Source organism: Sus scrofa, chromosome 2, assembly GCF_054392235.1.
Source record: "Sus scrofa isolate SSC_HxYL_T2T_F1_AM1 chromosome 2, Sscrofa_HxYL_maternal_Yorkshire_Landrace_v2.0, whole genome shotgun sequence".
Lineage (NCBI taxonomy): Eukaryota > Metazoa > Chordata > Mammalia > Artiodactyla > Suidae > Sus > Sus scrofa.
The window spans coordinates 78,769,216-78,913,394 of NC_139384.1; the positions used below are offsets into that span (position 1 = coordinate 78,769,216).

The 144,179-nt window shown below is 44.2% G+C and overlaps 3 protein-coding genes and 2 pseudogenes across 16 annotated transcripts; 1 reads left to right on the plus strand and 4 right to left on the minus strand.

The window, feature by feature from the left end:
* Window positions 1-10,577: 10,577 nt before the first annotated feature.
* LOC100518599 (olfactory receptor 7A10-like) lies at window positions 10,578-11,516 on the minus strand. The gene has a single exon (XM_085012875.1). It carries the CDS (start codon window positions 11,514-11,516, stop codon window positions 10,578-10,580), a length of 939 nt encoding a protein of 312 aa, XP_084869001.1.
* Window positions 11,517-28,424: 16,908 nt separating this feature from the next.
* Window positions 28,425-33,176, minus strand: LOC100514275 (olfactory receptor 7D4-like; annotated as a pseudogene).
* Window positions 33,177-46,211: 13,035 nt separating this feature from the next.
* LOC100519130 (N-fatty-acyl-amino acid synthase/hydrolase PM20D1) lies at window positions 46,212-73,115 on the plus strand. Of its 14 annotated transcripts, none has more exons than XR_014837567.1 (14): window positions 46,212-46,451; window positions 48,072-48,158; window positions 50,780-51,012; window positions 51,836-51,922; window positions 53,713-53,846; window positions 55,011-55,130; window positions 56,054-56,129; window positions 56,751-56,812; window positions 57,055-57,133; window positions 60,189-60,260; window positions 69,199-69,367; window positions 70,824-70,927; window positions 71,268-71,318; window positions 72,662-73,115. XR_014837567.1 is itself a non-coding variant. In XM_085012861.1 (14 exons), exons 1-14 carry the CDS (start codon window positions 46,283-46,285, stop codon window positions 72,677-72,679), a joined length of 1,488 nt encoding a protein of 495 aa, XP_084868987.1. In that variant the 5' UTR covers window positions 46,212-46,282; the 3' UTR covers window positions 72,680-73,115. The 14 variants fall into 14 exon arrangements, 11 of the variants coding, with proteins under 11 accessions (XP_084868987.1, XP_084868988.1, XP_005654890.4 ...); XM_085012861.1 differs by lacking the exon at window positions 71,268-71,318 and adding an exon at window positions 71,423-71,504 and having other exon boundaries at window positions 70,824-70,923; XM_085012862.1 differs by lacking the exon at window positions 71,268-71,318 and adding an exon at window positions 71,426-71,504 and having other exon boundaries at window positions 70,824-70,923.
* Window positions 73,116-111,583: 38,468 nt separating this feature from the next.
* Window positions 111,584-112,479, minus strand: LOC110259654 (olfactory receptor 7A10-like; annotated as a pseudogene).
* Window positions 112,480-121,290: 8,811 nt separating this feature from the next.
* Window positions 121,291-122,229, minus strand: LOC110259765 (olfactory receptor 7A10-like). Its single transcript, XM_021085514.2, has one exon. The coding sequence runs from the start codon at window positions 122,227-122,229 to the stop codon at window positions 121,291-121,293; it is 939 nt and encodes a 312-aa protein (XP_020941173.2).
* Window positions 122,230-144,179: the final 21,950 nt, after the last annotated feature.

Genomic DNA, 144,179 nt, shown 5'->3' on the forward strand with positions numbered 1-144,179 from the left:
CAGAAAGGAACTAGAAAATATAAGGAGGAGCCAAGAAAAACTAGAACATTCACTTGCAGAGATGCAAACTGAACTAGGGGCAGCAAAAACCAGAATGAATAATGCAGAAGAACGAATCAGTGATATGGAAGATAGAATAATGGAAATCACCCAATCGGGTCAGCAGACAGAAAACCGAATCAAAAAACATGAAACCAATATAAGAGACCTATGGGGTAATATAAAGCTGGCCATTCTATGCATAATAGGAATTCAAGAAGGAGTAGAAAAAGATAAGGGGATGGAAAATATATTTGAAGAAATTATTGCTGGAAACTTCCCAAATCTAAAGGATACTGGATTCAAGATACAAGAAGCACAGAGGGCCCCAAACAGACTGAACCCAAACAGACCCACACCAAGACACATCATAATAAAAATGGCAAAAGTTAGTGATAAAGAGAGGATCCTAAAGGCAGCAAGAGAAAACCAGAATGTTACCTACAAGGGAATCCCCATAAGAATATCAGCTGATTTCTCTACAGAAACACTACAGGCCAGGAGAGAATGGCAAGAGATATTTAAAGTGCTAAAAGGAAAAAAATATGCAACCTAGAATACTCTATCCAGCAAGAAAATCATTTAAAATAGAAGGGGAAATAAAATTTTTTTCCAACACACAAAAACTTAAAGAATACAGCAACACAAAACCCAGGTTCAAGGAAATATTGAAAGGGCTTCTCTAAACCAAAAAGAAAGGAAGGAAAGGGAAGAAAAAAGAAAAGAAAAAAAAAGAAGAAGAAGAGGAAGAACTAGGACTGAGGAAACTGCAATCAGAGAGCAGTCACTCAAATAAGCCAGCATACAGATTTAATCATGAACATGCTTCAAACAAAATAAAATTAAAAAGAAAAAAATAAAAAAGAGTCATCAAAACCATAAAATGTGGGCAAGGGATGTTAGGAGGTAAATAACCCTTTTTGTTTACATGTATGTCTCTCTTCTTAATTTTAATATAGTAATGAAGTGTTTGAACTTACACGACCATCAGGCTAAAACACACAATTATGGGAAGGGGTTAGCATACTTAAAAAACAGGGCAACCACAAGCCAAAACCAAATATTGCATTTGCAAAAAATGAAAAAAAAAAATACACTCAAGCAGATAATAACAGGAGACCGTCCAAACAAAAAAAAAAAAAAAAAAAAAAAGAAAGGAAGAATGGAGAACCATAGAATCAACTGGAACACGAGGTTCAAATGGCAATAAATAATCATCTATCAATTATCACCTTAAATGTCAATGGGATGAATGCCCCAATCAAAAGACACAGAGTGGCTGAGTGGATAAAAAGGCGAAAACCTTCAATAGGCTGCCTACAAGAAACTCACCTTAGGACAAAAGATACATATAGATTGAAAGTGAAAGGGTAGGGAAAAAATATTTCACACCAATAGACATGACAGAAAAGCAGGAGTCGCAATGCTCACATCAGACAAAATAGACTTTAAAACAAAAGACATAAAGAAAGACAAAGAAGGACGCTATTTAATGATTATGGGATCCATCCAAGGAGAGGATGTTACTATCGTCAACATATATGCCCCAAATACAGGAGCATCCAGATACATACAACAAATATTAACAGACATAAAGGGAGATATTGATGAGAATACAAACATAGTAGGAGACCTTAATACCCCCCTCACATCAATGGACAGATCCTCTAGACAGAAAACCAATAAAGCAACAGAGATCCTAAAGGAAACAATAGAAAACGTAGACTTCATTGATATCTTCAGGACACTACATCCACAAAAATCAGAATACACATTCTTCTCAAATGCTCATGGAACATTCTCAAGAATCGACCACATATTGGGACACAAAGCGAACCTCAATAAATTTAGGAGCGTAGAAATTATCTCAAGGATCTTCTCTGACCCACAATGCCATGAAATTGGAAATCAACCATGGGAAAAGGAAAGAGAAAAAACCTACCACATGGAGACTAAACAACATGCTACTAAAAAACCAATGGGTCAATGAGGAAATCAAAAAGGAAATTAAAAACTACCTTGAAACAAATGATAATGAAGACACAACCTCTCAAAATCTATGGGATGCTGCGAAAGCAGTGCTCAGAGGGAAATTTATAGCAATCCAGGCCTTTCTCACAAAAGAAGAAAGATCCCAAATTGACAACTTAACCCTCCACCTAAACGAATTAGAAAAAGAAGAACAAAAAAGGCCTAAAGTCAGCAGAAGGAAGGAAATTATAAAGATCAAAGAAGAAATCAATAAAATAGAGACTCAAAAAACAATAGAGAAAATGAATAAAACCAAGAGCTGGTTCTTTGAAAAGGTGAACAAAATTGACAAACCCCTGGCCAGACTCACTAAAAAGAGGAGAGAAAGAACCCAAATCACCAAAATTAGAAATGAAAAAGGAGAAATCACAACGGATACAGCAGAAATACAAAAAACCATAAGAGAATACTCTGAACAACTGTATGGCAACAAGTTTGACAATCTGGAAGAAATGGACAATTTTCTACAATCTTACAGCCTGCAAAACTGAATCAAGAAGAAACAGACCAACTGAACAGACCGATCACTAGAAATGAAATTGAAGAGGTCATAAAATCACTCCCTACAAATAAAAGTCCAGGACCAGATGGCTTCACAGGTGAATTCTATCAAACATATAAAGAGGAACTGGTGCCCATCCTCCTTAAACTCTTTCAAAAGGTTGAAGAAGAAGGAATACTCCCAAAGACTTTCTATGAGGCCACCATCACCCTCATTCCAAAACCAGGCAGAGATACCACCAAAAAAGGAAACCATCGGCCAATATCATTGATGAATATAGATGCAAAAATTCTCAACAAAATCTTAGCCAACCGAATCCAACAACATACCAAAAAAATTATACACCATGACCAGGTTGGGCTCATCCCAGTTTCACAAGGATGGTTCAACATACGCAAATCAATCAGCATCATACACCACATTAACAAAAAAAAAGTCAAAAATCATATGATCATCTCAATAGACGCAGAAAAAGCGTTGGACAAAGTCCAACATCCATTCATGATCAAGACCCTCGCCAAAGTGGGTATAGAGGGAACATTCCTGAATAGAATCAAAGCCATTTATGAGAAACCCACAGCAAATATAATCCTCAATGGGGAAAAACTGAAAGCCTTCTCACTCCAATCTGGAACAAGACAGGGATGCCCACTCTCACCACTGCTCTTCAACATCGTTTTGGAAGTCTTAGCCACAGCAATTAGACAAACAAAAGAAATAAAAGGCATCCAAATAGGAAGAGAAGAGATCAAACTGTCACTGTATGCAGATGACATGATACTATACCTAGAAAACCCGAAGGACTCAACCCCAAAACTCCTTGAACTGATGAATAAATTCAGCAAAGTGGCAGGATATAAGATTAACATTCGGAAGTCAGTTGCATTTCTGTATACCAGCAATGAAACATTAGAAAAGGAATACAAAAATACGATACCTTTCAAAATTGCACCTCACAAAATCAAATACCTCGGAATACACCTGACCAAAGAGGTAAAGGACCTATATGCCGAGAACTATAAAACCTTAATCAAAGAAATCAAAGAAGATGTAAAGAAATGGAAAGATATTCCATGTTCCTGGATTGGGAAAATCAATATTGTGAAAATGGCCATACTACCCAAAGCAATCTACAGATTCAATGCAATCCCTATCCAATTACCCAGGACATTTTTCACAGAACTAGAACAAACAATCCAAACATTTATATGGAACCACAAAAGACCCAGAATCGCCAAAGCAATCCTGAGAAACAAAAACCAAGCAGGAGGCAGAACTCTCCCAGACTTCAAGAAATACTACAAAGCCACGGTCATCAAAACAGTGTGGTACTGGGATCAAAACAGACAGACAGACCAATGGAACAGAACAGAGAATCCGGAAATAAACCCTGACACCTATGGTCAATTAATCTTTGATAAGGGAGGCAAGAACATAAAATGGGAAAAAGAAAGTCTATTCAGCAAGCATTGCTGGGAAACCTGGACAGCTGCATGCAAAGCAATGAAGCTAGAACACACCCTCACACCATGAACCAAAATAAACTCCAAATGGCTGAAAGACTTAAATATACGACAGGACACCATCAAACTCCTAGAAGAAAACCTAGGCAAAACACTCTCTGACATCAACATCATGAATATTTTCTCAGGTCAGTCTCCCAAAGCAATAGAAATTAGAGCAAACATAAACCCATGGGACCTCATCAAACTGAAAAGCTTTTGCACAGCAAAGGAAACCCAAAAGAAAACAAAAAGACAACTTACAGAATGGGAGAAAACAGTTTCAAATGATGCAACTGACAAGGGCTTAATCTCTAGAATATATAAACAACTTATACAACTCAACAGCAAAAAAAACCAATCAATCAATGGAAAAATGGGCAAAAGACCTGAATAGACATTTCTCCAAAGAAGATATACAGATGGCCAACAAACACATGAAAAAATGCTCAACATCGCTGATTATAAGAGAAATGCAAATCAAAACTACCATGAGATACCACCTCACACCAGTCAGAATGGCCATCATTCATAAATCCACAAATAACAAGTGTTGGAGAGGCTGTGGAGAAAAGGGAACCCTCCTGCACGGTTGGTGGGAATGTAAACTGGTACAGCCACTATGGAGAACAGTTTGCAGATACCTTAGAAATCTATACATAGAACTTCCACATGACCCCGCAATCCCACTCTTGGGCATCTATCTGGACAAAACTCTACTGAAAAGAGACACATGCACCCGCATGTTCATTGCAGCACTATTCACAATAGCCAGGACATGGAAACAACCCAAATGTCCATCGACAGATGATTGGATTTGGAAGATGTGGTATATATACACAATGGAATACTACTCAGCCATCAAAAAGAATGACATAATGCCATTTGCAGCAACATGGATGGAACTAGAGAATCTCATCCTGAGTGAAATGAGCCAGAAAGCCAATGACAAATACCATATGATATCACTTATAACTGGAATCTAATATCCAGCACAAATGAACATCTCCTCAGAAGAGAAAATCATGGACTTGGAAAAGAGACTTGTGGCTGCCTGATGGGAGGGGGAAGGAGTGGGAGGGATCGGGAGCTTGGGCTTATCAGACACAACTTAGAATAGATTTACAAGGAGATCCTGCTGAGTAGCATTGAGAAGTTTGTCTAGATACTCATGTTGCAACAGAACAAAGGGTGGGGGAAAAATGTAATTGTAATGTATACATGTAAGGATAACTTGATCCCCTTGCTGTACAGTGGGAAAATTAAGAAAATTATAAAAATTTAAAAAAATTAAAAAACAAACAAACAAAAAAAAAACCACCAATGGCTATCACCTGTTGGTGGCTAGGTAACAGCAACAGGCACACTCTTAAGCACTTCCCTGACATTACCTCATAGAATCTTCACCACAGCTCTAGGCAGGAGGTACCCTTTGAACCTTCATGTTAACTGAGGTACAGGGAAGTCAAGTGACCTGCCTAAGTTCGCACAGCCAGGAAGATACTATGTGGGGATTTAATGCAAAGCACCCTGGCTTGGGCCTTCTCTGAGTGGACATTCCAAAGTTCCCAAAGTATTCAACTTTACCGTGAGTTGTGGTGTGGGTTGCAGAAGTGGCTTGGATCCCGCGTTGCTGTGGCTCTGGCATAGGTTGGTGGCTAGAGCTCTGATTAGACCCCTAGCCTGGGAACCTCCATATGCCACAGGAGCGGCCGTAGAAATGGCAAAAAGACAAAAAATAAAATAAAATATAATAATAAATAAATAAATAAAATTGAAAGAAATTAAAAAATTAAACTTGGAGTTTCACTTGTGGTTTAGTGGTAATGAATATGCCTAACATCCATGAAGACTCGTGTATCATCCCTGGCCGCACTGAGTGGATCAGGGATCTGGCATTGCCAGGAGCTGTTTTATAGGTCATAGATGCAATTCAAATCCCCCATTTCCATGGCCATGGTGTAGGCTGGCAGCTGCAGCTCCATTGGAACCTTAGCCTGGGAACTTCCATATGCTGTGGGTTCTGCCCCAAAAATAAACAAATAAATAAATAAATACTGAATGCCACCCTCTTTATCATTATTAGCTAATTTATTAATAACCCTGACATAAGAGTTATGATTTCTCTTTCAGGGATGAGTAACTGAGTAGGGAGAAACTGACAACCTTGCTGCAATTACATACTGTAAATGTCAGAGTTGAGAGTGGAACAGAATCTGACCTCAGAAGAGGTAGGAAATTGTGGTATGGGAATTTGAAAATGAAAAAGGGCCTTTATACATCAATGCAAAAGGAAGAACTAGTATAGCCTCAGAACAGACTGCTTTTTCAAGTGGAAAGATTTGTACATCCCACTGAACACAAATCATTCATAGGTGGAGTGAATTTTTTAAATGAATATGTATATTTGACCTATTAGAAGAAAATGGTCGAAAACTGTGTTGTAAGACACAGACAAAGATTTTAACAATATGATGGAAAATCAAAATCAATAAAGAGAAAAACTGGCCACTATAAATGCATGAAAATGTATGACAAAATAAACTATCCACAAATTTAAAAGAAAAGCAAGTGATGAAAGAAGACATTGAAATATAGCTAGCCAAGGATTACTGTCTAGAACATCTAAAATAAAAAAAAAAAAAACTCAGGAGATGCCATCACGGCACTGCAAAAATGAATCTGACTAAGAACCATGAGGTTGTGGGTTCAATCACTGCCCTTGCTCAGTGGGTTAAAGATCTGGCATTACCTTGGCTGTGGCATAGGTCGGCAGCTGTAGCTCTGATTAGATCCCTAGCCTAGGAGCCTCCATGTGCCATGAGTGCAGCCCTGAAAAGACACACAAAAAAACAAAAAACTTATACTCCGACGAATTGGTAGGGAAACATCAAAATCTCTGTTGGAAATTGGAAGATAGATATGAATATGCAATTTTCAGAAGTAGAAATGATTTGATTTGCTTCTCTTCTCTGCGGAAGAGGAATGTTGAGACTGTTTAAATTACCTGTTGACCATCTGTGTCTTCTTCGGAAAATGTCTACTGGGATCTTCTGCCCATTTTTAGTTGGATTGTTTTTATTCTATTTTTTTGTATGAGGTCTTCCTATACTTTGCATATTAACCCCTCATCAGAGAACCGACTTGCTAAATTTTTCTCTCATTCAGTAGGTGGGCTTTTGAGTTTGGTGTTGGTTTATTTTGTCGTGCAAAAGCTTTTCGCTTGACTGGAATCCCACTGTTTATATTTGCTTCTGTTGGTTTTACTTGGATCAACTTTCCTGCATTGGTTCTGGAAAACACTCTTTCAGTTTGCCTGGGTCATTTTTATTTTTTTCATTTCTGAAAGTTTTATGGAAGTATAGTTGATTTTCAGCTTTGTGATAATTGCTGTACAACAAAGAGACTCACTTTTACATTTACACACATCCATTCTTTTCCAGATTCTCTTCCTATATAGATTAACACTGAATGTGGGGTCGAGTCCCCTGGGCTATGTACCAGATCCCCAAGGACCAGTCATTCCATATACCTCAGTGTGCATATGCCAATCCCAAATACTCAGTCCACCTTCCCAGGACAAATTTTTTTGCATGTGTTCTGGAAATGGCTCTTTCATAGTTCCATGGGTAATTTTGAGGGGATAATATGAGAGAAAAGAACTACTAGTAAAAGGAGCAACCATGGGTCCAACTATAGCTTCTGGTCTTGGAGGGGCCTCAAGGCCACAAGGGATCCTCAGATTCTCCCTCCTGTGTTATCCATGCTCCATCCCCCTCACCCTTGAATGACATCTCTGCTCGGCTGGATGGCTCACCCAATAGGGTGACCCTGATCCGCAGCCCTGAGGGTTCTGAGCCCTGGGCATCATTTCTTTCTCAGACCATGCCTGCTACACTTGACCACGTACTGTCAAAATGTGGGAAGGTCCTACCAAGTAAGGATAACACAGACATTTCTAAAACCCCAAAAGGAAACTCGGTACCCGTTAAGCATGTATGACTTTACTCTCTGTACTGGAAACCAGCAATGTGCTTTCTTTCTCTATGGATTTACTGATTATGGGTATTTCCGATGAATGGGATCATACAATGTGTGGCCTTTTTCTCTGGCATCACTAATTGAGAATAATTTTGGTGAGAGGCACCCACATTCTAATGTATGTTAATACCTCATTCCTTAAAAAGATTATTAGGAGTTCCTGCTCTGGTACACTTGGTTAAGAATCAGACTGCAGTGGTGAGGGTTGCTGCAGAGGCTTGGGTATGACCCCCACCACCCTGGGCAGTGGGTTAAAAGAGTGTGGTTGCCGAACCTGTGGCTTAGATTGCACCTGTGGCTCCAATTTGGTCCCTGGCCCAGGAAGGTCCATGTGCCATGGTTGCAGCCATTAAAAAAAAAATCTTTTGACTATTTATTGGATTAGTATTTAATATCTCCATCCCTTTTTAAAAACTTTTATTAGAGTATAGTTGCCTTCCTTCAAAGATGTGTTAATTTCAGGCATAAAGCAAAGTAAATCAGTTATACATAAAAAGTTCCTTTTCAGATTCATTTCCCATAGAGGTTATTACAGTGTTGTAAATTTCCCTGTGCTAGACAGTAGGTCCTTGTTACCCGTCTATTTTTTATTGCCTCTTTTTTTTTAGGGTGGCATGCACAGCATATGGAGGTTCCCAGGATAGGGGTCAAATCAGAGCTGTAGCTGTCAGCCTACACCACAGCCACAACAACACCAGATCCAAGCCACGTCTGCCACCTACACCACAGCTCACAGCAATGCCGGATCCTTAACTCACAGGGCAAGATCAGGGATCTAACCCACATCCTCATGGATACTAGTCAGGTGTGTTAACCACTGAGCCACGACGGGAACTCCAAGATACCCATCTATCTTATAGATAATAGTGTGTATATGCCAATCCCAACCCCTCCATTCCTTCTTATGACTGAATAATGATCCATTGTATGTATGGACCACAATTTGTTTATCCAGTCATCCATCGATGGACATTGGGGTTATTTCCATGATTCTCTTTTTGTGAATATGCTGCTATAAACATGCATGTATATCCAGTAGATTCCGTCTTCATTTTTGATTAATTGGAAGTAACTGCTGAGCCATATGGTAATTCTATTTTATCCCAAGAAACTTCTTGAAAGTCTGTTCTTGTCTCAGAAGCAGCTTTTCAGGGAACAAGACCTGCAGCAACATGTACAGGGACCTGTGTGAGCTTATTTGTGACACCTGGGGATCTGGAGCTGGGAGGGACTTCCCTTAGGAAGTGACAGCTCAACTGAGAACAAACTCGAAGATTTTCTCCTTCCTTCCTGTGCTCCTTCCTTCAGTTTGATGGCATAGAGGTTTTACACTGTCTATCCTTCCAAAACCTCGTTGCATTTAAACATTGAAATTACCCATAAAAAAATAATTATTTTTAAGCAGGCTATGAAGGCTCAAAAGATTAACATCACAAAACAATTATAGCAAAAACCTGGATTGGGAGACCTTTATGCAGAAAGAACGTGGAGACATTTTGGAATAAAAATGTGATAAAGAGTAAGGATGACAGATTAGAGCATATAGAGAGGATATGGGTTACTTTTTAGATTGTATCATAAAATGGATGGCTAACACAAATTCTGCCATTTATTTGAAGAAAAGAGTGCTTAGTCAGTTTGGACTGCTGTAACAAAACAACAACAAACGAAGGGGCTTTTAAGCAACAAAAATATGTTTCTCCCAGTTCTGGAGGCCAGACGTCTGAGATCAGGAGGCCAGCCTGATCCAGTTCTTGTAAAGATGCTTTTCTGGGTTTCAGACTGTCCACTCCTCATTGCATCCTCACTGAGCAGAAAAGAGAGAAAAGGCAAGTTCTCTCATGCTGTCACAATGGTACCCTTCCCATCATGAAGGCTCCATCCTCATGACCTCATCAAAACTTACTTACCTCCGCACATCCCAATACCATCACACGAGGGGGTACAGTTTCAACACAAATGTTGGGGGCCCAAACATTCCGTCCAGAATAAGGATGCATGGGGCAATGCAAGCTTTTATTGAGAATGTGAAGGGCTATTACTAAGACCACTGATACGTTTGTTTCCAGAGAGATCTAAAATACAGAATAAGGTCTATGAGGCACTCACAGACTAGATTCATCTTTATTCCCCAAAACAGTCCTTGGCCTCATGGACAATAAGTAAATTTTGCCATTCTGGTGGGTGAATTGATGACTATCTTGATATGTCTAGCCGTTAGGTAGAGGAGACAAAGAATGAACATTTGTGCAGAGAAAGGGGGGTACCAAAGTCACAAAAGGAAGTTCCTGGGAAGCACTTGCTTTTGGAGGTGAAAACATGGAAGAAATTTAAGCAATGGTATTTCAGGGGAAAAGGGACAAGGCACAGGCTCAGTGAAAGCACAGATTCAGTATTTCTGGCTGCTGGGGATTTGACTCTTGTTTTCACAGTAACTCCCCAATTGTAGCATCCATGGCCCTTCACAAGGGGAAGAAAGACCTGCTGACAAATGTCCTCAGGGCCCCCTGCATGTCCCTGTTCCTCAGGCTGTAGATGAAGGGGTTCAGCATGGGGATGACCACGGTGTACATCACTGAGGCCACTGCCCCCTTTGAAGAGGAGGATGAGAAGGCAGAACTGAGGTACACGCCTAACCCTGTCCCGTACAATAAGGAAATGACTGTTAGGTGAGACCCACAAGTGGAAAATGTTTTGTACCTCCCCTCCACTGAGGACATTTTCAATATGGAGGAAATAATCCTAGAGTAAGAATAAAGGACCCCAGTCAGTGGAGGAATACCCAGCAGGCCACTCACAGAAAAGAGCACAATGTAATTGCTGAGAGCATCAGAACAGGAGGACTGGAGCACCTCAGTCAACTCACAGAAGAAGTGGGGAATTTCTGTGTGTGTGCAGAATGAGAGATGCAGCACCATCAGACTGTAGAGGAGGGCAATTAGGACACTGAGGGACAAAGAGACTAGAGCCAGCAGGCAACAAAGGTGCAGGTTCATCATGATCATGTAGTGCAGGGGGTGACAGATGGCCACGAAGCAGTCATAAGCCATCACGGTCAGGAGGAAGTGGTCCAGGTACAAAAAGACCAAGTAAAAATACATCTGGGTGATGCAGCCTCCATAGGTGATGGCTTTGTTTGCTGTCTGGATGTTCACCAGCATTTTGGGGACAATGGTGGAATTGAAACAAATATCAGAAAAGGAGAGGTTGGAGAGGAAGAAGTACATGGGGGTGTGGAGGCGGGAGTCAGAGCTGACGGCCAGGATGATGAGCAGGTTCCCAAGCACAGAGACCAGGCACATGGACAAGAACAGCCCAAAGAGGAGGGGCTGCCATTCTAGGTCCTCGGAGAGGCCCAGGAGGAGGAATTCCAAGACACCTGTTTGGTTCCCTGCATCCATGGAGCTGATAATTCTGCCAGGTAAGCAACAAAGCCATACAAATTTAAAAAAACAAGCAGGAGTCCCCAAATATAGAAATACTTTCTCCTATTAATGACACCTCAGGAAAAAAATACACACACTCACATTTTTTTTTTAATTTTATTTTCCCACTGTACAGCAAGGGAGTCAGGTTATCCTTACATGTATACATTGCAGTTACCGTTTTTTCCCCCTCCCTTTCATCTGTTGCGACATGAGTATCTAGACATAGTTCTCAATGCTATTCAGCGGGATCTCCTTGTAAATCTATTCTAGGTTGTGTCTGATAAGCCCAAGCTCCCGATCCCTCCCACTCCCTCCCCCTCCCATCAGGCAACCACAAGTCTCTTCTCCAAGTCCATGATTTTCTTTTCTGAGGAGATGTTCATTTGTGCTGGATATTAGATTCCAGTTATAAGTGATATCATATGGTATTTGTCTTTGGCTTTCTGGCTCATTTCACTCAGGATGAGATTCTCTAGTTCCATCCATGTTGCTGCAAATGGCATTATGTCATTCTTTTTGATGGCTGAGTAGTATTCCATTATGTATATATACCACATCTTCCAAATCCAATCATCTGTCGATGGACATTTGGATTGTTTCCATGTCCTGGCTATTGTGAATAGTGCTGCAATGAACATGCGGGTGCATGTGTCTCTTTTAAGGAGAGTTTTGTCCAGATAGATGCCCAAGAGTGGGATTGCAGGGTCATATGGAAGTTCTATGCATAGATTTCTAAGGTATCTGCAAACTGTTCTCCATAGTGGCTGTACCAGTTTACATTCCCACCAACAGTGCAGGAGGGTTCCCTTTTCTCCACAGCCCCTCCAGCACTTGTTATTTGTGGATTTATGAATGATGGCCATTCTGACTGGTGTGAGGTGGTATCTCATGGTAGTTTTGATTTGCATTTCTCTTATAATCAGCAATGTTGAGCATTTTTTCATGTGCTTGCTGGCCATCTGTATATCTTCTTTGGAGAAATGTCTATTCAGGTCTTTTGCCCATTTTTCCATTGATTGATTGGTTTTTTTGCTGTTGAGTTGTATAAGTTGTTTATATATTCTAGAGATTAAGCCCTTTACAGTTGCATCATTTGAAACTGTTTTCTCCCATTCTGTAAGTTGTCTTTTTGTTTTCTTTTTGGTTTCCTTTGCTGTGCAAAAGCTTTTCAGTTTGATGAGGTCCCATGGGTTTATGTTTGCTCTAATTTCTATTGCTTTGGGAGACTGACCTGAGAAAATATTCATGATGTTGATGTCAGAGAGTGTTTTGCCTAGGTTTTCCTCTAGGAGTTTGATGGTGTCCTGTCGTATATTTAAGTCTTTCAGCCATTTGGAGTTTATTTTGGTTCATGGTGTGAGGGTGTGTTCTAGCTTCATTGCTTTGCATGCAGCTGTCCAGGTTTCCCAGCAATGCTTGCTGAATAGACTTTCTTTTTCCCATTTTATGTTCTTGCCTCCCTTATCAAAGATTAATTGACCATAGGTGTCAGGGTTTATTTCCGGATTCTCTGTTCTGTTCCATTGGTCTGTCTGTCTGTTTTGATCCCAGTACCACACTGTTTTGATGACCGTGGCTTTGTAGTATTTCTTGAAGTCTGGGAGAGTTCTGCCTCCTGCTTGGTTTTTGTTTCTCAGGATTGCTTTGGCGATTCTGGGTCTTTTGTGGTTCCATATAAATGTTTGGATTGTTTGTTCTAGTTCTGTGAAAAATGTCCTGGGTAATTGGATAGGGATTGCATTGAATCTGTAGATTGCTTTGGGTAGTATGGCCATTTTCACAATATTGATTTTCCCAATCCAGGAACATGGAATATCTTTCCATTTCTTTACATCTTCTTTGATTTCTTTGATTAAGGTTTTATAGTTCTCGGCATATAGGTCCTTTACCTCTTTGGTCAGGTGTATTCCGAGGTATTTGATTTTGTGAGGTGCAATTTTGAAAGGTATCGTATTTTTGTATTCCTTTTCTAATGTTTCATTGCTGGTATACAGAAATGCAACTGACTTCCGAATGTTAATCTTATATCCTGCCACTTTGCTGAATTTATTCATCAGTTCAAGGAGTTTTGGGGTTGAGTCCTTCGGGTTTTCTAGGTATAGTATCATGTCATCTGCATACAGTGACAGTTTGATCTCTTCTCTTCCTATTTGGATGCCTTTTATTTCTTTTGTTTGTCTAATTGCTGTGGCTAAGACTTCCAAAACGATGTTGAAGAGCAGTGGTGAGAGTGGGCATCCCTGTCTTGTTCCAGATTGGAGTGAGAAGGCTTTCAGTTTTTCCCCATTGAGGATTATATTTGCTGTGGGTTTCTCATAAATGGCTTTGATTCTATTCAGGAATGTTCCCTCTATACCCACTTTGGCGAGGGTCTTGATCATGAATGGATGTTGGACTTTGTCCAACGCTTTTTCTGCGTCTATTGAGATGATCATATGATTTTTGACTTTTTTTTTGTTAATGTGGTGTATGATGCTGATTGATTTGCGTATGTTGAACCATCCTTGTGAAACTGGGATGAGCCCAACCTGGTCATGGTGTATAATTTTTTTGGTATGTTGTTGGATTCGGTTGGCTAAGATTTTGTTGAGAATTTTTGCATCTATATTCATCAATGATATTGGCCGATGGTTTCCTTTTTTGGTGGTATCTCTGCCTGGTTTTGGAATGAGGGTGATGGTGGCCTCATAGAAAGTCTTTGGGAGTATTCCTTCTTCTTCAACCTTTTGAAAGAGTTTAAGGAGGATGGGCACCAGTTCCTCTTTATATGTTTGATAGAATTCACCTGTGAAGCCATCTGGTCCTGGACTTTTATTTGTAGGGAGTGATTTTATGACCTCTTCAATTTCATTTCTAGTGATCGGTCTGTTCAGTTGGTCTGTTTCTTCTTGATTCAGTTTTGCAGGCTGTAAGATTGTAGAAAATTGTCCATTTCTTCCAGATTGTCAAACTTGTTGCCATACAGTTGTTCAGAGTATTCTCTTATGGTTTTTTGTATTTCTGCTGTATCCGTTGTGATTTCTCCTTTTTCATTTCTAATTTTGGTGATTTGGGTTCTTTCTCTCCTCTTTTTAGTGAGTCTGGCCAGGGGTTTGTCAATTTTGTTCACCTTTTCAAAGAACCAGCTCTTGGTTTTATTCATTTTCTCTATTGTTTTTTGAGTCTCTATTTTATTGATTTCTTCTTTGATCTTTATAATTTCCTTCCTTCTGCTGACTTTAGGCCTTTTTTGTTCTTCTTTTTCTAATTCGTTTAGGTGGAGGGTTAAGTTGTCAATTTGGGATCTTTCTTCTTTTGTGAGAAAGGCCTGGATTGCTATAAATTTCCCTCTGAGCACTGCTTTCGCAGCATCCCATAGATTTTGAGAGGTTGTGTCTTCACTATCATTTGTTTCAAGGTAGTTTTTTTTTTTTTTTTTTTTTTTTGCCATTTCTTGGGCTGCTCCCGCGGCATATGGTGGTTCCCAGGCTAGGGGTCTAATCGGAGCTGTAGCTGCCAGCCTACGCCAGAGCCACAGCAACGCAGGATCCGAGCCGCGTCTGCGACCTACACCACAGCTCACGGCAACGCCGGAACCTTGACCCAATGAGCAAGAGCAGGGATCGAACCCGCAACCTCATGGTTCCTAGTCGGATTCGTTAACCACTGCACCATGACGGGAACTCCTGTTTCAAGTTAGTTTTTAATTTCCTTCTTGATTTCCTCATTGACCCATTGGTTTTTTAGTAGCATGTTGTTTAGTCTCCATGGAGTAGGTTTTTTCTCTTTCTTTTTCCCATGGTTGATTTCTAATTTCATGGCATTGTGGGTCAGAGAAGATCCTTGAGATAATTTCTATGCTCCTAAATTTATTGAGGTTCGCTTTGTGTCCCAATATGTGGTCGATTCTTGAGAATGTTCCATGAGCATTTGAGAAGAATGTGTATTCTGATTTTTGTGGATGTAGTGTCCTGAAGATATCAATGAAGTCTACCTTTTCTATTGTTTCCTTTAGGATCTCTGTTGCTTTATTGGTTTTCTGTCTAGAGGATCTGTCCATTGATGTGAGGGGGGTATTAAGGTTTCCTACTATGATTGTATTCTCATTAATATCTCCCTTTATGTCTGTTAATATTTGTTGTGTGTATCTGGATGCTCCTGTATTTGGGGCATATATGTTGACGATAGTAACATCCTCTCCTTGGATGGATCCCATAATCATTAAATAGCGTCCTTCTTTGTCTTTCTTTATGTCTTTTGTTTTAAAGTCTATTTTGTCTGATATGAGCGTTGGAACTCCTGCTTTTCTGTCATGTCTATTGGCGTGAAATATTTTTCCCCACCCTTTCACTTTCAATCTATATGTATCTTTTGTCCTAAGGTGAGTTTCTTGCAGGCAGCATATTGAAGGTTTTCGCCTTTTTATCCACTCAGCCACTCTGTGTCTTTTGATTGGGGCATTCATCCCATTGACATTTAAGGTGATAATTGATAGATGATTATTTATTGCCATTTGAACCTCGTGTTCCAGTTGATTCTATGGTTCTCCATTCTTCCTTTCTTTTTTTTTTTTTTTTTTGTTTTTTTGGTTGGATGGTCTCCTGTTATTATCTGCTTGAGTGTATTTTTTTTTCATTTTTTGCGAATGCAATATTTGGTTTTGGCTTGTGGTTGCCCTGTTTTTTAAGTATGCTAACCCCTTCCCATAATTGTGTGTTTTAGCCTGATGGTTGTGTAAGTTCAAACACTTCATTACTATATTAAAATTAAGAAGAGAGACATACATATAAACAAAAAGGTTTATTTACCTCCTGACATCCCTTGCCCACATTTTATGGTTTTGATGACTCTTTTTTATTTTTTTCTTTTTAATTTTATTTTGTTTGAAGCATGTTCATGATTAAATCTGTATGCTGGCTTATTTGAGTGACTGCTCTCTGATTGCAGTTTCCTCAGTCCTAGTTCTTCCTCTTCTTCTTCTTTTTTTTTTCTTTTCTTTTTTCTTCCCTTTCCTTCCTTTCTTTTTGGTTTAGAGAAGCCCTTTCAATATTTCCTTGAACCTGGGTTTTGTGTTGCTATATTCTTTAAGTTTTTGTGTGTTGGAAAAAATTTTATTTCCCCTTCTATTTTAAATGATTTTCTTGCTGGATAGAGTATTCTAGGTTGCATATTTTTTTCCTTTTAGCACTTTAAATATCTCTTGCCATTCTCTCCTGGCCTGTAGTGTTTCTGTAGAGAAATCAGCTGATATTCTTATGGGGGTTCCCTTGTAGGTAACATTCTGGTTTTCTCTTGCTGCCTTTAGGATCCTCTCTTTATCACTAACTTTTGCCATTTTTATTATGATGTGTCTTGGTGTGGGTCTGTTTGGGTTCAGTTTGTTTGGGGCCCTCTGTGCTTCTTGTATCTTGAATCCAGTATCCTTTAGATTTGGGAAGTTTCCAGCAATAATTTCTTCAAATATATTTTCCATCCCCTTATCTTTTTCTACTCCTTCTGGAATTCCTATTATGTGTACATTGGCCCGCTTTATATTATCCCATAGGGCTCTTATATTGCTTTCCAGTTTTTTGATTCGGTTTTCTGTCTGCTGACCCGATTGGGTGATTTCCATTATTCTATCTTCCATATCACTGATTCGTTCTTCTGCATTATTCATTCTGGTTTTTACTGCCCCTAGTTCAGTTTGCATCTCTGCAAATGAATGTTCTAGTTTTTCTTGGCTCCTCCTTATATTTTCTAGTTCCTTTCTGAGGGTATCTGCATTACTGTTCATATCTTCTCTGAATTCCTTCAGTATTTTCACTATTTCTCTTTTGAACTCCAGGTCTGTTAGACTGCAGAGATATGTTTCATTGTTGACTGTGTTAGGTGAGTTCTCCTGTTGGTTTGACTTGGGGTGGTTTCTCAGCTTCTTCATCTTGCTTGTTGTTTTCTTTCTCCTGAGGGAGTTGTACTCTCCGTTATCGGGCAGTGTTTGCCTTGTCACTGCGGCACACACACATTTTTGACCAAGAATCTACTATTCACATTCTGAGAGGATTGCAAACACCATTATCTTATACCTGTATCATGTAGGGGAAAATCTATTCCCCTCTTCTGATCTTTATCACAAATTAGCCATTGCCTCGATGTTAATAGACCATGAAGCTTCATGGTGTGGGTCGCTGTCACAATAGTACTTCTCTACTTTGGCAAAGAGCAGCTGTTTTGTGTACTCCAAGTGTTCCCAATGACCCAGAAACTAAAGCATTATTCCCTAAAACTAGCAGAACCTGCATGTGCCTATGCCCATGCCGGATTGTTACCTAGATCATCACACACTCTCCTTAGGTTGGCAGCTTGCTTCCTTGCAATGCACCGTGTCCATCCCAGATCACACTCAGCATGGTGGATGCCTGGAAGTACTGCCTCTCAAGTTCGACCTTTACACAGAATACTTGGCGGGGCTGAGCAGAGTAGGCATCCAAGACCCTGAGAGGGCACACACCCTCCCACTCCCCTGAGTGTTTCTGCCTCTAACACCACCCCCGTTATGGCAAGAGATGCACAGGAAAATGAAGCTTGGAGACTGCCCTTCCAGGTCCACCTCCACTTGGCCAGGAGCAGCTCCTGAGGTGTGCCCTTGACTGTCTCCCCTCAGGGATGCTGTAAGATGTGCCAGGCTCCTACCACCATGGCCTTGGCATGTCTGGCACTTGAGGTCTATAAATAATAGACAACTTGCTCCTGGCCTGACAACAACAATGGCCATCACCTAGGTAACAGTAACAGACACTCTTTAAGCTCTTTCCTGATATTACCTCATTTAATCTTCACCTCAGCTCTAGGCAGCTGCTACCATCTGAACCTCCATGTTTACTGAGGTACGGGGAGGTCAAGTGACCTGCTAAGGTCATACAGCCAGGAAGATACAGTGTGGGGATTTAATGCCCAACATCCCGGCTTGTGCCTTCTATGACTGGACATTCCAAAGCTGCCAAAGTTCAACACTACACAATTTCACTAACAATAACTGTGGCAAACACAGCCAAAGTGACATTTCTCACCTCTGAAAGTACAGTATTTTAAACTATGACAATATGTAGTTCCCACTGTGGCTCAGTGGTTAACCTATCCGACTAGGAACCATGGAGTTTCGGGTTTGATGCCTGGCCTTGCTCAGTGAGTTAAGGATCTGGCATTGCCATGAGTTCTATAGGTCGCAGACACAGCTTGGATCTGGCATTGCTGTGGCTCTGGCGTAGGCCAGCAGATACAGCTCTGATTAGACCCCTGGAGTGGGAAACTCCATATGCCATGGGTGTAGCCCTAGTAAAGACAATGTGTGTGTGTATATATATATATATAAAACAATAGTCAAGTGTGATGGTCTCATTTGTGGTGGGAGAACACTTGTTAAACCAGTTTCAGCCTGAAAGAGTCAAATCTGGAACTAATGTTTATATGAAACATAAGTGCACATGGATAGGTGGCCACAAGTAAAGGTATGAGGATATAAATTGCTATCCTATATGTTTCCTCTCATGTCATGTTATTTACATTTTCTAAGATTTCTATCATCATTTTGCATTATTTTTTATAAAAAGCACATGAACTTAGAAGAGTTTTTAAAGTTGTACACGTCGGAACGAATGACAAATAAATCTAATGAAAGAATCTGGCATAAATATTGAAAGTAAAACCATAAATCAATGAATTTTTTAAAACAAGAAAATGTTTGTATTGATTAATCCAAGTTTACTCTTTTATACATCTTAATTAGTCAGATTGACCATAAATCAAAAACAAAAAAATTTAAGGCCACACTTGTGGCATAAGGAAGTTCACAGGCTAGGAGTCAAATCAGACCTGCAGCTGCTGGCCTATACCACAGCCACAGCAACACCAGATCTGGAGTACTGTCTCTGACCTACACTCCAGCTCACTGCAAAGCTGGGTCTTCAACCCACTGAGTGAGGCCAGGGATTGAAGCCACTTCCTCACTGGGCACAAGTCGAGTTGGTGACTACTGCACCACAAGGGCAACTCCTGGCAAACCCAATTCTAAACTGAGAAATCAGGAGTTCCCCTCCTGGTTCAGCAGGATGAGAACCCAACCTAGTGTCCAGGACAATGAGGGTTCAATCCCTGGCTCACTCAGTGGGTTAAGGATCCAGCATTTCCCCAAGCTGCAGTGTAGGTCACAAGATTTGGCTCCAATTGGCATTTCTGTGGCTGTGGTGTAGATGGGCACCTGCAGCTTTGATTCGACCCCTAGCACAGGAACTTCCATATGCCTTTCAAAGGAAAACTTTTGTCTTCTTTTTTTTTTTTTTTTTTTTTTTTTTTGCTATTTCTTGAACCGCTCCTGCAGCATATGGAGATTCACAGGCCAGGGGTTGAATCGGAGCTGTAGCCGCCAGCCTACACCAGAGCCACAGCAACGCGGGATCCGAGCCGCGTCTGCAACATACACCACAGCTCACAGCAATGCCAGATCATTAACCCACTGAGCAAGGGCAGGGACCCAACCCGCAACCTCATGGTCCCTAGTCAGATTGTTAACCACTGCGCCACGACGGGAACTCCTAAAGGAAAACTTTTGAAATAAAAACATAAAAAATAAACATGAGAAATCAAGATTCATCAGCAATCAAAACCATGCTATTTCAGCAGGATGGCATATCCCCAAAGCTTCCCCAAATCCCATCAGCTATTCCTATCTTTAATACATCTTCCCTAAAGTTTATTATTTGATGGAAATGATTTTTGTTATGCTAGGCATTCCTTTTACAATTTCTGCACTTCCTTCACTTGGCCCTAAATTTTCCAATTTAGAAAGCTTTCATAGACATTCACAGAAACTGTCAGTTGTTTTGAAGATGTTCAAAGTAAAATGACTAAGCAAAACAGAGAGTTCAAGCATACCAAATGAAAGATATTTGGGATAGAAAATCAGGTGGAGAGAAAATAAGAAAAATTATGAGATGATCACAGAAGATATTTTTTGAAAATATTTGTAAAATATATTTGTTTAAAATATCAAAGATGATTTTCTGGAAAAAATGTGAAGTATCAAAATTCATTCTGATAATAAAATACATTAATTTAAAGGAAAAAAATTAGAAGAGTAACAAAAATCTTGGGGGAGGCCACAAGGTCTTGACAAACCCTTCTGAGTGTGGTAAAACTTTTCTAGGCATTAATTTTGTGATACTATATATCAATAATACAAAGAGCAGTCAAATATAGTACAAAAAAGGAAAAATAAGTGAGTTCCCATTGTGGCTCAGTGGAAACAAATGTGACTAGCATCCATGAGGACACAGGTTTGATCCCTGGCCTTGTTTAGTGGGTTAAGGATCTGGCATTACCTTGAGCTGTGGTCTAAGTCACAGACACAGCTCAGATCCCTCAGTGCTGTGGCTGTGGCATAGGCCGGTGGCTACAGCTCATTTGACCCCTATCCTCAGAACTCCCATATAGGGGAAGTCCTAAAAAGACAAAAAAATCTTTAGGATATTTTTCAAGAACCTCTTAGCCACTATTAATATCCCTTTACCTGGAGTTAGTTTGCTGCTCACAAAAGCCTCTTCCATGTGCACGAATACACACTCCTCTTTCTGAGCACTTACTAAGCCCAAATGGATCACCCAGATGACAGCAGGGAAGAAACCCTGCTTGAGCTGATGGAGTGAAGTATGGATGGTGAGAGATCTCCAGGAAGAAAGTTGGTTTGAGATCCAAACAGACCAGGAGTCAGCAAGGTGGCAATATTCTTGATCTTGGGTCAGTGTGCTGGGAGCACAGGGACAAACATGGAACGTTTATCCTTTCGAGGACCTCCAGGGTTGAATCCTCAAAGTGCCTAATTAAATACATGTCCCTAGTGTGACTCTATTTCTAAACAGCATTGGCCCTTGGAAAAGAAAGAACCATAATAAAACTGGAAGCTATGACTGACAATTCTATTCCCACATGGGATGTTTGGAAACAATTTTTTTTTCATCTTGGCAGTTCTCTCCTAGGGATGATGTCATTGCTCAGTGGGTTAAGGATCCAGCATTGGCTTGAACGGTGCTGTAGGTCCCAGATGATGCTTGTATATGGCGTTGCTGTGGCTGTGGCATGGGCCTGCAGCTACAGCTCTAATTTGAGTTCTAGCCTGGGAATTTCCAAAGTATGCAGGTGCGGCCCTAAGAAGACAAAAAAAAAAAAAGAGAGAGAGAGACACACATTATGGACACACTATACACACACACACACACACACACACACACACACACACACACAAATTCCATGTAATATTCATGGATGTTTAAGTAAATAAAATGACTGGAAGCAAGTATATTTTAAGTGTTAATATTGATTATTTCTGGGGGGGGATGTGCATACTGACTATAGTACTCTATATTCTTTCTTGAATTTTACAACAAAATGTCAATGTTTTATTTTATTTCATTTTATTTTTTTAATGATGATCTAGAAAAGGAAGAGAGTATTTTTTTTTCGGGTGTTTTTTTGGTCTTTTTTTGTTTGTTTCTCCTAGGGTGGCATCTAAGTCATACAGAGGTTCCTAGGCTAGGGGTCTAATGAGAGCTACTGCTGCTGGCCTACGCCACAGTCACAGCAATGCTGGATCTGAGCCTCGTCTATGACCTCCACCACAGCTCATAGCAACACCGGATCCTTAACCCACTGAGCGAGGCCAGGGATCCAACCTGCAACCCCATGGTTCCTAGTCGGATTCACTAACCACTGAGCCATGATGGGAACTCCTCAATATTTTTTAAAAAAGGGAAAAAAATGTGCCCAAGAGCAGTAATTTTCTACTATTTATAAAATAAGTGAAGTTTCTTGAACAATGTACCAATTATGTCAAATTTTTGTAAAATATTGCAGATTTTTTCTACTGGTATGTTTACTAATTTTTTCTCATTTTGAATAATAAAATAAAAATATGAAACTGTCCTTTTTACCTTTTAGAGCCACACTTACAGCATTCAGAAGTTCCCAGACTAGGGGTCAATTCAGAACCACAGCTGCTGGCCTACACCACAGCCACAGCAATGTGGGGTCAGGCCCCTTTACCACAGCTCACAGCATCACTGGAACCTTAACCCACTGAGAAAGGCCAGGGATCAAACCTGCCTCCTCACGGATCCTAGTTGGGGTTGTACACCACTGAGCCACAACGGGAGCTCTCAAAATGCAAAACTCTTAAAACATACATATAGAAAGTAAATAGGCAAATGTTAGCACTTACACATTTGGAGTGAAATGAGCAAACATAAAAAATTTTTGGCATTTCTACATTTTAGTAAAAAGGCATTCTAAAATAAAATATGCATTTTAATTGTTTCAAATTAGAAAATAAAATTATGCTATTTTTACAAATATATCAATGAAAAGTGCTTTACACATTAAACCTTTATGAAAAGGAAGAAAATACTCCAAAACCAATTTAAAAAGAGGCAAAGGAACAAAAACTAGAGTTTATTGTGGTAAAAATAAACAAACTATCCATTTGATCAATAAAATGGAAGGGAAATGCTCAAACTGCTGGAAATTCTTATCAAGAAATGAAAACAGACTATACAAATATGTCATCTAAGAATAATAAGAAAAGCAGGGAAATTTTTTTTTCCCACTGTACAGCAAGGGGGTCAGGTTATCCTTACATGTATACATTACAATTACAGTTTTTCCCCCACCCTTTCTTCTGTTGCAACATGAGTATCTAGACAAAGTTCTTAATGCTATTCAGCAGGATCTCCTTGTAAATCTATTCTAAATTGTGTCTGATAAGCCCAAGCTCCCGATCCCTCCCACTCCCTCCCCCTCCCATCAGGCAGCCAAAAGTCTCTTCTCCAAGTCCATGATTTTCTTTTCTAAGGAGATATTCTCAAATGATGCAACCAACAAGGGAAATTTTTAAAGATGATCAATCTCATTTTTTTTCTATCTTTTTTTCTTTTTTTGGCTGTGGAAGTTCTTGGGCCAGGAACAGAAACCGTGCCACAGTGGAGGGAACAACAGATCCTTAACTGTGCCAACAGCGAACTGCCAAGATAATTTTAAGTAATATGATATGAAGATTTGGGGCTCTCATGGAAATCAATAATGTATTAAAAATCAAACTACCAATACGTAGAATGAGCCTAAAATAAAGGAAGCAATTAAATAAAAATTAAAACTTTCCTTTACCATCATATGGTTTTGTCTGATAGAATTAGTCATACTTTTTAGAAACAAATAAAAGACTTAGTCAATAAAAAATGATGAAGTCTGACACTGGTCATTCTTCTAGAAGAGCCAGTACAATAAATGTGGCAACTAAAGAGGTAGGATTTCTGGATCTCTTTCCAAGAAAAACCTTGTCATTGAGGGTCAAGAAATCTGGTTCATGACAGCCTCTAGCTGTTACCACTCTCAGGATCTGCCTGAGCATTTTTTGCTTTGCTTGTTTCTTGTTTTCTCCAATTGTCAGAATTTTCTTCTGGTGTAGCTAGTGCAGCCTCCTTTTTTCTTAAGGTCATATTCCATTTATAGTTATTGTGAAATATAGGCCATATTCCCTGTGTTATACAGTAGATCCTCATAGCCTGTTTTGTTTTGGTTTGGTTTTTGGCCACCCCACAGCATATGGAGTTCCACGGCCAGGAATCAGATATAAGCCACAGTTGCCACCTACACCACGGCTGTGCAATGTCAGATCCTTAAGCCACTGTGCCAGACCCAGGATCAAGCCTGTGTGCCAGCACTGCAACAATGCCACAATCCCACTGTGCCACAGTGGGAACTCCTACAGCTTCTTTTATACTTAATAGTTGGTACCTTTTCCCCCCATACCCCGCTGTTGACCCCTCCACTCCCCTCTCCCTACTGGTAACCACTAGTTTGTTCTCTGGATCTGTGAGCCTGCTTCTTTTTAGTTAGAGTCACTAAAAGTGTTGTATTCTCTAGATTCCACATATAAGGGATATCAGGCAGTATTTGTCATTCTACACGTGACTTATTTTACGTAGCATAAGGTTAATGCCTGAGCTTTTGAAGCCACGCTCTTCCTGGGACCACAGGGTCTGCTCATTCTACCTGGGGTGGGACTCCTCCAAAGGTGAGTCTGTGCTCCAGAACACCTCAATGACTGGGCCAACATTTTCTCAGATCTGCAGAGCCACCTGAAGTTATGGACTTCATCCTTTCGTGACATCCTGAGGGAGAACTGTTCCAGCCTCCCTGGGACCCTGGGACATCACTTTGGGATCTCGTCCAACCTTAACTATCTGGGCTTCTCAGAGAGACAAAAGTAGTTTTATTATGCTTGTAGCTGAACAAAATGGCTGTGGATCTAATTCTCATATCGTGTGAACGTCTGTAGGCGTTCAAGGGATCGGGATGATGATCCATGAAAAAGATAAAACCATAGGGAGTGGTAGGCATAACTTTTGACATGTAATTCCTAGACTGGAAAGCATCTGGCAGAAGCCCTTCATAGCAGGTCTTTGATCAGGCTGCAGAAAGGAACTCCTGGAGGGGGAGGGGACATATGTATCCAGGTGACATCTTTCAACAGCACAGGAAGTCACTGCATCAGAACAGTGCTTCAATCACAAGGACCAGGCTTGGGGTCCTTCTGGTTGAACCACTGAACCTGATAGGACCAGGCCCTGTCTCGTTAAGAAGTCACAGTATCCAATGCGGATTTTCAGATTACACAAAGCAGGCCGATTCTAAATGGATAAAAATATTCTCATTGCAGCTATTTTTTAAATAAGTTGACATATGAATTTTTACACCTTGTATTTTTAGACTTTTTGGATTTTTAACATTTTTATTAAGGTATAGTTAATGTATGATATTGTGCCAATTTCTGCTGTACAGCAAAGTGACCCAATCATACATATGTGTGTGTATATATACATTTTTTTTATTATCTTCCATATGGTCTGTCCCAGGAGATTGGATGTAATTCCCTGTGCTATACAATAGAACCTAGTGGTTTGCCCATTCTAAATGTAATTATTTGCATCCACTAACCCCAAACTCCTGGTCATCACACTCCCTGCCCCCTTCCCCTTGGCAACCACGCGTGTTCTCTAGGTCTGTGAGTCTGTCTCTGTTTTGTAGGTAAATTCGTTTTTCCCATATTTTAGAGTCCACATAGAAGTGATATCATATAGTATTTGTCTTTCTCTTTCTGATTTACTTAGTATGAGACTCTCTATTCGGATCCATGCTGCTGCAAATGGGCATTATTTCCAACATTTTATGGCTGAGTCATATTCCATTGTATATATGTCTCTGTTTCCATTTCAGATTGAAATGTATTCACATACAAGAAACGTTAACACCCCTGCCCCTCTCCCCCCAGAATCTAGGACTCTCTAGTCCCCTTTCTGTCTCTATGAATTTGATGAATCTAGTTATTCAGCTAAGTGGAATCCTATAACATTCATCAAGTTAGACTATCTCATTTTTGGCATTTCAATACCTGGACTTCTGATATCCTCTTTCTTTCCTAATGTGCTCCAACCACGAACCTCCCTGTCTCTATAGATGAAAGTCCAATAGTTCAGTTGTTCAGGCCTCAAACCCTGGAGACATTTTGGCTCATCACTTTCTCTCACACCCATATGCTGACTGATAAAGAATCCGCTTGGCTCTGGCTTCAAAATAAAGCCCAACTCACAGGCTTCCTCACACCCTCCAATAGCTATTGAACCAGGAAGCCAGAATCATTTCTTAAAATCAGGCAGGAGGTTCTGCTCTGGCACAGTGGGTTAAGGATCCAGCATTGCTACAGCTACAGCATAAGTCACAACTATTGCTCTGATTCAGCCTCTGGCCTGGGAAATCCCACATGCAGCAATTCCAGCCAAAAAAAGAAAATAACAATGCTAAGGTAAGTCATATAATGCTTCTATTCAAGTCTCTGCAATGATTCTCCATGTTACTCAGAATATATGAAAGCAAAAACCCTTCAGTGACAGGCGAAGCCACATGTGACCAGTCCAATACCTGTCCTCCTCTTCTCCTGTGCTCCCCTCACTCTCTGATCCAGCTAGAGTCCACTCACACCCCACCCCACCCCCAGGGCAATCTCCCACCTCACGGTCTTTGTATTAACCTTACCCTCTGATTGGGACACTCTCTCCACAGATACTACTCACCTAAGCCATTCACTATCCTCACAAATGTAACTTTCTCGGAGTTCCCGTCATGGCGTAGGGGAAAACAATCTGACTACGAAGCATGAGGTTGTGGGCTCGATCCCTGGCCTTCCCCAGGATCTGGCATTGTTGAGAGCTGTGGTGTACCTCACAACGTGCTGCTGTGGCTGTGGCATAGGGCGGTAGCAGTAGCTCCAATTCCAACCCTAGCCTGGGAATCTACAAATGGCATGGGTGCAGACCTAAAAAAAAAAAAAAAAAAAAAAAAAAAAAAAAAAAAAAATTCACATTCAGGTGTACAAAGACCATCCTTTTTATTGGGACAAATTGCCCTCCCCTGGCTCCTGATCCTCTTTAACCTGCAATTTAACCTAAATCAAACACAGGCACATAGTAAATCCTCAGTAAAAATAGGTTTGATAAGCTGAAAAAACGAATGTGATTCTGAATAGGCTGCCAGTCACATTGTCTCTTGACCCCAGTTGACTGCTCCAAGGGGGAAAGAGCACATGATTGTACCAATCAGAATCCTTTCCTGAGATTTGTTAAACACCTCAGCAGCTAAAATACATCCAGTGGCTCTTTGGTAGTGAAGCTACCAGGTGGGAGCAGTGACAGCTGCTGGCTTCCATGTCTCGTCCCATGTTGGGGTGGCCAGTCTGAAAAGATAAAGCTAATGCTTTTTCGGGAGAAGTATGATGACAAACTTAGGAATGTGGGCTGAATGTCAGTGTTCCTGCCCAGAGTCCATCCCAATCTCAATCTTTTTGAAAAATGTAAAGGAGAAAAACTACTTTTGAAAAATGTTGTCAGGAGTACCAACTGTGGCTCAGTGGGTAAAGAACCTGACTAGTATCCATAAGGATGGGGGTTCAATCCTCAGCCTCCTTAAGTGGGCTAAGAAACCAACATTGCTGCAAGCTTCAGCATAGGTCGCAGATGGGGCTTGGATCTGGCTTTGCTGTGGCTGTGTCATAGACCAGCAGTTGCAGCTCCAATTCAACCCCTGGACTGTGAACTTCCATATGCCACAAGTACAGCCCTGAAAAGAAAAAAGAAAAAAAATTTTTTGTCAAGATGACATAGCATACACATAAAACAAGAACAGTCTTTCTCTCTCTCTCTTTTTTTTTTTTTTTCTGCACCCACAGCATATGGATGTTCCCAGGCCAGGGATTGCATCCCAGCTGCAACTGCAGCAAGCCAGATCCATAACCCATGGCACCAGGCTGAGGGTCAAACCCATGCCTCTGCAGCAACCCGAGCTGCTGAAGTTGGATTCTTAACCCACTGCTCCACAGTGGGATCTGAAGAGTCTTCATATTTGAAGCGTTTCTTTATGACTGCAGTATGATTTTCATTCCATCTCATCCAGGGTGAAACACACAACCAAACTAAGGTGAATAATGTCAACATTTGAGAGGGTATTTGGGGGAAAACCATGCCACACTTGATATAACTGCTGCAAATATAGTGTTGAGAATTGACGAAATGGCTGTAAAAAAAAATATTGCCCCCAGATAGACCTTTATGGTCTGCAAATAAGAAAGAAAATTAAACAGGAATTACTGAGGAGATGGTTGAGGACAGACTAATAGAAAAACAAATAAAAGGAAAGGCATCGGTGCTTTGAGAAGACAAGAACTGAAGCCTGTCCTTTAGTATCACAAAAGACTCAGGACGTTTAAATGCACAACATTTTCCCTTGGGCATCACAATGCCACTTAGTTCTGAGGCCAGTGGCCCATCAAACACAAGGGGCTCCTCAACTGAGGAGCCTGCCCAGGGCCCCCTTCACATCCTTGTTCCTCAGGCTGTAGATGAAGAGATTCTGCATGGGGAGGACCACAGTGTACATCACTGAGGCCATGGAGCTTCTCCGGGGAGAAGGGATCACATCACAACTGAGGTAGACTGCCAGGCTTATCACCTAGCACCAGGAGACCACAGAGGGGGGAGGCCCACAGGTGGAAAAGTCTTCCTATTTTCCCTCATAGAGGACATTCTCACTAAAGAGGAGACAATTTGGAAGTAAGAGAAAAAGATTCCAGTGAGGGAAACACACCCAGCAGGGCAGTTGTCACAGACAAGTGGATGCTGTTAGGGATGATCCCTATGGCTCCCTCTTTCAGACGCTGCCTGCCTAGTGGAATCCTCCAGAAGAGGGAAAAGTAGGATGTCCCTTGTGAGGAAGTATGTGGGCCACACAGAGAAGAAGGGGAAACAAGATGGCAAAGCCTTTAAGATAAAATGCAAAGCATGTCTGTGGGTGTGAGCTCATGTATACATGCTTTTTCTTTTTCATTTATTATTTAATTTTTGGGGGACACTCCTGGAGTGCAGAAGTTCTTGGGCCAGGGATCAAACCAGTGCCACAAACATGACCCAAACTACAGAAGTCAAAACACGGAATCCTTACCTGGCTGAGCCACCAGAGAACTCCCATATCTGCTCTTGAGTGGAAATGTGTCGTATTGAAAAACAGAAACAGAATCACAGACATAGAGAACAGATTGTGATTGCCCAGGGGAAAGGGGGCAGGATTGTGATGGATGGGGAGTTTGGGGTTGGTAGATACAAACTGTTACACTTGAAATGGATAAGCATTGAGGTCCTACTCTATAGCACAGGGAACCATATGCACTCTATTTGGGCAGAACATGATGGAAGAACGTAAGAGAAAAAGAATATATATATATATATATATATATATATATATATATATATATATGACTGGACCAATGTGCTGTGTAGCAGAAATTGACAACACTCTAAAGCATCTATACTTTAATTAAAAAATCAGCACCTAGAAATTATCATACGAAGTGAAGGGACTCAGAGAAAGACAAATATCATATGCTACCATATAGGTGAAATTTAAAAAGTGATACAAGTGAATTTATTTACAAAACAGAGACAGAAGCACAGACCTTGAAAACAAAGGTATGGTTACCAAAGGGGAAGGATGAGAAAGGAGGGATGGATTGGGGGTTTGGGAAGGGCAAAGGGAAATCTACTCAATGTTCTGTGTGTTTAAATCTGTTTTGTAAATAGGTTCACTTGTAACTTCTCAGGATGGGGGGGCTGCACCCATTGCATGTGGAAGTTTCTGGGCCAGGGAGTGAACCTGCACCACAGCAGTGACCCGAGCAGCTGCAGTGACAATGTGAGATCCTCAACCTGCTGCGCCACAAGAGAACTCCTCTACCATTATTTTTAGATTCCACGGTAAGTGATATAATGTGATATAATACATATATTAACTGCAAATGGGCATAAAGGAACTCTCTAGGGTGATAAAAATGTTCTAGAATGGGACCATGATGATCATTGAATAACACTACACTAACCAAAACAATGGAATTTATCATCTCAATGGCTGAATTTCATGGTATATAAATTATCCCTCAAGAAATCCATTAATAAATTTTAAAAAGTTTTTTCTAGAATTATCCAAGGAGTGTTGAAAACCTGTATCTTTGTTATCAACATTCTTTATGACACACCAGTATTTTTATGGCTGCCACTCTTTACTGCAATCACATTTACCTCTTTGGTCCCGAGTTGTGCTTGTATGAAGCAGATGATAAATACATTATGGATTAATCTTAGTGGAATGAAGTTGAGTTAAAGCCACACTGAATATGTTATCCCTACCTAACAAGTTATGATCTTGCAGGAATTTGGAGATCTTTGTATATACCCAATACTTGTTTGTTTCTGTGTTTGCTTAGTTTTGCCCCAGAAGTCCTTGGTACCATTCATGGTATCATTTATTTTTCATGGTCTTTATCACCTGTCTTAGCTTTGGTTCAACAGAAGCAGATGCCCAGCCAAGGATTCATGTGTAAGCACTTTATTGGAAGAAGTAAGGACCATGGAACATGGGTTAGAGTGAGGAGAAGTGATACAGGGAAGAGAGTACATCCAATCAAGCTTACCTTAAGTCATCCCCCACACGAGTGAGCAGAGTTTTCATCCTGCAGGGAAATTTTTGGTAGTGGCACAACATCCAAACATCAGAATTAACACACGACCAAAGGGTGAAGAAGGTGGTATCCCCATGACTCTCCATCAAGAGCTGTCCCTGGTGGGGCATAATTCGCAGTCAGGTCTGCCATCAAGCACGCAGAAGGTCGGTTCTACCTGGTGCTCACAGAGGCAGTCAGGCCGGATTGCAATGGACATGGGGAAGGGATCCCAGGGAAAGTTGGGGAAATGTTGACAGATTCGGCCACCCCATCCTTCACTGCAGACTCAGTTCTATCAGTAGTCTTCTCATAAGTTGAATTACCTTCTGAGTACATTCCACAAGTGTGTAACTACCACTCCTGGTGGCACCTCCAGAACGTTCCCTCCCCTAAAATAAACCAGGTAACAAAATGTTTTATTCATTTATTATATCCATTATTAGATGTTTGAGAATCTTGGAGCACATCTGAAAACGGCCCTGATGGGAAATAAATGTCCAATGCAACAAGAAAAGGAAAGAGGAAGGGGAAGAAGGAAGGCCAAGAATGAAGCAGTGTGCAGTTCCCATCATGGCACAGCATTCACGGACCCAAATAGGATCCATGAGGATATGTGTTTGATCCCAGGCCTCGCTTAGTGTGTTCCTGATCTAGCATTGACCTGAGATGAGGTCACAGAAGCCTCCTGGATCCCGCCTTTGTTATGGCTGCAGTGTACACTGGCAGCTACAGCTCCAATTCAGTCCCTAGCCTGGGAAATTCCATATGCCATGGGTACAGCCCTAAAATGACAAAGAAAAAAAAAAGACAATGAAGCAGTGTTACAGAATTTTTTGACACAATATATGGCTACCAATCACTTGAAAAAGCTGGCACTCAAAACTAGATTCCCTCTTTTTTTTTTTTTTGGCTTTTATACACAGTACCCACAGCTTATGGAACTTTCCAGGGTATGGGTCAATTCAGAGCTGCAACTGCCAGCCTACACCACAGTCACAGCAATGCCAGATCTCAACTGTGTCTGCGACATAAACCACAGCTCACACAATGCAGCATCCTTATCACACTGATCAAGGCAGGGATGGAACCCTCGTCCTTGGGTCTTAACCTGCTGGCCAAGACAGGAACAGCTTGCCTGTAATAGGTTTGGTTCCCTCAGAAGCTGATACTGAACCAAGGATGCATCTTCAAGCACTTTATAGGAAGGAGCAAGGAGCATGGGTGGGAGAGAGGAGGAGTGAACACAGGGAAGAAAACACACTCAGTCAATCAGTCCATGAGAATGACTGCAAAATGCTGAAGAAACATGGAATATATGGACAAGATATAAAGGAGAAATGTCAAAAGGGAATTGCTGAGAGGGCTGTTTGAGAAACACCAATCCAAAACAAAGACATGTTAAGTCACACATGCTTTACAAAAAGAAGTCAAGCAGGTTTTGAGGGGAGAAAAGAAACAAGATATTGAACTTTGCATCATTTGCCTTTGGAGCCCACCATGTTCACTTGGTTCTGAGGCCAGTGGCCCATCACTAGCAAGGGACTCAGCTGAGGAGCCTGCCCAAGGCCCCCTTCACATCCTTGTTCCTCAGGCTGTAGATGAAGGGGTTCAGCATGGGGGTGACCACGGTGTACATCACTGAGGCAATGGAGATTCTATGGGGAGAATGGGTCACAGCAGAGGTGAAGTAGACCCCTAGACTCGTCCCATAGAACAAGGAGACCACAGAGAGGTGAGACCCACAGGTGGAAAAGGCTTTGTACTTGCCCTCAGTGGATGCCATTTTCATTAAGGTGGAGACAGTCTGAGAGTAAGAAAAGAGGATCCCAGTGAGAGGAAGCATACACAGCAGGGCAGTGGCCACATACATACAGACCTCATTGATGAAGGTGTCTGAGCAGGCCACCTTGAGAATCTGATCCAGTTCACAGGAGTAATGTTGGATTTCAGTGCCTACACAGAATGTCAGCTGCGTCAACAGTAGAAGATGAACAAGAGCAACACAGAAAAAGACAAACCAACACATCAGAACCAGGAGGACACAGAGGCGGGCATTCATGATGACCATGTAGTGCAAGGGGTGGCAGATGGCCACAAACCGGTCATAGGCCATCATGGTCAGGAGGAAATCATCCAATTCAGCAAAAACCACAAAAAAAAAAATACACCTGAGTGAGGCATCCTACGTAGGAGATGTCTTTGCTCTGTGCCTGGATGTTCACTAGCATCTTTGGGACAATGGTAGAGATGAAACATATGTCAACAAAAGATAGGTTGGAGAGGAAGAAATACATGGGGGTGTGGAGGCGGGAGTCAGAGCTGACAGCCAGGATGATGAGCAGGTTCCCAAGCACGGTGACCAGGTACATGGATAAGAACAGCCCAAAGAAGAAGGGCTGCAGTTCAGGGTCATCTGAGAGACCCAGAAGGAGGAACAGTTTTGATACTCCTGTGTGGTTTCCTGCTTCCATGTAGCTGGTGTGCCTGCTGGGGAAGGAGGCAAAAGCAACTTTCAGTGAACAGCCAATTGGCACCTGAGCTAGTCACCACCTTTTGGTTCCACCTTTTCATGGACAACTAGCACCCCCCATTTGTCCCTCCATTACCCGTGATTCAATCATTCAAGGGGTAGCCCATTTCCTTTTGGAATGTGTGTAATTATTCAGACATTAAGTAAGAAGAAATCACTCTCTCTCTCTTTTTATCACCCACACAACAGGTTCAAATTCTCCTGTTCGAATTGATAAAAATAAACCAATTTCTTCTCAGATAACACCCTTCCAAAATGATTGAAGACATTTAAGTCCTTTTCTTCAGTAATCTCCACACATCCCTTGTTCAAAGAAGTCATTTCATGGTTATTAAGTCATAGATTTTCAAGTCTATGACCTGATTTGATGTCACAGTTAACTCTCACTTACCTTTTTTTTAATTCTAAAATTGTTTTTTTATTATTGATATTGCCCCGTTATTGCACAAATATTGTCCAGTTACTACAGTGTAGATTTTTTTTTTTTTTTTTTTTTTTTGCTTTTTAGGGCCACACTTGTGGCATATGGAGGTTCCCAGGCTAGGGGTCTAATTGCTGCTGTTGCCACCAGTCTACACCAGAACCACAGCAATGCAGGATCCGAGCCGCATCTGCGACCTACGCCACAGCTCACAGCAATGCCGGATCCTTTACCCACTGAGCAAGGCCAGGGGTCAAGCCCGCATCCTCATGGATCCTAGTTGTGTTCGTTAACACCTGAGTCAAGATGGGAACTCCACTACGGTGTAGATATTCTTAAAAATTTATATTATACCCATTGTACATTTACATGTTATAGAATATATGCACATATACGTATTAAACACACACACACACACACACACCCTTTTCAACAGCACAATGAAGGAGAACCAGCAAAGTGAGTTCGAGTACCCTCCTTTTACAGATGAGGAAACAGACTTCCAAGGTGGGGAAACGGACCCCCAGGTCAGGCAGCTAGCCAGTCCTCCCCATAAGCTAGGTAAACCTCCCTGCCTCTGAAGAGTCCCACTGCAGAGGCCGCCCCCAATGCACACCTGTCTGCTGTGAGGAAGAAGAGCACAGCTGGGCTGTATTTTGAGAGGGAAACGGACCCCCAGGTCAGGCAGCTAGCCAGTCCTCCCCATAAGCTAGGTAAACCTCCCTGCCTCTGAAGAGTCCCACTGCAGAGGCCGCCCCCAATGCACACCTGTCTGCTGTGAGGAAGAAGAGCACAGCTGGGCTGTATTTTGAGAGGCAAATGAGGGAGGCGAGGGAAGGGGCAAGAGGGTGAGTTATGAGTCAGAACATGTGGTCCCCCAGAGTTTCCGTCATGGCTCAGTGCTTAATGAATCTAACTAGGAACCATGAGGTTGCAGGTTTGATCCCTGGCCTTGCTCAGTTGCTTAAGGATCCAGCGTTGCCATGAGCTGTGGTGTAGGTCGAAGACGCGGCTCAGATCCCGCATTGCTGTGGCTCTGGTGTAGGCCAGCGGCTACAGCTCCAGTTAGACCCCTAGCCTGAGAACCTCCATATGCTGTGAGAGCAGCCAACAAATGGCAAAAAGGCAAAAAAAAAAAAAAAAGAACATGTGCCCCCCCCCCCCCGGAGCCTGCCCTTGGAGCCAGGCTGTCATTCAGGCACTGGCACTCATTCTGCTCCCCTTTCCTTCCTCCCCGCCCTGATCCAGGCTCCAGTGGACCCTGAGCTCTCTTTGTATGATTCGGAGGAGGACGGCCCCAGCTACTGGGACTTGGAGCAGGTAAGCTGAGCGGATGGAGGAAGAGCCTCTCAAACCCAGTGTTGGCTGGGCTCCTCCACCTCCAAGCCTGAGCAGTCACCTTGAAGGCAACAACATTTCTTTCTCATCTTTCTTTTAATAGCAGATCTTAATTCTTCTCACTCCAGGAAAGGCATCCTGGGGGAGGGGAGAGTCACTGGACCAAGTCCTGGAGAACTCATATTTATTCTTAACTCTCCAATGCACAGGCCATGGGATTTGGGGCAGGCCAAGTAACACCACATGGCCCCAGGGTTATCTTGTAAAAAATAAGGGAAATGGGGGGAATACCTGTCCCGTCTCCTAACAAGATGAGTGGGAGAGTCCTTTGGTGTTGTTTTTTTTTTTCATTAATTCAGTTGGTATTTATGGAGTGCCCACAACTTGCCAGACAGTATTCTAGGGTGGCCACACAGCAGTGAACAAAACAAAGACCTCTGCCCTTGAAAAACTTCTATTCGGGTAGGATCCCATGGATTCAAGGGATACAAATATGACTGTATATGGAAGGAACTTAAGAGCTAAGAGCTATGGGAATTCCTGTCGTGGTGCAGAGGAAACGGATCCGACTAGGAACCATGAAGTTGCAGGTTCAATCTTTGGCCTCACTCAGTGGGCTAAGGATCCGGCATTGCCGTGAGCTATGGTTAGGTCGCGGACACAGCTCAGAACTGTGGTTGCTGTGGCTATGGTACAGGCCAGCAGCTGTAGCTCTGATTGGACCCCTAGCCTGGGAACCTCCATATGCCATGGGTGCAGCCCTAGAAAAGAAAAAAATGGGGGCGGGGGGGAAGCACTATGGAGATGTGAAGTGTTACTTCTCATAGAGCCTGCAGTCCTGGCATGAAGAGGATCCCCAGCCCCATGTCCTGAATCAAAAGAAACCAGATGACTAGGTTTAGAGGAATCTAGCTTTGGGTCTAACAGATATAACATCTCACTTTGTTACCTCTTCCCCTTCTGGTCCATGGTCCTCTGAACACCTCTCTGGGAGGGCCGATAGCATGTGGGGGGTGTTATGAAATAGGGCTGGGACAACAAAGATTTGGCAGACTGATTTCTGGGCCTCCATGGAATCTCCAGCACATTCCCCAAACCTGGAGAGGACCAAAAGAGCTTATCGGAGCAAGAAAGGACTTCAGAGCTTGTCTGATCTCAACCCTCGTTTAACCTAATGAAGAAAGCGGAGTGAGAAAGGAGGGAAGGGCCTGGGGAGGTGAGACACCACACCGCAGGGGATTCAGAATCAGCCTTCCATGGAGTTCTTATTGTGGCTCCGTGGGGTAAGAACCCAACATAGTTGGATCCCTGGCCTCACCCAGTGCAGTGTCCCTGCCAGCTGCGGCACAGGTAGCAGCTGCAGCTCCGGTTGGACCCCTAGCTGTTTAAAAAAAAAAAAAAAAAAAAGGGAAAAAAATGAGACTTCAAGCATCCTCTCTTGTCACCTCAGTACCAGTTCACCTCTTGCACTGGCCCTGCTTCTTCGCTGTTCACATACACGTGCACACATCCACACGCACACTTCCTCAGGATGCCTCTTTCTGTCCAGAGGTTCTCAGGGCCACCCGCTGACTGTGACCACCGTGAGCCCTACAGGTCTAACCCTCTCTCTCTCCCCATCCCACCTCCTTCCTGCGGCCCCACAGGAGATGTGCAGAAGCATGTTTCACGCAGAGACCCTGATGGCCCTGTGAGGGCCCAGCTGGTCCGCGTGCTTGCCTCCAGAGCACCCGGCACCTGGGACTCCCACAAAGCTTGAGCCCGGGACCACAGGGCATGGAGGGGAGAGGAGAACACCTCCATCGGGACTCCAGTCTCTCCCCACCCTCGGCCCCATCCTCTCTCCTGCCTCTGCTTCCCTCATGGCATCTCTGGAGCAAGCCATTTTCAGCAGCAGGGAGAGCCACCTCTTCACCGTTCTGCTGACCCTCAGGGCCCCAGCCAGCAACAAGCAAGCCTCCTGCCCAGCACACTGTATGCCCCCATGCCCTGCCTGTGGCAGCCCGCGGGGACCCCCCCCCCCCCACTGCCCGCCCCACTCCCAGCCTTTAAGAACAAGCCAAGAACAGAGGGGAAGCCATGTGCTGATGTGGAGTACAAGCTTCCAAGAGGTCTTGGGGCCAGCACAGCTTGGCATCAGAGAGTGTCAAGCTGTCACAGGACACAGGGACGAACTTGCTTAGGACTCTGGGGCTTGCCCCACTAGCTGCTCCACGTCTGGCCCTGGCAGCTCTGTACTGCTTGGGACCGTGTGTTGCCACAACCCAGGAATCTCCACCTTGGTGACAGCGTCCCCTTCCTCCTCATCTCAAACCTGCTGAGACCTCCACTGTTATTTAGCACATCATACCATAGCCTGGGGGGGTGGCCAACAGAGCCACCTCCCCGGGGGCAGGCCACCAAGGTAGAGGGCCCAGCCTCCTGAAACATCATCACTTCCCCTGCCTCCAAGGGTGGCTCCCTTCCACTTGAGACCAGGTAGGAACACAAAAGGGACAGATGGATGGGGGGCTGGCAGACTCCTCTGGCAACCTAGCCACAGATACCACTTTCTGCACAAAAGCTTTCGGGAATCCCTCTTGGTACAGAATGGGGGGGGGGGGGCGTATGCTGGTGCCAACCCAGGACAAACTGGTTGGATCCACATCCTGACCATTTCCCTGACCTCAGAAATTCCTCCCCTTGGGAAATCTGCCTTGTCCTCTTCATCTGGCAAAAAGCCAATGATTTTTAACTCTCCCCTCTCAATGTGGGGCTGGAATCCTTCAGTCAGGCAAGGGCAGAGCCCAGCTGGGTGCAGAACACAGGGGAGAGCTAGTCCAGGTTGGGTCTCCTTCCACAGGGATTCCTTAACAAACTCAGCGCCCGAGGCCTTCTTCTAGGAGCGATGAGAAGAAGCGCTATGTTCTCCATATATACAAGCAGGCAGAGCAATCCCGCGGTTGACTTGAAAATAAATGGGTTGCACATGCGAGTGTTTGAAAGATTTTCCATAGACATGCACTGAAACCCTTTTGGCCTCTCCCCACTGCTTCTCCCAAGCTCCTCCAATTTAATGATCCCCACCCAACAGGTTGGGCTGGCCCAGCCTGCAGAAATGTCCAAATTCCACACTTCAGCTTGACCGGCCTTGTATGTCTGTGTGTTGAGTGAGCTGGTCAGCTAGCAAGTCTTCTTAGAGTTAAAGGAGAACCCTGATGAAGAGCCAAGAGATTCTTGGCCTACAAGCATTGCTTCTCTGTGAATTCATTATTCCATCTGGCTGCCCATGGAACTCAAAACTTGGAAGGCAAGTAACCATGTTATCTGGGATTCACCGTTCCCAGCACCCTGAATGCCAAATATCGAAAGGACAAGAACTTTAGCCAATGAAAATGCACCCTCCCCAGCTCCACCTCCTGCAAAGTTCAGCTCAGGTCCAAGAGGTGGGGAAAGGTCACAGGACCTCGGGACATCCCAAACCAGAGGTGCCCTTTGAACCGAGCGTCTAGAACACTGGAGGACTTAATGAAGTGATCATTAACCCTCAGGCCAGCCCCAGAGCTCAAGGGGACTGCTGATTCACAGTGGCCTGGCGCTGGGGCTCAGGGAGGGGTCCTACAATATGTCCAAAGATACAAGTATTCACGGAGCCCTAGGTGGACATAAGATGAGCAACAGCTGGAGTGGAGGGAGACCTTGAAGAAAACTTCACTGTGGGAATACTTTGAAAAGAACACAGATTCACACACACCCCTCACTGGATATGACCGGGGCAGGAAAGGAGGGCAAGGCAAGGTCATAAAATAATCCAGAATTTCAATACTTTTGAATGTTCTTAGTGATACTGACCTGTGATAATGTGGCTCTCGGGGAAGACCGGGACTCTTGAGATATTTGTGTAATTTATTTAACTTAAACACCATTCTCCTTTTGTTCATTTTGCTAATAAAGTGATTTTTGAAATGGAAACTAATGCACGTGTTTAGATGGTTTTACAGAGAGGCAAGACAAGTCACTTCCCCAAGATGGCCTTGTTTTTGCCCTGTCCTGGGAGCAAGCAACAGGGAGCTGAGACTTCTCTGTGAGTCCACAAGCTCCTCTGTAAGTTCTGGTTTTCTGCTCCTGGGAGTAAATAAACCTCCATGATCCTGCTGAAGAATAGAGGCCAGGGAAAGAAGACTGGACTAAGGGATCCTCATATTCAGGACCAGTCTCCAGGGCCAACTCTTGTTCTGTTGCTGCTGGGGCACAGGTACCATCCTGGCCTGGGAATTTCTGCATACCATGGGCACGGCCAAATATATAATTTTTTTTAAATTAAAAAAGGGAGGGAGTTACCGTCATGGCTCAGTGGAAATGAATCCAAATAGGAACCATGAGGTTGCAGGTTCGATCCCTGGCCTTGCTCAAGGGGTTAAGGATCCGGCATTGCCGTGAGCTGTGGTGTAGGTTGCAAATGCAGCTCGGATCCTGCATTGCTGTGGCTCTGGCATAGGCTGGTGGCTACAGCTCCCATTTGACCCTTAGCCTGGGAACCTCCATATGCCATGGGAGCGGCCCTAGAAAAGGCAAAAATACAAAGAAAATTAAAAAAAATAAAATAAAAAGGGAGGAGTTACTGAGGTAGCCACTGCGGGGGGGCAACTAGGGCTCCACCCTTCTGCGCCTTCCCAGGAGCCCTGTGAAGTGCATCTCCAAACTGTGCTGGAGAAACATTTGACTATCAGTCCATCTTCTACTGGTCAAGAGCGATCCCTTGGGTATTCACTCTTCTATAAGTACATGCTGCATGGGCATGAGCACAGAGCAGTTCCCAAGGGGTCCCATGCTGTGGTATCAAGGAAGACCCCAGAGCAGGAAGAAAGAGGTGTGCATGGTTCCAGGGAGAAGCCAGCAGCTAAGACTGCTCGGAGCTGTTACCCAAAAGAGGTTTTGCAGAAGAGTTTTAAGCAGCACATAGGAAGCATCTAAATCAGATGCATTTCTTTGACTTCTCATCTTTAAAACCCATTTGTACTCTTAGTTATGAAACTACTATATGGCTTTAGCAATCTTTGGGGGAGTAGTTCATCTTTGGGGGAGTAGCTCGAAACTTCTCCCCCAAATAGTAGATATATTGGGCTTTTTGTTGTTGTTGGGGTTTTTTTGTTTTGTTTTGTTTTGTTTTGTTTTGTCTTTTTGCCATTTCTTGGCCACTCCCGCAGCATATGGAAGTTCCCAGGCTAGGGATCGAATCGGAGCTGTAGCTGCCAGCCTACGCCAGAGCCATGGCAACTCGGGATCTGAGCTGTGTCTGCGACCTACACCACAGCTCACAGCAACACCGGATCCTTAACCCCCTGAGCAAGGCCAGGGATTGAACCCTCAACCTCATGGTTCCTCGTTAACCACTGCACCACGACGGGAACTCCCTTGTTTTGTCTTTTTGCCATTTCTTGGGCTGCTCCTGCGGCATATGGAGGTTCCCAGGCTAGGGGTCCAATCGGAGCTGCAGGAACGACAGGAACTCCCATCTCTGCTTACTTAATCCTTAAATCTTGTATTTCTGTGCTCAGTGTGCCTTGTAATTGATCAATCTTGGCCTCAGTGTTTTTACAATATCTTGAATTATTTGAATTATCTTCACTATTATCAGTCTAAAATCTTTTTCATGGAGGTTGATCAATCAGCTGTTTTTCTGGGGGGTTTTCTTGCCCCTTTATCTGAGTCATAATTCTCTACCTTTTCATTTTGTATAGATTTTTTTGGCGTGGTCTCCTTTTTTTTTTTTTTTTTCCTTTGTCATTTTCCTGTAGCATATGGAGGTACTGTAGCTACCGGAGCCACAGCAACTCGGGATCCAAGCCACGTCTGTGACCTACACCACAGCTCACGGCAATGCCAGATCCTTAACCCACTGTGCAAGGCCAGTGATCGAACCCCCAACCTCACAGTTCCTAGTCAGATTCAGCTCAGATTCATTAACCACTGAGCCACGACAGGAACTCCCCGCATGGTTTCCTTTTTGCAGATTATAGAGCTGTATAGAGCTGTGGTCTCTCTTGTTTCTGATGTCTGGCCCCCTCGTGGCTGACGTTGGTATGGGGGCTTGCTATAGGCTTCCTGATGGGAGGGGCTGGTGCCTGCCCATTGGTAGGTGGAGCTGATTTTTTTTCCCTCTGGTGGGTGGGGCTGTGTCTCTGGGTGAGAATAGAGGCAGCTGTGGGTCTGGGGGTCTTTAGGCAGCCTATCTGCTGATGGGTTGGGCTGTGATCCCACCTGGATTATTGTTTGTCCTGGGGCTTCTCAGTGCAGATGGGTAAGGCCGGGTTTTCCCAAAATGGCCACCTCTAGAGGAATATATGCTGATGAATGTTCCCGAGACTTTTGCCTCCAATGTCCTTACCCCACATTGAGCCACCATCACCCCCTGTTTTCCCAAGAGATCCTCCAAGAACTGCAGTCAGGTCTGACCCACATTCCTATGGAGTCTCGGCTCTGCCCTGGGACCCAGTACACATGAAAACCTGTGTGCACCTTTTAAGAATGGGGTCTCTGTTTCCCCAGCCCTATGGAGCTCTTGCACACAAGCCCACTGGCCTTCAATGTCAGATGCTCCAGGGGCTCCTTCTCCCAATGCCAGATCCCCAGGCATGAGGACCTGATGTGGGGCTCAGAACTCTCACTCCCACAGGTGAGTCTCTGTGATACAGTTACTTTCCAGTCTGTGGGCTTCCCACCTGGTGGGTATGGGGTTGCTTATATCACATCATCACCCCTCCTACAGTCTTGATGTGGCCTCCTCTTTGTCTTCTGGAGTAGGATGACTTTTTTGATAGTTTGCAGCCTATTTGATTGAAATTTGTTCAGCAGTTGGTTGTAATTTTGTTGCTTCTGTGAGAGACAGTGAGCTCCAGTTCTTCTATTCTGCCATCTTAATCCCCCTCCTACTATATACTTGATACCACATCCAAAGAAGAAAAAGTATAGGCCAATCAAACTACAAATAGAATTGCAGGGAGTTCCCGTTGTGTCACAGTGGAAATGAATCCGACTAGGAACCATGAGGTTTCGGGTTTGATCCCTGGCCTCGCTCAGTGGCTTAAGGATCCAGCGTTGCCGTGAGCTGTGGTGTAGGTCACAGACGCGACTGGGATCTGGTGTTGCTGCGGCTGTGGCGTTGGTTAGCAGCTGTAGCTCTGAGTCAACCCCTAGCCTGGGAACCTCCTTATGCTGCATGGGTGTGGCCCTAAAAAAAAAAAGAAAAGAAAGAAAAGAAAAATCCTAAAGGAAAAGCCAGCAATGAGCTTATCCAAGTTGAGTTTATCCCAGGAATTTCAGGATGGTTTACATTTTTTCTTATTTAATATATTTCATGAAATATGATCTACCTGATATGGAGATGTATTTTCAAGTTATAATCATTAAGACAGTCATATTAGCATAGGAATGAACAAAGCTACCAACGGAACAAAGTAGAGTCCAGTAATGGGCCCAATGACACATGAAAACTTAGTAAATGATAGAGTTGTCCTTGAAGGTCACGAAGAAAAAGATAGACTCTTTAATGAATGGTACTGGAAAAACTGGTTATCTGGTTGATAAAAAATGGACTTGACCTCATACCATTTATAGAAAACCAATTCCAAATGGATTAATATCTTTGATGTAGAAAACAAAAGTTTCAACCTTTAAAAAGATAGCATATTAAGGGAGTTCCTGTCATGGCTCAGTGGCTAACAAATCTGACTAGCATCCATGAGGGTGCAGGTTTGATCCCTGGCCTCACTCATTGGGTTAAGTTCCAGCATTGCTGGAGTTCCCGTCATGGCTCAGTGGTTAGCGAATCTGACTAGGAACCATGAGGTTTTGGGTTTGATCCCTGGCCTCGCTCAGTGGGTTAAGGATCTGGTGTAGGTCGAGGATGCAGCTTGGATCCCACGTTGCTTCGGCTGTGGTGTAGGCTGGCAGCTACAGCTCTAATTAGATCCCTAGCCTGGGAACCTCTATATGCTGCAGGTGCGGCCCTAGAAAAGACCAAAAAAAGAAAAAAGAAAAAAAGGATCCAGATTTGCCATGAGCTGTGATGTAGGTTGCAGACAGGGCTCAGCTCCTGCGTCTCTGTGGCTGTGGCATAGGCCAGCGACTACAGCTCTGATTAGACTCCTAGCCTGAGAACCTCTATATGCTGTGAGTGAGGCCCTAAAAAAGCAAAAATATAAAAAATAAAATAAAATAAAAAGATAGCATATCAAAATAGCTTTATGACCTTGAAACAGGAAAAGAAAAAAACTGCCAAAATGGTTGATAAATTCACCTGCACTAAAATTAGATTTTAGGGAGTTACCTTGTGCCTCAGCAGGTTAAGGATCTGGCTTTGTTACTTCTCTGGCTCTGGTTGCAGCTGTGACATAGGCTCCATCCCTGGCCCGGGAACTTCCACAGGCCTCGGACACAGCCAAAAAAAAAAAAAGGAGTTCCATGTGGTTCACTGGGTTTAAGATCTGGCTTGGGTCACTTACTGCTGTGGTGTGGGTATAATCTCTGACCCGAGACTTCCACATGCTGCGGGTGTGGCCAAAACAAAAGCAAAAACATAAAGTGAAAAATACAAGACACAAGTAGAAACATTTGCAACATAAATATAACCAACAAAATACTAGTATCCACAATATTTAATACTCCTAAGGAGTTCCTATTGTGGCTCAGTGGTTTAAGAACCCTACCTAGTATATGTGAGGATAGGAGAGCAATCCCTGGCCTGGCTCAGTGGGTTAAGTATCCCACGTTTCCACAAGCTGCAGGGTAGGTGGCAGATGCAGCTCGGATCCAGCTTTGCCATGGCTGTGGCATAGGACTCAGCTGTAGCTTTGATTCTACCCCTAGACTGGGAACTTCCTTATGCCAGTTTCGGCTGTAAAAAGAAAAATAAATAAATAAACACTCCTAACAGTCAGTAAGGAGACAAACATCTCAAAACAAAAATGAGCAAGGGAGCTCCCATTGTGGCGCAGTGGAAACCAACCCAACTGGTATCCATGAGGATGGGGGTTCTATCCCTGGCCTCACTCAGTGGGTTGGGGATCCAGCATTGCCATGAGCTGTGTTGTAGCTCAGATCCCACATGGCTGTACCTGTGGTATAGGCCGACAGCTGTGGTTCAGTTTCGACCCCTAGCCTGGGAACTTTCATATGCCATGAGTGCAGCCCTATAAAACAAAAACAAAAACAAAAACAAAAAAAAAAAAAAAGAAGGGCGAAAGAAATGAACACTTTACAGGGAAACACAAATAGCCAATAGGTATGTGAAAAGGTGTTTAAACTCCTTAGCAACATGGGAAGTACAAATTAATACCACAAAGAGTTATCGTTTGCCAGCCACAAAGCAGGCAAACTTAAGACATCTGAAATGCCAGGTGCTGCTGAGAAAGTGGAACAAGAGGAACCTACATACTATGCATAGATCAGTGATGGCGGTATAAACTGGTTCAGTTGCTCTGGAAAATATTTGTCTTATAAAGTGGAACAGTCACAGGCAGTGCTGCCCAACATTTCCACTTCTAGATATATACACGAGTCTCTCTTTCACCTGTGGTCCAGGAAACATGTACGATAAATGCTTATATATGCGCAGAATGCAGTATCATGTATAGTAAATGTGAATAGACTATATTTAGGTATAGCAGTATGAACAAACCTCAAAGACATCATGCTAAGCGACAGAAGCAAATTGCACATGATTGCTTACAGCATGCTGTCATTTTCATAAAAGCAAGCGAAACCAAACTCTCCTCCTTATATATACATATATAAAGCATCTGGAGTCCCCGTTGTGGCACAGCAGAAACGATAACCATGAGGACGCAAGTTCAGTCCCTGGCCTCACTCAGTGGGTTAAGGATCCGGCATTGCCCTGAGCCATGTATGGTGTGGGTCACAGACATGGCTTGGGTCTGACAAGGCTGTGGCTGTGGTGGAGGCCGGTGGCTACAGCTCCAATTCGACTCCTAGCCTGGGAACATCCATATGCCATGAGTGCAGCCCTAAAAAGAAAAAAAAAAAAAAAAAAAAAGCACCGTGTGTGTGTGTGTGTGTGTGTGTGTGTGTGTGTGTGTGTGTACATGGTATTTAAAGCACACACATACAGATACATGATTTCAGATGGTGCTTACTTGGGCAAGGAATTGAAAGATAGAAGCACTAGGACATACACACCTTCAATGTTATTGACCTTTCGTGGGAGGGAGGTCACAGTTGTCCATGTTATTGTTTCCTTTACATATTCATTGCATATATTCTTTATGTATCAAACAGTACATGACAATTGGGTTAAGGATCAGTGGGTTAAGGATCCAGCATTGCTTTGAGCTATGGTGTAGGTCGCAGACCTGGCTCGGAGTCCACATTGCTGTGGCTGTGGTATAGGCCAGCAGCTGTAGGTCCAATTCCAGCCCTAGCCTGGGAAACTCCATATGCCACAGGTGCAGCCCTAAAAAGCAAATAAATAATAAAATTAAATAAAATAATAAAATAAAATGTAAGAGCAGTACCATATTCAATTGCATCAAGGGATCTGGAAGGAAAGGTTTCTTCTGGCTCCAGGAAATCTAATTTTATATCTCTGTATCCTAAGAGAGCTTTTTTTCCTCAAAATGATCCTCTACTCTGAATAGCTATCAAATTTCAGTTTGTTGGATACATTGAAATTATTAACACATAATCTTTCTCAAAGTTCTTCAGTCTTAATGGATTTGCCTAGAGTTGCAAAATACAGCGTTCGAAAAAAAAAAAAAAAAAAAAAAAAAAAAAACCTTTCAGCTAATTCCTACACAGAAGCGAACCCCTACGATTTATTACTTCAAAATACTGTCTCTAGACAGAGCAATCTTGTTTCAATTTCAAAAGAAATCAAGCTGGGGCGGGAGAGCTTCCTCAAAGGAATCTAGTGAAATGGTAGTCAGGCCCTAAGCTTCAGATGAAGTGAGAAGCAAGATGAAGATCCAAAAAAATTCCTTCTTATTTTGACATTTCCCCCTTTAATTTGATCTGCTGTCGTCTAGAAAGGGGGTTATCTCTAAGCAGAAAACCAAGTGCAGACAAACCCTGCCAATTGCCTGGGGCCCTACTTCACCTCTGCTCCTACAGCTGCTCGCCACAGAGTGAGAAACCACAACCCCCAAAAGGCCTTGCGGGCTTGGGACAGGGCCATCCCGTTGGATTGGTTGGCCCACATCCCCAGGCAAGCGGTGATTGGCTATTTCTGGGAATGGGGTGGGGCTAAGGCAGTTAAGAGAATTGGCGTAGGCACAGGGCGAGGGACACGGGCGCTGGGCGTTTAGGTCCAAGCTGCAGCCGCTGACTGGTAGCGAGGACTTGAGTGGAACATGGCTCGGCCGTACATTTGCCTTCTGGCCCTGGCGGCTGTGCTGCTGCTAGGTATCGCCACCATCTCCAGGTCGAGGGGCCTACGGGACAAGGCTCATCAGAGTGCGCCGCGAATCCCTTCTCAGTTCAGCCAAGAGGAGCGCGTCGCGATGAAGGAAGCTCTAAAAGGTGAACCTGGGTCCCCTTCGCCCACTCATTCTCAGATATAGGTCCCTGTCTCCTCTGGCCAGCCCGTGACCCCTCTCTCCCGCCGCAGGGATCAGCTACTTGAGCTCAGCAACAACCCCCAGCTGAGCCCTAGCCCTCATTCCCAGCACCTCGTGCCCCGCTTGGAGATCCCACTCTCCTCCTAGACCTGGCTTCTGGGGACTCTGGCATTCCCTGCTGACCCTGGAAGCTTCAACTTTGCCCGCGTTGCCCTGGCTCTCATCCACCCAACCCCACCCCCATCGCCTCCTCCAATTGCCTGGAGCTTTACAGTGCTTAACCTTTGATAGTTTTCACTTGTTAAATGAGCTGAAGTTAGTTAAGACCTAATGAGCTTAATCTTATTCACAGACGAGGGAGATTGGGAGTTTAGGTCAGTTAAAAGATACTCCCCAGAACCCCACCTCACAGAGCGAGTACTGGATGACATCTATTACCTGTAGGATCATGTGGGTTCTAGATGGCTCCAAAAAGAGGGGTGGGGGGTGTTACTGGGTGTGAGATGTTCCTAATTTCCTCTCCTAAGGAGCATCTCTCCTGTAGACCTCAAACCAAGGCTAAAAACTTTTTTACCTCCTCAATCTGCATTTTCCAGGAGAAAAGAGGAAAGTTTCTGCTAAGTGCTACATCGGGTGGTATAATGAGATCCTTCCTCACCACTGGGCTTAGCTTCAGTCTTTCCCTTCCATTAAGTAATGGATTAAAAGAAACTGCCTACATAAGCATGTGCAAGATGCAGGGACCAAAAGCCAACCCTTGTGGTTAAATATAATTGTGCTTGTGCTAGAGTGATAGGCCTGGGAGGCAGAACAGGGCTTTCCCACAGCATCATAGTATAAACAGTTCTCTGAAAGGCATCAGGCAGCCGCTCACCAGAGTCTCTTTGCACAAAAGAAAGCAAAAGCTAGGTAAGACCCTAAAATAGGGACCTCATAACAACATGGTTTAGAACTCTGAGCAGGGGGGAAAACATCTGAGTTCATATCTTGGGTCTGGTTCTCAATCGCCCATAGGCAGTTTATTTAGCCTTTTTTTTTTTTTTTTTTTTTTTTTGTCTTTTCTAGGGCCCCTCCCTCGGCTCTGGAGTTTCCCAGGCTAGAGGTCCAATTGGAGCTGTAAGCTGCTGCCCTACGCCAGAGCCATAGCAACACGGGATCCAAGCCGCTCTGCAACCTACACCCCAGCTCACAGCAACACCAGATCCTTAACCCACTGAGCAAGGCCAGGGACCGAACCCACAACCTCATGGTTCCTAGTCGGATTTGTTAACCACTGTGCCACAAGGGGAACTCCTTGGGCTTTCTTTTAAGAGCCATGTTAGCCAAAACAAACTCAAAGCACCTGGGTTTAAATGCCAGCTCTACTGCTTGTTTCTGGACAATCTTGAGCAGCTCACCTACCGCCTCTAAGCTTGCTTCCTCAGCTTCAGATTAGGGAAAATGGCAGTGCCTACATTAAAGGATTCTTTTGCCCTCCACAAGAAGACAATGAATGCAAAAGAACTTTTTTTTTTGGTCCCGAGGACTGTGGAAATACCAACGGTTGTTACCATCTGTAATCTTCCATCTCTCACTCTGACAGGTGCCATCCAGATTCCAACAGTATCTTTCAGCCCCAAGGAGCTCAACACGACAGCCCTGGCTGAGTTTGGAGAATACATTCGTAAAGGTCAGCCACAAACTGTGGGCAAGGGGTAGGAGAGGGAGCACTGGAGACCCTTCTTTTACAGCTGATGAGGAAGTTGATTTTATGACTGACCATGTCTGTGACCTACGCCGCAGCTTGCAGCAACGTGGGATCCTTAACCCACTGAGCGAGGCCAAGGATTGAACCCCCACCCTCACAGAAATTATGTTGGGTTCCTTTTTTTTTTTTTTTTTGTCTTTGGTCTTTTTAGGACTGCACCCACCGCATATGGAGGTTCACAGGCTGTAGCTGCCAGCCTACACCACGGCCACAGCAATTGAAGATCCCAGCCTTGTCTGTGACCTACACCACAGCTCACAGCAATGCCAGATCCTTAACCCACTGAGCCCAGGGATCGAACCCACAACCTCATGGATACTAGTCGGGTTCGTTAACTGCTGAGCTACAACAGGAACTCCTTATGTCAGGTTCTTAACTTGCTAAGCCAGAACGGGAGCTCCTCCATGGGGCCTCTTTTAACAAGTTTGTACATAGGAGGGGGCGGGAAATGGGGGGATAGAAGGGAGAGTCCAGGAGTTAGAGTGGATGCGGAGTGAAACTATAGATTTGCCCTTTGAAGAATCAAAGCACATAGCTGTTGGGTTGGAGTTTGAATTTTCTCAATCTTTGCTCTGAATATGTGTCAGTCAGTAAATATATAATCAGAAGGTAGGACTAGTGCAAGTTTCCAAAACAATGTCCATGCTCATCCCTCTACCCCGCCTCCAAACACGCACCCCCACACCTACCCAGGCCCGGCTCCAGATTTATTACTAATGCATGTCTGAGCTTCTAGGCAGTTGACAGCTTTAAACTATCACAGCAGCCTTCTCTCCTCACCCTATGGCCCATGAGCTAAAGAAGGATGATTTAAGGGGGAAAAGGGGACTTGGAGCACCCCACTCCCCGTATAAAGAGCTCAGGGAGAATAGTGAGGCCACTTTCCTAAATCAAATAAAAAAACAGCCCCTCTAAAGTATCAGGGGCAGGAGAGGCTGGCACAGGCACAGCAAGTAGCCACCTCTTAGTACTCTGGGACCAGAGGATTTGGGATCAACCCTCAGCAGTTGGAAGTCTTCACTGAGTAGGAGGTAAAAATTAGGAAAGAAATGTATAGGAGTTCCAATCGTGGCTCAGTAACGAACCTTACTGGTATCCATGAGGACTCAGGTTTGATCCCTGGCCCTGCTCAGTGAGTTAAGGATCCGGCATTGCCATGAGCTATAGTGTAGGTCACAGATGCGGCTTGGATCTTACATTGCTGTGGCTGTCGGGTAAGCTGGCAGCTGTAGCTCCAATTCGACCCTAGCCTGGGAACCTCTATATGCCGCAGGTGCGGCCCTGAAACGCAAAAAGAAGAAAAAAGAAAATGTACAGTAACAATAGGCTAGATAAGCTGGCCGACATGGTAAAAGCATATTCTTCCTGGGCTTTTTTTTTTTTTTTTTTTTTGGTAATGTTTGTTTTCAGGTGTCCACAGAGGACTATGTGGATTCTTCCAGTACAGTCCAGAGTCCAGATAGTGATCAAAGTTCTTTCTCCTGTGTATCTAAGGCCACTTTAATAAATACCTATCTAAACCTGAATACTTGATCTTGGGAAAACTCACACTTGCATGCCAAAGTGTGGCTGTGCGCTAGACAGAACAATCTTTTATCTCCATATAACACAGATATTATTGTTTGGTAATTGAAAAGGATTATTGTTTGGTAAAAGAAAAATATCTCTGATTTATAAATAAATATATAATATATATAATATATATGTGAAATATGAAATATAAATATGTATATATATATGAAAGTCATGTCTAATTCCTAGTAATTTGAATACTGGGGCCTACTACATTTAAAATTTAGGGAGTTCCCGTCGTGGGGCAGCGGAAATGAATCCAACTAGGAACCATGAGGTTGTGGGTTTGATCCATGGCCTCAGTCAGTGGGTTAAGGATCTGGCATTGCCATGAGCTATGGTGTAGGTCACAGACGTGGCTCAGATCCTGCGTTGCTGTGGCTCTGGCATAGGCCTGCAGCTACAGCTCCAATTAGACCCCTAGCCTGGGAACCTCCATATGCCACAGGTGTGGCCCTGAAAAGACAAAAGACAATAGACGACAAAAAAAAAAAAAAATAGGAGTTCCCTGGTAGCCCAGTGAGTTAAGGATCTGGCACTATCACTGCTGTGGTGTGGGTTCAATCCCTGGCCCAGGAACTTCTGCATGCCACATGAACAAACAAATAACAAAATTTAATGTAGTCCTAGTTTGCAAAGCCCTGTAACATGTATTTGGGACATTAGAGGTCAGACCAAGCCAGCTCTTGAGCTCTTGAATGTCATAATCATGGGGTCTTGATCTGCATGTTATTACAAAAATAGTGCATGAAAATATGGGGGAAAGGTGTTTTAGAGATTGTCTAGGCAAATCAGGAATCAGATTGGCTTTGTCTCAGATGGCTTCCTAAAGGAGGCTGCATGTTTTAAGGGGGCGAGGAGGCAGGGAGGACCAAATGGTAAGAAAACCAAAAAAAAAAAAAAAAAAAAAGAAAAAAAAACCTTTTGAGTCTGGCTTTCTCTCTCACTGCTTTTCATCCCTTTGCTTCTAGTCTTTCCTACTGTGTTCAAAACCAGCTTCATCCGGCATGAAGTCGTGGGAGAGTATAGCCACCTGTTCACTGTCCACGGCTCGGACCCCAGCCTACAGCCCTACATGCTCCTAGCTCACATTGATGTGGTGCCTGCCCCTGATGAAGGCTGGGACGTGCCCCCTTTCTCTGGGCTGGAACGTGATGGCTTCATCTACGGTCGAGGCACAATAGACAACAAGAACTCTCTTATGGTCTGAAATGGTTCCTCTGTCTTGGGGTCCTAAAGATCAACCCAGGATGGGGAGCTCAGCTAACCTCTGGGAGGCAGGGGGTTATGGCAGGAAGAACCCTGACTCCAGGAGACCTGGGTTCCTGCCATCAGTTTGTCACTTCCCTTTTCTAGGCCCTGACTTCTCCACTGTGAAATTGGGATTTGAGTAGATCCCTTTCAGCTCTCACGTTGATAAATGGATGCTTTTCTCCAGGTGGTAAAGGTTTATGGGGAGCTCTGCATCCTTACATCCCATCCTCTGGGACTTTATTTTGGGAGGGCACACCTGTGGCATGCAGAAGTTCCTAGGCCAGGGATCGAATCCTGTGCCACAGCAGAGACAATGACAGATCCTTAACCCTCTGAGATACCAAGGAACTCCACTCTGGGACCATTTAACTTGTTCTGTCTAAAGAGTCTCTCCTGGAGTTCCCATTGTGGCTCAACAGATTACAAACCTGACTAGTATCCATGAGAATGTGGGTTCAATCCCTGGCCTCACTCAGTGGGTTAAGGATTTGGCGTTGCCATAAAATTTGGCATAGGTCACAGATGCTTGGGTCTGGTGTTGCTGTGGCTGTGGTTTAGGCTGGGAGCTGCAATTCTGATTTGTCGACCCCCTAGCCTGGGAACTTCCATATGCCGCAGGTGCAGCCCTAAAAGAAAAATGGAAAAAAAATAAGAGTTTATCCCATCCTAGTCCCACCTGCCCTGTTGCAGGCAGCTGATTGTCTCTGATGCCTTAGTACTCCCACTTGGGTAATGAGCCTTTCTCCTCTTCCACTGCCCTTCTGTACCCCCAGGGAATCCTGCAGTCCTTGGAACTTCTGCTCATCAGAAACTACATCCCTCGAAGATCTTTCTTCATTGCTCTGGGCCATGATGAGGAGGTAGAGCCCCCTCATCCTATCTGGGTCCCCTGCTAGGGGAGGGAGTATTTTTTACCATGGTCCACTTTGCTCCCCAGCTGCATGGTCTCCAGGATATGGCATGGTGGTTTGCCAACTTATCTGTAGCCAGAAATACTAAAGGACTTTGACCAAAATACAGATGCCTAGGCCCTGAATTTGGATTTTTTTTTCTTTTTAGGGAGGCACCCGCGGCATATGGAAGCTCCTAGGCTAGGGGTCAAATCAGAGCTATAGCTGCCAGCCTCCACCACAGTCACAGCAAGGCTGGATCTGTGCCGTGTCTGTGACCTACACCACAGCTCATGGCAAAGCTGGATCCTTAACCCACTGAGTGAGATCAGGGATCACACCCGCAATCTCATGGTTACTAGTCAGATTCATTTCTGCTGCACCACAACAGGAACTCCTGAATCTGGATTTTTTTAAGACTTTTTTTTTTAAGAGTAGTTTTAGGTTCACAGCAAAAATGAGAAAAAGGTACAGAGATTTCCTCTATTCCCCCAACCTGTACACATGCACAGCCTCCCCCAAAATCAACATCCCCCACCAGAGTGGCCTGTTTCTTATGAGTGATAAACCTACCTGGACACATCATAAGCACCCAAAGCTATAGTTCACGTTAGGGTTCACTCTTGGTGTTGTATATTCTATGGGTTTGGACAAATGTATAATGACATATATGCTATCATTACAGTATCATACAGGGCATTTTCACTGCCCTAAGAAGCCACTGTGGGAGTTCCCATCATGGCTCAGTGGTTAATGAACCCGACTAACATCCATGAGGACGCAGGTTCGATCCCTGGCCTCACTCAGTGGGTTAAGGATCTGGCGTTGCTGTGAGCTGTGGTGTAGGTGGCAGACAGCTCAGATCTGGTGTCGCTGTGGCAGTGGTGTAGACTGGCAGCTACAGCTCTGATTCCACCCCTAGCCTGGGAACCTCCATATGCTGCGGGTGCAGCCCTAAAAAAAATAAAAGGCAAAAAAAAACCTGCAGAGTTCTGCCAGTTCATCCCTCTCTCCTTCCCCCAAACCCTGGTAACCACTGACTTTTTACTGCCTCCATAGTTTTGCCTTTTCTAGAAGGTTATACAGTAGAATCTTACAGTACGTAGTTTTTTTCAGATTGGCTTCTTTCATATGCATAGATCTGAATTTTTAACAAATTCCCTGGTATATCTGAGGCAGGCACTGAGTCCATCAACTAAATACTGAAAACCACTGCCGTGAGGGAGAAAGAAAAATAACAGGAAGATCAACGAACCATGTTTTAGGGAGTTCCCGTCATGGTGCAGCAGAAACAAATCCAACTAGGAACCATGAGGTCCCTGGCCTTGCTCAGTGAGTTAAGGATCCAGCATTGCTATGAGCTGTGATATAGATCACGGTCAAGGCTCAGATCTGGTGTTGCTGTGGCTTTGGCGTAGGCTGGCAGCTGTAGCTCCAATTAGATTCCTAGCCTGGCAACCTCCATATATATGCCACAAGTGTGGCCCAGAAAAGCAAAAAAAAAAAAAAAAAAAAGGCACATGTTTTATTTCCACCAATACCACTTAACTTTGACCCTGAGCAAATCACTTCACACGCTGGGTTTCAGTTTTTTCATTTGTGAGACACCCGAGGTGAGTTGGGTCCTTCGGGGTCTGACACTCCAGTTTTGTGACTGGGCGGGGTGGCTCTGGAGCCCCCAGCTCACTGAATGGGGCTCCATGAGCTATCCCTAGTGGTCTAGCTGAGAAGGACTGTGGCCCTTGGTTCAATATCTGCAGGTGATGGGGGTCAATGGGGCTCAGAAGATCTCAGCCCTTCTACAGGCAAGGGGCGTCCAGCTAGCCTTCATTGTGGATGAGGGGAGTTTCATCTTTGATGGTTTCATTCCCGGCCTTAAGAACCCCTTTGCCATGTAAGTAAAGTACCCCACCCCCCATCTTGGAAGGTATTCTCACTCCGTTAGAGGTGACCTCAGCCTGGTATCTGTGAGCCGTGCTGAGCCAACTTTTTTTTTTTTAATTAAAGTTGATTTACAGTGTTTCTTCAGTTTCTATTGTACAGCAGAGTGACCCAATCACACAGAGTTCCCTGTGCTATACAGTAGAAGCCCATTGCCCATCCATTCCAAATGCTACAGTTTGTGTCCACCAGCCCCAAACCCCCCGTCCATCACACTCTCTCCCACTTCCCCCTAGAAACGACAGGTCTGCTCTCCATATCCATGATCTGTTTCTGTTTTGTAGATAGTATCGTTTGTGCCTTATTTTAGATTCCACATGTAAGTGATATCATATGGTGTTTGTCTTCCTCTTTCTGACTTACTTCACTTAGTATGAGAGTCTCTAGTTCCATCCATTTTGCTGCAAATGGCATTCTTTTGTCCTCTTTACGGCTGAGTAGTATTCCATTGTATATATGTACTACACTTCTTAATCCATTCCTCTATCAATGGACATTTGTTTTCATGTCTTAACTATTGTAAATAGTGCTGTGATGAACATAGAGGTGCATGTATCTTTTTTTTCTTTTTCTTTTTTTTTTTTTTTTTTTGGTCTTTTTGCCTTTTCTAGGGCCGCTCCTGTGGCATATGGAGGTTCCCAGGCTAGGGGTCTAATCTGAGCTATAGCCGCCGGCCTATGCCAGAGCCATAGCAATGTGGGATCTGAGCCACATCTGCAACCTACACCCCAGCTCATGGCAATGCCGGATCCTTAACCCACTGAGCAAGGCCAGGGATCAAACCTGCAACCTCATGTTCCTAGTCGGATTCATTAACCACTGAGCCATGATGGGAACTCTGCATGTATCTTTTTGAATGAATGTTTTGTCTGGATATATGCCCGGGAATGGGATTGTCAAATCACATGGACAGCTCTTTCTTCTTGCTTTAATCATCCTGAGCTTTGACCAGATCTGAGCTCCTCTTTCCCTTCTTCCTCTAGTGTAAAAAAAATTTTAAGCAGCATGAAACTGACTTCCTGGCCCACCAGACCACTGCACAGGTGGACCTGGGGGCCTATGGGATCATTCAGAGCAGGAGGAAGTCAGGAGGGCCCTCTCTGATTCTCTCCTACAGGGTTTCAGTCTCCGAGAAGGGCTTAATTAACCTCATGCTGCAAGTAAACACGACTCCAGGACACTCTTCAGCTCCTCCAAAGGAAACTAGCATTGGCATCCTTGCAGCCACTGTCAACCGGTAAGCAATTCCTAGGCCTGCTCCCCGGCCAGACTCAGCCTGGAAGACCTGGTACTTTCCCACTTTGTGTCTGAGGAGGCTAAGCTTCCTGTCCCGAAGTTGGGCTGAGAAGCCACGATGGGGGTGGGGGGAGGGGGAGCCAGGGAGGTCAGAGAGTGAGAGGTCAGAAGAGAATCTATCCACAGAGCAAGCAAGGGCCAGCAGACAAAAGCTAAGTTAGGTCGCTGGAATAGTCCAGCATCTGGGCCCAAAGTCAGAGATCAAAAGCTGGAAAAGAGCTGTCTAAATTCTCCCCCTGTCCTGACAAGAGGACCAAGATAAAGGCTACTGGCTGTGTGTGGGGACTGCAGGGTCTGTAACAGACCCTGGCTGGTTTTCTTGCAGAGTGAGAAGAAGAATTACATTCATTCACTTAAATATGTAACTGACTCTCTCTCTACCATGATCAAGGCTTTGGCATACAAGTGATGCGCGTACAGTGGTAGAAAAAACAGACAGTCCCTTTCCTCCAGGAACTCAACTGTTAGGAGAAGAGACTGACAGTTTCGCAGAGAGTGGTAGATGTGATAAGTGGGGGTTCCCTACCTTGGACTTGCTAGACAGGGACAGCTCTTGCTGGTGAAGTAAAGGTAGTCCCATCTGTGCTTAGAGATCTTGGAATGGTTGGATTGGTGGAGGTGATGGGGAGGTGACAGGAGACCTATGCCACAGCCACAGCAACACAGGATCTGAGCCACATCTGCGACCTACCCCACAGCGCACGGCAACACCAGATCCTTAACCCACTGAGTGAGGCCAGGGATTGAACCCTCAACCACATGGTTCCTAATTGGATTCATTGCCACTGAGCCACAATGGGAACTCCCAGACTTCTGGTCTTTGACTGAGTTGGGTAAGTCTTGGGAACTCCATTTCTCTTCCAGACTGGAACAGACACCAATGCCAAACATGTTTGGAGATGGGCCAACAAAGATGGCATTGCAGGAACTGGCAAATGAGGTGTGAGGAGTCCTACAGACCCTTGCTCAGCTGTGGAAGAGGAAGAAGGGGGGCAGAGAAGTTGCCTTTAGAATAATGAAATGGTCCCACTGCTGACCAGCGCCCTGCCCATCCCAGCCAGTGGATGAGCCACGATGCAAGGACCTGGCTTGTTCCTTGGGGATTTGAGTGTTCAGGCTGAGAAGCTGAGACCTAACACCCAGCACCTGGAGGGAGCTGCTTCCCACTCCCCATTGAAAGTACTGCTGAGAGCCCTCAAAGCAGCTCTAAAGTTGGGAGAGGCGTTCCTGTTGTGGCTCAGTGGTAACAAACCCAACCGGTATCCAGGAAGACACGGGTTCAACCCCTGGCCCTATTCAGTGGGTTAAGGATCCAGCATTGCCATGAGCTGTAATGTAGGTCACAAATGTGGCTTGGACACTGTGTTGATATGGCTACAGTGCAGGCCAAAAGCTGCAGCTCCAGTTCAACCCCTAGCCTGGGAACTCAATATGCCACAGTTGTGGCCCTAAAAAGAAAAAAAAAAACTAATAAAGTTAGTAGAGAGCCGGGCCTCAGGAACAGTGACCCTGTTATGCTGACCCCTCTGAAATCCTGCTGACCTGCCTCTTTCCCTTTCAGTTTTCCTTCCCTACCAATTTATTCTTGAGCAACATGTGGCTCTTTCGGCCCCTTGTAAGCAGGTAAAGTCTTATCTTTCCATCCCTTGCATCCCCCACCCCACACCCACCCCGTCTCCAGTCTCCTTTCCTTGGCTTAAGTGGACCAAACTAACCATCCCTCAGCCACCAGACACTACCCCTAATTCACATATAGAACATCCCTCCTGGTCTTCAAGATCTTCAAGGTTTAGGAAACGCGTGAATCCTATAACCTGTTCTTTCTTCCCATTGGACAAGGAGTGACCTTGGTCCTTTTGCTTTAGGTTGATGGAGAGGAATTTCGTAACCAATGCGCTGGTCCGGACCACCACAGCACTCACCATGTTTAACTCGGGAATCAAGGTAACACCCCCCCCACCCCGGTTCCTCCCACACATGTATTCCTCGCTGCCCAGGCATGTCTGCATCCCTTGGCTATATCTCCTGGCTCCTCCCTCCTTCTGTGGTTATTATCTGAATAGTAGAAAAGCCCGTGCAGAACTGTCCTGTGTCAGATGAGTAAGCCTCAAGAGCCGGGGTTCTAGCTGACATCTATAAGCCCTCTGAAATTGCTGGCCCAGTTTCATATATGTTTGTTTTAGGGTTCTCCCTCAGGTTCGTTGGGTCTGTACCCCTTCAAAAAAAAAAAAACGCACACATTATACTGATGTGAAGGGGCATTATTTGGGAGTCAATTCTTGTGACCTATTCTCATTCAATATGTAATATGTTTACTTAGCACTTTGATCATGTACATGAAAGACTCTCTTCTACCTTTTTTATTCTTTTTTTTTTTTTTTTTTTTTTGGTACAGGACCCATAACACGTGGAAATTCCCGAGCCAGGGACCGAAGCCATGCCACAGCAGTGACAATGCCGAGCCACCAGAAAATTCCACCTTTTTTTGTTATTCTTCCTCATATTTTGAAAGATTTATTCACCTACAAATTTAATGATTAATATATTCCCCCTAGTGTTACCCTGAGTAGAATGAGAGAAATGCACCTGCCATTTTTAAAATCGATAACATTTGTGATGTATACAATACTTAAAACATATACATTGTCCTTCCCCCAGATACACTGAATATTGGGTGGCCCTAGCAAACATTAATCCCCTTTTTTTTTTTTTTGGCTTTTTAGGGCCAAGCCCACAACATATGAAGGTTTCCAAGCTAGGGGTCAAATCAGAGCTACAACTACAGGCCTATGCCACAGCCAGAGCAATGCAGGATCACAGCGTCATCTGCGACCTACACCGCAGCTCATGGCAATGCCGGATCCTTAAACCACCAAACAAGGCCAGGGGTCAAACCCAAAACCTCACAGTTACTAGCCGGATTCATTTCCACTGCACCACAACGGGAACTCCAGCAAACATAAATTCTATATGAGGTTTACTTTTAGAGAAATAAGTTTCAGGTGAACCAATACTTTGATAAATGTTTTTTCCAAGAACCACTTTTCAGTAAATTGGTCTGCTTCCAGTTGGACTGGCCCACTAAGGGGCTACTCTTGTTTAAAGGAACAAGCACAGCCATGCTAGTTCACCTAGGCCTCGGCCTTTCTGAAATCTTAAACAGAGCCGGACCACTCCCATTTCTACCAGTTCCACCAGCACAACTTCAAGGAGCACCATTCACCTAGAGTACAATGTGGCCTTGTGGAGCTCTGGTAACCTGGAGCCCAGGATGAGGATAAGTGAACAGTGCCTTAGAATGAATTTCTGGCATAATGGACTGGTGTGTCCAGCGTGTCGGCCAGACCTGAGCCATCTCCACCAGCTGCCTGGACTGTTCACCAAACTCACAGTGCCGTGTCCTTGCATTTGAATGGTGTCCTTATCTCTCCAGAATACTTTCACCTTTGTTACTCCATTGGATCCTCCTCCCAGTGCTTTGGTGTTCTTGTCCCAATTATAAGAGACAGAGGCCCAAAGAGATGGTCATTATTCAGAATCACAGTGATTAACGAACCCAACTAGGATCCATGAGGATGCAGGTTCCATCCCTGGCCTCGCTCGGTGGGTTGAAGATCCGGCGATGCTGTGGTGTAGGTCGCAGACTGGCTAGGATCCCAAGTTGCTATGGCTGTGGTATAGGCTGGCAGCAGTGGCTCCGATTCAATCCCTAGCCTGGGAACTTCCATATGCCTCTGGAACTTCCATATGCCACAGGTGTGGCCCTAAAAAAACAAACAAACCAAAAAAGGCAATATCACAGAGCTAAACTGTAATAGCCCCATTCGCCTGTCTCCCTAGACTGGTGCTTGTTTGCATCCTACCAGTTCAAAGAAAGATACACAGTTGGGGAATCTGTTGTCCCTCAGCCTCTGAGGAAGAATTCCCTCCATAGCTTAACTCTCCTCCAATCAGTCCTGGGTTCTTCCTGGTCGGGCAGAGACTAGAGTTAAATTTTGCAATTGGATTTGGGAAACTACCACCACCACCATCATCACCAATACCACGATCACCCCCTGAGGGATCCAACATGCCATGACCGGGCCTGCAAAGGTTCTGGGTGCCCCATCCTGAGAAGCACTAATGCTTGACTGCTGCAGAAATGTCCCAGGTGCCCTGGGAAAGAGCACACAAGGAAGATTGCCAATGGCACTGCACATGGCCAAAGCACAAGTGACTGAGTGGTCACAGAGAAAGCTGTCTTGCTTTTTTTGTCTTTTTTGTCTTTTTTGCCATTTCTTGGGCTGCTCCCACAGCTGATGGGGGTTCCCAGGCTAGGGGTCAAATTGGAGCTGTAGTCACCAGCCTACACCACAGCAACGCAGGATCCGAGCCAGGTCTGCGACCTACACCACAGCTCACGGCAATGCCAGATTCTTAATCCACTGAGCAAGGCCAGGAATCAAACCTGCAACCTCATGGTTCCTAGTCGGATTCGTTAACCACTGAGCCACGTTGGGAACTCCGAAAGCCATCTTGATTTGAGCAGCTTTCTGTGAGCCCTTCCAGGACCAAGAAGCAAGATGGTCTGGCCTGAAGCTGAGACACACCTCTGGCATTGAACATGACCACATGTCAAGGGTGCAGAGAAGACAGGCTGACTAAAAAAATTAAGCCTTGGACTTTTTCTGTTTTGGTTGGTATTTTTTTTAATGATTTTTATTTTTTCCATTGGAGTTAGTTTACAGTATCCTGTCAATCTCTACTGCACAGCTAAGTGACCCAGTCATACGTATATTTGTATTCTTTTTCTCATGTTATCCTCTATCATGTTCCATCACCAGGGACTAGATATAGTTCCCTGTGCTATACAGCAGGATCTCACTGCTTCTCCACTCCAAATGCAAAAATGCAGTAGCTTCCTCTCCCTCTACTGGTGATAGTTGGCATTTCCTGGGCAGGGATCAGGTGTGGGGGATGTGAGGTCAGCTCAAGCCATGGTTTGTGGTTCTCTCTCTAGGTAAATGTCATCCCCGCTGTGGCCCAGGCCATCGTCAACTTCCGGATTCACCCCGCACAGACTGTCCAGGAGGTACGTATCATGTGTTCCCAACCACTGGGTCAGCATCAGTCGAGGTGTGGCTGCCGTGACCCGAGTGTACCTGCAGTCCCATAGCTGGCCCAGTCTCTCATTTGTTCCACGACTTTTCAAAGGCTTCCTATGTTCCAGGTGCTTGGCTACGATAGGAGATTTCTGGCTCAGGGGAATTTGGAGTCTGGAGGTGGGAGATGAAAGATAACAATAATAAATGACACATATCGATGATAACAATAGTAACAAACACATATAGTGGGCTTGCTATGCTCTTGGCCCTCTGCTTAGGTATACACACACTCTTTTAATCCCCATAATCACTCGATGAAGTAGGAAATACATTATCCTCAGTTAAAAGGGAAAATAGACCAACAAAACAGGTAAGTAACTTATGCCCAGGATTACACATCCAGCATAAGTTCCAAAGTCTGTGCTTTTAGCCACCACACTATACTAGGATTGTGACAATGAGGGACAGACAAAGAAGAGGACCAGTGCAAAGAAGAGGGCTGATGCTTTTACCTCTGAGGACCAACTAGGTCTTATGTTGTGGCACAACGGGATCCATGGCATCTCTGTTGCATCAGGATGCAGATTCAATCCCCAGCCCAGCACAGCGGGTTAAAGGATGTGGCTTTACTACAGCTGCATCCTAGGTCACAACTGTGATTCAGATCTGATTCCTAGCCCAGGAACTCCATATGCTGCGGAGCAAACAAAAAAAAAAAAAAATGAAAAAGAAAGAAAGTCTTTTCTGATCACTAGAAATCTGAGCTGGAACTTAAAGGACAAATAGGACTTTGCCAGAAGTAAGGCATTCAGAGTAAGGCTAAAGTCAAGTCTAAGTGTAGGATAAACTGGGGAGAAATAATGAGAGATGAAAATGAAGTTGTAGTTTGGGGATCCAGGCCTTGTGTGCCATGCCAAGGAGTTTGGGCTCTAATCTGTGGACAAACAAGGACTGTCAGAGGTCTTCAAACAGGGCTGTGATAGGCTCAGATTCTCTTTCAGGGAGACGGGGCTAGAGGTGATACTGAGGAAGCACTGGAGTAAGAAGAAACAGATGAGCTGTTGCAACATCTGGGCAGTGGGTATGGAGGTCTGAACTTAGGCTGTGGTCACGAGATGGAGAAGAAGGCACCCACCAGAGGTGTGAGGGATGGGTCCAGCAGGACACCCTGGGTAATGGATGTGGGGTGAGGGAGAGGCAGGACTGCTCCAAAGTTTTAAACCCGGGTAGTTAACCAGGTGCTGATGCCTTTAACTGAGACTGGGAATTCAGGAAGAAGAGCCAATTCACACAGAAACATAATGGTTTAGAAATTTGAAGAGTTCCCACTTTGGCACAGCAAGTTAAGAATCTGACTACAGTGACTGGGTTGCTGTGGAGGCATGGGTTCCATCCCCGGCCCAGCCCAGTGGGTTAAGGATCCAGCATTGCCACAGCTTTGGCAATAGGTCACAGATGCAGCCTGGATTCCATCCCTGGCCCAGGAACTTCCACATGCCATAGGCGCAGCCATAAAAAAAAAAAAGAAAAATTTGAGATGATTATATTAATAGGCAATTATAAATACCTCAGGTCTAAGAGGTGGAGGCTGGAGTATTCTTGATTGAAACCTCTACAGTTAATAAAATCCCATGGGAATGGTGTGTAAAGTTTGGACAAAAGAGAGTTGTGGGGAGTTCCCATCGTGGCTCAGTGGAAATAAATCTGACAAGTATCCATGAGGATTCAGGTTCGATCCCTGGCCTCACTCAGTGGGTTAAGGATCCGGCGTTGCTGTGAGCTGTGGGGTGTAGGTCACAGATGCAGCTTGGATCTTGCATTGCTGTGGCTGTGGCATAGGCCAGCAGCTATAGCTCCAATTCAGCCCTTAGCCTGGGAACATCCATATGCCATGGGCATAGCCCTAAAAAAGACAGAAAGAAAAAAGAAAAAAAAAAGAGGGTTGTAGAATGATGTGTCACAAAGTGATTTAGAAGTGGAGGTGGTTGCAGATGCAGCTCAAATCCTGAATTGCTGTGGCTGTGGTGTAGGCCGGCAGCTGAAGCTCTGATTCAACCCCTAGCCTGGGAACCTCCATGTGCCGCAGGATCGGCCTAAAAAGCGAAATTAATTAATTAAGTAATTAATAAAGTAAAGATAGTGGTCAGTCCTCTCTGAGGGGGTTTTCATACTGAGACCCAAGAAGCAGCAAAGACCTGGGGACAGCATGAAGGCAGCAAGAGCCCAGACCTGTAATCTCAACAGAGGCTCAATTCGCATATGTCTAAAAAAGACAGAAAAAAAAAAGAAAAAAAAAAGCCCTAAAAAAGACAGAAAAAAAAAAGAAAGAAAAAAGAAAAAAGAAAAAAAAAAACCCTAACCCTAACCCTTGCAATGGTCTGCTATGAACATCAATTTAAAAGTTGTAAAAATGAATGTGTAAATGCAAAGCATGCAGAGTGCTATTGCAGAATATATGACAAGGAATCAGACCTTGTCTAGGGGTCAGGCAAGGCTTCCTCAAGGATGTGACATTTGAGCTGAAAGCTAAGGGTGAAAAGAAATACATAGACCAGGGGAGTTCCTGGTGGTCTCGTGGTTAGGATTCGGCGCTTTCACTCCTATGGCCTGGGTTTGATCCCTGGTCTGGGAACTGAGATCCCACATCAATCCACTGATGTGGGATGCTATGACCAAAAAAGAAAAAAAAATACACAGAGATGTAGGAAAGGCCAGCTTAAACATCAGGTCGAGCTAAAAACAATTCAAAAGGTAAATCTGATCCTTCAAAAAATGATCAAAAGAGGGAGTTCCCGTCATGGCACAGCGGAAAAGAATCTGACTAGGAACCATGAGGCTTCAGGTTCGATCCCTGGCCTTGCTCAGTGGGTTAGGGATCCGGCGTTGCCGTGAGCTGTGGTGTAGGTTGCAGACGTGGCTCAGATCTGGCATTGCTGTGGCTCTGGTGTTGGCTGGTAGCAACAGCTCCAATTAGACCCCTAGCGGGAACCTCCGTATGCCATGGGTAGAGCCCTAAAAAGACAAATGACAAAAAAAAAAAAAAAAAAAAAAAAAAAAAAGATCAAAAGAGGCAATCAACTGTAGGATGATAAATGTTCTAGGGGAAGGGACAGGTGTGTCGAGGGTCTGCCACACTTAGATTTCTGGGGTCCTTTCTCCCTTGAGTCTTCCCTTGGGGAATGCCAGGTATCCTCACACAGGGTGGGGGGTGGGGGTTGGGGGACAAGTTGACAGCCTGCCCAGAGTCACCCAGCTTTGGCAGGGAGCTGGGACAGTGTAGGCCCTGGGCTCTGCTGCTTTTCATTCCAGTGCCAACCTTTGTCCTCTCCCTGGGGGCTCAGGGGCCAGGAAATCACTGAATTCCCCTCACTGAGCTTCTTTCCACTAGTTTTTTTCCAGCCTTATTCCAACTCCATGCCCTTTCCAAGGGCTGTTTTCCACCAGCTGGGGCTTTCATCTCCCCAGGTGCTGGCACACTCCCCGGCTCTCCTGTCGCCTGCCACAGTGGCCTTCCTTCCCGGCCTAGCTGATGAAATCTCTGGAATCCCTCAGCCCACCCTGCACACCTGCCCCAGGGGAGGAATGGAAAGCCCCCATCATCCCCAAAGCACATGGCACCTCTGTGTCCTGGTCATTCCTGTCCCTCAATGTCCTGATTCTATGCATCAGAGAAAAAGGGCCAAGTGTGCAGAGCTTGGGGCTGGACCCAGGGAGAACAGAGATGGCCACCAGTGCCCTCTTTTTTTTTTTTTTTTTTTTTTTTTGGTCATTTTGGGGCTGCACCCTTGGCATATGGAGGTTGCCAGGCTAGGGGTCTAATCGGAGCTGTAGCTGCCAGCCTACACCACAGCCACAGCAATTCAGGATCTGAGCTGCATCTGCAACCAACACCACAGCTCACAGAAACCCTGGATCCTTAACCCACTGAGCAAGGCCAGGGATAGAACCCTCATCCATCCTCATGGATCCTAGTCGGGTTCATTAACCACTGACCCACAACAGGAACTCCAAGTGCTCTCTCTCTCCACCTTTAACTGGTCTCTCCCATGGTGTGGATATAGATAGGTCTTCAGCAGTCACCTATGAGGAATAAGAGCCTTGAGAAATGTATCAGGATACCATGTAGAAAGGAAAGTTTGTTCTGAATGGGCCTCAGGAAATAGAAATAAGGCCACTGGGAGATGTTTCAGGGAGCCCCCACTTAAAGGAGAGCTCTGGAGGATGGCACCTTGGATGGTAATGAGCTTCTCTGAAGCTGGACGCCCACCTAGCTTGAGTGTTTTGTAGGAAATTCCTTTCTTCATTTACTCATTCAAGTGTTTGTTTGTTTGTTTGTTTTTGTCTTTTTGCCTTTTCTAGGGCCGCTCCCGTGGCATATGGAGGTTCCCAGGCTAGGGGTCTAATCAGAGCTATAGCTGCCGGCCTACACCACAGCCACGCAATGCGGGATCCCAGCCGCATCTGCGACCTACACCACAGTTCACAGTAATGCCAGATCCTTAACCCACTGAGTGAGGCCAGGGATTGAACCTGCGTCCTCATGGTTCCTAGTCAGATTTGTTAACCACTGCGCCACAACGGGAACTCCCTATTCATTCAAATGTTTATTGAGTGGCTACTGCAGGCTCGACATTCTTCCAAGCACTTGGGAAAATGGTGACCAAGACAGCCAAGATTCCCATTCTAAAGGTGCTTATGAGCTAGTGGGGACGAGACAGCAATAAGCAAGTGATCAAATAAATGAACAACGTGGTCCTTTTTTGAGGAGAAGGAACCACAAAGAAAATCGTAGAATGATGTGTCACAAAGTGATTTAGAAGTGGAGGTGGGAGTTCCCGTCGTGGCGCAGTGGTTAACGAATCCGACTAGGAACCATGAGGTTGCGGGTTCGATCCCTGCGCTTGCTCAGTGGGTTAACGATCCGGCGTTGCTGCGAGCTGTGGTGTAGGTTGCAGACGCGGCTCGGATCCCGCGTTGCTGTGGCTCTGGTGTAGGCCGGTGGCTACAGCTCCGATTCAACCCCTAGCCTGGGAACCTCCATATGCCGCGGGAGCGGCCCAAAGAAATAGCAAAAAGACAAAAAAAAAAAAAAAAAAAAAGAAGTGGAGGTGGTTGCAGATGCAGCTCAAATCCTGAATTGCTGTGGCTGTGGTGTAGGCCGGCAGCTGAAGCTCTGATTCAACCCCTAGCCTGGGAACCTCCATGTGCCGCAGGATCGGCCTAAAAAGCGAAATTAATTAATTAAGTAATTAATAAAGTAAAGATAGTGGTCAGTCCTCTCTGAGGGGGTTTTCATACTGAGACCCAAGAAGCAGCAAAGACCTGGGGACAGCATGAAGGCAGCAAGAGCCCAGACCTGTAATCTCAACAGAGGCTCAATTCGCATATGTCTAGCACTATATTATATCCTGCAGACTATACAGAATGTCAAAAAAAAGAGAGAGAGAGGTGGGGGAGGTTAGATGCTCCAAGAAGCCATATCTCAATTTATTATTAGACATTCCTGTAAGAGTTGTTCACACGTGGAATGGATTAAAGCACATGATGGTGAGCTTTTCTGCCACTGGAACAATTCATGCACAAGCTGATGACAGCCTGTTATGAATGTTCTAATGTCCTTTCAGCGGGACGAAGCTGCTTTTTTTTTTTTTTTTTGTCTTTGTAAGGGCTGCACCCGTGGCATATGGTGGTGCCCAGGCTAAGTCGGGATCGAATCAGAACTGTTGCCCCTGGCCTATTTCATAGCCACAGCAACCCCAGATCTGAGCTGTGTCTGTGACCTACACCCCAGCTCACAGCAACGCCGGATCCTTAACGCACTGAGCAAGGATCCAACCTGCGTCTTCATGGATACTAGTCAGATTCGTTTCTGCTGAGCCACAACAGGAACGCCGGATGAAGCTGGTCTTGCTGACTCTAAAGACCTTACCACTTTTTAAAATTATCATTCACTTGAGAGGAAAGTATAGCTTCGCGTAAAACAGAAAACAACATAACACAGGGATGTGCTAGAAGGCCTATAGGAGCTCTGAGAAATGAGGGGTTAATATCCCCTAAAGTGCCCTTTGAGGTCCCTCCCACCATTGATGAGTCCCTTCTTTTAGTCTCATCCTTGTGCCTCGGATTATTGCCTAGGATGGTCCCTCTTTCTAAACAGGCGAATAACAGCTAACCTACACTGAGTGTTGACTGTGTGCCAGGGACCAGCTTAAGCCCATCACATATATTCCAGTAATGCTCACAGCTACCTTACCAGGTCGATGATACTATTATCCTTCTGTTAACAGATAAGCAAGCTGAGATGCAGAGTCAAGGAGTTTGCCCAAGGTCACACAGCTCTAAGTGGCTGTCTGTGGCACAAAGTTTGGGGTTAGTCCTCAGTTTTTGTGCATGCCCTCTCCGTGCTCAGACTGTCTTCTTGCCTCTTCTCCATTAGTTTCATATCCTGCCTTCCAATCCTGGGTCAAAATTCATACCACTAAGGAATCCATCTTAAGTGTCCACCCTCTTTCTGGCTCTACTCCACGATGCCTCAACCTGTAGATACTTTGGAAGCAGTAAAGCATCATCCTTGTGTAGTCAGACCACATTCAGATACCCAGCCCAGCAGCTATATCAACCTTGGGCAAGTTCCTTAATAAGACAATTCCCATGATTATTTTTATTGGCTCACATCTTTATGGTTTGTTTCTTGAGGGGTTTGTTTGTTTGTTTGCTTGCTTGTTTTTTGGCTATGCCCACAGCATGTGGAAGTTCCAGGGCCAGGGATTAAACCTGCAGCCCAGCAGTGACAATGCCAGATCCTTAAACCACTGCCACCAGGGAACTCATTCGCATCTTTAAAACTTTGTGTATCCAGGAGTTCCCGTCGTGGCTCAGTAGAAACCAATCTGACTAGCATCCATGAGGACGCAGGTTTGATCCCTGACCTTGCTCAGTGAGTTAAAGATTCGGCATTGCCATGAGCTGTGGTGTAGGTTGCAGATGTGGCTTGGATCCCACATTGCTGTGGCTCTGGTATAGGCTGGCAGCTGCAGCTCCAATTCTACCCCCTAGCCTGGGAACCCCCATATGCTGCAGGCACAAGCCATAAAAAGAAAAAAACAAAACAAAACAAAAAAAACCCCACAACTTTGGGTATCCAACACTTATTGCCTGCCTTTTTTTTTTAATGGCCACACCCATGGTATATGGAAGTTTCTAGGTCAGGGATTGAATCCAAGCCAAAGCTGTGACCTACACAACAGTTGCAGCAATACCAGATCCTTTAACCCACAGTGCCAGGCCAGAGATAGAACCGGCACCTCTGCAGCAACCAGAGCCACTGCAATCAGATTCTTAACCCACTGTGCCCCAGCAGAACTCCCATTACATGCCTCTTATGTTCTTGGCACTAGAAATATAAAAATGAGGTAGACACAACCCCTGTCTTTGAGTCTGGACCTAGCCTAGCAGCTTGTAGGACACCTGGGCTCTTGTGGCTGTCACTGAAGGAGGTCCAGTCTCTTTGCCCTCTTCAGTTTCTGGAGGCAGGAATCTGGGGCAGGGGGCAGAAGGCACAGTCCCAACCCACCTTATAGGGGATGACCAGGAACCTCCCAGTGGATCAAGAATATATCCAGACAAGAGAGTTCCTGCCATGGCTCAGTGGAAACAAATCTGACTAACATCCATGAGGACACAGGTTCAATCCCTGGCCTCACTCAGTGGGTTAAGGATGCGGCGTTGCCAGGAGCTGTGGTGTAGGTCGCAGACGTGGCTCAGATCTTGCGTTGCTGTAACTGTGGCAACGATTTGACCCCTAGCCTGGGAACCTCCATATGCCACGGGTACAGCCCTAAAGAAAAGACAAAAAAAGAATATATCCAGACTATATATTAATTTTTGTATTAGAGCATTTGAGACATAAGTGCCGGAGTGAAAATAAACTCTGATAAGTTGACCCCTCCCCCAGCCCCCCAGCAGGAAGTGTGGTTTGACTCAGATGGTTTCTAAGACAGAGGTAGGAACCCTCATTCCTTTCCAGACTCAGCTAATAGCATGATTTTTCTAGGGGACACTGACCTAAAAGGGGTCCTCTTGAGATAATGTCCCCCAGCTATGAGGTGCTCCCCTTTCTAGGGCAGAGATAATTCTAAAGCAACTGTAGCGCGGATGGGTTGACATAGTGCTAAGGTTTTCCCTGGATGGCTGGGTGGGTTTGGGCAGAGCCATCCTTAGCTAGCCTCCTGGTCCATTCCTACATGGCTCCATGTGATCTGATCCTTAGGGTCTGGTCTACATCCTGCCAGGGACTAGGACTTTTGCTGAGTTCAACTCTAGTCATTTTAGACCAGCTTTTCTAGAAGCTTCCTCAGGTTCCTTCATGAGGCACAGAGAGAAACCTTGAATACCAGCCTCCCAACTCCTGACTTTTTGTCTGTTGAGCTCATCTTCCTGGCTCCACTGCTATTGGTTACAAACAGGAAGCAAGGATGCCCAGAGAGAAGAAAGTGTATGACCCTGTCACCACCTGTCTGAGGCTCCCAGGCTGAAGTGAGGTCATCCTTATCCATCCACCAGCCTGGAGATGGTTGACATCACCATGCTGTCTCTTCTACCTTTGCACCCAGCCCACGGATCACAACCCATGGGAGAGGATGCAATTTGCTGATTTCCCTACCCCGCACCTGGCTCGTGGCTGTGAGGCAAGCCCCCCAGATATTTAACCTAAATCCACCACGCTGTAGATTTCCAGGAAGACCCAGCTCTCCTATCTCCTACAACCCGTCAGCTGAAATTGAGGTACCAAGACTAAAAAACGAGTCTCCTCTGTAAACTCCAGGGCTCTGCCTTGCTGGAGAGAAATCAGGATTGCTTGAATCCCTGTGGTCCTTGGATAGCAGATCACTACAAAATCAAACTCCCCTTGTGTCCTCCCTCAAGGTCCTAAAACTAGCCAAGGACATTGTGGCGGACGACCGGGTCCAGTTCCACGTGTTGAATGCCTTTGACCCCTCACCCATCAGCCCCTCTGATGATCAAGCCTTAGGCTACCAGCTGCTCCGCCAGACCATACAGTCTGTCTTCCCGGAAATCAACATTGTTGTCCCAGGTAATGAGCTCATCGGCTGTGGCTGGGGGGAGGCGGGGGCTGGAACTGTTTCCTATCTGATGTCCACTGCCCCACCCCGGAACAGCTGGCTGCTTCCTCTCCTAATGGAACTGGAACTGTATTTTCCCCTCTGAGTGGAAGTGAGAAAGCAAACAGGATAAGAGCAGAAACAGTAAATTAGGTCAGCCAAGCCCGGGTCCTTTTTTGACCTAAACCAGCCACTCTGGCATGGAGGAGGGGATGGACCCAGATGTCTCCTCCTCTGGAGGAGCCACAGAGAGGGGCCAGGTTCCCCCCAATCTGGTTCTGATCCATTCTAGGTAACTGCTCAGCAACAGAGCTCAGACTCTGCAGCCCAGAAACTCCTCCTGGCTGAACCAACTGCATGGACCCCCTTCACCTCTCCCAGTAGCACGCCCCTATGCCCCTTCCCCAGTTCACCAGCATACCTTCCAAATCTTCACTGTATAGACAGTGGTCCTCAATATTTAAGAGGAGGAGTTCCCGTTGTGGTGCAGTGGAAATGAGTCCAACTAGGAACCATGAGGTTGTGGGTTTGATCCCTGGCCTTGCTCAGTAGGTTAAGGACCCAGCATTGCTGTGAGCTGTGGTGAAGGTGGCAGACATGGCCGGATCCCCTGTGGCTGTGGCTGTGGTGTAGGCCAGCAAGTACAGCTCCAATTCAACCCCTAGTCTGGGAATCTCCATATGCCACGAGTGCGGCCCTAAAAAACAAAAAACAAACAAACAAAAAATTAGGAGGAAAAGAGGATTGCCTAAGGAAATTAATAAAATGCGGATTATCTGGACCCACTCCCAAAGATTCAGGTTAACCAGCTCTGGAGAAGACCCTGGAATCTGCCCTTTTAACAAATACCAAAGGCCGCCTGACCACAGTTTGAGAATCTCAGGTCTGTGATATGAGCAAGAGATGCTCTAATGTAAAGACCTGTGCCCATGCCCCTTTTAGCTAGCTTTAATCATGAATGCCCTCATTTTCCAAGCTAAGACTTAGGTCCCACCCTTGTGCTAGTCACGGGCCCTTAAAGGGATTTCTGTGAAATTCTGCATCCCCAAACTCCTTGGGTGTGGAAAGAAAAAAAAAAAAAACAGCCTTGGTTTTTTAATCAACTTAAATCTGTACGACTCCTCAGAAATTCAGCCTCAGACATTATTATTTTTTTGCCTTTTTAGGGCCGCCTCCACAGCATCTGGAGGTTCCCAGGCTATGGGTCCAATCAGAGCCATAACCACCCACCTATGCAGAGCCACAACAATGTGTGATCTGAGCCACATCTGTGACCTACACCACAGCTCACAGCAACACTGGATCCTTAACCCAGTGAGCAAGGCCAGGGATCGAACCTGCAACCTTGTAGTTCCTAGTCGGATTCATTAACCCCTGAGCCACGACGGGAACTCCAAAAGCCCATTCTTCTTGATTCTCCCTTTCCAGGTACATGTGTTGTCAGCACAGACAGCAAACACTATTTGAACCTCACCACTGGCATCTACCTGTTCAACCCCCTCTACCTGCAGCCGCAGAGCTTCCGCACGTGAGTATGTGGAACAGGTTTGGACAGCCTGGGGGAGAGAGGAGTTACATATGACCTGTCCCTTCCACGCCCCTGTTCTCTTGACAGTCCACAGCATGGGTGAAAGCCAGGGTTTGCACAAACTAAAAGACACTGTAGAACCCAACTGGCCAACATTCCTCAGTTCCACAATCTCACCACTCCCCGAAACTTGTGGGAATTGGTGACTGTTTTTCAGAGATAGAGTCCATCAGATGATTGAAAGGAACCTGGTAGAATCAGAAGCCATGGGTGCTGTCCCCACCCCTTCCTCCCTTTGAGAGAGTACATCCCCTCTGATCTCATTTTCTCCCCAAAAACGGGAGATTCCACAGTTGGCAGTTACCGGTGAAATACAGACACATTTGAGGTCAAAGGTGGGTCCATGCTTTGAATTCTCAAAAGCAAACATACTGTAGGAATCTAAGACATGCTCACATTTCAACTGCTGTGTGTGAATTACTCTTTGTGGGTTCTTCAGCAGATTTTTAGTCCCAGGATATGAAGGGATGATGTCCATTTCCTCTCTGCTCCTTACCACATCCAGCTCTGATTTCCTCGTCGTAAGTCGGTTGCCAACAAAACAATTTGAATATGAGCTTAAGAACAGATTTTAGGAGTTCCCGTTGTGGCACAGCAGAAGTGACTCTGACTAGAACCCATGACAATGCGGCTTCAGTCCCTGGTCTTTCTCAGTGGATTAATGATCTGGTGATGCCATGAGCTGTGGCATAGGTCACAGACAAGGCTTGGATTCCAAGTTGTTGTGGCTGTGGTGTAGGCTGGCAGTTGTAGCTCTGATTCAACCCATAGCCCGGGAGCTTCCATATGCCATGGGTGTGGCCCTTTAAAAAGCCAAAAAAGAGGAGTTCCCATTGTGGCTCAGTGGTTAACGAATCTGACTAGGAACCATGAGGTTGCGGGTTCGATTCCTGGCCCTGCTCAGTGGGTTAAGGATCTGGCGTTGCCATGAGCTGTGGTGTAGGTTACAGACGCAGCTCAGATCCGGCGTTGCTGTGGCTGTGGCGTAGGCCGGCGGCTATAGCTCCAATTCGACCCCTAGCCTGGGAACCTCCATATGCCACAGGAGCGGCCCAAGAAATGGCAAAAAAGACAAAAAAAAAAAAAAAAAAGGCCAAAAAAGAAAAAGAAGAACAGATTTCACAGTTTTTTGTTTGTTTTTTAATGGGGTTGAGGGGACAGGGGAAAGGGAGCTATTTTTTATTTCCTTTCATCTTTGAGGTTACATGTATGGTTTGGTGTTGTGTTGTGTTTTGTGGAAGAGGTTGTGGACCTGGTGGTGGAGTTCCTAGGTGAAGTAGAGAACCCTGTAGTACTCTGGGCAGATGCTCTCCCTAACCACCTGTGCCCCTAATGATGAGGGGGAGGCAGCTGGCTTAGAGACAAGTCTAGCTGGGACTCTGGCCTTAGAATTACAAAGATAATGTTGAAATGATCTAATGGATTCCAGAGTAAGCGGTGATCTTGAACTACAAGTTTATTATTATCCTCCCCTACTGTTCTTTGCCATGGGCATGGATGCTGGGACAGATGACCAAGCAGGTCGTGTGAAACCTCACTTCTTACAAACAGCCACTCCCAGCTTGCCCACATGCTACCCCTGGAGGGTCAAAGGACAGTGGCTTCAGGGATTGGGGCGGTGGTGGGGAGGCGCTCTGTAATAACACCTGTACTATAGCAATGGACTCTCCTCCCTCAGCGTGCATGGAATCAATGAGAGAATCTCAGTTCAAGCCTACGAGAGGCAAGTGAAGTTCATTTTCGAGTTTATCCAGAATGCTGACACAGACCCCAAGCCAGTTCCTCACCTGCATGAACTGTGAGGTCAGGGAGCCCGCTGGTTTAGGGGTGCCTGATGCTGGGCCAGGACTAACCCAAGGGGAAAGCCGGTGTTGATGAAGCTTCTGGTCAAAACCACCGTATAAGGGCCTTGCCCACCTGCCTTGATCATCCCTAAATTCACCCACGAACAAGGCCAGGGAGAAGTGACGGCCACCAGGAACCCAGCTTCGCCCTTCCTGCCGACAATGCCATCCTTCAGCAGATGGGCATTTACTGCCTTCTTGTCCATAAGTTAGAAGATAGCCGGTTTGTCTGTCTTCCTCTCATCAAGGCCTGATTTAGTAAATGCAGATTTGAAAAATACCAACCAAGTTTTACCTTCTACGAGTATTTTATTTAGGGCACACTTATTGGGCTGCCTTCTCCATGGCTTATACACTGCTTCTTGGTGTGACTTTCTTTCCTTTCTCTTCCCTCCTTTTTTGGATTTTTTTTTTAAGGGCTGCATCCACGGCATATGGAGGTTCCCAGGCTAGGGGTCGAATCGGAGCTACAGCTGCCAGCCTACGCCACAGCCACAGCAACGCCAGATCCAAGCCATGTCTGTGACCTACACCACAGCTCATAGCAACACTGGGTCCTCAACCCACTGAACGAGGCCAGGGATTGAACCTGCAATCTCATGGTTCCTAGTCAGATTCATTTCTGCTGTGCCATGACGGGAACTCCCTTTTTTGGATTGTTCATGAAGCTGGCTCATCATCTCTCCTCTCCTGCCCCTGCATCCCTCCCTTTACCTGCCAGTTTATTCTATACCTGGGCAGGACTTAGTCAAACTAAGATACCACCGTAATTACCACAACAATTGATCAAATAAAAGGATCCATGCAGCATCAGCTGGTCACTGAGGGGTGCAGCTGAGACAGGAAGCTTTGGAGGAACCCCCAGACCTCCTGGTTCTGGAGGTTGGAGCCTGGAGAAGAAAACCTCTGTCCTTGGGCTCCTCCCAAGGGCTCCCTGGGCTTTGCTCCCTCCCCTACCCCATTCCTGCCACCTGCTACGGCTGTCCCATCCCAGGAGGCACTAATCTGTGGAAACATTTCCCTGGCACATTGCACAGGCTGAGCTCCCAAGAGAAGGGCACTCATGATCCAGGCTCTTGCTGGAGCCCAAGACCAGCAGGGCCCTGGCATCCTGTCCCAGTTCAGACTTATCAAAGGAACGTAGAGGGCATGGGGCCGGGGTGGGGTGGGGGAACTGGCCGGTGGGGCTGGATGAGGGGTTAGCTGCCCTCCCCGAGGGGACCACAGAGCTCCTGTCTTTTTTCTCTAGAATTCAAGCCTGAGCATATTTGAATCTGCTACATGGCAGTCAGGTGCGGGGTGGGGGGGGAGGGCATTGAATGCAAGGCAGCATTTCTTGGCTCGTGGCTGGGAGATGTGCTTTGTGTCTCACAAGGGAGTTGAGGTCATAGAGGGAGACACAGAGGGAGCTGGGACTTAAAAGACTCCCTCTTTTTTTCCTCTCCTGACGAGGACATTCGATGCCTTGCTGGGGTGTGACAGCAGTGGGCCCTGTTTCCGTTCCCATGTCCCCTGCCCACTATGGTTGTGAGCCATTCCTTAGGAGCTCGGGCCTAATGGGAAGTGTGAGAAACACAAGGGATTATTGGAGGTTTTCTGATTCTCCCCCTAAGATTCACATTCCTTCCCTCACCCTCCCTCTTTTGGCCAATTCAGTACTTATTCAGCCTTTGCAAGAGGGTGAGCCAAAGAACAAAAGGGACTCTTCACATTTGTACAGAACTGTACATGTGCCTCCACACCTTATCTCGTGGGAGCCCCACAAGAACCCCGTGAGAAGGCAGTGCTCCTCTTAGAGAGGAGGAGTTGCTTCTTAGACAGGTTACATATCTAGCCGGGGGCAAATTCAAACCCATGTCACCCGCCCCAAATTTATTGTTATTCCCTGGTTTTCTGTTATACATAAAATCAACTTCCATCAATTATCTTATTAGTACTCCAAAGGTTGCCCTTGGTTTTTGTTTTGTTTTGTTTTGTTTTTATTACTCAAATGAATGTATCACATCTGTAGTTGTATAATGATCATCACAATCTAATTTCACAGGATTTTCATCCCACAACCCAAGCACATCCCACCACCCCCCAAACTGTCTCCTCCAGAGACCATAAGTTTTTCAATGTCTGTGAGTCAGCATCTGTTCTGCAAAGAAGTTCAGTCTGTCCTTTTTTCAGGTTCCAGATGTCAGTGAAAGCATTGGATGTTGGTGTCTCATTGTATGGCTGACTTCACTTAGCATGGTAATTTCTAGGTCCATCCATATTGCTCAGAATGCTGGTATTTTGTTCATTTTAATGGCTGAGCAATATTCCATTGGGTATATGTACCACATCTTCTTGATCCACTCCTTTCTCAATGGACATTTAGGTTGTTCCCATGTTTTTGCTATTGCAAATAGTGCTGCAATGAACATCGGACTACATGTGTCTTTGCGAGTCATGGTTTTCTCTGGATAGATGCCCAGGAGTGGGAGGTTGCCCCTGTTTTTATAGATGAGATGGGGGTTCCCATTGTGGCTAATTGGGTTACCAACCCTACAAGTGTCCACAAGGATACAGGTTTGATCCCTGGCCTCACTCAGTGGGTTAAGGATCCGGCATTGCCACAAGCTGCAGCATAGGTCATAGAGCAGTAGCTGCAGCTCCAATTCTACCCCTCACCTGGGAACTTCCCTATGCTCCAGGTGTGGCCCTAAAACAACAATGACAACAAAAACAGATGAGGCATCTGAGGCTCAGAGGTTAAGTAATAGTGTCATGCAAGATTAAGGGCAGAGTCTGAGTCCAAAGCCTGTGCGAATAGTACTGAAGAGGAAACTGAGGTTCAGAAACATTATTTGCCCAAGATCACGTAGTTCTCAAGGGGCAGCCTTAGAATTCAAATGCAGCCCCCGAATCCCCAAGTCCAGTGCTTTTTCAACCATACCACACTGCCTGCACCCAAGAATCTGTGGTGTATGGCTCATTCATTCTGATCCAAGGAGATCTCAAGGTCAAAGGCTGTTTGACTCTTGGATTCAGTTCTTAGTTCAAGCTCTCTTTTCCCCTGACTGACCTCTCCCTAGTCACACCTCTCCCGCTGTCTGCCAATATTCCTTACCACCCCCACCCTCAGCTTCCGGATTCAGCTCTCCCTTCCTGAAATTGGGGACAGCCAAGTCTCTAATGATCTGTAGGACAACTGGGAAAAGAGTGACCAAGGGCCCCTCTCCCCATCTAGCCTCACCACTGTCTTCTGGCATCAGAAATGATAGTCTTGGGCGTTCCCATCATCACTCAGCAGAAACGAACCTGACTAGCATCCATGAGGACAAAGGTTTGATCCCTGGACTAGCTCAGTGGGTTAAGGATCTGGCGTTGCTGTGGCTGTGGTATAGGCTGGCAGCTGTGGCTCTGATTAGACCTGGGAACCTCCATGTGCTGCATGTGTGGCCCTAAAAAGACCAAAAAAAAAAGAAAGAAAGAAAGAAAGAAAGGATAGTCTTCTGAGCCCCGGAGTGGGAGGGAAGGCCTTGAGAGGGAACTGCTCCAAATCCGGACTCTGCGAACACAGATACTCCAGCCCTATAGCTCTTGAGGGCTTCTGGAAAGAGCAGCTGAAAGTGCTGGTCAGGGCAACATGAATCCCGAGATGCTGGGCAGGATGAGACAGAGAATCTGGGACTTTCCTCCATCCATCTACCACTCCCCAAATCCACCTGGAAAGAGCGCCAGCAGATTTCACAAGTACACCACGCACTCCTATCAAGTTCAAGCTTCTCACTCATACCTCACTCCTTGAGGTTGGAAAGAAAGCAAAATATTCCCAAGCAAAGAGAGTGGGAAAGGAAAAGAGTAAATGTTGGCTGAAGCCCCTTGATTTTGAACCTGGATTGCTGAAAACTTGATGTTCTAGACCAAGTATTCTTTTCTTCCAGAGGAAATAAGAGAGACAAAGTTCCTACTGAAGAATTAGACGGCGGACAAGATGGCGGAAGAGTAGGGGGACATGCTCACTCTCTCCCACAAATACAACAAAAAAAGCACATCTACAGAACAAATAACTCACACAGAACAGCAACAAATCGCTGGCAGAAGAACCTAAACTCCAATAACGGCAAGAAGTTCGTGACATTACTGGGCAGAATGGGAGAAAAGAGGAGAGTGAGAGAAGGTGAATCCGAGCGGGACGGGTGCTCCCGAAAAGGGAACTGAGGAGGAGAAAGGGATCCCGCACCCTGGAAAGTCACCTACTGGGGGAAAGATCAAACGAACCGGAGGAATCTCCAGATGCAGAGAAGAGTGTAGCAGTAAGTTGGAGTACTGAAAAGCCGATCAAGAACTGAACAGACCATCTGAACTACGGGCACAGTCACCAAAAATTAAGACGCCTGGGTGGGGGCTGGGCACCAAGTCCTCGGCTCTGGAGGTTAGTTCCCGGCAAGGGTTAGGGGGGCAGGGCAGAGCGGAGACTGCTAGGGAGGTCTAGAAAATGGTCTGTCAAATTTGACTGGGCAGAGACTGCCTGGGAGACTAGAAAACAAAGCAGTCACAGAGGAAGGGAACAATACTCTAGGGGCGGGGAAGTGGAAAGCCGCATCAGAGGGAACCTGGGAGAAGAGCCTGGTCTGCCCCCGTGCTGGGGAGGGGAGAGAAGAAGGGGTGGGTCCCCACAGAATACCTCGCACGCCACAGCAAGCTTACAGGCCCGCTAGCTAGCAGAAAGCTGTGCTTCCCAGTGCATCCCCTCCCCCCACCCCCACCACCCGCTATGTTCTCGCAGGACCTGGGGCTGCCTGCCATCAGGAGGGCTGGCCCCAATAATTGCCTGAAGCCTACCACCACAGGGGCTGTCCCTGCATAGGCCTGCTTGCCCTTTGGAGGAGCTACACCTCCGCACAGCAGCACCAAACACCACCAGCCCCCAAGGAAAGTCCTGCAGCCGAGAAAAGCTAGAACAAGCCTAGCCAGTCCATGAAAAATCAGCCTAATTCTCGGACGGTCTTTCTGAGTTGGGCTGCCCTGGGGAGGAGCCTCTTGGGTATTCAGCGGCCCTGCTAGCTGCCCAAGCCCCCAGGGGGTGCCCTAGTGGATCAGCTGCATAGGACTGCCAGCTCCAGGCAGGACCCCATGCAGCCCAGAAAAGCTGCAACAAGCCTGGCCGGGCTGTGAAAAGATCTCAGACAGTCTTTCTGAATTGGGCTGCCCTGGGGAGGAGCCTCTTGAGTATTCAGTGGCCCTGGTACCCCAAGCCCCCCAGGGGTGCCGAGCTACAGGGGATCAGCTGCATAGGACTGCCAGCTGCAGGCAGGACCCCCTGCAGCCCAGAAAAGCTACAACAAGTTTAGCCAGACTGTGAAAAGATATGCCTATATTCTCAGGTCGCCCTTCTGAGTTGGGCTGCCCTAGGGAAGAGCTTCTTAGGTTCTCAGTGACCCAGATAGCCGCTCCAGCCCCCAGGGAGCGCTACACTCCTGAGGAGCAGCTGCCCAACACTGCCAACCTCCTGCAAGAACGCCACAGCCTAAAAACACCAGAGCAAGCTCTGCATGACCAAGTGAAATCTGCTACCTTCGTGGTGTGGACCTCCCAGTCATGTCTGCCCACAGGAAGTCCTCCATTGCTTCAAAGAGACGCTGGTAGCCCCATCAACACTCCAGAAAAGCCACACTGCCTCAAAAAAGATTGACCAACAACGCCAGCCCTCAGGAAACATTCCACGGCAGTGACAAGGCAAACACTGCCCGATAACGGAGAGTACAACTCCCTCAGGAGAAAGAAAACAACAAGCAAGATGAAGAAGCTGAGAAACCACCCCCAGTCAAACCAACAGGAGAACTCACCTAAAACAGTCAACACTGACACAGATCTCTGCAGTCAGACAGACCTGGAGTTCAAAAGAGAAATAGTGAAAATACTGAAGGAATTCAGAGAAGATATGAACAGTAATGCAGATACCCTCAGAAAGGAACTAGAAAATATAAGGAGGAGCCAAGAAAAACTAGAACATTCATTTGCAGAGATGCAAACTGAACTAGGGGCAGTAAAAACCAGAATGAATAATGCAGAAGAGCGAATCAGTGATATGGAAGATAGAATAATGGAAATCACTCAATCCGGTCAGCAGACAGGAAACCAAATGAAAAAACATGAAACCAATATAAGAGACCTATGGGATAATATAAATCGGGCCAATGTATGTATAATAGGAATTCCAGAAGGAGTAGAAAAAGATAAGGGAATGGAAAATATATTTGAAGAAATTATCAATGGAAACTTCCCAAATCTAAAGGATACTGGGTTCAAGATACAGGAAGCACAGAGGGCCCCAAACAAACTGAACCCAAACAGACCCACACCAAGACACATCATAATAAAAATGGCAAAAGTTAGTGATAAAGAGAGGATCCTAAAGGCAGCAAGAGAAAACCAGAATGTTACCTACAAGGGAACCCCCATAAGAATATCAGCTGATTTCTCTACAGAAACACTACAGGCCAGGAGGGAATGGCAAGAGACATTTAAAGCGCTAAAAGGAAAAAATATGCAACCTAGAATACTCTATCCAGCAAGAATATCATTTAAAATAGAAGGGGAAATAAAAATTTTTCCCAACAAACAAAAACTTAAAGAATACAGCAACACAAAACCCAGGTTAAAAGAAATATTGAAAGGGCTTCTCGAAACCGAAAAGAAAGGAAGGAAAGGGAAGAAAAAAGAAAAGAAAAAAAAAAGAAGAAGAGGAAGAACTAGGACTGAGGAAACCGCAATCAGAGAGCAGTCACTCAAATAAGCCAGCATACAGATTTAATCATGAACAGGCCTCAAACAAAATAAAATTTAAAATAAAAAAGAGTCATCAAAACCATAAACTGTGGGCAAGGGATATTAGGAAATAAATAACCCTTTTTGTTTTTTTGTATGTTTCTCTTCTTAATTTTAATATAATAATGAAGTGTTTGAACTTACACGACCATCAGGCTAAAACACACAATTATGGGAAGGGGTTAGCATACTTATAAAACAGGGCAACCACAAGCCAAAACCAAATACTGCATTTGCAAAAAATGAAAAAAAAAATAAAACAAACAGATAATAACAGGAGACCGTCCAACCAAAAAAAAAAAAAAAAGAAGAATGGAGAACCATAGAATCAACTGGAACACGAGGTTCAAAATGGCAATAAATAATCATCTATCAATTATCACCTTAAATGTCAATGGACTGAATGCCCCAATCAAAAGACACAGAGTGGCTGAGTGGATAAAAAGGCAAAAACCTTCAATATGCTGCCTGTAAGAAACTCACCTTAGGACAAAGGATACATATACATTGAAAGTGAAAGGGTAGGGAAAAATATTTCACCCCAATAGACATGACAGAAAAGCAGGAGTCGCAATGCTCATATCAGACAAAATAGACTTTAAAACAAAAGACATAAAGAAAGACAAAGAAGGACACTATTTAATGATTAAGGGATCCATCCAAGGAGAGGATGTTACTATCGTCAACATATATGCCCCAAATACAGGAGCATCCAGATACATACAACAAATATTAACAGACATAAAGGGAGATCTGGATGAGAATACAATCATAGTAGGAGACCTAAATACCCCCCTCACATCAATGGACAGATCCTCTAGACAGAAAACCAATAAAGCAACAGAGATCCTAAAGGAAACAATAGAAAAGGTAGACTTCATTGATATCTTCAGGACACTACATCCACAAAAATCAGAATACACATTCTTCTCAAATGCTCATGGAACATTCTCAAGAATCGACCACATATTGGGACACAAAGCGAACCTCAATAAATTTAGGAGCATAGAAATTATCTCAAGTATCTTCTCTGACCACAATGCCATGAAATTGGAAATCAACCATGGGAAAAGGAAAGAGAAAAAACCTACTCCATGCAGACTAAACAACATGCTACTAAAAAACCAATGGGTCAATGAGGAAATCAAGAAGGAAATTAAAAACTACCTTGAAACAAATGATAGTGAATACACAACCTCTCAAAATCTATGGGATGCTGTGAAAGCAGTGCTCAGAGGGAAATTTATAGCAATCCAGGCCTTTCTCACAAAAGAAGAAAGATCCCAAATTGACAACTTAACCCTCCACCTAAACGAATTAGAAAAAGAAGAACAAAGAAGTCCTAAAGTCAGCAGAAGGAAGGAAATTATAAAGATCAAAGAAGAAATCAATAAAATAGAGACTCAAAAAACAATAGAGAAAATGAATAAAACCAAGAGCTGGTTCTTTGAAAAGGTGAACAAAATTGACAAACCCCTGGCCAGACTCACTCAAAAGAAGAGAGAAGGAACCCAAATAACAAAAATTATAAATGAAAAAGGAGAAATCACAACGGATACAGCAGAAATACAAAAAACCATAAGAGAATACTATGAACAACTCTACGGCAACAAGTTTGACAATCTGGAAGAAATGGACAATTTTCTAGAATCTTACAGCCTGCCAAAACTGAATCAAGCAGAAACAGACCAGCTGAACAGACCGACCACTAGAAATGAAATTGAAGAGGTCATAAAATCACTCCCTACAAATAAAAGTCCAGGACCAGATGGCTTCACAGATGAATTCTATCAAACATATAAAGAGGAATTGGTGCCCATTCTCCTTAAACTCTTTCAAAAGGTTGAAGAAGAAGGAACACTCCCAAAGACTTTCTATGAGGCCACCATCACCCTCATTCCAAAACCAGGCAGAGATACCACCAAAAAAGAAAACTATCGGCCAATATCACTGATGAATATAGATGCAAAAATTCTCAACAAAATCTTAGCCAACCGAATCCAACAACATACCAAAAAAATTATACACCATGACCAGGTTGGGCTCATCCCAGTTTCACAAGGATGGTTCAACATACGCAAATCAATCAGCATCATACACCACATTAACAAAAAAAAAGTCAAAAATCATATGATCATCTCAATAGACGCAGAAAAAGCGTTGGACAAAGTCCAACATCCATTCATGATCAAGACCCTCGCCAAAGTGGGTATAGAGGGAACATTCCTGAATAGAATCAAAGCCATTTATGAGAAACCCACAGCAAATATAATCCTCAATGGGGAAAAACTGAAAGCCTTCTCACTCCAATCTGGAACAAGACAGGGATGCCCACTCTCACCACTGCTCTTCAAATAGTTTTGGAAGTCCTAGCCACAGCAATTATACAAACAAAAGAAATAAAAGGCATCCATATAGGAAGAGAAGAGATCAAACTGTCACTGTATGCAGATGACATGATACTATACCTAGAAAACCCTAAGGACTCAACCCCAAAACTCCTTGAACTGATGAATAAATTCAGCAAAGTGGCAGGATAGAAGATTCACATTCAGAAGTCAGTTGCATTTCTGTATACCAGCAATGAAACATTAGAAAAGGAATACAAAAATACGATACCTTTTAAAATTGTACCTCACAAAATCAAATACCTCGGAATACACCTGACCAAGGAGGTAAAGGACCTATATGCCGAGAACTATAAAACTTTAATCAAAAAAAAAAAAGAAAGAAATCAAAGAAGATGTAAAGAAATGGAAAGATATTCCATGTTCCTGGATTGGGAAAATCAATATTGTGAAAATGGCCATACTACCCAAAGCAATCTACAGATTCAATGCAATCCCTATCCAATTACCCAGGACATTTTTCACAGAACTAGAACAAACAATCCAAACATTTATATGGAACCACAAAAGACCCAGAATCGCCAAAGCAATCCTGAGAAACAAAAACCAAGCAGGAGGCAGAACTCTCCCAGACTTCAAGAAATACTACAAAGCCACGGTCATCAAAACAGTGTGGTACTGGGATCAAAACAGACAGACAGACCAATGGAACAGAATAGAGAATCCGGAAATAAACCCTGACACCTATGGTCAATTAATCTTTGACAAGGGAGGCAAGAACATAAAATGGGAAAAAGAAAGTCTATTCAGCAAGCATTGCTGGGAAACCTGGACAGCTGCATGCAAAGCAATGAAACTAGAACACACCCTCACACCATGCACAAAAATAAACTCCAAATGGCTGAAAGACTTAAATATATGACAGGACACCACCAACCTCCTAGAAGAAAACCTAGGCAAAACACTCTCTGACATCAACATCATGAATATTTTCTCAGGTCAGTCTCCCAAAGCAATAGAAATTAGAGCAAACATAAACCCATGGGACCTCATCAAACTGAAAAGCTTTTGCACAGCAAAGGAAACCCAAAAGAAAACAAAAGGACAACTTACAGAATGGGAGAAAACAGTTTCAAATGATGCAACTGACAAGGGCTTAATCTCTAGAATATATAAACAACTTATACAACCCAACAGCAAAAAAGCCAATCAATCAATGGAAAAATGGGCAAAAGACATGAATAGACATTTCTCCAAAGAAGATATACAGATGGCCAACGAACACATGAAAAAATGCTCAACATCGCTGATTATAAGAGAAATGCAAATCAAAACTACCATGGGATACCACCTCACACCAGTCAGAATGGCCTTCATTCATAAATCCACAAATAACAAGTGCTGGAGGGGCTGTGGAGAAACGGGAACCCTCCTGCACTCTTGGTGGGAATGTAAACTGGTACAGCCACTATGGAGAACAGTTTGGAGATACCTTAGAAATCTATACATAGAACTTCCATATGACCCCGCAATCCCACTCTTGGGCATCTATCTGGACAAAACTCTACTTTAGAGAGACACATGCACCCGCGTGTTCATTGCAGCACTATTCACAATAGCCAGGACATGGAAACAACCCAAATGTGCATCAACAGATGATTGGATTCGGAAGATGTGGTATATATACATAATGGAATACTACTCAGCCATCAAAAAGAATGACATAATGCCATTTGCAGCAACATGGATGGAACTAGAGAATCTCATACTGAGTGAAATGAGCCAGAAAGACAAAGACAAATACCATATGATATCACTTATAACTGGAATCTAATATCCAGCACAAATGAACATCTCCTCAGAAAAGAAAATCATGGACTTGGAGAAGAGACTTGTGGCTGCCTGATGGGAGGGGGAGGGAGTGGGAGGGATCGGGAGCTTGGGCTTATCAGACACAACTTAGAATAGATATACAAGGAGATCCTGCTGAATAGCATTGAGAAGTTTGTCTAGATACTCATGTTGCAACAGAACAAAGGGTGGGGGGAAAAAAACGTAATTGTAATGTATACATGTAAGGATAACTTGATCCCCTTGCTGTACAGTGGGAAAATAAAAAAAATTTAAAAAAAAAAAAGTATTAAACACTTCGTTCATTTTTTTTGAAAGTTGAAACTTAATTAAATACTTTAATTAAAAACTAGTTGTGGGTGTTCCCTTGTGGCACATCAGAAAGGAATCTGACTAGTATCCATGAGGATGTGGGTTCAATCCCTGGCTTTGCTCAGTAAGTCAAGGATCCAGCATGACCGTGAGCTATGGTGTAGGTTGCAGACATGGCTTGGATCTGGCGTTGTTGTGGCTGTGGTGTAGGCCAGCAGCTGTAGCTCCGGTTTGACCTGTAGCCTGGGAACTTCCTTATTTTGAAAGGTGTGGCCCTAAAAAGAAAAAAAAAAAAAAAAACCCTATTTGCGGAAGTTCCCATTGTGGCTCAGCAGTAAAGAGCCCAACTAGTATCCATGAGGATTCATGTTCCTTCCGTGGCCTCACTCAGTGAGGTAAGGATCCAACATTGCCATAGGCAGTGGTAGGTCTCAGACTCGGCTCGGATCTGGTGTGGCTGTGGCTGTGGTGTAGGCCAGCAGCTGTAGCTCCGATTCAACTCCTAGATGGGAAACTTCCATATGCCACAAGGCGTGGCCCTAAAAAGCTACAAAAAAAATTTTGCAATTGTTATGTTCAGTGTCCATATGGTTATCAATAAGAAGGATAAGTGCCATGTTTTCCTATGTTACATCTAAACCTACACATGCAAAAATGCTATAAATGATTTAAACTACAAAATCGTTCTCGGCCCCCATGTGCAATGTTGCAAAGACTACACTAATTCATCATTGCCTCCAGAACCAGAAATTGGAACTCAAAGAGAAGCCAAAAAAAAAAAAAAAAACCAGTCACTCAGCACTCCTGGGAAATAACATGTCAGGCAGGAATCTATTGCAGTCATGCTATCTGAGAGGAAAGATTTGACAAGTCAATTTTCTTTTCTCTTAGCTAAGCACTTTGACAGCTCCATTCCTCCCAGCTCTCCAAAGCTAGGTCTGTCTCCAAAGTTCACAGTGATGCAACCCACAAACCTTCAGGGCATTTCAGTTGTCAGGTTCTTTTTCTGAAGACATGTAAGGCAATTTACGTAAAGAAATATTTCTTGGAGTTCCTGTCGTGGCTCAGTGGTTAACGAATCTGCCTAGGAACCATGAGGTTGCAGGTTCAATCCCTGGCCTTGCTCAGTGGGTTACAGATCTGGTGTTGCCATGAGCTGTGGTATAGGTCACAGAAACGGCTTGGATCCCAAGTTGCTGTGGCTCTGGCATAGGCCAGCAGCAATAGCTCCAATTCAACTCCTAGCCTGGGAACCTCCATATGCTGCGGGTGTGGCCCTAGAAAAGACAAAAAGACAAAAAAAAAAGAAAGAAATACTTCTTTGGGCCTGAACTGTGTTAGCCTCAGAAATGTATGGTTTTTGTTTGTTTGTTTGTTTTGTCTTTTTTAGGGCCACACCCACAGCATATGGAGGTTCCCAGGCTAGGGGTCGAATGGGAGCTATAGCTGCCAGCCTACACCACAGCCACAACAACGCCAGATCCAAGACACGTCTGTGACCTACACCACAGCTCCTGGCAACACCAGATCCTTAACCCAGTGAGCAAGGCCAGGAATCGAACCTGTAACCTCATGGTTCCTAGTTGGATTCATTTCCACTGCACCACGAGGGGAACTCCCAGAAATGTATGTTTAGGGTGACCAGGTGCTCTATGCCAGCACTGAGTGCTGAATCCCAAGTGACAGAAACACCTCAAAGATTTAGCTTTTTTTTGGTCCTTTTTCTTTTTAGGGCCACACCCACAGCATATGAAGGTTCCCAGGCTAGGGGTCTAATTGGAGCTACAGCTTCCAGCCACAGCAGTGTGACATCTGAGCTGTTTCTGCGACCTACACCACAGCTCACGGCGTTGCCATATCCTTAACCCACTGAACAAGGCCAGGGATCGAACCTTCCTCCTCGTGGATGCTAGTCAGATTTGTTTCCACTAAGCCATGACAGGAACTCCTAGATTTAGTTCTTTGTGGCTATAATCTTTGTACCTTCTAAACCATGATGCCCAGGGCAAGGAACTCTCTTGTCCAGGTCTAACAGACAAGGTCTTATTTTATGTACCCCTAGTGTGTGGTTGGGGAAATAAGGAAGGCCTCTGTGGTGAGAAGGTCATGAACAAGCTAAGACTTTAAGGTTGAATGGGATTTAACAAGACAGCATGTATATATTATAATTGAGTCACTTTTCTGTACAGGAGAAATTGACAGAACATTGTAAATCAACTATAATTTAAAAATTTTTAAAAATTGGGAGTTGCCGTCATGGCTCAGCAGTAATGAACCCAACTACTATCCAGGAAGAGACAGGTTTGGTCCCTGGCCTTGCTCAGTGTGTTAAGTCTCCGGCTTTGCCATGAGCTGTGGTGTAGGTTGAAGATGGCTCAAACCTGGTGTGGCTATGGCTGTGGTGTAGACTGGAAGTTACAGCTCTGATTTGACCCATAGCCTGGGAACTTCCATATGTTTTGTGTGCGGCCCTAAAAAGACCCAAAAAAAATTTTTTTTAAAGAGTTAAGACAGGAGTTCTTGGAGTTCCCGTTGCGGCTCAGTGGAAACAAACCCAACTAGTATCCATGAGGAGGACGTGGGTTCAGTCCCTGGCCTTGCTCAGCGGGTTAAGGATCAGGCATTGCTGTGAGCCGTGGTGTAGGTCACAGATGTGGCTGGGGTCTGGCGTTGCTGTGGCATAGGCCAACAGCTTCGTTCTAATTAGATCCCTAGGCTGGGAACCTCCATATTCGGCAAAAGTGGCCCTAAAAAAAAAAAAAAAAAAAAAAAAAAGAAGTTCTCTTGTGGTGCACTGGGTTGAGGATGGGACATTATCACTGCAGCAGCTTTGGTCACTGCTGTGACGCAGGTCAAGCCCTTGCCCAGGAACTTCCACATGCCTTGGGCATAGCCAAAAAACAAAATGAGGTAAGGCAAAAAATGGGGGGTAGGAATGGAAGATGTTGTGCCAGACAGAATGATGCAGATGAAAGCGTGATGGCTTCAGGAAACTGAAAGGAGGCCTTTTGGGGCCTTGTAAGTCGGGATAGGAATTTTGGAACTTGACTTAAGGATAATAGGAAAGGGAAGAAAAATTGAAAGTTTCTATTTTCCTCCTTCCTCCCATCTTTCCATTTTTGCTTTTATTCCTTCTTTCTAATACTTATACAGTGCTTACTCCATGCCAGGCCCTGTTCTAAATAATGATATCTATATCTAGATGATAGATTCATGTGTGTATAATCATTTAATCCTAATAATTACCCTGTGTAGTAGATAGACCGTTGTAGCTATTGAGAAATCAAGTGAATGCAGTGGATTGAAGAAAGGTAGGTGTGTTCAAAAGTTATTTAAGTTAGTCATTAGGGGAAATGCACATCAAAACCACAATGGGATAACATTTCATAACCACTAAGTTAGCCATAATTTAAAAAAAAGAAAGAAAGAAAAGAAAATAGCAAGGGTTGGTAAGGATGTGGGGCAATTGGAACCCTTGTGCATTTGATAGTGGGAAGGTGAAAAGGAGCAGCTGCTGTGGAAATAGTTCAGTGTTTCCTCAACAAGTTTAACAGATTTACCACATTAGCTAGCAATTCCAGTCCTAAACATATACTCAAAACTGAGAACAGGTATTCAGACAAGTTTGTACACAAAAGCCCATAGCAGCACCATTCACAATAGCCACAAGGTAGAAACAACCCAAATGTTCATTAATGGATGAGTGGATAAGTAAAATGCATTGTGCCCATACTATGGACTATTAGTCATCCCCGGGCTGCAGCATGAATGAAACTTGAAATCAGGATGCTGAGTGAAAGAAGGCAGACACAAAAGGTCACATGTTGTGTGGTTCCATTTTTACGAAATGTGTAGAATGGGGAAATTCATAGAAACAGAAAACAGACTAGTGATTGCCAGGAGCTACAGGGAGGATGGAGGGAGGAGTGGCTGCTTAATGGTTAAGAGGTTTTCTTTGGGGCTGATGAAAACGTAACTAAAGAGAGGTGATAGGAGTCCCCGTTGTGGCTCTGCAGTTAACAAAGTCGACTAGTATCCATGAGGATGCAGGTTTGATCCTCGGCCTTGCTCAGTGGGTTAAGGATCCGGCATGGTGAGCTGTGGTATAGGCTGCAGATGTGGTTTGGATCTGGCGTTGCTATGGCTGTGGCGTAGGTCAGCGGCTACAGCTCCAAATGGACCCCTTGCCTGGGAACTTCCATATGCCACAGGTGCTTCCCTAAAAAGACAAAAATAAATAAATAAATAAATAAATAGATAGATAAAAATAGAGGTGATAGTTGTATAACATTTTAAATACACTAAATGCTAATGGATTGTGTGCTTTTTTTTTTTTTTTTTTTTTTGTCTTTTTGCCTTTTCTAGGGCCGCTCCTGCAGCATAGGGAGATTCCCAGGCTAGGGGTTTAATCGGAGCTGTAGCCTCTGGCCTATGTCAGAGCCACAGCAACACAGGATCCGAGCCGCGTCTGCAACCTACACCACAACTCACAGCATCGCCAGATCCTTAACCCACTGAGCGGGGCCAGGGATCGAACCCGCAACCTCATGGTTCCTAGTCAGATTCGTTAACCACTGAGCCACAGTGGGAACTCCTGGATTGTATGCTTTTAAATGGTAATTTTTGCTGTATGAATTTTATCTTGGGGGAAAAAAAAGTCTTTAATAAGAGGTAGAGTTAATGGATGGCTCTTGGTGACTGATGGGTGGCAGGGAGATGGAGAAGTACAGGAAGGAGTCAAGAAGGACGTCCAGCCAGCTGACTTGAACAAATGGGAGAGTGACTACATTTACTGAGTTGAGGAAACATGAAGGAGTAGATATCTAGGAGGTGACAAAGCTCCATTTCAGATATGACGAGTGAAAAAGTGTTGAGACATCCAAATCTAGAGCTCAGAAGAAAAGTCTAAGACAAAGATATTTGGGCGTCATCAACATAGTACCGTAAATTAACACTAAAGAGTGAGTGAAGGAGTTCCCTTCGTAGGCTCAGTGGAAATGAACTGACTGGTATACATGAGGATGGGGGTTCGATCCCAGGCCTCGCTCAGTGGCTCAAGAACCCGGAGTTGCCGTGTACTGTGGTGTAGGTCACCATTGTGGCTCGGATCCCACATTGCTGTGGCTGTGGTATAGGCCAGCAGCTGTAGCTCCAATTCGACCCCTGGCCTGGTATCAAACCCATAACCTCATGGTTACTAGTCAGATTCATTTCCACTGCACCACAATGGGAACTCTGGGAACTCCTAATAAATAATATTTAAATGAATAAAAATAAGAAGGAGGTCCCATTGAAGATCAGTGGGTTAATAACCTGACTAGTATCTGTGAGGACGAAGGTTCTATTCCTGGCGTCGCTCAGTGGGTTAAGGAACCAACATTGCTACAAGCTGCAGCATAGGTTGCAGATGCACCTTAGATCTGGTGCTGCCATGGCTACGGTTTAGGCTGGCAGCTGCAGCTCCAATTTGATCCCCAGCCCAGGAATTTCCATATGTTGCAGGTGCAGCCATAAAAAGAAAAACAATAATAATAATAATAATAATAATAATAATAATAATAATAATAATAAAATGGCTATCAAGCCATGAAAAGACATGGAGAAAATTTAAATGCGTATTACCTTGTGAAAAAAACCAGTCTGAGAAATCTACCTACTGTATGGTTCTAACCACATGGCATTAAGGAAATGGCAAAACTATGGAGACAATAAAAAGATCAGTGGTTGTAGGAGAAGAGGTTTATGAATAGGCAGAGCATAGATTTTTTTTAGGATAAAGAAAATATTCTGAATGATATTTTAATGATAGGGACACATCATTAAATATTTGTCCAAACCCATAGGATATACAACACCAAGACTGAATCCTAAGGTAAGCTTTAAACTTTGGGTGATTTTGATGTATCAGCATTGATTCATCCTTGATGAAAAATGTACCACTCTAGTCAATGATGTTGATAATGGGGAAAGCTATGCACATACAGGGACAGGGGATAGATGGGTAATCTCCATATCTTTCAATTTTATTATAAACCTAGAACTGCTCTTTCAAAATGGTCTTTTTGAAAAGTAGAATGCATTAGCAAACATCATGGGAATTTTTTAAAAGCCCTATAGGAGTTGCCATCGTGGCTCAGTGGTTAACGAATCTGACGAGGAACCATGAGGTTGCGGATGGAGGCACCTACATTCTCACTGCTGTGGCTCTGGTTGCTGCTGTGTGGTATAGGTTCAATCCCTGGCCCAGGAATTCCCACATACTGCCTGGGTGGCAAAAAATAATAATAATAAAATTAAAAAATTTTTTTAAATCTCTATTTTAAGGACTTTTTAGTAGAGTTGGGAGAACAAAATTGACACATTAAACAATAAGTCCATGTAAAATAAGTTTTAAGTTTTGTTAACAAATCAGATTGCATTCCGTCTTTCACCCTCCCCTTTATATGGGTGCAGTCACATATTGAAAACTCTGCTGTTCCCTGAAAATCCCTCATGCTCCCTTCCCTGCCTGCAGTTTCACTCTATTTCTTCTAACTAGAATGCTTTCCTCCTCTGTTTTCAGTTCTTTGGAGAATATACTTAGGAGTAGAATTGTTGGGTGACATGGTAATTCTATGTTAAACTTTTTTGGGGGGGTTGTCTTTTTAGGGCCACATCAGGTCTAATCAGAGCTGTTGTCTTTTTAGGGCCACATCAGGTCTAATCAGAGCTGTAGCCTCCAGCCTACACCACAGCCACAGCAACGCGGGATCCAAGCCACATCTTCAACCTACACCATAGCTCACGGCAATGCCGGATCCTTAACCCACTGAACGAGGCCAGGGACTAAACCCAAAACCTCATGGTTCTTGGTTGGATTCGTTTCTGCTGCAACATGACAGGAACTCCCCTATGTTAAACTTTTTGAGGAAACACTGAACTTTTTCCACGGCAGCTGCCCCACTTTACATTCCTACCAGCCAATGTACAAGGTTTCCAATTTCTCCACCAACACTTGTTATATTTTCTGGGTTTTGCTTTTTTCTTCTTCTTCTTCTTTTTATGACAAACCTAGTGAGTGTAAATCAGTATCCCATTGTGGTATTGATTTGCGTTTCCCTAACCAACCAAAATAACTTTTTTTTTTTTTTTTTTTTTTTTTTTTTTGCATTTTAGGGCAGCGGCCGTGGCCTATGGAAGTTCCCAGGCTATGGGGTCAAATCAGAGCCGCAACCACTGGCCTACACCACAGCCACAACAACTCAGGATCTGAGATGAGTCTGCAATCTATACCACAGCTCACAGCAACATCGGATCCTTTACCCACTGAGGCCAGGGATCAAACCCGCATCCTCGGGGATACTACTCGGGCTGGTTAAATGCTAAGCCACGATGAGGAACTGTCCCAAATTAACTTTTTAATACACCTACTTTTCTCCAATCCACTAACTTGATTTTGATCTGTCACATTGCAACAGCCTACTTCAGAGAGTAACAGGATTAAATGAGTTAAAATGTAAATCCATATGGGAAGAGTCAATTAAAGCTTCTCCATGTCTTTGAAGACTTCCAGAGCCTTCCCAATATTCAGTATTTCTTCTCATATGACAAAGGCATATTGTTAATCCTCTCCGAACATTCTAACATGAAGCCATGATTGAGAAGCATCAGGTTGGGGCACTTGTTCCCCAGACTGGTCAGATCGTGGAAGTCATCCAGGGACTATAAAAAGGGTGGACTTCCTGGCCTGGCACCAGATCTTTGGAAACAGAATTTCCAGGAGAGAGGCCTGGAAATCTGTACTTTGAAAAAAGTGCCCACAGGTGAGTCCTATGACTAGGCCTGTTTAGGAAACCCTGGGCTAGTGGATAATCAAAGGGCAGTAAACACAGAGGGAAGTTTGGAACGGGATAATCTGGGCGTTCTCTTTGTGGCTCAGCGGTTAACCAACCGGACTAGTATTCGTGCGGTTTCAGGTTAGACCCCTGGCCTCACTCAGGGGTTAAGGATCTGGTGTTGCCATGAGCTGTGGTGCAGGTCGAAAACATGGATCCGATCCTGCATTGCTGTGGCTGTGATGTAGGCCGGCAGCTGTAGATCCAATTGGACCCCTATCCTGAAACCTCCATATGCCATGGGTGCGGCCCTGAAAAGAAAAAAAAAAAAAAAAAAGATAATCTGGTTTGCGAAATATGATCTCCCTGGAGTTGCCACCGCAACTCCAGTGGGTGAAGAATGCAACTGTGACAGCTTGGGTCACTGCAGAGGTACAGGTTTGATCCCTGGCCTGGCACAGTGGGTTAATCTACTCAATACTATGTAATAACCTACATGGGAAGAGAATCTGAGAAGGAACAGATGTGTGTATAACTGATTTACTTTGCGGTACCTGGAACTAACACAACTTTCTAAGTCAACTCTACCCCAATAAAATTTAAAAAAATAAATAAATCGGAGTTCCCACTGTGGCTCAGTGGATTAAGAGCCCAACTAGTATCCATGAGGATGAGGGTTCAATCCCTGGCCTCACTCCAGGGTTAAGGATCCGGTGTTGCCACAAGCTGCAGTGTAGTTCAAAGATGCAGCTCAGATCCCACGTTGCTGTGGCTGTGATGTAGCCCAGCTACAGCTCTGGTTCGACCCCTAGCCTGGGGGGAATTTCCATATGCCACAAGTGGGGCCTTGAAAGAAAGAAAGAAAGAAAGAGAGAGAGAGGGAGGGAGGGAGGGAGGAAGGGAGGAAGGAAGGACGGAAAGAAAGAGAAAGAAAGAAAGAAAGAAAGAAAGAAAGAAAGAAAGAAAGGAAGGAAGAAAGGAAGAAAGAAAGAAAGAAAAAGAAAGATAGATATGAGATCAGGCATTGCTGCAGCTGTGGTATAGGTCACAGCTGCAGCTCAGATTCAATCCCTGGCCCAGGAACTTCCATTTGCCACAGGTTCAGCCATAAATATTTTTTTGGGGGGGCTTTTTGTCTTTTTAGGGCCACACCCGCGGCATATGGAAGTTCCCAGACTAGGGGTCAAATCCGAACTGTAGCCACAGGTCTATGCCACAGCCACAGCAACACCAGATCCGAGCTGTGCCTTCAACCCATACCACAGCTCATAACAACACCAGATCCTTAACCCCCTGAGCAAGGCTGAGGATCAAACCTACATCCTCATGGATGCCAGTCGAATTTGTTTCTGCTGTGCCAAGACAGGAACTCTGATAAATGTTTTTTTTTTAAATTGGCCTTCTTGGAGTTCCTGTTGTGGCCCAATAAAAATGAATCCGACTATTAACCATGAGGTGGTGCGTTTGATCCCTGGCCTCGTTCAGTGGGTTAAGGATCCAGCATTGCCATGAGCTGTGGTATAGGTTACAGACAAGTCTCGGATCCTGCATTGCTGTGGCTGTGGTGTAGGCCAGCAGCTGTAGCTCTGATCGGACCCCTAGCCTGGGAACCCTCCATATGCCTCAAGTGTGACTCGAAAAAGCAAAAAAAAAAAAAAAAAATTGACCTTGTTGCATCCTGTCTCTAGCAGAATAAAACTTAATCTCTAGCTGATGACTTACCACAGGGGTGCTGTCCCCTGGACTGTCCCCCCGCCCACATCCATGTGACAGAGACCATCCATCTTTAACACTTTGCAGTTGAAAGGGCCCTCATACTCTGTGAAGTCTAGACTTGAATGTGAGTCCCAGAGAGAGCCTGAGCTGTGCCTTCCAGATGCCTAATTCTTGTCTTTTTTTTTTTAGGGCCACACCCGCAGCATATGGAGGTTCCCAGGCTAGGGGTCCAATCAGAGCTGTAGCTGCTGGCCTACACCACAGCCACACGGGATCTGAGCCACGACTGCAACCTACACCACAGTTCATGGCAACACCAGATCCTTAACCCACTGAACAAGGCCAGGAATTGAACTTGTGTCCTCATGGATGCTAGTCAGATTAATTTCCGCTGAGCCACAACAGGAACTCCCGGATGCCTGATGCTTGTTTGCTGCTCTTCCTCTTTGGTGAAATAATACTATTCCTACTCTGTGTGGGCAATATTCCAAATGTTCTGGTATCACTAAACCTCCCAGCTTCTCTAGGAAAGAGACTGTGTTTCCATTTATTTAGAACCGGCTCTGAGACATGAAGGAGTTTGCTCAAGGTCACATACCTAGTATGTGACTGAGCATAGATTCAAACCCATGTGATTACAAAGCTGTGGCACATTCCACTCTGCAACTCTGCCTCTCAAAGATTACTTCATCTCCCCAGTTTTAGCTTGCCAGACTATTTTGCTTGCTGCTAAGTCTTTCTGGTTATATCCAGTAATTTCAGCATGGCAGCTCCAAAATATCTGGAATCTCCAGCTTAAAGAAATACAGGAGGTTAGCCCCCGAAAGGGGGCCGGGGGACGCCTGGGTGGGGGCTGGGCACTGAGACCTCGCCTCTGAAGGTTGGTCCCCGAGAAAGGGCCGGGGGACGCCTGGAGGGGGGGTGGGCACCGAGACCTCGCATCTGAAGGTTAGTCCCCGAGAGGGGGCCGGGGGACGCCTGGGGGGGGGTGGGCACCGAGACCTCGCCTCCGAAGGTTAGTCCCCGAGAGGGGGCCGGGGGACGCCTGGGTGGGGGCTGGGCACCGAGACCTCGGCTCCAGAGATTAGTCCCCGGGCTAGGGGGGCGGGGCAGAGCGGAAACTGCTTGGGAGGTCTAGAAACCTTTTGACGGGGCAGAGACTGCCTGGGAGACTAGAAAACAAAGCTGTCACAGAGGAAGGGAGCAATACTCCAGGGGCGGGGCAGTGGAAAGCCACATCAGAAGGAACCTGGGAGAAGAGCCTGGTCTGCGCCCGTGCTGGGGAGGGGAGAAAGAAGGGATGTGTCCCCATAGAATACCCCCCACGCCACAGCAAGCTTACAGGCCCGCTAGCTAGCTGAAAACTGTGCTTCCCAGTGTATCCCCTCCCCCCACCCCCGCCACACCCTCCGCTCTCACGACCTGGGGCTGCCTGCCATCCAGGAGGGCTGGCCTCAACAATTGCCTGAAGCCTACCACCCCAGGGGCTGTCCCTGCACAGGCTTGCTTGCCCTTTGGAGGGGCTACACTTCCACAGAGCAGCACCAAACACCACCAGCCCCTGAGAAAAGGCCTGCAGCCCAGAAAAGCTAGAACAAGCTTAGCCAGGCTGTGAATAGATCGGCCTAATTCTCAGATGGTTTTTCTGAATCGGGTTGCCCCGGGGAGGAGCCTCTTCAGTTTCCAATGGCCCTGCTCCCCACCCAAGCCCCCAGGAGGTGCCCCACTCCCGTGAAGTAACTGCTCAGCACCACCAGCCCCATGGAAGAGCCCCTGCAGCCCAGAAAAGCTGCAACAAGCTCGGCCAGACTGTGAAAAGATCCGCCTACATTCTCAGGCTGTCCTTCTGAGTTGGGCTACCCTAGGGAAGAGCCTCTTAGGTTCTCAGTGACCCAGATAGCTGCTCCAGCCCCCAGGGGGTGATGCACCCCTGAAGAGCAGCTGCCCAACACTGCCAACCCCCTGCAAGAACCACACAGCCTAAAAACACCAGAGCAAGCTCTGCATGACCAAGTGAAATCTGCTACCATCGTGGTGTGGACCTGCCAGTCCTGTCTGCCCTCAGGAAGTCCTCCTTTGCTTAAAAGAAACACTGTTAGCCCCATCAACACTCCAGAAAAGCCACACTGCCTCAAAAAAGATTGACCGACAATGCCAGCCCTCAGGAAACATTCCACGGCAGTGACAAGGCAAACACTGCCCGATAACGGAGAGTACAACTCCCTCAGGAGAAAGAAAACAACAAGCAAGATGAAGAAGCTGAGAAACCACCCCCAGTCAAACCAACAGGAGAACTCACCTAAAACAGTCAACAATGAAACAGATCTCTGCAGTCAGACAGACCTGGAGTTCAAAAGAGAAATAGTGAAAATACTGAAGGAATTCAGAGAAGATATGAACAGTAATGCAGATACCCTCAGAAAGGAACTAGAAAATATAAGGAGGAGCCAAGAAAAACTAGAACATTCATTTGCAGAGATGCAAACTGAACTAGGGGCAGTAAAAACCAGAATGAATAATGCAGAAGAGCGAATCAGTGATATGGAAGCTAGAATAATGGAAATCACTCAATCCGGTCAGCAGACAAGAAACCAAATGAAAAAACATGAAAGCAATATGAGAACTGTGGGATAATATAAAGCGGGCCAATATACGCATAATAGGAATTCCAGAAGGAGTACAAAAAGATAACGGGATGGAAAATATATTTGAAGAAATTATCAATGGAAACTTCCCAAATCTAAAGGATACTGGGTTCAAGATACAAGAAGCACAGAGGGCCCCAAACAAACTGAACCCAAACAGACCCACACCAAGACACATCATAATAAAAATGGCAAAAGTTAGTGATAAAGAGAGGATCCTAAAGGCAGCAAGAGAAAACCAGAATGTTACCTACAAGGGAACCCCCATAAGAATATCAGCGGATTTCTCTACAGAAACACTACAGGCCAGGAGGGAATGGCAAGAGATATTTAAAGAGCTCAAAGGAAAAAATATGCAACCTAGAATACTCTATCCAGTAAGAAAATCATTTAAAATAGAAGGGGAAATAAAAATTTTTCCCAACAAACAAAAAATTAAAGGATACAGCAACACAAAACCCAGGTTAAAGGAAATATTGAAAGGGCTTCTCTAAACCAAAAAGAAAAGAAGGAAAGGGAAGAAAAAAGAAAAGAAAAAAAAAGAAGAAGAAGAGGAAGAACTAGGACTGAGGAAACTGCAATCAGAGAGCAGTCACTCAAGCCAGCATACAGATTTAATCATGAACATGCTTCAAACAAAATAAAATTAAAAAGAAAAAAATAAAAAAGAGTCATCAAAACCATAAAATGTGGGCAAGGGATGTTAGGAGGTAAATAACCCTTTTTGTTTACATGTATGTCTCTCTTCTTAATTTTAATATAGTAATGAAGTGTTTGAACTTACACGACCATCAGGCTAAAACACACAATTATGGGAAGGGGTTAGCATACTTAAAAAACAGGGCAACCACAAGCCAAAACCAAATATTGCATTCGCAAAAAATGAAAAAAAAATACCCTCAAGCAGATAATAACAGGAGACCATCCAACCAAAAAAACAAAAAAAAAAAAAAAAAAAAAAGAAAGAAAGGAAGAATGGAGAACCATAGAATCAACTGGAATGCGAGGTTCAAATGGCAATAAATAATCATCTATCAATTATCATCTTATATGTCAATGGACTGAATGCCCCAATCAAAAGACACAGAATGGCTGAGTGGATAAAAAGGCAAAAACCTTCAATATGCTGCCTACAGGAAACTCACCTTAGGACAAAAGATACATATAGATTGAATGTGAGAGGGTGGGGAAAAACATTTCACGCCAATAGACATGACAGAAAAGCAGGTGTCGCAACACTCATATCAGACAAAATAGACTTTAAAACAAAAGACATAAAGAAAGACAAAGAAGGACACTATGTAATGATTAAGGGATCCATCCAAGGAGAGGATGTTACTATCTTCAACATGTATGCCCCAAATATAGGAGCACCCAGATACATACAACAAATATTAACTGACATAAAGGGAGATCTGGATGAGAATACAATCATAGTAGGAGACCTAAATACCCCCCTCACATCAATGGACAGATCCTCTAGACAGAAAACCAATAAAGCAACAGAGACCCTAAAGGAAACAATAGAAAACGTAGACTCCATTGATATCTTCAGGACACTACATCCACAAAAAGCAGAATACACATTCTTCTCAAATGCTCATGGAACATTCTCAAGAATCGACCACATATTGGGACATAAAGCGAATCTCAATAAATTTAGGAGCGTAGAAATTATCTCAAGTATTTTCTCTGACCACAATGCCATGAAATTGGAAATCAACCACGGGAAAAGGAAAGAGAAAAAACCTACCACATGGAGACTAAACAACATGCTACTAAAAAACCAATGGGTCAATGAGGAAATCAAGAAGGAAATTAAAAACTACCTTGAAACAAATGATAATGAAGACACAACCTCTCAAAATCTATGGGATGCTGCGAAAGCAGTGCTCAGAGGGAAATTTATAGCAATCCAGGCCTTTCTCAAAAAAGAAGAAAGATCCCAAATTGACAACTTAACCCTCCACCTAAACGAATTAGAAAAAGAAGAACAAAGAAGTCCTAAAGTCAGCAGAAGGAAGGAAATTATAAAGATCAAAGAAGAAATCAATAAAATAGAGACTCAAAAAACAATAGAGAAAATGAATAAAACCAAGAGCTGGTTCTTTGAAAAGGTGAACAAAATTGACAAACCCCTGGCCAGACTCACTAAAAAGAGGAGAGAAAGAACCCAAATCACCAAAATTAGAAATGAAAAAGGAGAAATCACAACAGATACAGCAGAAATACAAAAAACCATAAGAGAATACTATGAACAACTGTATGGCAACAAGTTTGACAATCTGGAAGAAATGGACAATTTTCTAGAATCTTACAGCCTGCCAAAACTGAATCAAGCAGAAACAGACCAACTGAACAGACCCATCACTAGAAATGAAATTGAAGAGGTCATAAAATCACTCCCTACAAATAAAAGTCCAGGACCAGATGGCTTCACAGGTGAATTCTCTCAAACATATAAAGAGGAATTGGTGCCCATCCTCCTTAAACTCTTTCAAAAGTTTGAAGAAGAAGGAACACTCCCAAAGACATTCTATGAGGCCACCATCACCCTCGTTTCAAAACCAGGCAGAGATACCACCAAAAAAGAAAACTATCGCCCAATATCATTGATGAATATAGATGCAAAAATTCTCAACAAAATCTTAGCCAACCGAATCCAACAACATATCAAAAAAATTATACACCATGACCAGGTTGGGTTCATCCCAGGTTCACAAGGATGGTTCAACATACGCAAATCAATCAGCATCATACACCACATTAACAAAAAAAAAGTCAAAAATCATATGATCATCTCAATAGACGCAGAAAAAGCATTTGACAAAGTCCAACATCCATTCATGATCAAGACCCTCGCCAAAGTGGGTATAGAGGGAACATTCCTGAATATAATCAAAGCCATTTATGAGAAACCCACAGCAAATATAATCCTCAATGGGGAAAAACTAAAAGCCTTCTCACTCCAATCTGGAACAAGACAGGGATGCCCACTCTCACCACTGCTCTTCAACATCGTTTTGGAAGTCTTAGCCACAGCAATTAGACAAACAAAAGAAATCAAAGGCATCCATATAGGAAGAGAAGAGATCAAACTGTCACTGTATGCAGATGACATGATACTATACCTAGAAAACCCTAAGGACTCAACCCCAAAACTCCTTGAACTGATGAATAAATTCAGCAAAGTGGCAGGATATAAGACTAACATTTGGAAGTCAGTTGCATTTCTGTATACCAGCAATGAAACATTAGAAAAGGAATACAAAAACACGATACCTTTCAAAATTGCACCTCACAAAATCAAATACCTCGGAATACACCTGACCAAAGAGGTAAAGGACCTATATGCCGAGAACTATAAAACCTTAATCAAAGAAATCAAAGAAGATGGAAAGAAATGGAAAGATATTCCATGTTCCTGGATTGGGAAAATCAATATTGTGAAAATGGCCATCCTACCCAAAGCAATCTACAGATTCAATGCAATCCCTATCCAATTACCCAGGACATTTTTCACAGAACTAGAACAAACAATCCAAACATTTATATGGAACCACAAAAGACCCAGAATCGCCAAAGCAATCCTGAGAAACAAAAACCAAGCAGGAGGCAGAACTCTCCCAGACTTCAAGAAATACTACAAAGCCACAGTCATTAAAACAGTGTGGTACTGGTATCAAAACAGACAGAAAGACCAATGGAACAGAATAGAGAATCCGGAAATAAACCCTGACACCTATGGTCAATTAATCTTTGACAAGGGAGGCAAGAACATAAAATGGGAAAAAGAAAGTCTATTCAGCAAGCATTGCTGGGAAACCTGGACAGCTGCATGCAAAGCAATGAAACTAGAACACACCCTCACACCATGCACAAAAATAAACTCCAAATGGCTGAAAAACTTAAATATACGACAGGACACCACCAACCTCCTAGAAGAAAACCTAGGCAAAACACTCTCTGACATCAACATCATGAATATTTTCTCAGGTCAGTCTCCCAAAGCAATAGAAATTAGAGCAAACATAAACCCATGGGACCTCATCAAACTGAAAAGCTTTTGCACAGCAAAGGAAACCCAAAAGAAAACAAAAAGACAACTTACAGAATGGGAGAAAATAGTTTCAAATGGTGCAACTGACAAGGGCTTAATCTCTAGAATATATAAGCAACTTATACAACCCAACAGCAAAAAAAACCAATCAATCAATGGAAAAATGGGCAAAAGACATGAATAGACATTTCTCCAAAGAAGATATACAGATGGCCAACGAACACATGAAAAAATGCTCAACATCGCTGATTATAAGAGAAATGCAAATCAAAACTACCATGAGATGCCACCTCACACCAGTCAGAATGGCCATCATTCATAAATCCACAAATAACAAGTGCTGGAGGGGCTGTGGAGAAAAGGGAACCCTCCTGCACTGCTGGTGGGAATGTCAACTGGTACAGCCACTATGGAGAACAGTTTGGAGATACCTTAGAAATCTATACATAGAACTTCCATATGACCCCACAATCCCACTCTTGGGCATCTATCCGGACAAAGCTCTACTTAAAAGAGACACATGCACCTGCATGTTCATTGCAGCACTATTCACAATAGCCAGGACATGGAAACATCCCAAATGTCCATCGACAGATTACTGGATTAGGAAGATGTGGTATATATATACAATGGAATACTACTCAGCCATAAAAAAGGATGACATCATGCCATTTGCAGCAACATGGATGGAACTAGAGAATCTCATCCTGAGTGAAATGAGCCAGAAAGACAAAGACAAATACTATATGATATCACTTATAACTGGAATCTAATATCCAGCACAAATGAACATCTCCTCAGAAGAGAAAATCATGGACTTGGAGAAGAGACTTGTGGTTGCCTGATGGGAGGGGGAGGAAGTGGGAGGGATCGGGAGCTTGGGCTTATCAGACACAACCTAGAATAGATTTACAAGGAGATCCTGCTGAATAGCATTGAGAACTATGTCTAGATACTCATGTCGCAACAGAAGAAAGGGTGGGGGAAAAAACTGTAACTGCAATGTATACATCTAAGGATAACCTGACCCCCTTGCTGTACAGTGGGAAAATAAAAAATAAAAAAAAAATAAAGAAATACAGGGAGAGTCTACAGGGGACTTTGGTTAAGGGGGGTTCAGGAGTTTCCGTCATGGCTCAGTGGTTAACGAATCTCACTAGGAACCATGAAGTTTCGGGTTCGATCTCTGGCCTTGCGCCATGGGTTAAGGATCCGGCATTGCCGTGAGCTGTGGTGTAGGTTGCAGACACGGCTCGGATCCCACGTTGCTGTGGCTCTGGTGTAGGCCGGCGGCTACAGCTCTGATTCGACCCCTAGCCAGGGAACCTCCATATGCCACGGGTGCAGCCCTAGAAAAACACACAAAAAATTTAAAAATTTTTAAAAAAAGGTAAATGGGGGTTCAGTTAGAGAGAAGCAAAGAGGATGATGAGAGCAACGAGCACAGATGGCAACGTTTCCCCAGCCCGCCCCCATCACTGCATCCTCCTAGAACTGAATAAAGCCGGAAGGGGATATCACCTTAGCCTGGGCAGCAGGAAAGAAGTTGACCTCTGAGAGAGAGAGACAGCAGGGGAAAAAAATGGGAGGGGGCATCCCTTCTCCAGCAGAAACAAAATTCAGAAAAGTTTCCAGCAGTGTCAGGCTCGTCTTGTGACTATACCATGCTGGTTAGAGGATCCAGGATTTACAGGGCTATGGAACTTTATGATGTTTGATGATAAGCATCCGGGCGAGGGACAGCAACTGTCCCTGAAGGAAGGTCAGGGGACCTGGAGGACCTCAGGATAGAGGCTACATAAAACATATTAAGAAAAGGGGGGAGTTCCCATTGTGGCCCAGTGGAAACAATCTGACAAGTAACCATGAGGTGGCGGGTTCACTCCCTGGCCTTGTTCAGTGGGTTAAGGATCCATTGTCGCCGTGAGCTGTGGTGTAGGTCACAGACACAGCTTGGATCCTGTGTGGCTGTGGCTGTGGTGTAGGCTGGCAGCTGAAGCTCCGATTTGACCCCTAGCCTGGGAATCTCCAACGCTACGGGTGTGGCCCTAAAAAGCAAATACAAACAACACAAAAAACAAAAACAAAATAAGATAAGTGGGAGTTTTCCTTGTGGTTCAGGGGGTTAAGAACCTGATTAGTGTCCATGATGATTCGGATTTGATCCCTGGCCTCGCTCAGTGGATTAAGGATCTGGCATTGCTGTGAGCTGTGGTATAGGAATCAGACACAGCTTGGATCCAGCATTGCTATGGCTGTGGCGTAGGCTCTGATTTGACCTCTAGCCTAGGAACTTCCATGTGCCACAGGTGTGGCCCTAAAAAAAAAGAGAGAGAGAGAGAAAGAAAAGAAACGTACCAAGCAAGACTGAAGAAGGCTACCCAAGGAGGTACTTCCCTCACAGGCTCCTCCACTGGCCCCTGGCAGTGATAAATACCTCCACTGGTCTCCAAATACTCCATCCCCACCAACAATCTCATATTCTAAGTGAGATACTGAACATGCTATAGAAAGGCCATTTCATGACACATCTTATACCCTTCCCCAACTAAACTACCCCAAGCTTATCCTATATAGAAAATTCTGGAGCAGCTGCTTGTCCATTGTCTTCCAGAGGGAAGACCTGGGGAGGGGATGCCGTGAGTTTGCTGTGGTGCTGCAAGGGGGCAACTTCTCCCATGTAGTAATGGGAGCTGGTCAGAAATTTCTGACCTGATCTGGTATCAGCTCTAGCTGAAGGAGAAGGAGAAGACTCTGGGGAGAAAGACAGTGATAGAATACTGCTAGAGAACACAACAGGCCAGGAGAGAGACTTCCTGGAGACAAAGGGGCTGGCAGTGACCTCTGGTCGCCCATCTTCACAATGGGAATTACAGGCTGTGAGGAAGTCAAAGCCAGATCTGAAAAAAACAGTTCTTTAATGGGGATGTAGGAAAGAGACCCTGCAAAGTCTCAAGGCATCTCCTTTGGAGAGAAGTGTAGAAAACCTCTCTCTCTCTCTCTTTTTTTTTTTTTTTTTTTTGGTCTTTTTAGGGCCACACACAGCATATGGAACTTTGGGGACTAGGGGTTGAATCCATGCTGCAGCTGCTAGCCTACACCACAGCCACAGCAACACAGGATCCGATCTGCATCTGCAACCTCCACCACAGCTTTCCTCAACGCTGGATCCTTAACACGCTGAGCAACGCCAGGGATCAAACCCACATCCTCATGGATATGAGTCAGGTTCTTAACCCACTGAGCCACAACGGAAACTCCTAGGAGAACTCTCTTGGCTCACAAACTGTAAGAGTAAGCATGAGGAGGAGTTACTTGCAGGACTAGCAGATTAAAGATCTGGTATTGTCACTGTGGTGTGAGTTCAGTCCCTGGGCCCAAAATTTCTGCATGCCATGGGTGCAGCCAAAAAAAAAAAGGAAGAAACAGGAAGAGCACCTATATGACCTTGGAGGTTCTTCTACAAAGATCTGCTGTGATGCCCAGAGATCCACACAGTCTCCTTGACACCACCACCCCCTCCACCTCCACCTGAGTCTCTCCAGAAGCATCCAGCTGGCTTGCTACCTGCCACTAGTTCCTGTCATTTCATCTGTGACCTCTGCTCCCTACATCCGCACTTCTCTCTTCACAGACTCTAATAGCTAATTTCTGCTTTTTCAGTAGGGAAAGGCTGGGTGTCTTCCCCTTCCCAAGGTCACAGGGGCTGGAAGGAAATCTGCTCCCTCCAGCCCCTCTTGGTGTTTGCTCTAGGGATCAGCACAACCCAGGGCAAACTACCTGGATGAGCCTTATCCATCTAATCCATCATTCATTCAACATAACACCTATTGCATGCTAGGTGCTAGGAATACACTAGTGCTCAAAACAGACATAAAGTCTTGTCCCAGTTGCCCTGAGGTTTCAGAAAACCCAACCTGAGCTCTTCCATATTTATATACTCAAAGAAATATTTGCAGTACCTATAATCAACAAAAACTCATATCTGAAATACCTAAAGAACTCCTATAAAGCAATAAGAAAGCCTAATAGAAAATGGACTTGAACAGATATCCAATAGCAGTAAATACATGAAAATATATGCTTATTAGGAAAATTCAAATTTAAACCACAATGAGATACCATTGTGTACCCACCAAACTGGCTAAAATTTTTAAACATTTTTAGATTGACAATACAAAGGATGAGGAGCAGCTAGAATTCTAAGACACTACCAGCAGGAATGTAAACTAACATGAGCACTTTAGGAAATATTTAGTGGAGCTCCCATCATGGCTCAGTGGTAATGAACCCGCCTAGGACCCACAAGGACGCCAGTTCGATCCCTGGCCTTTCTTGGTGGGTTAAGGGGCTGGTGTTGCCTTGAGCTGTGGTGTAGGTCACAGACACAACTCGGATCCAACCTTGCTGTGACTGTGGCATAATCGGCAGCTACAGCTCTTACTCAACCCCTAACCTGGAAACTTCCATATGCCACAGGTGTGGCCATTAAAAAAAAAAAAAAAAGACATAAGAAATAAAAATATGTAATTTAAAAAAGAAAATATTTAGTAACATTTATTGACACTAGACATAAACATAAACTATTCTATGACCCAGTAAGTCTGTTCCTAGGTATATATCTAACAGAAATATAAGTGTATCAAAGAACAGAAACAAAACTATTACAGCAGCATTATTCATAATAACCCCAAACTGAACAACTCAAATGTCCACCAACAGAATAATGGAAAAAAATTGTGGGATATGCATTTAATGGTGGTGAAATAAAATTTATATTGTATTACAAGGTAAGAAAAAATTAACTTTTTTTTTTCTTTTCGGCCTCCCCACGGCATATGGAGTTCCTGGGCCCAGGGTCAGATCCAAGCGGTATTTGTGACCGAAGCCACAGCTGTGGTGGATCCTTAACCCACTGTGCCCAGCCAGGGATTGAACATGTTTCCCAGCATTCCCAAGACACCAACAGTTCTGTTGCACTACAGCAGGAACTCCAACAAGAAAAATTTAAACATAAAACTTTTCTCTACTTGTTTGGGCCTCCTCCTTTCCCTTTAGGGTGTATTATGCATCTGCATTAACCAGAACTCCTTAGGAGATAACATTCCTACTTAATCTTGTAAGGGATCATGATGACCCACTACTTGCTTTGTACTGCAAATCTGTCTTTTGTCTTTTTTTTTCCTTAGGGCTGCACCTGTGGCAATTTGGAGGTTCCCAGGCCAGGGGTTGAATCAGAGCTACAGCCACCAGCCTACGCCAGAGCCACAGCAACACTAGATCCAAGCCGTGTCTGCAACCTACACTACAGCTCAGGGCAACGCCAGATCCTTAACCCACTGAGCAAGGCCAGGGATCGAACCTACAACCTTCATGGTTCCTAGTTGGATTCGTTTCCACTGCGCCACGACAGGAACCCCCATTTGTACTGCAAATCTGAATTGCGTAAACTGTCAATACGTCATTTGATATATAAACCTTTGTCTCAAAAGCATATATAACTGTGTTTTAATCCCCAGTGGGCAAAACAGTCCTCAGAGCTTTCTGAAAGACTCTCTTCCAAGTTACAAGCCTCAGGCTGGCCCAAATAAAAGTTCCCATTTCTTGGAGTTCCCGTCATGGCTTAGTGGTTAACAATTCCGACTAGGAACCATGAGGTTGTAGGTTCAGATCCCTTGCCTTGCTTAGTGGGTTAAGGATCTGGCATTGCTGTAAACTGTGGAGTAGGTTGCAGATGCGGCTCAGATCCCAAGTTGCTGTGACTCTGGCGTAGGCCAGCAGCTACAGCTCCAATGAGACCCCTAGCCTGGGAACCTCCATATGCTGCAGGAGTGGCAAAAAAAAACAAAAACAAAAAAAAGTTTCAACTTCTTTCTTCAGTTGACTATTGATTAATTTTTTTATCAACATCTGCAATGGCATACTATGCAGTAATGAAAAGGAATGAGCTACTGCTTACCACATTAAGCATGCATTTCACAAACATAATATTGAGACAGAGAAGCAAGACACAAAATAGTACCTACTGAATGGTTTCATTTAGAGAAAGTTCAAGAGCAGGCAAAACTAACATATGAGATTAGATAGAGACATTATTTCTGGGAATGAGGGGTGGGGTAGTGCCTGGGAGAAGATATGAAGGAGGCTTCTGGGGTGGGTAGTGGTCTTAGTTCTTCTTTTTTTTTTTTTCTTTTTTGGCCATTCCAAGGCCTATGGAGTTCCCAGGCCAGGAATCAGATCTGAGTCCCAGTTACAACCCAAACCACAGTTGTGGCATAGATGGATCCTTAACCCACTGTGTGGGCCAGAGATTGAATCTCAGCACAGCCAATCCCACTGCACCACAACAGGAGCTCCAGTGATATAATTTTTGATCTATGTTCACTGTGTCGTCATTTGTTGACCTGCACACTTTGGATCTATGCACTTTCCCATAGGTCTGGTATACTTCAATTAAAAAAAAAACACAGGAGAGGGGGACTGTTTCAGGGGAATAAAAAGAAGTAAGCTGGGAAGGGGATATGAGGCAGATTAAGATTTTAAATACAGGGGAGTTCTCGTCGTGGCGCAGTGGTTAACGAATCCGACTAGGAACCATGAGGTTGCGGGTTCGGTCCCTGCCCTTGCTCAGTGGGTTAACGATCCGGCGTTGCCGTGAGCTGTGGTGTAGGTTGCAGACGCGGCTCGGATCCCGCGTTGCTGTGGCTCTGGTGTAGGCCGGTGGCTACAGCTCCGATTAGACCCCTAGCCTGGGAACCTCCATATGCCGCAGGAGCGGCCCAAAGAAATAGCAAAAAGACAAAAAAAAAAAAAAAAAAAAAAAAAGATTTTACATACAAAAAAAGAGAAGTTCCCATTGTGGCTCAGTGGTTAATGAACCCAAATAGTACCCATGAGGGCTCAGGTTCGATCCCTGGCCCTGCTCAGTGGGTTAAGGATCTGGCACGGCCATGAGCTGTGGTGTAGGTCATAGATGTGGCTCGGATCCTGTGTTGCTGTGGCTGTGGTGTAGGCTGGAAGCTCTAGCGCTGATCTGACCCCTAGCCTGGGAACCTCCAAATGCCTCGGGTGTGGCCCTAAAAAGACAAAAATATTAAAAAAAAAAAAAAAAAGATTTTACCTGCAGGTGACTGAGCTGTGACAAGATGAAAAGGGGGCAGGGAGAGCTGTTGAATGGAACAGGGCAGAAATTGTTTCCAGCCCCTAATTGAAGTCTCCAGATACTCTAGATTGAAGTCTCCTTAATGCCTCACCCACACTACACCACCTATTCAGATCTTTTTGGAGGAAGCCCAGTGCTTCCTAGCCTAGCTATTACTTCTGTCTCCACAGAGAGACTCAGTATTCGTAGCCAAAATTAGAACCCTAAATTAGGCACTGACATTTCCTCTACCAGGGGCTATGAGGCTGTAGGCCTTTCATGCAAATATCCCAGCAGCTAAACTGGAATAACCCTGAGTGCTGGAATGGAAGGTGAGGGGCTTGATTGTAGGACTTTGCCATCCTTGCCCAAGGAAGCTGCCTGCTTCTATGGCTGTGTGTACTGGTGAGTGTGTATCTCAGAAAGAGGAAGGTGGAGCCAAAAGCTTCACACCCAGCACTATGTTCTCTCTGGAGGCACAGATCTACTTCAAACCCCATGCAGGGGTCTGGAGTGTTGCTTGAATGAACCCCTGAGCCACTTTCCAGGAGGAAAAAAAATCACAGGAAGGAACCACCGGTCACATGTTCCAATGACAAGAGGGGAAAACCTGGGGGGTGGGGGTCTTTTGACTTTTTAGGGCCACACCAGTGGCATATGGAGGTTCCCAGCCTAAGGGTCGAATTGGAGCTACAGCTGCCGGCCTACACCACAGCCACAGCAATGTGGGATCCAAGCCACTTCTGCAACCTACAACACAAATCACGGCAATGCCAGATCCTTAACCCACTGGGTGAGGTCAGGGATCAAATCTGCACCCTTATAGTTCCTAGGTGGATTCGTTTCCTCTGCACCATGACAGGAACTCCTATTTTTTTCATTTCTTTAAGTTTTCTGGAGGTACAGTTGATTTACAATGTTGTGATCATTTCTGCTGTACAAGAACGTGACCTAGTTATTCCTTTACACACATCTGTACGTTTGCAGATCCTTTTCCCACTAGATCATCAGAGAATATAAGGTAGAGGTCCCTGGGCTATACACCAGGTCCCCATTCTCTGGTCATTCATACACCTCAGTGTATGAATGCCAATCCCATACCCCTAGCCCATCCCTACCTGGATCAACTTTTTTGCATAGGTTCTGGAAAAGGCTCTTTCAGAGTTCCCAAGGCTTGTTTTTAGGGGAGAGGGTGAGTGAGATGATCTACTAGTAAGAGGAGCATCCAGGGGTCAAACTATATCTTCTGGTTATAGAGGTGCCTCGAGGCCACGAGTGATCCTCATTGTCTCCCTCCTGGACTATCCATTCTCCATCCGCCTCTCCTTGAATGACACCTCTGCTAGACTCGATGGCTTCCTTGCTGGGGGAGACCTGACCCTCAACCCTGAGAGTTCTCAGCCCTGGGCATCATTTCTTGCTAGACCATGGCTCCTGTACTTGACCACTTACTGTCAAAATTGGGAAAGGTACTACCAAGGAATGCCCCACAGACATTTCCGTCACCCCAAAAGGAAACTTGGCTCCCATTAAGCAGTTACTAATTACTCTCTCTACTGGAAACCACCAATGAGCTTGCCTTCTCCATGGATTTACTTATTCTGGATATTTCACATAAATGGAGTCACACAAAGTGTGACTTTTGTGTCTGGTGTCGGGTTTGTGAGATGCATCCACATTGGGATATGAATTAATACGTCATTCTTACAAATATTATTAGGAGGTCCTGCTCTGGTGCACTGGGTTAAGAATCAGACTGCAGCAGCTAGGGTCTCTAAAGGGGCTCAGGTTTGATCTGAGACCCGGGCACTGGGATAAAGGATGCAGTGTTGCCACACACTTGTGGCTTAGGTCGCAGCCGTGGCTCACATTCAATCCCTGGCCTGGGAACACCACATTTGTAGCCACTAAAAAGGGATTATTTAGAATGGTTATTTGCTTAATATTCAATTCCTCCATTCCTTTCTTAAAAATTTTCATTGGAGCATAGTTGACTTAAAAAGATGTGGTAACATCAAGCATACAGCAAAGTAAATCAGTTATACCTATACATCTATCTCTTCCTTTTCAAATTCTTTTCCCATAGAGGTTATTACACAGGGTTGAGGAAATTTCCCCGTGCTAGACAATAGGTCCTTGGTGTGTGTCTAGTTTATAGATAGTCATGTGTATGTGTCAATCCCAACCCTCCATTCCTTCTTGTGACTGAATGAAGATCCAGTAGATGCATGTGCCACAGTTTGTTTATCCATTCATCCAGAGATGGGCATTGCAATTATTTCCATGATTCTCCTATTGTATATATGCTGCTATAAACTTGCATGAACCAGTAGTAGTTTGAGTGTTTATTTTCACTTATTTAGAGTGGGATGGCTAAGCCATATGATAATTCTATGTTTGTCCTAAGTACAAGCCCCAAGAACCTTCCTGAAAGTCTATTCTTGTCTCAGAAGCAGCTTTTCAGGGAACATGACCTGAGTAGTATGCACAGGGACCTGGGAGAGCTAATTTGTGATGCCTGGGGGTCTGGAGGTGGGAGGGCCTTCCCTTAGGAAGTGACAGCTCAACCGAGAACAACCTCAATGTTTTTGCCTTCCTTCCTTTGCTCTTTCCTTCCATCAGCAAAATAGCATAGATGGTTTACACAGTCTATCCTTTCAAAACCTTTGTGCATTTAAACATCAAAATTATTCATAAGACAAATAACCATTTTTAGGCAGGCTATGAAGGCTCAGAAATTAACATCACAAAACCACTATAGCAAACACTTGAATTGGAAGACATTTATGCAGAAATAATATGGAAGGGTTTTTAAGTAAAAATGTGATAAATAGGAAGGTGGACACACTAGAGAGCATAGAGAGGATATTGCTTATTTTTTAGATTTTATCATAGAAGTATGAGATACACAAATTCCTCCATTTATTTGAAGAAAAGAGTGCTTAGTCAGTTTGGACTGCTGTAACAAAATACCACAAAGCAAGGGGCTTTTAAGCAACAAAAATATATTTCTCTCAGTTCTGGAGGGTAGAAGTCTGAGATCAAGAATCCAGGGTGATCAATTTCTGGTGAAGGTTCTCTTCCACGTTTTTTGTTTGTTTGTTTTTTGTGGGTTTTTTTGCTATTTCTTGGGCCGCTCCCGAGGCATATGGAGGTTCCCAGGCTAGGGGTCGAATCGGAGCTGCAGCCACCGGCCAACGCCAGAGCCACAGCAACGCGGGATCTGAGCCGCGTCTGCAACCTACACCACAGCTCACGGCAACGCCGGATCGTTAACCCACTGAGCAAGGGCAGGGACCGAACCCACAACCTCATGGTTCCTAGTCGGATTCATTAACCACTGCGCCACGACGGGAACTCCCTCTTCCACGTTTTAGACGGTCCACTTCTCATTGTGTCCTCACAGGGCAGAAAACAGACAGAAAAAGCAACTTCTCTCCTGCTCTCCCAAGGGTACCCATCCCATCATGGGGGCTGCATCTGCATGACCTCACCAAATCCTATTTACCTCCCAAAAGGCCCACATCCCAATACCATCACATGGGGGGAGGGTTTCAACACAAATACTGGGGCAACAGAAACATTCAATGCAGAACAAGTATGAATGGGTCAATGAGAGCTTCTAATAAGAATGGGAAGGGCTGTTACTAAGACCAATGATATGTTTGTTTCCAGAGAAACCTACAATACAAAATAAGTTCCATGAGGAACTCACAGAGTAGATTCAGCTTTATTCCCCAAAACAGTCCTTCGCCTCAATGGACAACAAATAAGTTGTAGCCATTCTGGTGGGTGAATTGATGACTATCTTGATATGTCTAACAGTTATGTGGAGGAGACTAAGGATGAACATTTGTGCACAGAAAAGAGAGTATAAAAGTCACAAAGGGAAGTTCCTCAGAAGCACTTGCTTTTGGAGGTGAACACATGGAAGTACTTCAAGCATTGGTGTTCAAAAAAGAAGGACAAGTCTCAAGCTCAATGAAGTTGGAGATTTGGTATTGCTGAATGCCAGATATTGACTCTTGGTTATCATAGTAACTCCCCAGTCACAGCATCCATGGCTCTTCACACGGGGAAGAAAGACCAGCTGAAAAGCTTCCTCAGGGCCCCCTTCATGTCCCTGACCCTCAGGCTGTAGATGAAGGAGTTCAGCATGGGGGTGACCACAGTGTACATCACGGAGGCCACTGTCCCCTTTGAGGTGGAGGGGGAGAAAGCAGAACTGAGGTACACACCTAGCCCTGTCCCGTAGTATAAGGAGATGACCACTAGGTGAGACCCACAGGAGGTAAACACTTTGTACTTCTCCTCCCCTGAGGACATTTTCAATATGGAGGAAAGAATCTTAGAGTAAGAGAAAAGGATCCCAGTCAGTGGAGGAATACCCAGCAGGCCAGTCACAGAAAACAGCACGATGTAATTGCTGAGAGCATCTGAACAGGAGGACTTAAGGACCTCAGCCCATTCACAGTAGAAGTGGGGAATTTCCGTGTGTGTGCAGAACGAGAGATGCAGCATCATAAGACTGTGAAGGAGGGCAACTAGGACACTGAGGGACCAAGAAACCAGAGACAGCAGAAGTGTGGGTTCATCATGATCATGTAGTGCAGGGGGTGACAGATGGCCACAAAGCAGTCATAGGCCATCACGGTCAGGAGGAAGTGGTCCAAATACCCAAGAAATAAGAAAAGGTATTTCTGGGTGACGCAGCCTGCATAGGTGATGGCTTTGTTCGCTGTCTGGATGTTCACCAGCATTTTAGGAACTATGGTGGAATTGAAACAAATATCCAAGAAAGACAGTTGGGAGAGGAAGAAGTACATGGGGGTGTGGAGGTGGGAGCCAGAGCTGACAGCCAGGATGATGAGCAGGTTCCCAAGCATGGAGACCAGGTACATGGACAAGAACAGCCCAAAGAGGAGGGGCTGCCATTCTAGGTCCTCGGAGAGGCCCAGGAGGAGGAATTCCAAGACCCCTGTTTGGTTTCCTGCATCCATGTTGCTGGTAATTCTGCCAGGTAACCAAAAAGCAATGCCAATTAAAAAAACAGCTGTCCCCAAATTAAAAATATATTTTTTTATCATATTTGTCTTCCCTCCCCCCAAAACATAAATGAAACATACATTTTGCTTCCCAATTTGGTATTCATTCACTGGGAGTGATTACAAATGTCATTATCTTATACAGGTATCCATTCATGGATAATCTCTTCCTCCTTCTGATCTATATCACAAATTAATCATGACCTTCAAAATCTGTTTCAGGAGACCATCAGCCTCTGGAGTGTCCAGCTCAGCATCAGCCCCTTTCAGATGGAGCACAACAATGGCTGGAACAGTCGGCCTTTGGAGGTGCTGAAATTTGTCTCTTGGATGATTCTGCCTTTCCCTTCATTTACTTAGTATTCTAGCACAGTCACATGGGTTGGTGGGGCTCTGGTCCCACCACCCACTGACAAGAACTGAGTTGATAAGGGACCAGATGGGACACATCCACTAAGGGTCTGGGGTTTCAGGCGGAACATCACTAGGTTTGCGAAGAAGGCAGCCTATGCTCCTATGCCTTAGTGTACTGAACCACTAAACTAGCTGTGGCAGTAAGTCTCATGTCAAAAGATGGATCCTACACTCTGACCTCCCCACCATGAATCATGGCTCTACATCTCACTGATCTTGGCCAAGTTCTGATTTCTCAGGGCCTCAGTTTCCCACTTGGTTAAAGGGGCATTATTAATGGTACTTACTCCACTGGATTGCTGAGAGGGATATATGAGTCAAGGTTTTAAAAATCTGTGCCTGCAACACAATAGAACTGAGAAAAATCATGGCTCAATATATTTTAGGTGTGGGGGAATAGTGTCTATGGAGCCGAAGGCACTGAGGCCAGTACATAGAGAGGATGGGATATCCTAGATCACTTGGCGTTAAGTGAATATGGGCGGGAGAGGGAAATGGAAAGAGACAGAGATGATGACCTTGGTGCTGAAGCTTTCTGGGTTGGGGAGGAGCCCTTCAAGACTTCCGCTCACCTCCTTCCCTTTCATTCTGTTTAAATACACTTACATTTCCTTCTACTCTTTCGATGGAAACTGGTTTTACTAGATTTCTATAAAACCTGCATTCAAAAAGGCACTCACCAAGACATATTTCTACAGAAAATACATCTTCTTCCCGTGGACATTGCACCCTCAGTGGTAGTTGTTTTTAAAGATTCCTCCAGAGAGGCAGGGTTCACACTGCAGTTAAGAGGACTTTTTGTTTTTTTTTTTTTTGTTGTGGGCCACACCTTCAGCATGTACAGGTTCCAAGTCCAAGGATCGAACATGCACCACAGCAGTGACCAAAGCTGCAGCAGTGACAGCCCCTCATCCTTAGCCTCCCTAGGCACAGTGGAAACTCCAAGAGCACTGTTTTATGAGGCAGATGTAGCCTGGAATTTTGTTCCACCCCTTCTTAGCCTTGAGACTGAGGGATTATATGACTAGACTGAACCTTTAGCTAAGAGGATTATGATGATGGAATACCATCATAAATGTAAAGAACCTGGCACATGGTAGCTGTTCAATTAAAGGTGTTACTATTACCATTTACGTCCTTCCCCAAAGACACCATTTCTGATTTTGAAGCCCATCTCTCATCTCTAGATTTTGTATTCTTTCTTGACTTTCCATCTTAATTTTAGGGAGCCAACCAAGACTGGAGGAAAATATGACCAAACTCTACCAGGAGGGAAGCCCTTTATAGATGATACCACCCTTTTCCCTCTTTTAGAAAATGGCTCCAAGCTTGGAAAGTTTCTATTAAGCCAAACCCTCTTTTGTTCACAAGTGGTGTTCCATCAAATTCTTTCCAAAGATTTGTTGATGTGCCCAGGATGGTGAATTGTTCAAACCCAAAGTGATTTCCGCTTGAGAACTGCTTATTGCTTTCTACTCATCTTTTTTTTTTTTTTTTTCTTTTTCAGCCACCCCCAACAGCATATGGAAGTTCCTGGGCCAGGGATCTGGACCTGGGACCTATGACCCAACTGCAACAACACCAGATCCTTAACCCACTGGGCCACAACAGGAACTCCTCCTCACCTCTTTTGAATACTTTGTTATTTTCATTGACTAAAATAATACTCAATAGTATATGCTACAGTAAAAAAAAAATTTTTTTAAATACAGAACTTATAAAATAGAAGTTAAATGAACATCATCTTCATTTTCCTCTCATTTCTCTTTGGCAAATGGTATTAACACCATGGTGAGTTTCTGTCTAGATTCTTCTTTCTAAATCAGCATTTTCCTCCATAAAGGATCAGAGACAAACAAGCCTAAGGGATATTCATCTGGTCTGGAAAAACACAGTGTCCCTGTGCACCATAATACCTTTGTACTTTAGAAAAGAACAACTGCTATGTGTACCATAAAATTTCCCCATGACCCAGAAACTAAACAATTATTACCTGAAGCCTTTAGAACCTGCATGGGCCTGTGCCCGTGCCGAGTTGTTAACTAGTTGACTATCACACACTCTCCTTAGGGTGGCAGCTTGCTTTCTGATAATCTACATGGTCCTTCCCAGATCATGCCCAGCCTGGTGGATGCCTTGAAGTGCTGCCTCTCCGGTTCCACCTTTACAGAGAGTAGCTGGCAGGGCTGAGCAGAGTAGTCATCCAAGACCCTAAGAGGGCGCACACCCGTCCACTCCCCTGAGTGCTTCTGCCTCTCCCACCACCCCTGGTGAGGGAAGAGATGGACAGAAAAGAGAAGCTTGGGGGTTGCTCTTCCACATTCAGTTCCACATGGCCAGGAGCAGCTCCTGAGGCTTGCCTCTGACTGCGGCCCCTCAGGGATACTGTAAGATATTTATCCCTGTGCCAAGCTCCTACCAGAGTGGCCTTGGCTTTTCAACACTTCAGATCTCTAAACAACAACCTACTTGCTTCTCTTTTAACAAAAACAACAACAAAAACCCACCAATGGCTATCACCTAGGTAACAGCAACAGGCACACTCTTAAGCACTTCCCTGACATTACCTCATAGAATCTTCACCACAGCTCTAGGCAGGAGGTACCCTTTGAACCTTCATGTTTACTGAAGTACAGGGAGGTCAAGTGACCTGCCTAAGGTCACACAGCCAGGAAGATACAGTGTGGGGATTTAATGCCCAGCGCCCTGACTTGGGCCTTCCCTGAGTGGACATTCCAAAGTTCCCAAAGTAGTCAGCATTGCCATGAGCTGTGGTATAGTTTGCAGATGCGGCTCGGATCCTGCATTGCTGTGGCTCTGGCATAGGGTGGTGATTACAGCTCTGATTAGACCCCTAGCCTGGGAACCTCCATATGACACGGGAGAGGTCCAAGAAATGGCAAAAAAAAGACCAAAAAATTAAATTAAAAATAAGACATAAATAATAAAAATGAAAGAAATTTAAAAATTAAACTATTGGAGTTTCCCTTGTGGTTCAGGGGTAACGAACATGCCTAGCATCCATGAAGACTCGTGTATCATCCCTGGCCGCACTGAGTGGATCAGGGATCTGGCATTGCCAGGAGCTGTTGTAGGTCATAGATGCAATTCAACTCCCCCATTGCCGTGGCCGTGGTGTAGGCTGGCAGCTGCAGCTCCACTTGAACCTTAGCCTGGGAACTTCCATATGCTGTGGGTTCCTACCCAAAAATAAACAAATAAATAAATAAATACTGAATGCCACCCTCTTTATCATTATTAGCTAATTTATTAATAACCCTGACATAAGGGTTATGATATCTCTTTCAGAGATGAGTAACCGAGTAGAGAGAAACTGACCACCTTGTTGCAATTACATACTGTAAATGTCAGAGTTGAGAGTGGAACAGAATCTGACCTCAATAGAGGTAGGAAATTGTGGTATGGGAATTTGAAAATGAAAAAGGGCCTTTATACATCAATGCAAAAGGAAGGACTAGTATAGCCTCAGAACAGACTGCTTTTTCAAGTGGAAAGATTTCTACATCCCACTGAACACAAATCATTCATAGGTGGAGTGAATTTTTTAAATGAATATGTATATTTGACCTATTAGAAGAAAATGGTCGAAAACTGTGTTGTAAGACATGGACAGAGATTTTAACAATATGATGGAAAATCGAAATCGATAAAGAGAAAAACTGGTCACTATAAATGCATGAAAATGTATGACAAAATATACCATCCACAAATTTAAAAGAAAAGCCAGAGATGAAAGAAGACATTGAAATATAGACAGCCGGAGTTCCCGTCGTGGCCCAGTGGTTAACGAATCCGACTAGGAACCATGAGGTTGCGGGTTCCGTCCCTGCCCTTGCTCCGTGGGTTAAGGATCCGGCATTGCCGTGAGCTGTGGTGTAGGTTGCAGACGCGGCTCGGATCCCGCGTTGCTATGGCTCTGGCGTAGGCTGGCAGCTACAGCTCCGATTCAACCCCTAGCCTGGGAACCTCCATATGCCGAGGGAGCGGCCCAAGAAATAGCAACAACAGCAACAACAAGACAAAAAGACAAAAAAAGACCAAAAAAAGAAAAAAAGAAAAAAAGAAATATGGATAGCCAAGGATTACTGTCTAGAACATTTAAATTAAAAAAAAAAAAAACTCAGGAGTTCCAACCATGGCACAGCAGAAATGAATCCAAATAGGAACCACAAGGTTGCAGGTCGATCCCTGGCCTTGCTCAATGGGTTAAGGATCTGGCATTACTGTGGCTGTGGCATAAGCCGGCAGCTGTGGCTCTGATTAGATCCCTAGCCTAGGAGCCTCCATGTGCCGTGAGTGCAGCCCTGAAAAGACAAAAAAAGAAAAAAAAAAAACTTATACTCCAAAGAATTGGTAGGGAAACATCAAAATCTCTGTTGGAAATTGGAAGAAAGATATGAATATGCAATTTTCAGAAGTAGAAATGATTTCATTTGCATCACTTCTCCGCTGAAGAGGGATGTTGAGCTCTGTTTAAATTACCTGTTGACCATCTGTGTCTTCTTCGGAAAATGTCTACTGGGATCTTCTGCCCATTTTTAGTTGGATTGTTTTTATTCTATTTTTTTTGTATGAGGTCTTCCTATACTTTGCATATTAACCCCTCATCAGAGAACCGACTTGCTAAATTTTTCTCTCATTCAGTAGGTGGGCTTTTGAGTTTGGTGTTGGTTTATTTTGTCGTGCAAAAGCTTTTCGCTTGACTGGAATCCCACTGTTTATATTTGCTTCTGTTGGTTTTACTTGGATCAACTTTCTTGCATTGGTTCTTGCATTGGTTCTAGACACTCTTTCAGTTTGCCTGGGTCATTTTTATTTTTTTCATTTCTGAAAGTTTTATGGAAGTATAGTTGATTTTCAGCTTTGTGATAATTGCTGTACAACAAAGAGACTCACATTTACATTTACACACATCCATTCTTTTCCAGATTCTCTTCCTATATAGGTTATCACAGAACGTGGGGGAGTCCCCTGAGTACCAGGTCCCCACGAACCAGTCATTCCGTATACCTCAGTGTGCATATGCCAATCCCAAACACTCAGTCCACCTTCCCAGGACAAATTTTTTTGCATGTGTTCTGGAAATGGCTCTTTCATAGTTCCATGGGTAATTTTGAGGGGATAATATGAGAGAAAAGAATTACTAGTAAAAGGAGCAACCATGGGTCCAACTATAGCTTCTGGTCTTGGAGGGGCCTCAAGGCCACAAGGGATCCTCAGATTCTCCCTCCTGTGTTATCCATGCTCCATCCCCCTCACCCTTGAATGACATCTCTGCTCGGCTGGATGGCTCACCCGATAGGGTGACCCTGATCCACAGCCCTGAGGGTTCTGAGCCCTGGGCATCATTTCTTTCTCAGACCATGCCTGCTACACTTGACCACGTACTGTCAAAATGTGGGAAGGTCCTACCAAGTAAGGATAACACAGACATTTCTAAAACCCCAAAAGGAAACTCGGTACCCGTTAAGCACGTACGACTTTACTCTCTGTACTGGAAACAAGCAATGTGCTTTCTTTCTCTATGGATTTACTGATTATGGGTATTTCCGATGAATGGGATCATACAATGTGTGGCCTTTTTCTCTGGCATCACTAATTGAGAATAATTTTGGTGAGAGGCACCCACATTATAATGTGTGTTAATATTTCATTCCTTAAAAAGATTATTGGGAGTTCCTGCTCTGGTGCACTTGGTTAAGAATCAGACTGCAGTGGCGAGGGTTGCTGCAGAGGCTTGGGTATGACCCCCACCACCCTGGGCAGTGGGTGAAAAGTGTGGGGTTGCCACACCTGTGGTTTAGATTGCAGCTGTGGCTCAGATTCAGCCCCTGGCCCAGGACCTTCCATGTGCCATGGTTGCAGCCATTAAAAAAAAAAAAAAAAAAAAAAAAAGTCTTTCAAATGTTTATTGGCTTAACATTTAATTTCTCCATCCCTTTTTTAAAAAAATTTATTAGCACAAATGAACATCTCCTCAGAAAAGAAAATCATGGACTTGGAGAAAAGACTTGTGGCTGCCTGATGGGAGGGGGAGGGAGTGGGAGGGATCTGGAGCTTGGGCTTATCAGACACAACTTAGAATAGATTTACAAGGAGATCCTGCTGAGTAGCATTGAGAACTTTGTCTAGATACTCATGTTGCAACAGAAGAAAGGGTGGGGGAAAAATGTAATTGTAATGTATACCTGTAAAGATAACTTTATCCCCTTGCTGTACAGTGGGAAAATAAAAAAGAAAATTTATTAGAGTATAGTTGCCTTCCTTCAAGGTTGTGTTAATTTCAGGCATAGAGCAAAGTAAATCAGTTATACATATAAAAGTTCCTTTTCAGATTCTTTTCCCATAGAGGTTATTACAGTGTTGTAAATTTCCCTGTGCTAGACAGTAGGTCCTTGTTACCCATCTGTTTTTTATTGCCTTTTTTTTTTTTTTTTTTTTTTAGGGCGGCATCTACAGCATATGGAGGTTCCCAGGATAGGGGTCAAATCAGAGCTGTAGCTGTCAGCCTACACCACAGCCACAACAACACCAGATCCAAGCCACATCTGCCACCTACACCACAGCTCACAGCAATGCTGGATCCTTAACTCACAGGGCAAGATCAGGGATCTAACCCACATCCTCATGGATACTAGTCAGGTGTGTTAACCACTGAGCCACGACGGGAACTCCAAAGTACTCATCTATCTCATAGATAATAGTGTGTATATGCCAATCCCAACCCCTCCATTCCTTCTTATGACTGAATAATGATCCATTGTATGTATGGACCACAATTTGTTTATCCAGTCATCCATCGATGGACATGGGGTTATTTCCATGATTCTCTTGTTGTGAATATGCTGCTGTAAACATGCATGTATATCCAGTAGATTCCGTCTTCATTTTTGATTAATTGGAAGTAATTGCTGAGCCATATGGTAATTCTATTTTATCCCAAGAAACTTCCTGAAAGTCTGTTCTTGTCTCAGAAGCAGCTTTTCAGGGAACATGACCTGCAGCAGTATGTACAGGGACCTGTGAGAGCTTATTTGTGACACCTGGGGATCTGGAGCTGGGAGGGACTTCCCTTAGGAAGTGACAGCTCAACTGAGAACAAACTCGAAGACTTTCTCCTTCCTTCCTGTGCTCCTTCCTTCAGTTCGATGGCATAGGTGTTTTATACTGTCTATCCTTTCAAAACCTCGTTGCATTTAAACATTGAAATTACCCATAAAAAATAATTATTTTTAAGCAGGCTAAGAAGGCTCAAAAGATTAACATCACAAAACAATTATAGCAAAAACCTGGATTGGGAGACCTTTATGCAGAAAGAACGTGGAGACATTTTGGAATAAAAATGTGATAAAGAGTAAGGATGACAGATTAGAGCATATAGAGAGGATATGGGTTACTTTTTAGATTGTATCTAAATGGATGGCTAACACAAATTCTGCCATTTATTTGAAGAAAAGAGTGCTTAGTCAGTTTGGACTGCTGTAACAAAACAACAACAAACGAAGGGGCTTTTAAGCAACAAAAATATATTTCTCCCAGTTCTGGAGGCCAGACGTCTGAGATCAGGAGGCCAGCCTGATCCAGTTCTTGTAAAGATGCTTTTCTGGGTTTCAGACTGTCCACTCCTCATTGCATCCTCACTGAGCAGAAAAGAGAGAAAAGGCAAGTTCTCTCATGCTGTCACAATGGTACCCTTCCCATCATGAAGGCTCCATCCTCATGACCTCATCAAAACTTACTTACCTCCGCACATCCCAATACCATCACACGAGGGGGTACAGTTTCAACACAAATGTTGGGGGCCCAAACATTCCGTCCAGAATAAGGATGCATGGGGCAATGCAAGCTTTTATTGAGAATGTGAAGGGCTATTACTAAGACCACTGATACGTTTGTTTCCAGAGAGATCTAAAATACAGAATAAGGTCTATGAGGCACTCACAGACTAGATTCATCTTTATTCCCCAAAACAGTCCTTGGCCTCATGGACAATAAGTAAATTTTGCCATTCTGGTGGGTGAATTGATGACTATCTTGATATGTCTAGCCGTTAGGTAGAGGAGACAAAGAATGAACATTTGTGCAGAGAAAGGGGGGTACCAAAGTCACAAAAGGAAGTTCCTGGGAAGCACTTGCTTTTGGAGGTGAAAACATGGAAGAAATTTAAGCAATGGTATTTCAGATAAAGAGGGACAAGGCACAGGCTCAGTGAAAGCACAGATTCAGTATTTCTGGCTGCTGGGGATTTGACTCTTGTTTTCACAGTAACTCCCCAGTTGTAGCATCCATGGCCCTTCACAAGGGGAAGAAAGACCTGCTGACAAATGTCCTCAGGGCCCCCTGCATGTCCCTGTTCCTCAGGCTGTAGATGAAGGGGTTCAGCATGGGGATGACCACGGTGTACATCACTGAGGCCACTGCCCCCTTTGAAGAGGAGGATGAGAAGGCAGAACTGAGGTACACGCCTAACCCTGTCCCGTACAATAAGGAAATGACTGTTAGGTGAGACCCACAGGTAGAAAATGCTTTGTACCTCCCCTCTGTTGAAGACATTTTCAATATAGAGGAAAGAATCTTAGAGTAAGAGAAAAGGATCCCAGTCAGTGGAGGAATACCCAGCAGACCAGTCACAGAAAAGAGCACAATGTAATTGCTGAGAGCATCAGAACAGGAGGACTTGAGCACCTCAGTCAATTCACAGAAGAAGTGGGGAATTTCCGTGTGTGTGCAGAACGAGAGACGCAGCACCATCAGACTGTGGAGGAGGGCGACCAGGATACTGACGGACCAAGAAACTAGAGCCAACTGGCTGCAGAAGTGTGGGTTCATCATGGTCATGTAGTGCAGGGGGTGACAGATGGCCACGAAGCGGTCATAAGCCATCACGGTCAGGAGGAAGTGGTCCAGATACAAAAAGACCAAGTAAAAATACATCTGGGTGATGCAGCCTCCATAGGTGATGGCTTTGCTTGCTGTCTGGATGTTCACCAGCATTTTGGGGACAATGGTGGAATTGAAACAAATATCAGAAAAGGAGAGGTGGGAGAGGAAGAAGTACATGGCGGTGTGGAGGCGGGAGTCAGAGCTGACGGCCAGGATGATGAGCAGGTTCCAAAGCACAGAGACCAGGTACATGGACAAGAACAGCCCAAAGAGGAGGGGCTGCCATTCTAGGTCCTCGGAGAGGCCCAGGAGGAGGAATTCCAAGACACCTGTTTGGTTCCCTGCATCCATGGAGCTGATAATTCTGCCAGGTAAGCCACAAAGCCATGCAAATTTAAAAAAACAAGCAGGAGTCCCCAAATATAGAAATACTTTATCCTATTAATGACACCTCAGGAAAAAAATACACACACACACATTTTTGACCAAGAATCTACTATTCACATTCTGAGAGGATTACAAACACCATTATCTTACAACTGTATCGTGTAGGGGAAAATCTATTCCCCTCTTCTGATCTTTATCACAAATTAGCCATTGCCTCGATGTTAATAGACCATCAAGCTTCATGGTGTGGGTCGCTGTCACAATAATACTTCTCTACTTTGGCAAAGAGCAGCTGTTTTGTGTACCCCAAGAGTTGCCAATGACCCAGAAACCAAAGCATTATTCCCTAAAACTAGCAGAACCTGCATGTGCCTATGCCCATGCCGGATTGTTACCTAGATCATCACACACTCTCCTTAGGTTGGCAGCTTGCTTCCTTGCAATGCACCGTGTCCATCCCAGATCACACTCAGCATGGTGGATGCCTGGAAGTCCTGCCTCTCAAGTTCGACCTTGACACAGAGTACCTGTCAGGGCTGAGCAGAGTAGGCATCCAAGACCCTGAGAGGGCACACACCCTCCCACTCCCCTGAGTGTTTCTGCCTCTAACACCACCCCCCTTATGGGAAGAGATGCACAGGAAAATGAAGCTTGGAGACTGCACTTCCAGGTCCACCTCCACTTGGCCAGGAGCAGCTCCTGAGGCGTGCCCTTGACTGTCTCCCCTCAGGGATGCTGTAAGATGTGCCAGGCTCCTACCACCATGGCCTTGGCATGTCTGGCACTTGAGGTCTATAAATGATAGACAACTTGCTTCTGGTCTGACAACAACAATGGCCATCACCTAGGTAACAGTAACAGACACTCTTTTAAGCACTTTCCTGATTATTACCTCATTTAATCTGCACCTCAGCTCTAGGCAGCTGCTACCATCTGAACCTCCATGTTAACTGAGGTACAGGGAGGTCAAGTGACCTGCCTAAGATCACACGGCCAGGAAGATAACAGTGTGGGGATTTAATGCCCAACATCCCGGCTTGTGCCTTCTATGACTGGACATTCCAAAGCTGCCAAAGTTCAACACTACACAATTTCACTAACAATAACTGAGACAAACACAGCCAAAATGACATTTCTCACCTCTGAAAGTACAGTATTTTAAACTATGTCAATATGTAGTTCCCATTGTGGCTCAGTGGTTAACTTATCTGACTAGGAACCATGGGGTTTCAGCTTCAATCTCTGGCCTCACTCATCAAGTTAAGGATCTGGCATTGCCGTGAGCTGTGGTGTAGGTTGCAGATATGGCTCAGATCTGGCGTTGCTATGGCTGGGGTGTAGGCCAGCAGATACAGCTCTGATTAGACCCTTGGGCTGGGAACCTCCATACACTGCGGGTGCGGCCCTAGAAAAGACTATATATATATATATATATATATATAAAACAATAGTCAAGTGTGATGGTCTAATTTGTGGTGGGAGAACACTTGTTAAACCAGTTTCAGCCTGAAAGAGTCAAATCTGGAAATAATATTTTATATGTAACATAAGTGTGCATGGATAGGTGGCCACAAGTAAAGGTATGAAGATATAAATTATTATCCTCTATGTTTCCCCTCATGTCGTGTTATCTGCATTTTCTAAGATTTCTATCATCATTTTGCACTACCTTTTAATCAAGCACATGAAATTGGAAGAGTTTTAGAAGTTGTAAACGTTGGAACAAATGACAAATAAATCTAATGAAAGAATCTTCCATAAATATTGAAAGTACAACCAGAAATCAATAAATTATTAAAAACAAGAAAATGTCTGTATTGATTAATCCAAGTTTACTCTTTTATACACATTAATTGGTCAAACTGATCACAAGTAAAAAAAAATTAAGGCCACACCTGTGGCATAAGGAAGTTCCCAGGCCAGGAGTCAAATCAGACCTGCAGCTGCTGGCCTACACCACAGCCACAGCAACACCAGGTCTGGAGTGCTGTCTGTGACCTACACTCCAGCTCACTGCAACGCTGGATCTTGAACCCACTGAGTGAGACCAGGGATTGAAGCCACTTCCTCACTGGGCACAAGTCGAGTTGGTGACTACTGCACCACAAGGGCAACTCCTGGCAAACCCAATTCTAAACTGAGAAATCAGGAGTTCCCCTCCTGGTTCAGCAGGATGAGAACCCAACCTAGTGTCCAGGACAATGAGGGTTCAATCCCTGGCTCACTCAGTGGGTTAAGGATCCAGCATTTCCCCAAGCTGCAGTGTAGGTCACAAGATTTGGCTCCGATCGGCATTTCTGTGGCTGTGGTGTAGTTGGGCAGCTGCAGCTTTGATTCAACCCCTAGCACGGGAACTTCCATATGCCTTTCAAAGGAAAACTTTTGAAATAAAAACATAAAAAATTAACATGAGAAATCAAGATTCATCAGCAACCAAAACCATGCTATTTCAGCAGGATGGCATATCCCCAAAGCTTCCCCAAATCCCATCAACTATTCCTATCTTTAATACATCTTCCCTAAAGTTTATTATTTGATGGAAATGATTTTTGTTATGCTAGGAATTCCTTTTACAATTTTTGCATTTCCTTCACTTGGCCCTAAATTTTCAAATTTAGAAAGCTTTCATAGACATTCACAGAAACTGTCAATTGTTCTGAAGATGTTCAAAGTAAAATGACTAAGCAAAAGAGAGAGTTCAAGCATACCAAATGGAAGATATTTGGGATAGAAAACCAGGTGGAGAGAAAATAAGAAAAATTATGAGATGATCACAGAAGATATTTTTTGAAAATATTTGTAAAATATATTTGTTTAAAATATCAAAGATGATTTTCTGGAAAAAATGTGAAGTATCAAAATTCATTCTGATAATAAATAAAATACATTTATTTAAAGGAAAATATTAGGAGAGTAACGAAACTCTTGGGGGAGGCAAGGTGTTTGACAAGGCCTTGACAAACACTTCTGAGCGTGGTAAAACTTTTCTAAGCATTAATTTTGTGATACTCTATGTCAATAATACAAAGAGCAGTCAAATATAGTACAAAAAAAGAAAATTAAGGGAGTTGTTGCCGTGGCTCAGTGGAAACAAATGTGACTAGCATCCATGAGGACACAGGTTTGATGCCTGGCCTTGTTTAGTGGGTTAAGGATCCGGCGTTACCTTGAGCTGTGGTCTAGGTCACAGACACAGCTCAGATCCCTCAGTGCTGTGGCTGTGGCATAGGCCGGTGGCTACAGCTCATTTGACCCCTAGCCTGGGAACTCCCATATGCAGAAGGGCCTAAAAAGACAAAAAATCTTCAGGGTTTTTTCTAGAACCTCTTAGCCACTATTCATGTCCCTTTACCTGGAGTTACGTTGCTGCTCACAAAAGCCTCTTCCATGTGCACGAATACACACTCCTCTTTCTGAAAGCACTTACTAAGCCCAAATGGATCACCCAGATGACAGCAGGGAAGAAACCCTGCTTGAGCTGATGGAGCGAAGTATGGATGGTGAGAGATCTCCAGGAAGAAAGTTGGTTTGAGATCCAAACAGACCAGGGGTCAGCAAGGTGAAAATATTCTTGATCTTGGGTCAGTGTGCTGGGAGCACAGGGACAAACATGGAACGTTTATCCTTTCAAGGACCTCCAGGGTTGAATCCTCAAAGTGCCTAATTAAATACATGTCCCTAGTGCGACTCTATTTCTAAACAGCATTGGCCCTTGGAAAAGAAAGAACCATAATAAAACTGGAAGCTATGACTGACAATTCTATTCCCATGTGGGAAGTTTGGAGACAATTTTTTTTCATCTTGGCAGTTCTCTCCTAGGGATGATGTCGTTGCTCAGCGGGTTAAGGATCCGGCATTGGCTTGAACTGTGCTGTAGGTCCCAGATGATGCTTGGATATGGCGTTGCTGTGGCTGTGGCATTAGGACTGCAGCTACAGCTCTAATTTGAGTTCTAGCCTGAGAACTTCCAAACTCTTCAGGTGCAACCCCAAGACAAAAAACAACAACAAAAAAAAAAAAAACACATTATGGATACACTATACACACACACACACACACACACACACACACACACACACACAAATCCCATGTAATTTTCATGGATGCTTAAGTAAATAAAATGACTGGAAGCAAGTATATTTTAAGGATTACTATTGGTTATTTCTGAGGGGGGGATGTGCCTACTGACTATAGTACTCTATATTCTTTCTTGAATTTTACAGCAAAAATGTCAATATTTTATTTTATTAGTTAATGATGATCTAGGAAAGGGAGAGGTTATTTGTTTTGTTTTTTTGGGGGGTGGGGGTTGCCTTTTTTTGTTTTTCCTAGGGCAGCATCCAAGGTATATGGAGGGTCCCAGGCTTAGGGTTGAATCAGAGCTCTAGCTGCCAGCCTCCACCACAGTCACAGCAACACTGGATCCAAGCCTCATCTGTGACCTACACCACAGCTGATGGCCACACCAGATCCTTAACCCACTGAGCGAGGCCAGGGGTCGAACATGCAACCCCATGGTTCCCAGTCGCATTCATTCACCACCGAGCCATGATGGGAACTCCTTGTTATTTTAAAAAAAGGAAAAAAAACTGTGGAAGAGCAGTAATTTTCTACTATTTATAAAATAAGTGAAGTTTCTTGAACAATGTACCAATTATGTCAAATTGCTGTAAAATATTGCAAATTTTTTTCTACTGGTGTAAGTATATTGACTAATTTTTTCTCATTTTGGATAATAAAATAAAAATATGAAACTTTCTCTTTTTCTTTCTTTTTTTTTCTTTTTTCCTTTTAGAGCCACACTTGAGGCATGTGGAAGTTCCCAGCCGAGGGGTTGATTCGGAGCTACAACTGCAGGCCTACACCACAGCCACCGCAATGTGGGGTCAGACCCCTTTACCACAGCTCACAGCAACACTGGAACCTTAACCCACTGAGAAAGGCCAGGGATCAAACCCGCCTCCTCACGGATCCTAGTTGGGTTTGTGAACCACTGAGCCACAACGGGAGCTGCCAAAATACAAAACTTTTAAAACATACATATAGAAAGTAAATAGGCAAATGACAACACTTACACCTTTGGAGTGAAAAGAGCCAACATAAATAATTTTGGGCCTTTCTACATTTTAGTAAAAAGGCATTCTAAAATGAAATATGCTTTTTAATTGTTTCAAATTAGAAAATAAAATTATGCTATTTTTACAAATATATCAATGAAAAGTGCTTTATACATTAAACCTTTACGAAAAGGAAGAAAATACTACAAAACCAATTTAAAAAGAGGCAAAGGAACAAAAACTAGAATTTATTGTGGTAAAAATAAACAAACTATCCATTTGATCAATAAAATGGAGGGGAAATGCTCAAACTTCTGGAAATTCTTATCAAGAAATGAAAACAGACTATACAAGTATGTCACCTATGAATAATAACAGAAGCAGGGAAATTTTTAAAGATGATCAATCTCATTTCTTTCTATTTTTTCTTTTTCTTTTGGCTGTGGAAGTTCTTGGGCCAGGGACTGAACTCATGCCACAGTGGTGGCAACACCAGATCCTTAACTGTGCCAACAGGGAACTGCCAAGATAATTTTAAGTAATATGCTATGAAGATTTGGGGCTCTCATGGAAATCAATAATGTATTAAAAATCAAACTCCCGGGGGTGGAGGACAAGATGGTGGAGGAGTAGGGGGACACGCTCACCCTCTCCCACAAACACAACAAAAAAAGCACATCTACAGAAGAAATGACTCGCACAGAACAGCAACCAATCACTGGCAGAGGAACCTAAACTCCAATAACGGCAAGAAGTTCGTGACATTATTGGGCAGAACGGGAGAAAAGAGGAGAGTGAGAGAAGGTGAATCCCAGCGGGACGGGTGCTCCCGAAAAGGGAACTGCGGAGGAGAAAGGGATCCTGCACCCTGGAAAGTCACCTACCGGGCGAAAGATCAAATGAACCAGAGGAATCTCCAGATGCAGAGAAGAGTGTAGCAGTAAGTCGGAGTACGGAAAAACCGATCAAGAACCCAACGGACCATCTGAACTACGGGCACAGTCACCAAAAATTGAGACGCCTGGGTGGGGGCTGGGCACCGAATCCTCGGCTCCAGAGGTTAGTCCCCGGGAAAGGGCCGGGGGACGCCTGGGTGGGGGCTGGGCACCGAGACCTCGCCTCCGAAGGTTAGTCCCCAAGAAAGGGCCGGGGGACGCCTGGGTGGGGGCTGGGCACCGAGACCTCGGCTCCAGAGATTAGTCCCCGGGCTAGGGGGGCGGGGAAGAGCGGAAACTGCTTGGGAGGTCTCTAAACCATTTGACGGGGCAGAGACTGCCTGGGAGACTAGAAAACAAAGCTGTCGCAGAGGAAGGGAGCAATACTCTAGGGGCAGGGAAGTGGAAAGCCGCCTCAGAGGGAACCTGGGAGAAGAGCCTGGTCTGCGCCCGTGCTGGGGAGGGGAGAGAAGAAGGGGTGGGTTCCCATAGAATACCCCCCACGCCACAGCAAGCTTACAGGCCCGCTAGCTAGCAGAAAGCTGTGCTTCCCAGTGCATTCCCTCCCCCCACCCCCGCCACGCCCTATGCTCTCACCGGACCTGGGGCTGCCTGCCATCCAGGAGGGCTGGCCTCAACAATTGCCTGAAGCCTACCACCGCAGGGGCTCTCCCTGCACAGGCCTCCTTGCCCTTTGGAGGGGCTACACTTCCACAGAGCAGCACCAAACACCACCAGCCCCCTAGAAAAGGCCTGCAGCCCAGAAAAGCTAGAACAAGCCTAGCCAGGCCGTGAATAGATCGGCCTAATTCTCCGACGGTTTTTCTGAGACGGGCTCCCCCGGGGAGGAGCCTCTTGGGTCTCCAAGGGCCTTGCTCCCCGCCCAAGACCCCAGGGGGTGCTAAGACCTAGTGGACCAGCTGCATAGGACTGCCAGCTCCAGGAAGGACCCCCTGCAGCCCAGAAAAGCTGCAACAAGCCTGGCCGAATCAGGAAAAGATCTCAGACGGTCTTTCTGAGTCGGGCTGCCCTGGGGAGGAGCCTCTTGAGTCTCCAAGGGCCCTGCTACCCGCCCAAGCCCCCAGGGAATGCTGAGACCTAGTGGACCAGCTGCATAGGACTGCCAGCTCCAGGCAGGACCCCCTGCAGCCCAGAAAAGCTGCAACAAGCCTGGCCGAATCAGGAAAAGATCTCAGACGGTCTTTCTGAGTCGGGCTGCCCTGGGGAGGAGCCTCTTGAGTCTCCAAGGGCCCTGCTACCCGCCCAAGCCCCCAGGGAATGCTGAGACCTAGTGGACCAGCTGCATAGGACTGCCAGCTCCAGGCAGGATCCCCTGCAGCCCAGAAAAGCTGCAACAAGCCTGGCCGAGTCGGGAAAAGATCTCAGACGGTCTTTCTGAATCGGGCTGCCCTGGGGAGGAGCCTCTTGAGTCTCCAAGGGCCCTGCTACCCACCCAAGACCCCAAGGGGTGCTGAGACCCAAGTGAAATCTGCTACCATCGTGGGGTGGACCTCCCAGTCCTGTCTGCCCTCAGGAAGTCCTCCTTTGCTTCAAAGAAACACTGTTAGCCCCATCAACACTCCAGAAAAGCCACACTGCCTCAAAAAAAGATTGACCAACAACGACAGCCCTCAGGAAATATTGCACGACAGTGACAAGGCAAACACTACCCGATAACGGAGAGTACAACTCCCTCAGGAGAAAGAAGACAACAAGCAAGATGAAGAAGCTGAGAAACCACCCCCAGTCAAACCAACAGGAGAACTCACCTAACACAGTCAACAATGAAACTGATCTCTGCAGTCTGACAGACCTGGAATTCAAAAGAGAAATACTGAAAATACTGAAGGAATTAAGAGAAGATATGAACAGTAATGCAGATACCCTCAGAAAGGAACTAGAAAATATAAGGAGGAGCCAAGAAAAACTAAAACATTCATTTGCAGAGATGCAAACTGAACTAGGGGCAGTAAAAACCAGAATGAATAATGCAGAAGAACGAATCAGTGATATGGAAGATAGAATAATGGAAATCACTCAATCTGGTCAACAGACAGAAAACCGAATCAAAAAACTGGAAAGCAATATAAGAGACCTATGGGATAATATAAAACGGGCCAATCTACGCATAATAGGAATTCCAGAAGGAGTAGAAAAAGATAAGGGAATGGAAAATATATTTGAAGAAATTATCGATGGAAACTTCCCAAATCTAAAGGATACTGGATTCAAGATACAAGAAGCACAGAGGGCCCCAAACAAACTGAACCCAAACAGACCCACACCAAGACACATCATAATAAAAATGGCAAAAGTTAGTGATAAAGAGAGGATCCTAAAGGCAGCAAGAGAAAACCAGAATGTTACCTACAAGGGAACCCCCATAAGAATATCAGCTGATTTCTCTACAGAAACACTACAGGCCAGGAGGGAATGGCAAGAGATATTTAAAGTGCTCAAAGGAAAAAATATGCAACCTAGAATACTTTATCCAGCAAGAATATCATTTAAAATAGAAGGGGAAATAAAAGTTTTTCCCAACAAACAAAAACTTAAAGAATACAGCAACACAAAACCCAGGTTCAAGGAAATATTGAAAGGGCTTCTCTAAACCAAAAAGAAAGGAAGGAAAGGGAAGAAAAAAGAAAAGAAAAAAAAAAGAAGAAGAAGAGGAAGAACTAGGACTGAGGAAACCGCAATCAGAGAGCAGTCACTCAAATAAGCCAGCATACAGATTTAATCATGAACATGCTTCAAACAAAATAAAAGTAAAAAGAAAAAAATAAAAGAGTCATCAAAACCATAAAATGTGGGCAAGAGATGTTAGGAGGTAAATAATCCTTTTTGTTTGTATGTGTCTCTCTTCTTAATTTTAATATAATAATGAAGTGTTTGAACTTACAGGACCATCAGGCTAAAACACACAATTATGGGAAGGGGTTAGCATACTTAAAAAACAGGGCAACCACAAGCCAAAACCAAATATTGCATTTGCAAAAAATGAAAAAAAAAATACACTCAAGCAGATAATAACAGGAGACCATCCAACCAAAAAAAAAAAAAAAAAAAAGAAGAATGGAGAACCATAGAATCAACTGGAACACGAGGATAAAATGGCAATAAATAATCATCTATCAATTATCACCTTAAATGTCAATGGACTGAATGCCCCAATCAAAAGACACAGAATGGCTGAGTGGATAAAAAGGCAAAAACCTTCAATATGCTGCCTACAAGAAACTCACCTTAGGACAAAAGATACATATAGATTGAAAGTGAAAGGCTGGGGAAAAGTATTTCATGCCAATAGACATGACAGAAAAGCAGGAGTCGCAATGCTCACATCAGACAAAATAGACTGTAAAACAAAAGACATAAAGAAAGACAAAGAAGGACACTATGTAATGATTAAGGGATCCATCCAAGGAGAGGATGTTACTATCATCAACATATATGCCCCAAACATAGGAGCACCCAGATACATACAACAAATATTAACAGACATAAAGGGTGATATTGATGAGAATACAATCATAGTAAGAGACCTAAATACCCCCCTCACATCAATGGACAGATCCTCTAGACAGAAAACCAATAAAGCAACGGAGATCCTAAAGGAAACAATAGAAAAGGTAGACTTCATTGATATCTTCAGGACACTACATCCAAAAAAATCAGAATACACATTCTTCTCAAATGCTCATGGAACATTCTCAAGAATCGACCACATATTGGGACATAAAGCGAATCTCAATAAATTTAGGAGCGTAGAAATTATCTCAAGTATTTTCTCTGACCACAATGCCATGAAATTAGAAATCAACCACGGGAAAAGCAAAGAGAAAAAACCTACTCCATGGAGACTAAACAACATGCTACTAAAAAACCAATGGGTCAATGAGGAAATCAAAAAGGAAATTAAAAACTACCTTGAAACAAATGATAATGAAGACACAACCTCTCAAAATCTATGGGATGCTGCGAAAGCAGTGCTCAGAGGGAAATTTATAGCAATCCAGGCCTTTCTCAAAAAAGAAGAAAGATCCCAAATTGACAACTTAACCCTCCACCTAAATGAATTAGAAAAAGAAGAACAAAGAAGTCCTAAAGTCAGCAGAAGGAAGGAAATTATAAAGATCAAAGAAGAAATCAATAAAATAGAGACTCAAAAAACAATAGAGAAAATTAATAAAACCAAGAGCTGGTTCTTTGAAAAGGTGAACAAAATTGATAAACCCCTGGCCAGACTCACTAAAAAGAGGAGAGAAAGAACCCAAATCACCAAAATTATAAATGAAAAAGGAGAAATCACAACGGATACAGCAGAAATACAAAAAACCATAAGAGAATACTATAAACAACTATACGGCAACAAGTTTGACAATCTGGAAGAAATGGACAATTTCCTAGAATCTTAAAGCCTGCCAAAACTGAATCAAGCAGAAACAGACCAACTGAACAGACCCATCACTAGAAATGAAATTGAAGAAGTCATAAAATCACTCCCTACAAATAAAAGTCCAGGACCAGATGGCTTCACAGGTGAATTCTCTCAAACATATAAAGAGGAATTGGTGCCCATCCTCCTGAAACTCTTTCAAAAATTTGAAGAAGAAGGAACACTCCCAAAGACATTCTATGAGGCCACCATCACCCTCGTTTCAAAACCAGGCAGAGATACCACCAAAAAAGAAAACTATCGGCAAATATCATTGATGAATATAGATGCAAAAATTCTCAACAAAATCTTAGCCAACCGAATCCAACAACATATCAAAAAAATTATACACCATGACCAGGTTGGGTTCATCCCAGGTTCACAAGGATGGTTCAACATACGCAAATCAATCAGCATCATACACCACATTAACAAAAAAAAAGTCAAAAATCATATGATCATCTCAATAGACGCAGAAAAAGCGTTTGACAAAGTTCAACATCCATTCATGATCAAGACCCTCGCCAAAGTGGGTATAGAGGGAACATTCCTGAATATAATCAAAGCCATTTATGAGAAACCCACAGCAAATATAATCCTCAATGGGGAAAAACGGAAAGCCTTCTCACTCCAATCTGGAACAAGACAGGGATGCCCACTCTCACCACTGCTCTTCAACATCGTTTTGGAAGTCTTAGCCACAGCAATTAGACAAACAAAAGAAATCAAAGGCATCCATATAGGAAGAGAAGAGATCAAACTGTCACTGTATGCAGATGACATGATTCTATACCTAGAAAACCCTAAGGACTCAACCCCAAAACTCCTTGAACTGATTCATAAATTCAGCAAAGTGGCAGGATATAAGATTAACATTCAGAAGTCAGTTGCATTTCTGTATACCAGCAATGAAACATTAGAAAAGGAATAAAAAAACACGATACCTTTTAAAATTGTACCACACAAAATCAAATACCTCGGAATACACCTGACCAAAGAGGTAAAGGACCTATATGCCGAGAACTATAAAACCTTAATCAAAGAAATCAAAGAAGATGGAAAGAAATGGAAAGATATTCCATGTTCCTGGATTGGGAAAATCAATATTGTGAAAATGGCCATACTACCCAAAGCAATCTACAGATTCAATGCAATCCCTATCCAATTACCCAGGACATTTTTCACAGAACTAGAACAAACAATCCAAACATTTATATGGAACCACAAAAGACCCGGAATCGCCAAAGCAATCCTGAGAAACAAAAACCAAGCAGGAGGCATAACTCTCCCAGACTTCAAGAAATACTACAAAGCCACGGTCATCAAAACAGTGTGGTACTGGGATCAAAACAGACAGACAGACCAATGGAACAGAATAGAGAACCTGGACATAAACCCTGACACCTAGGGTCAATTAATCTTTGACAAGGGAGGCAGGAACATAAAATGGGAAAAAGAAAGTCTATTCAGCAAGCATTGCTGGGAAACCTGGACAGCTGCATGCAAAGCAATGAAACTAGAACACACCCTCACACCATGCACAAAAATAAACTCCAAATGGCTGAAAGACTTAAATATACGACAGGACACCATCAAGCTCCTAGAAGAAAACCTAGGCAAAACACTCTCTGACATCAACATCATGAATATTTTCTCAGGTCAGTCTCCCAAAGCAATAGAAATTAGAACAAACATAAACCCATGGGACCTCATCAAACTGAAAAGCTTTTGCACAGCAAAGGAAACCCAAAAGAAAACAAAAAGACAACTTACAGAATGGGAGAAAATAGTTTCAAATGATGCAACTGACAAGGGCTTAATCTCTAGAATATATAAGCAACTTATACAACTCAACAGCAAAAAACCAATCAATGGAAAAATGGGCAAAAGACCTGAATAGACATTTCTCCAATGAAGATATACAGATGGCCAACAAACACATGAAAAAATGCTCAACATCGCTGATTATAAGAGAAATGCAAATCAAAACTACCATGAGATACCACCTCACACCAGTCAGAATGGCCATCATTCATAAATCCACAAATAACAAGTGCTGGAGGGGCTGTGGAGAAAAGGGAACCCTCCTGCACTGCTGGTGGGAATGTAAACTGGTACAGCCACTATGGAGAACAGTTTGGAGATACCTTAGAAATCTATACATAGAACTTCCATATGACCTTGCAATCCCACTCTTGGGCATCTATCCGGACAAAGCTCTACTTAAAAGAGACACATGCACCCACATGTTCATTGCAGCACTATTGACAATAGCCAGGACATGGAAACAAGCCAAATGTCCATCGACAGAGGATTGGATTCGGAAGAGTGGTATATATACACAATGGAATACTACTCAGCCATAAAAAAGGATGACATAATGCCATTTGCAGCAACATGGATGGAACTAGAGAATCTCATCCTGAGTGAAATGAGCCAGAAAGACAAAGACAAATACCATATGATATCACTTATAACTGGAATCTAATATCCAGCACAAATGAACATCTCCTCAGAAGAGAAAATCATGGACTTGGAGAAGAGACTTGTGGTTGCCTGATGGGAGGGGGAGGGAGTGGGAGGGATCGGGAGCTTGGGCTTATCAGACACAACCTAGAATAGATTTACAAGGAGATCCCACTGAATAGCATTGAGAGCTATGTCTAGATACTCATGTTGCAACAGAAGAAATGGTGGGGGAAAAACTGTAATTGTAATGTATACATGTAAGGATAACCTGACCCCCTTGCTGTACAGTGGGAAAATGAAATAAAAATAAAAATAAAAATAAAAAAATCAAACTACCAATATGTAGAATGAGCCTAAAATAAAGGAAGCAATTAAATAAAAATTAAAACTTTCCTTTACCATCGTATGGTTTTCTCTGATAGAATTAGTCATACTTTTTAGAAACAAATAAAAGCCTTAGTCAATAAAAAATGATGAAGTCTGACACTGGTCATTCTTCTAGCAGAGCCAGTACAATAAATGTGGCAACTAAAGAGGTAGGATTTCTGGATCTCTTTCCAAGAAAAACCTTGTCATTGAGGGTCAAGAAATCTGGTTCATGACAGCCTCTAGCTGTTACCACTCTCAGGATCTGCCTGAGCATTTTTTGCTTTGCTTGTTTCTTGTTTTCTCCAATCGTCAGAATTTTCTTCTGGTGTAGCTAGTGCAGCCTCCTTTTTTCTTAAGGTCATATTCCATTTATAGTTATTGTGAAATATAGGCCATATTCCCTGTGTTATACAGTAGATCCTCATAGCCTGTTTTGTTTTGGTTTGGTTTTTGGCCACCCCACAGCATATGGAGTTCCAGGGCCAGGAATCAGATATAAGCCACAGTTGCCACCTACACCACGGCTGTGCAATGTCAGATCCTTAAGCCACTGTGCCAGACCCAGGATCAAGCCTGTGTGCCAGCACTGCAACAATGCCACAATCCCACTGTGCCACAGCAGGAACTCCTACAGCTTCTCTTATACTTAATAGTTGGCACCTTTTCCCCCCATACCCCTCTATTGACCCCTCCACTCCCCTCTCCCTACTGGTAACCACTAGTTTGTTCTCTGGATCTGTGAGCCTGCTTCTTTTTTTTTTTTTTTTTTTTTTTTTTAGTCACTAAAAGTGTTGTATTCTCTAGATTCCACATATAAGGGATATCAGGCAGTATTTGCCTTTCTACACGTGACTTATCTTACTTAGCATAAGGTTAATGCCTGAGCTTTTGAAGCCACACTCTTCCTGGAACCACAGGGCCTGCTCATTCTACCTGGAGTGGGACTCCTCCAAAGGTGAGTCTGTGCTCCAGAACACCTCAACGACTGGGCCAACATTTTCTCAGATCTGCAGAGCCATCTGCTATGGACTTCATCCTTTCATGACATCATGAGGGAGAACTGTTCCAGTCTCCCTGGGACCCTGGGTCATCACTTTGGGATCTCGTCCAACCTTAACTATCTGGGCTGTCAGAGAGACAAAAGTAATTCTATTATGCTTATAGCTGAGAGTAGTTAACTGAAGGAAATGGCTGTGGATCTAATTCTCATATCGTGTGAACGTCTGTAGGCGTTCAAGGGATCGGGATGATGATCCATGAAAAAGTTAAAACCATGGGGAGTGGTAGGCATAACTTTTGACATGTAATTCCTAGACTGGAAAGCATCTGGCAGAAGCCCTTCATAGCAGGTCTTTGAACAGGCTGCAGAAAGGAACTCCTGGAGGGGGAGGGGACATATGTATCCAGGTGACATCTTTCAACAGCACAGGAAGTCACTGCATCAGAACAGTGCTTCAACCACAAGGACCAGGCTTGGGGTCCTTCTGGTTGAACCACTGAACCTGATAGGACCAGGCCCTGTCTCGTTAAGAAGTCACAGCATCCAGTGCAGATTTTTAGATTACGCAGAGCAGGCCAATTCTAAATGGATAAAAATGTTCTCATTATGGCTATTTTTTAAATAAGTGGACATGTGAAATTTTACACCTTGTATTTTTAGACTTTTTGGATTTTTAACATTTTTTGTTAAGGTATAGTTAATGCAGATATTGTGCCAATTTCTGCTGTACAGCAAAGTGACCCAGTCATACATATGTGTATGTCGGTGTGTGTATATATATATATTTTTTATTATCTTCCACATGGTGTGTCCCAGGAGATTGGATGTAATTCCCTGTGCTATACAATAGAACCTTATGGTTTACCCATTCTAAATGTAATCATTTGCATCCACTAACCCCAAACTCCTGGTCATCACACTCCCTGCCCCCTTCCCCTTGGCAACCACGTCTGTTCTCTAGGTCTGTGAGTCTGTCTCTGTTTTGCAGGTAAATTCATTTTCACCATATTTTTTTTTTTATTTTCCCACTGTACAGCAAGGGGGTCAGGTCATCCTTAGATGTATACATTGCAGTTACAGTTTTTTCCCCCACCCTTTCTTCTGTTGCGACATGAGTATCTAGACATAGTTCTCAATGCTATTCAGCAGGATCTCCTTATAAATCTATTCTAGGTTGTGTCTGATAAGCCCAAGCTCCCGATCCCTCCCACTCCCTCCCCCTCCCATCAGGCAACCACAAGTCTCTTCTCCAAGTCCAAGATTTTCTCTTCTGAGGAGATGTTCATTTGTGCTGGATATTAGATTCCAGTTATAAGTGATATCATATGGTATTTGTCTTTGTCTTTCTGGCTCATTTCACTCAGGATGAGATTCTCTAGTTCCATCCATGTTGCTGCAAATGGCAGGATGTCATCCTTTTTTATGGCTGAGTAGTATTCCATTGTGTATATATACCAAATCTTCCGAATCCAATCATCTGTCGATGGACATTTGGCTTGTTTCCATGTCCTGGCTATTGTGAATAGTGCTGCAATGAACATGCGGGTGCATGTGTCTCTTTTAAGTAGAGCTTTGTCCGGATAGATGCCCAAGAGTGGGATTGCAAGGTCATATGGAAGTTCTATGTATAGATTTCTAAGGTATCTCCAGACTGTTCTCCATAGTGGCTGTACCAGTTTACATTCCCACCAGCAGTGCAGGAGGGTTCCCGTTTCTCCACAGCCCCTCCAGCACTTGTTATTTGTGGATTTATTAATGATGGCCATTCTGACTGGTTTACCATATTTTACAGTCCACATAAAACTGATATCATATAGCATTTGTCTTTCTCTTTCTGACTGACTTAGTATGAGGATCTCTAGTCGGATCCATGCTGCTGCAAAACGACATTAGTTCCTCCTTTTTATGGCTGAGTCATATTCCATTGCATATGTGTCTCCGGTTCCATTTTAGAGTGAAATGTATTCACATACAAGAAACATTAACACCCCTGCCTCTCTACCCCCAGAATCTAGGACTCTCTAGTCCCCTTTCTGTCTCTATGAATTTGACAAATCTAGTTATTCAGCTAAGTGGAACCCTATAAATATTCATTGAGTTAGACTATCTCACTTTTGGCATTTCAATACCTGGACTTCTGATATCCTCTTTCTTTCCTAATGTGCTCCAACCACCACCCTCTCCATCTCAATAGATGAAAGTCCAATAGTTCAGTTGTTCAGGCCTCAAACCCTGGAGACATTTTGGCTCATCACTTTCTCTCACACCCATATGCTGACTGATAAAGAATCTGCATGGCGCAAGCCCAACTCACAGGCTTCCTCACACCCTCCAATAGCTATTGAACCAGGAAGCCAGAATCATCTCTTAAAATCCTAAGGCAGGAGGTCTTGCTCCGGCACAGTGGGTTAAGGATTCAGCATTGCTACAGCTACAGCATAAGTCACAACTATTGCTCTGATTCAGTCCCTGGCCTGGGAAATCCCACATGCAGCAATTCCAGCCAAAAAAAGAAAATAACAATGCTAAGGTAAGTCATATAATGCTTCTATTCAAGTCTCTGCAATGATTCTCCCTGTCACTCAGAATAAATGAAAGCAAAAACCCTTCAGTGACAGGCAAAGCCTCATGTGACCAGCCCAATACCTGTCCTCCTCTTCTCCTGTGCTCCCCTCACTCTCTGATCCAGCTACAGTCCACCCACACCCCACCCCACCCCCAGGGCAACCTCCCACCTCAAGGTCTTTGTATTTAACCTTACCCTCTGATTGGGGCACTCTGTCTCCAGATACTACTCACCTAAGCCATTCACTATCCTCACAAATGTAACTTTCTCGGAGTTCCCATTGTGACATAGTGGAAAACAATCCAACAAGGAACCATGAGGTTGTGGGCTCGATCCCTGGCCTTCCCCAGTGGGTTAAGGATCTGGCATTGTCCTGAGCTGTGGGGTACCTCACAGATGTGTTGCTGTGGCGGTGGCGTAGGGTGGCAGCGGTAGCTCCAATTCCACCCCTAACTTGGGAATCTCCAAATGGCATGGGTGCAGACCCAAAAAGCAAAAAAAGAAAGTTAATTTCTCAGTGAGGTATACAAAGACCATCCTTTTTGTTGGGACAACTGCCCTCCCCAGGCTCCAGATCTTCTTTACCCTGCAATAGGTGGGTCTAAATCAAACACAGGCACATAGTAAATCCTCAGTAAAAATAGGTTTGATAAGCTGAATAAATGAATGTGATTCTGAATAAGCTGCCAGTCACATTGTCTCTTGACCCCAGTTGACTGCTCCAAGGGGGAAAGAGCACATGATTGTACCAATCAGAATCCTTTCCTGAGATTTGTTAAACACCTCAGCAGCTAAAATACATCCAGTGGCTCTTTGGTAGTGAAGCTACCAGGTGGGAGCAGTGACAGCTGCTGGCTTCCATGTCTCGTCCCATGTGGGGGTGGCCAGTCTGAAAAGATAAAGCTAATGCTTTTTCGGGAGAAGTATGATGACAAACTTAGGAATGTGGGCTGAATGTCAGTGTTCCTGCCTAGAGTCCATCCCAATCTCAATCTTTTTGAAAAATGTAAAGGAGAAAAAATACTTTTGAAAAATGTTGTCAGGAGTACCAATTGTGGCTCAGTGGGTAAAGAACCTGACCAGTATCCATAAGGATGGGAGTTCAATCCCCAGCCTCCTTAAGTGGGTTAAGAAACCAACATTGCTGCAAGCTTCAGCATAGGTCACAGATGTGGCTTGGATCGGGCTTTGCTGTGGCTGTGTCATAGACCAGCAGTTGCAGCTCCAATTCAACCCCTGGACTGTGAACTTCCATATGCCACAAGTACAGCCCTGAAAAGAAAAAGGAAAAAAATTTTTTGTCAAGATGACATAGCATACACATAAAACAAGAAGAACAATCTCTCTCACTATTGTTTTCGTTTTCTTTTGTTTTTTTTTTGTTTTTTTTCGGTTTTTTTTGGTTTTTTTTGTTTTTTTGCTGCACCCACAGCATATGGATGTTCCCAGGCCAGGGAACTGTAGCAAGCCAGATCCATAACCCATGGCACCAGGCTGAGGGTCAAACCCATGCCTCTGCAGCAACCTGAGCTGCTGAAGTTGGATTCTTAACCCACTGCTCCACAGTGGGATCTGAAGAGTCTTCATATTTGAAGCATTTGTTTATGACTGCAGTATGATTTTCATTCCATCTCATCCAGGGTGAAACACACAACCAAACTAAGGTGAATAATGTCAACATTTGAGAGGGTATTTGGGGGAAAACCATGCCACACTTGATATAAGCGCTTCAAATATAGTGTTGAGAATTAACGGAATGGCTGTAAAAATAATACTCCCCCCAGATAGACCTTTATGGTCTGCAAATAAGAAAGAAAATTAAACAGGAATTACTGAGGAGATGGTTGAGGACAAACTAATAGAAAAACAAATAAAAGGAAAGGCATCGGTGCTTTGAGAAGACAAGAACTGAAGCCTGGCCTTTAGTATCACAAAAGACTCAGGACGTTTAAATGCACAACATTTTCCCTTGGGCATCACAATGCCACTTAGTTCTGAGGCCAGTGGCCCATCATGCACAAGGGGCTCCTCAACTGAGGAGCCTGCCCAGGGCCCTCTTCACATCCTTGTTCCTCAGGCTGTAGATAAAGGGGTTCCACATGGGGATGACTATGGTAAACATCACTGAGGCCATGGAGCTTCTCCGGGGAGAACGGATCACATCACAACTGAGGTAGACTGCCAGGCTTATCACCTAGCACCAGGAGACCACAGAGGGGGGAGGCCCACAGGTGGAAAAGGCTTCCTATTTTCCCTCATAGAGGACATTCTCACTAAAGAGGAGACAATTTGAAAGTAAGAGAAAAAGATTCCAGTGAGGGAAACACACCCAGCAGGGCAGTTGTCACAGACAAGTGGATGCTGTTAGGGATGATCCCTATGGCTCCCTCTTTCAGACGCTGCCTGCCTGGTGGAATCCTCCAGAAGAGGGAAAAGTAGGATGTCCCTTGCGAGGAAGTTTGTGGGCCACACAGAGAAGAAGGGGAAACAAGATGGCAAAGCCTTTAAGATAAAATGCAAAGCATGTCTGTGGGTGTGAGCTCATGTATACATGCTTTTTCTTTTTCATTTATTATTTAATTTTTGGGGGACACTCCTGGAGTGCAGAAGTTCTTGGGCCAGGGATCAAACCAGTGCCACAAACATGACCCAAACTACAGAAGTCAAAACACGGAATCCTTACCTGGCTGAGCCACCAGAGAACTCCCATATCTGCTCTTGAGTGGAAATGCGTCGTAGTGAAAACCAGAAACAGACTCACAGACATAGAGAACAGATTGTGATTGCCCAGGGGAAAGGGGGCAGGAGTGTGATGGATGGGGAGTTTGGGGTTGGTAGATACAAACTGTTACACTTGAAATGGATAAGCATTGAGGTCCTACTGTACAGCACAGGGAACTATATGCACTCTCTTGGGATACAACATGATGGAAGTATGTAAGAGAAAAAGATTATATATGTGCTGTGCAGCAGAAATTGACAACACTCTAAATCACCGATACTTTAATTAAAAAATCAGCACCTAGAAATTATCATACTAAGTGAAGGGACTCAGACAGAGGAAGACAAATATCATATGCTATCATATAGGTGGAATTTTAAAAGTGATACAAGTGAAATTATTTACCTAGCGGGACAGACTCACAGACCTTGAAAACAAATGTATGGTTACCAAAGGGGAAGGATGAGAAAGGAGGGATGGATTGGGGGTTTGGGAAGGGCAAAGGGAAATCTACTCAATGTTCTGTGTGTTTAAATCTGTTTTGTAAATAGGTTCACTTGTAACTTCTCAGGGTGGGGGGCTGCACCCATTGCATGTGGAAGTTTCTGGGCCAGGGAGTGAACCTGCACCACAGCAGTGACCCGAGCGGCTGCAGTGACAATGTGAGATCCTCAACCTGCTGCGCCACAAGAGAACACCTATATGATTTTCTTTAGATTCCACACTAAGTGATATCATGAGATATGATACAGATGCTAACTGCAAATGGGCACAAAGGAACTCTCTAGGGTGATAAAAATGTTCTAGAACGGGACCGTGATGATCATTGAATAACACTACACTAACCAAAACAATGGAATTCATCATCTCAATGGCTGAATTTCATGATATATAAATTATCCCTCAAGAAATCCATTAATAAATTTTAAAATGTTTTTTTCTAGAATTATCCAAGGAGTGCTGAAAATCTCTATCTTTGTTATCAACATTCCTTATGACACACCAGTATTTTTATGGCTGCCACTCTTTACTGCAATCACATTTACCTCTTTGGTCCCCAGTTGTGTTTGTATGAAGCAGATGGTAAATACATTATGGATTAAACTTAGTGGAATGAAGTTGAGTTAAAGCCACACTGAATATGTTATTCCTACCTAACAAGTTATGATTTTGCAGGAATTTGGAGATCTTTGTATATACCCAATACTTGTCTGTTTCTGTGTTTGCTTGGTTTTGCCCCAGAAGACCTTGGTACCATTCATGGCATCATTTACTTTTCACAGTCTTGATCACCTGTCTTGGGTTTGGTTCAACAGAAGCAGACGCCCAGCCAAGGATTCACGTGTAAGCACTTTATTGGAAGGAGTAAGGACCATGGAACATGGGTTAGAGTAAGGAGAAGTGATACAGGGAAGAGAGTACATCCAATCATGCTTACCTTAAGTCATCCCCCACACGAGTGAGCAGAGTTTTCATCCTGCAGGGAAATTCAGGGAAATGACACAACATCCAAAGGTCAGAATTAACACACGACCAAAGGGTGAAGAAGATGGTATCCCCCATGACTCTCCATCAAGAGCTGTCCCTGGTGGGGCATAATTCGCAGTCAGGTCTGCCATCAAGCACGCAGAAGGTCGGTTCCATCTGGTGCTGACAGAGGCAGTCAGGCTGGATTGCAGTGGACATGGGGAAGGGATCCCAAGGTAAGTAGGGGAAATGATGACAGATTCAGCCACCCCATCCTTCACTGCAGACTCAGTTCTATCAATAGTCTTCTCATAAGGTGAATTACATTCTGAGTACATTCCACAAGTGTGTAACTACCACTCCTGGTGGCACCTCCAGAACATTCCCTCCCCTAAAATAAACCAGGTAACAAAATGTTTTATTCATTTATTATATCCATTATTAGATGTTTGAAAATCTTGGAATGCATCTGAAAACTGCCCTGATGGGAAATAAATGTCCAATGAAACAAGAAAAGGAAAGAGGAAGGGGAAGAAGGAAGGCAATGAATGAAGCAGTGTGGAGTTCACATCATGGCTCAGCATTCACAGACCCAAATAGGATCCATGAGGATGTGTGTTTGATCCCAGGCCTCGCTTAGTGTGTTCCTGATCTGGCATTGACCTGAGATGAGGTGTAGGTCACAGAAGCCTCCTGGATCCCGCCTTTGTTATGGCTGCAGTGTACACCGGCAGCTACAGCTCCAATTCAATCCCTAGCCTGGGAAATTCCATATGCCACAGGTGCAGCCCTAAAAGGACAAAAAAAAAATAGGACAATGAAGCAGTGTTTCAGAGTTTTCTGACACAATATATGGCTATCAATCACTTGAAAAAGCTGGCACTCAAAACT

Coding starts and splice junctions, on each gene's coding strand:
- LOC100518599 (XM_085012875.1), bottom strand. CDS start 11,516: ATGGATGCAGGGAACCAAACAGGTGTCTTGGAATTCCTCCTCCTGGGC.
- LOC100519130 (XM_005654833.4), top strand. CDS start 46,283: ATGGCTCGGCCGTACATTTGCCTTCTGGCCCTGGCGGCTGTGCTGCTG. Junction 55,131..56,053: donor CTTGCAGCCACTGTCAACCG/GTAAGCAATTCC, acceptor TTTCTCTTCCAG/ACTGGAACAGACACCAATGC. Junction 70,924..72,661: donor CAGCCGCAGAGCTTCCGCAC/GTGAGTATGTGG, acceptor CTCCTCCCTCAG/CGTGCATGGAATCAATGAGA.
- LOC110259765 (XM_021085514.2), bottom strand. CDS start 122,229: ATGGATGCAGGGAACCAAACAGGTGTCTTGGAATTCCTCCTCCTGGGC.